The sequence below is a fragment of the Leptodactylus fuscus genome, chromosome 1 (assembly GCF_031893055.1).
Source record: "Leptodactylus fuscus isolate aLepFus1 chromosome 1, aLepFus1.hap2, whole genome shotgun sequence".
NCBI classification, from domain to species: domain Eukaryota; kingdom Metazoa; phylum Chordata; class Amphibia; order Anura; family Leptodactylidae; genus Leptodactylus; species Leptodactylus fuscus.
The window spans coordinates 311,408,429-311,552,607 of record NC_134265.1 but is presented as its reverse complement, the minus strand read 5'-3'; the positions used below and the strand labels follow the sequence as shown (position 1 = coordinate 311,552,607).

The 144,179-nt window shown below is 43.2% G+C and overlaps 5 protein-coding genes across 6 annotated transcripts in view; 3 read left to right on the top strand and 2 right to left on the bottom strand.

Moving 5' to 3' along the window:
- Positions 1-43,655, top strand: part of CRACD (capping protein inhibiting regulator of actin dynamics) — a 77,159-nt gene extending 33,504 nt beyond the window's left edge. The window contains exons 3-10 of the mRNA XM_075259395.1: positions 4,764-4,899; positions 5,031-5,180; positions 5,701-5,769; positions 6,891-7,064; positions 20,214-23,232; positions 28,514-28,704; positions 29,162-29,312; positions 42,651-43,655. Of these exons, the coding sequence (XP_075115496.1) occupies positions 4,780-4,899; positions 5,031-5,180; positions 5,701-5,769; positions 6,891-7,064; positions 20,214-23,232; positions 28,514-28,704; positions 29,162-29,312; positions 42,651-42,808 (4,032 nt within the window). The 5' untranslated portion in view covers positions 4,764-4,779 and the 3' untranslated portion in view covers positions 42,809-43,655. The remainder of the gene's footprint in view (positions 1-4,763; positions 4,900-5,030; positions 5,181-5,700; positions 5,770-6,890; positions 7,065-20,213; positions 23,233-28,513; positions 28,705-29,161; positions 29,313-42,650) is intronic.
- Positions 43,656-54,785: 11,130 nt separating this feature from the next.
- On the bottom strand, positions 54,786-76,883 carry AASDH (aminoadipate-semialdehyde dehydrogenase). The gene is made up of 15 exons (XM_075259383.1): positions 76,807-76,883; positions 73,945-74,171; positions 73,716-73,836; positions 70,064-70,359; positions 66,117-66,309; positions 64,672-64,913; positions 64,086-64,192; positions 63,469-63,641; positions 61,558-61,750; positions 60,308-60,423; positions 59,486-60,224; positions 58,100-58,263; positions 57,441-57,566; positions 56,297-56,428; positions 54,786-55,698 (listed from the first exon to the last, which is right to left on the bottom strand). The coding sequence occupies exons 2-15, from the start codon at positions 74,169-74,171 to the stop codon at positions 55,318-55,320; spliced, it is 3,210 nt and encodes a 1,069-aa protein (XP_075115484.1). The 5' UTR covers positions 76,807-76,883; the 3' UTR covers positions 54,786-55,317.
- Positions 76,884-77,289: 406 nt separating this feature from the next.
- LOC142195940 (uncharacterized) lies at positions 77,290-104,912 on the top strand. Its single transcript, XM_075266063.1, has 18 exons — positions 77,290-77,320; positions 78,888-78,959; positions 80,004-80,069; positions 80,539-80,688; positions 85,102-85,179; positions 86,538-86,713; positions 88,280-88,588; positions 89,221-89,358; positions 91,069-91,141; positions 92,680-92,810; positions 94,554-94,593; positions 96,348-96,539; positions 96,870-97,045; positions 101,972-102,154; positions 102,959-103,063; positions 103,325-103,502; positions 103,600-103,758; positions 104,676-104,912. The coding sequence occupies exons 2-18, from the start codon at positions 78,926-78,928 to the stop codon at positions 104,840-104,842; spliced, it is 2,355 nt and encodes a 784-aa protein (XP_075122164.1). The 5' UTR covers positions 77,290-77,320; positions 78,888-78,925; the 3' UTR covers positions 104,843-104,912.
- Positions 104,913-112,932: 8,020 nt separating this feature from the next.
- PAICS (phosphoribosylaminoimidazole carboxylase and phosphoribosylaminoimidazolesuccinocarboxamide synthase) lies at positions 112,933-117,990 on the top strand. 2 transcript variants are annotated; one of them, XM_075259364.1, is made up of 10 exons: positions 112,933-112,952; positions 113,168-113,204; positions 114,474-114,671; positions 115,142-115,320; positions 115,624-115,803; positions 115,883-115,996; positions 116,121-116,204; positions 116,571-116,751; positions 117,536-117,694; positions 117,776-117,990. In XM_075259364.1, exons 2-10 carry the CDS (start codon positions 113,189-113,191, stop codon positions 117,940-117,942), a joined length of 1,278 nt encoding a protein of 425 aa, XP_075115465.1. In that variant the 5' UTR covers positions 112,933-112,952; positions 113,168-113,188; the 3' UTR covers positions 117,943-117,990. The 2 variants fall into 2 exon arrangements, with proteins under 2 accessions (XP_075115465.1, XP_075115472.1); XM_075259371.1 differs by having other exon boundaries at positions 112,934-112,956.
- Positions 117,991-132,106: 14,116 nt separating this feature from the next.
- Positions 132,107-143,874, bottom strand: PPAT (phosphoribosyl pyrophosphate amidotransferase). Its single transcript, XM_075259414.1, has 11 exons — positions 143,573-143,874; positions 140,701-140,767; positions 140,067-140,273; positions 137,518-137,630; positions 136,692-136,831; positions 135,038-135,113; positions 134,107-134,261; positions 133,690-133,817; positions 133,389-133,610; positions 132,778-132,898; positions 132,107-132,677 (listed from the first exon to the last, which is right to left on the bottom strand). Exons 1-11 carry the CDS (start codon positions 143,698-143,700, stop codon positions 132,502-132,504), a joined length of 1,533 nt encoding a protein of 510 aa, XP_075115515.1. The 5' UTR covers positions 143,701-143,874; the 3' UTR covers positions 132,107-132,501.
- Between the last annotated feature and the right edge of the window lie 305 nt (positions 143,875-144,179).

The window sequence follows — 144,179 nt, the reverse complement described above, 5'->3', positions numbered from 1 at the left end:
AGCTTTGCATATGGGAAATTAACACACAATCCATTTGATTCAGATAGCTCCATATAGACTATAATGAACTGGGAAAAATCATGATTCCTACCAAAAAGGATTGATATTTAATCAAGTGTTTAGTGGAGGAGTGCAATAAGAGAGAGAGTAAGGGATTACAGTGGTCCCTTGACTTTCGCGGTTCCAACCTTCGCTGAAGGGCTATACCACAGGTATTAATATTAATGGAAGGATACTCCGTTGTGTTTTTGAACACCACGGGTTTTCCCGCGGCCGCTCATCAATATCATCAGAAAAGTTTTGTGTATCTTCTTCAATGGTGAGTACCCATGTCATTTTATATACTGTACTGTACTGTACGTAGGCTATTTTGGATATGAACATTATTGCAGGACATCCCCTAACATGAGATTAAACACCGCATCTCCACAGAAATTTGACTTTTGCGGGCGGCCTTGGAACGTATCCCCCGCGAAAGTCAAGGGACCACTGTATATTGGGTGAATGTATTATCTATGGATTCATGTATTCCTGTAGGATGATTGCAAATTGAAGAATTCTAATAAAATTATAAAAAACATACCAAATTGGCACAAAATTTTTTATTAACTAGAGTCTAAAAGGAGTTCATAATCCAAACAAACAGAAATTTCAATAAGATATCATGATTAAAAAATAAAAACATATTTTCAAGTCAAACTGGATAAGCAATAGATAGATAGAATGGATAAAATGGGTAGATTTTGTCTTATTGATAACCCAGGATCTGTAAAAAAAATCATTGTTGTGTGGCTAAAGCCTTATTCACATGGCCGTACTGTTTTTCACAAACCAACGTATGTGAAAAATGGCCGTGTCTGTCCATCCAAGTCAGGATTTATTCACATGGCCATGAATGACAGCAGTCTTTGAAACGGCTATTACATGGCCATTATAGAAAAAATATCACAGCCATCAAAAATGCGGCCACTTGGATAGACACATTAAATTCAATTTGTTCTCAAAACGGCTATGTAACACACTATGTCATTTGAATAAGCGCTAAGGTTTGATAGAATTTTTCCTAAAAGGGAAGAAAATAAATTCCAAATCCTAAATAGTGATCGGAGCGGATGGTGATCCACACAAGACTTTTCTGTATGTACATCAGCATTTATCCTAGATATCATCTTGAAGTCTTCCACTCTTACAGCTGATAGTAGTTCCTGAAGTAGATGATTCCACAGATTGACAACACTAGAGAAGCCTTGTCATCTCAGGACACGGAGCCTTTTTTCCTCCCTTGTCTTTGGATTTTCTATATTACAGCTTTCTACCATATTTTTATACAGCCATTTATTTATGGTGTTCAGATGTATATTATAGATGTATATTATAGATGTATATTATGTTCCCCCTTAGATGTCTCTTTTCAAGACTAAATATATTTCGTTCTTTCATTCTTTGTTTGTACCTGAGGTTTTTCATTCCGAGAAGCATTTGTTCCTTTATTGTATTCCATCTGAACTTCATGAAAGAAACACTATTTGTAAATGAGCAATGTGGATGCTTGGTAATAACACCTGACTTTAGAAAAATCGTCCACGTATAGAGAAAAGTCATATATAACCTGCAAAACTTTCCCAGCGTATCCAATAATAATTTGTCATCATATTTATTTGCTGGAAGACTTATTATTGAATATACAGGGAAAGATTTGTAAGTGGCCCCATATTGTTTTATGTCCCCACCAGCAGTGGCCCCACATAGGTCATTGTCTCCCACCAGTAGCCCACAGCCAGTACTGACCTCACTACCGGCTCCTAGGCGCGCTCTCTTTCCCTGCCTTTACAGTAGTGTGCTCGGAGCAGTGGAAGAAAGCAAGAGGTGTCAGGTAGCGGAGAGATAAGTATCTACATTGAAGCTGCAGCAGGTTTGCGGACTACATGCTCAGATATCTTTAGAACCAGGTTGTGAGTTCTTTTCTCCCCAGTTCTGAAGATCCAATCTGAAGAGAAGGTGGTGGGCCGCAGATTACAGCTTCCGGGGATGTATGCGTTTTGCAGGCCACATGTTTGATACCCCTGATCAGTAGTGTGTTGGGGTCTCAGATTATGGTGTGGGAAAGAACAGTTGGGTGTGTCACAATACTTTGGCTCTCCCTGGACATCTCCAGAGATGTTGTCACCCCCCTCTCCCTAGTGACAACACATACAGTCTTGGCTAACCCATATATGCATGTATATGAGGGGTCGGGAGGAATAGCCATTGCTCAGCCACCAGGTATGGAAGGTATATGGGCAACTTTACATTCACAGGCCTGCATCAATAATAACTAAGCCACTGGTCTCACTTCTTCTTCATGTCTAGCTGAGGTTTCTGGTCACGACTGTTACTATTTATAAGTCACTGATATGTGTCTTACATTTTTTACGTAGAAAAGAAGTAATTTAGCATTATGCAGCTTTGTAAGCCCATGCCATTATTCCAGGGATATCTCCCATTACCTGGTATTATGACAGATTCTTTGCTATTCTGTGCCTTTTCCAATTCTGTATATGCACTGAACAATATTGCTGAATACATTTGTAGGTAAAAGAAAGGCTGTATTCAGAAGATCTTATAAGAAGACATAATACATACCTGCCAAATCTTAATTGCTCCTTACTGCACAGGTGCTTTGCAGGAAATGGCGCATTGTATTGCCTGAGTATTTTTATACATTGTGTTCTCTTGGCTCAGAGATGTTGAAACACTATTGCTGTAGTCGCTGCCGATAATAGCCTGTAGATTTAGCCCATATAAGTCTCTATGTTAAAGAAATCAGAATTACCGGAAGTTTATAGGCTCCTAATAATAGATAATAGAACCCTGCAAGGAATAACAATATGTATTTGGCTGCAGAGTAATAAATAGGCAGACAGAAATAGGAAATCAATGGGGTGACAGATAAGCAGGAGAAAGACATTCTCTAGATATATCATTGTAGAAGAATCATACAATTAATGTGAAGTAGATTTAGGGCTTGTCCAAGGTTGTATATTGATTAATCCAAACCCAGCACCACCAACGATCAGCTGTATAGAGACGAAGCAGGCGGGTTCAAATACTGTATAATGGTTGTGCTGTGTTATAGCAGCTCAGCTTCCATTCACTTGAATTGCAATAACATGACACGGCCACTGCACAGTGCACAAAGCTGTCTGCTTCTGGTTCATGTACTCTGTGCTGACTGGTGGGGGTGCTGGCTGTCAGACCCTTACCAGTTAGAAAGCTCAGGCGATATTCAGATTTGAACAACCCCTTTAACTTCTATCAGAATTCTCCAATGTGTAACTTTCTAGCTATAGTTAATCTACAACTGATATCAGGCTGTAAGTTGTACTATCCAAATAGAGGTTGGTTTTTTTTTGCTTATACCAAGCTACGACAGTATTGTCTCTCTATATGTCAGTACATTGTATATAATGAAAATATATTTTCTAAGCTTACAATATGAAGTCTAGATATATGTAACTGTGCCTTAAAGGGCTACTCCCACTTTTGCCGTGACTTACCATTCAAAAATATTCCTTTCAAGGGCTCTCCCAGGTTGATATCCCATATGCAAAAACAACACTGGGTAAGCATTTCATATACATTATCTAGATAGCCAGTGTATGGCCACAGGTATATGTATATGTGCTTATTTACCTGCACCATAGACAGTTCCTAGCTATTAGGTTTAAGCATGGGCAGCTTTCTTCTAGAAACAGAACAATCTTGTTCATGGGTTGTGCTTGATATTGCACTTCAGTAAATGAGATGACCTAGCGGACCCTGGTCATGGACGGGCTGCTTTGTTTTTCTAATCTCATGCAACCCCCTAAAATCAGTGGACACAAAACCAGATGTATTGCTGAAGAAGACGGCTCCATGCAATATGTAATGTCTGTTCCTGATCACTGCATCTCGGGGACTATTGAAAGTAAATAATCCCTAAACTGCACCTTCACCACTACAAGGTCTAGTAGAGAGCAGTCTGCTTTTGGGTCTATATAATGTGCAGCCCCAGTCAGATCTTTATCTAGCAGTAAGAGATGGCATATTCTTGTAATTTACCATCATATACTTTAGTGGGAATACCCTGTTAAAGCCTTGATCACACAGTGCAGATTTGATACAGATTTTGCATGCATCCTAAAGGAATTGTCAATTCCCTTTTTATTAATGACTTATCACCGGGAGTCGGACCACTCCTGATAAGATATTTGAAGGGGCTGCGGTGCTCGTGTGAGCAATAATATGACCTCTTCACAGTCTACATCACACATCATTTGTTTCATAGCAATAATGCAATGTTATTACAGCCACTATGCATAGAAGTGAATAGGACAAAAATGTACTAACATTGCAAAGTCACTACAACACAGACAGCATGCAATGTAGACAGTGATATTCATACGAGCATAATGGCCTCTGCAAAATCTGTTCGGCAGAATTCTTGCAGGTTGGACCTCCATTGACCTCTTATAGATGACCTCTCCTGAGTTTTACCTATCCTCCGAATTTCATCCATGAGCTTCTGTTTAGGTTCCATACTTGAATTTGGCTTAACAATAAATCTGATTTGGGCTGATTCGTCCATGCCTTAGCCTACATTGATCCCCGCACCATTCTATAAAAGTGGGGAACAAAAGGCAAAGTGTCACCTTTTTTATACAAAAATACCAGTGTGCAACACAAATTGCTAATTTTTTCATTTTTATTGCACCATACAACAATATCTCACGTATGTCTTCCAGATTTCTTGCCAATAGCATGGGCACAAGAGCCTTTTCTCATGACAGTATTTTCATTCCCGATGGGCAAGCTGAGGATGAACAAGAAACTCAGGCTATATCACAAGACCTCAGTGTGGGAAAAGTAAAGTCAATCCAGGTAACAGCAGACATTGACATTTGTCAACCTGTTAACCTTTCAGAATATGTCATTTTGTTCTACATCTACAGCATCAATCTTAAAAATGTTTAGAATCTGAAAATATTTGGATTTTCTTGTTTGTTTTCTAGCAACAATTGGGAAAGAATATTCGGTTTGGACAACCTCCGCCAGCCAATGTTCCAGTAAAAAGGCTGCAAGATTTGGGAGCTACCACAGAAGAAGTGGAGGAAATACAAGACAGCAACATGGATAGCTTAGGGGAAGGATTTCTAAGCAAGGTATGACTAAATTGTGGAAACAAAAGGCAAGTAGTAAAAAGTAAATGATAGGAGTAAACTAAAATGAATGGGAGCAGCATTTATCACCCCAATCTGCCCATTGTATGTATAGCAAATTATGACAATAGAAAACCAGTAGTTGTGCATCTATCAGACAGTTCCCTCTAGTCTCATACCCATGATCAACTAAAGATGGGTGGTCTTGGGTCAGATTCTGTGTTCTGACACTGTCTACCCCTAGTTGGACAATATTGGAAATCTCTGGACCATGCCCCCTTGCCTCTTCCTCCCTGACATCACCAACTTTACATAGAAGCAGGTGGTTTACAGGTCTGCTTGTAGATTCATGGTCAACAGAATGATAGTGGGCCACCATGTATGTCACCATGACAAGCATAGAGTATTATCTAGATTTTCCTGGTCCTAATGCTGACCCTGACTACAGATACTGTATATGACTTTAATATTAATATTTGTTATATGTGAACTATTCATTTTCTGTTTCCTTGTTTTTGTACAGATTCTAGGATCACCAAGTTCTCATAGCACCAGAAATGTTCCTCAACCCGAACAGAAAACAGAGGAGAAGGTCATTCTCAACATTAATATTATAAAATAAAAATAAATATGATATAAAAATATATATTCATTGTACTGTGCAAATATTTTAAGCAGTTGTGGAAAAAATTCTGCAAAGTAAGAAAGCTATATTAAGTATTAATAGTTTTTTTTTGTCAACAAAATTAACAAGAAAGAAATCTAAATCACATCGATATTTGGTGTGTCCACCCTTTGGAGGAGGAGTCCGGGAAGTGATGATACGGCCCCCACAGAGTCCTGATCTCAGCATCATCCAGTCTGTCTGGGAATACCAGAAGAGACAGAAGGATTTGAAAAAGTCTAAATCTAAAGAAGATCTGTGTCTGCAAGTGTACCTAGAAGAACTGATGCTGTTTGTTAGGCCTGGTTCGGTATTCCGTTCGGGAAGTCCGCTTGGGGACCCTCCAAACGGAATACCGAACACAGTAAAAAGCGGTGAGCAATGAAAGCACACGGACCCCGTAGACTATAATGGGGTCCATGTGTTTTCTGCACGGTCTCCACACGAGTCCTCCAGAGAGAAAAGTACTGCAAAGTACTTCCATTTCTGAAAGTATTCTTATTTTGCAGCATTTTTTTTCACACCTGCCAAAAACTTTTGCACAGTACTTTATATAATGTAATTTCAGAGATGCTTGCGTTAGGGCCCCTTCACACGGCATAAGCGCTCGGCTCATTCCCAGCCATACACGCGTGCGCTTCTAAATACTTCCCATTCACTTCAATGGGAGCGCGTGTAAAGCCGGCTTTACACGCACTCCCATTGAAGTGAATGGGAAGTGTTTAGAAGCGCTCGCGTGTACGACTCAGAATGAGCCGAGCGCTTACGCCGTGTGAAGGGACCCTTAGGTTCCTTTCTCTCCTACAAGAGATGTGATGGGTAAAACAATTGCTATAGTATCTATATTAGCACCAACCAGCAATTCGGGCTCATACCTCGCCCATGATAAATGTAAGTTTAAAGAACAGTAAAATAAATTGAAATAAAACAAAAACTCATTGGACATCTATACATCTGGTAACATAAATGTCTGTGAGATTTTCGTAACAATAAGAATGATATCCAACCATGAAATCAGATTTTTTTCACATTTGTTCTCTATGTTACAGGTCACTCCAGTTAAAACGGCTCGAACAAAAAGGCCGTCTGGAACGATCGAATCTATAAACTTGGATGCTGTTCCTCGATCTGCTGCTTGCTTAGATAATAGTGCCGCTAAACACAAACTTTCTGTCAAGCCAAAAAATCAGAGAGTGTCAAAGAAACATAGGGGAATGTCCCAGGTAATATACTCTCATTTACTGTACTAATCCTGTAGTCCTATATTACATTTATTGTTACTGTCTCCTATTTGCTTCCTCTTTGTACTTCCCTACGGTCTGTCTATAGTGTTCAATATTCTGGACACTATTATCTAATGATATGGAATCTAATGCGAAAAATTATTGAGCAGAGATGACCAATAAAATACTCTAATTAATAACAAATCATATAATGTTAGAGTTATGTAATATTATATATTACAAACAATCAGTTCCATTAGGCTAGGCTTCCCTTATGCTAGGTTCACACCTGCGTTCTGGTCTCCGTTCTGTGCTTTCCGTCTTCTGCATGCCAGAAGACGGAAAGCACAGACCGGGTCCGGCCATGAGCGGTGGTGAGCGTTTTATGCTCTCCGCCGCGAAACCGGATTTTTTAATCTGGACACAGAGTACTGCATGTCCGACTCTGTGTCCGGATTAAAAAACCCGGTTTCACGGCGGAGAGCGCAAAACGCTCACCGCCGCACAGCTTTCTCACCCATTCAAATGAATGGGTGAGAAAGACTCCTGCAGGTTTCCGTATTCTGCTCTGTTTTATGCAGAAAACGGAAACCTGCAGAACGGACACCTGGGCGCAGATGTGAACGAGCCCTTACATATAATTTTTCTTACCTCTCCATGTCCATTTGTAAATGACCTGTCTGTATTCAGGTGAATGTAAAAATTATTATTTGGTTTCTAGCAAATATTTAAGTTGCATAATAATTAGAGATGAGCGAACACTAAAATGTTCGAGGTTCGAAATTCGATTCGAACAGCCGCTCAATGTTCGTGTGTTCGAACGGGTTTCGAACCCCATTATAGTCTATGGGGAACAGATACTCGTTAAGGGGGAAACCCAAATCCGTGTCTGGAGGGTCACCAAGTCCACTATGACACCCCAGGAAATGATGCCAACACCTCTGGAATGACACTGGGACAGCAGGGGAAGCATGCCTGGGGGCATCTAACACACCAAAGACCCTCTATTACCCCAACATCACTGCCTAACAACTACACACTTTCCACATTCAAAAAAACCTCTATCAAAGTGGGAAAATACCTGGAAACCTTCTTTACTCCCCAAATGGATGGACACAAACCCCAATTTAAGCTCAACAAACAGTAACAACCACCCCTTTAAATCACGTTCCCCATGACAACCACAAATGGAATAGGCAATGGGAATTCCAAAAGCCCTCACCCTTAACTGTCATTTTGAGTGTGTGTGTGTGTGTGTGTGTGTGATGTGGTAAGACCTTCCAAAATTCACTTTTCTAGCCCTTAACATGAGCCCTTCCAAACAAAGTTACATGACCTTAAGCTGAGCTACCAGCAGAGATTGAGGCCCTTGGCATGAGTAGAGCCTTGCACCAGCAGTGTTTTTGGCACTTAGGGTGAGTTGAGCCTTGTACCAGCGTGTGTCCCTTAACATCAGGCGGGCCCTAAGTTCTGCGCTTTGCACAAAAGTTCCACATTAACTAGGCTGAATGGTACAAAGATTAGTAGGCCCGAGAACCAGGAACAGGTCTTGCAATGGCTGTCGGATAACGCTTAAAGCACATTGTCCACCAGCCAGTCAGCCTCTACCTCCTCTTACCCAACAGTCTTGTCCTCCTTCCACCCAAAATTCCCAATCTTCTCAGAACAATAACCCCAACTGTCCCTGCTCCCCAGAGCTGTTCTCCCTTCCTTTGACTGTACCGCAACCTGCCCCTCCATTTCGCGATTCCACGGACCTAACAGACGAGTATCTGTGTCCAGATGCTCAAACACTAGAGTCTCCTCCATTCCATCTCCGGTCGATTTGGTGGCGGATGACCAGCAACCCACCCTCATCGACGACGATGAGACGCAGTTGCTGTCAGGGCAGCCAGTTGACATGCGCATTGTGCAGGAGGAGGAGGCGAGACAGGAGTTGGAAGAGGAGGTGGTGGACGACGAGGACACCGACCCCACCTGGACAAGGCAGATGTCAAGCTGGGAAAGTAGTGTGGATGTTGAGGCAGGTGCAGCACCAAAAAGGGTAGCTAGAGGCAGAGACATGTCCAGAGGCAGAGGTCAGCTGCTTTGCCGAAGCCAGGCCAGACCCGGAATGTCCGAAGATGTTCCCTTTTGTACCCAGCCCAGAAAAACTCCCCCATCGAGGGCACGTTTCTTGAAGGTGTAGAGTTTTTTCAAGGAATGCGCCGAGGACAGATATAGTGTCGTCTACACAATTTGCCTCTCGAAATCGAGTAGGGGCCCTGAGAAGAGCAACCTGTCCACCACTTCAATGCACCGTCATTTGGAATCCAAGCAATGGAATCAGTGGCAGGCAGCAACGGCAGGACAAACGTCGCCCGCCGTTCATGCCACTGCCTCTGCTCACAGTGCTGGCGATGCACTCCAGAGGACGAGCCAGGACATCACTTCATCTGCCTCCGCCACTTTGTTGACTTCTCCCTCATCCTCCCCTGTTTCTGTCTTATCTCCTTCTCCTGCACCATCAAAGGCACCATCAGGCGCTTCTTTACAACAACCCACCATCTCTCAGACATTGGAGCGCCGGCAGAAATACACCGCTAACCACCCACCCACGCAAGCCTAGAACGCCAACATCGCTAAACTGCTGGCCCAGGAGAGGTTGGCGTTCCGGCTTGTTGAAACTCCCGCCTTCCCGGACCTGATGGCAACTGTGGCACCTCACTATGCCGTCCCTAGCCGTCTCAACTTCTCCCGGTGTGGCGTCCCCGCCTTGCACCAGCACGTGTCACTCAACATCAGGTGGGCCCTTAGTTCCGCGCTTTGCTGCAAGGTCCACTTGACCACCGACACTTGGACAAGCGCCTGTGGTCAGGGATGCTGCAGTGCTTATCTTTAATGACAGGCAGGGTGAATGTGGTGGAGTCTGTTCCCCGGGTGCAAACTGGGGTGGCCTATCTCCTCTCCCAGGCCAAAATTCATGGCAGGAGTAGACTGAAACCCTACGACGCTGCAACCTCCACCACAGCTACTAGCGGCAAACGCTAAAACACTGGTGTGGGGAGACGTCAGCAGGCGGTGCTGAAGCTCATCAGCTTGGGGGACAGACAGCACAGTGCCTCCGAGGTCAGGGATGCCATCCTGGCTGAGATGGCATTTTTTTTTCCCTGCTACACCTGGGGCCTGGCATTTTTACGCCTGTGATAATGGCTGGAACCTGGTAGCGGCTCTGGAGCTTGCCAGCCTCCAACACGTTCCATGTTTGGCCCACGTCTAACCTAGTGGTGCAAAGTTTTTTAAAAACATACCCAAATGTACCGAAGCTACTGTTGAAAATGCGGCGCTTGTGCGCCCACTTTTGCAAGTGCACAGGAGTCGCTGCTAGCCTAAAAACACTCTAGCAAGGCCTACATCTGTCCAAACACAGGCTGTTGTCCGTCATTCACACACGCTGAAACCCTACAATACCATATCTTGAGCAGGGTGTGTGAGCTGCACAGACCTTTGATGGAGTTCCATCTACAAAACCCAAGGGTTCCTCAAAGTCAGCAACCAAAGTTTCTGCACCATGAGTTTCCAGGGGTGGCAGAGTTATGGCTAGGGGAAGAGGCATGGATAGGGATGATGTCTAGGGGCAAAAGCAGTGTGGATGTGGAGGCAAGCTAAGCAGGAAAAACTGGGGGTACAAGCTAAGGCATGGACTGGGGTGATGTCTAGGGGCAAAAGCAGTGTGGATGTGGAGGCAAGCTAAGCAGGAAAAACTGGGGGTACAAGCTAAGGCATGGACTGGGGTGATGTCTAGGGGCAAAAGCAGTGTGGATGTGGAGGCAAGCTAAGCAGGAAAAACTGGGGGTACAAGCTAAGGCATGGACTGGGGTGATGTCTAGGGGCAAAAGCAGTGTGGATGTGGAGGCAAGCAAAGCAGGGAAAATGGTGGCTAGAGGCAAAGGGATGTCCATAGGCAGCAAGGGCAAAGATGCAAAACTCTCCCGTTTCAAGAATTTTCCTGACTTGTTTCCCCACAAAACATTCCTGGGAGGAGGGCTGAAACACCACCCTCCTCCTCCTCCGCTGTTAGATTTACCCCAGCTACGAGCTGAAAACGCTGCAACACTGGTGTGGGGAGACGTCAGCAGGCTGGGCTGAAGCTCATCAGCTTGGGAGACGGACAGCACACTGCCTCTGAGGTCAGGGATGCCATCCTGGATGAGATGGCAATTTGTTTATCCCCGCTGCCCCTGGGGCCAGGTTTTTTAGCTTGTTGGAGGGCTCTGGAGCTTGCCAGCCTCCAACACGTTCCATGCCTGGCCCACATGTTCAATGTAGTGGTGCAATGATTTTTAAAAACATACCCCAAATTAGCTGAGCTAAGGGTGAAAGTGCGGCACTTGGACACCCACTTTCCCAAGTCTACAGTACCTGGAGCTAGCCGCAATACACTCCAGCAAGGCCTACATCTGCCTGAAGCACCTACTGTTGTGCGAGGTCACCACACGCTCTAACCCTAGATACCGTATGTTCAGCAGGGTGTGTGAGCAGCAGAGACCTTTGATGGAGTACCAGCTACAAAACCCAAGGGTTCCTCAGAGTCAGCTCCCTCACTTTCTGCACCATGAGTTTCCATGGGTGGCAGACTTATGGCTAGAGGCACAGGCATGGATAGGGGTGATGTGTAGGGGCAAAAGCAGTGTGGATGTGGAGGCAAGTTAAGCAGCAAAAACTGGGGGTACAAGCAGCCGGTGACATCATCACTGACAAGCACAGCTGTCTGTCAGCTGACAGGCTGACTTTCACCAAAATGAACAGACAATGGATAGACTCATCATATACATGTCAGTTACATGACAAATTTAGTGCAATTTGCAAGTCCAAGATGGTTTGGAGATCTGCGGAGAGGAATCTCACCACCTCTTGCGGGTGCCATCATTTGGAAGGCAAGCCCTGGGCTCAGTGGGTGAGAGCAAGCGCAGGATAATCGTCGTTTGGCCTGGCGGCCACTGCCTCTTCCACTGTTGACAGGGCTGGCGCTGCAGTCCAGACCAGGAGCCAGGACACCTCCACATCTGCCTCTGACACTTTGGGGAGTTCACCCTTATCCTCACCTTTTCCTGCCATTTCTCCTTTTGCCCGCGCCATCATGCGCCTCTTCCCAGCAACTCCCCATCTCCCAAGCCTTTCATTTCATGCTAAAGTACAGCGCAACCCACCCACATGCCCAAGGCTTCAACGGCCTCATCTCAAGAAATCTGGCCCAGGAGATGTTGGAATCCCGGCTGGGGGACACTCTGCCCTTTTTGGGCAGAGTGTCTACTGCGCCACCGCACTGTGCCGTCCACACCAGCACTTTCCCCCAAACATGAGGCGGTCCCTAAATTCAGCGCTTAGCCCTAAAGTTCCATGTGACCAGTTACGAATGGACAAGTGCATGCGGACAGGGACGCTACCTTTCAATTTGGGCACAGTGGTTGAATGTAGTTGAGGCGTGGACCGGGTCGCAAAATGTGGTGGCCTGACTTGTCTCCCCACACAACATTCCTGGGAGGAGGGCTGAAACACCACCCTCCTCCGCTGTTAAATTGACCCCAGCTACGAGCTGGAAACGCTGCAACACTGGTGTGGGGAGACGTCAGCGGGCCGTGCTGAAGCTCATCAGCTTGGGGGCCAGACAGCACACTGCCTACAAAGTGAGTCATGCCATCCTCGATGAGACGGCAATGTGGTTTTTGCCACTGCACCTGGGCCCAGGCATGTTGTCATGTGTGATAATGGCCGTAACCTGGGATTGGCTCTGTAGCTTGGCAGCCTGCAACATATTCCATGCCTGGGCCACGTTTTTAACTCATTGCTGCTAATCTTTTGAAAAAGGTACCCCAATGTTCCTGAGCTACTGGTGAAAGTGTGGCGCTTGTGCGGATAGTTTTTAAAGTGTATAGTTGCCGCTGCTAGCCTCTATGCACTCCTACAACGCCTGTACCTGCTGGAACAACGGCTATTGTGCGACGTCTCCACACTGCTGGCACTAAACATATCATGTGTTGAGCAGAGTGTGTGAGCAGCACAGACCTTTGATGTAGTTCCAACTCCAAAACCCTCGGGTTCGTCAAAGTCAACTCCCTCAGTTGCTCAACCATGAGTGGCCATGGGTGGCAGACTTATGTGAAATCCCATCCCATCCATTGCACTGGACACGAAACATTAGCATGCGCTCAGCACAACTTCGGATATGGCAGATGCGTTAAGCAGGGTGCAGGGTACAACACAGACCAGGCCCGAGCACCAGGAACAGGTGTTAGAAATACTGCAGCATCTGCCATTTCCTTCCAATTTTGGGGTTTTGGACCCGCCACCGACTTGTCTGGACCTAAGTGGGGATCATGAGACACAGTTGCCATCAAGGCAAGCTGTGGTCATGTGCGGTTTGCAGTAAGGGGGCAGTGCGCAATTGGAAGAGGAGTTGGTGGATGACGAGGCCACCGACCCCACATGGACAGGGGTGATGTCTAGGGGCTAAAGCAGTGTAGATGTAGAGGGAAGCTAAATCAACAAAAAACCTGGGTAGAAGCAAAGGCATAAACTGGGGTGATGTTTAGGGGTGAAAGCAGAGTAGATGTGGAGGGAAGCTAAGCAGCAAAAACAGTGGGTAGAAGCAAAGGCATGCAAAACTCTACCCTGTTGGAAGACTTATTCCTAGGTCTGGAACACGTTAATGGCCCCCCTGGACAAATTACTGCCACTCAGGGGCCTAGTGTCACCAGGAGGGACAAGTATAGGCGCATGTTGTGGGAATACCTGGCCGACACCAGCTCTGTCCTCTCCGATCCCTCTGTGCTCTACAGCCTAAACTTATTTTCTCATCTTTTTTTCTGAACTGCACATCTCTTGCCTGCTTCCTTTGGGATCTTAGAAATGGTGGTCCACTTCCACAGATGGTAACTTCAATAGACAGTGTAACGGGAGTAGCTGAGGGATCGCTGTCTTAACCACTTTTTGGCACAAAATTAACTTCCAAAGCCAAATATGGTGCAAGTATATGATGCAAGGACACCTACACACCTATCTCTGACACATTGGGGAGTTCACCCTCATGCGCCCTTTTGGCCTGCACCATCATGCGCCTCTTCCCAGCCACTCCACATTTCCCAAGCTTTTCATTGCAGGCAGAAGTACAATACAACCCACCCCCATGCCCAAGCCTGTAACAGCCTCATCGATAAACTGCTGGCCCTGGAGATGTTGGTGTTTGTTTATGCTTCTGGAGACCCAGGCCTTCCGTCAGCAGATGGCAGCTGGGGCACCTCCCTATGCTGGGCCTAGCCGTTACTACTTCTCTTGGTGTGCTGTCTCTGCCTTGCGCCTGCATGTGTCCCATAACATCAGTCGGGCCCAGAGCTCTGCGCTTTGCTGCAAGGTCCACTTGACCACCGACACATGGACAAGCGCCTGTGGTCAGGGATGCTGCAGTGCTTATCTTTAATGACAGGCAGGGTGAATGTGGTGGAGTCTGTTCCCCGGGTGCAAACTGGGGTGGCCTATCTCCTCTCCCAGGCCAAAATTCATGGCAGGAGTAGACTGAAACCCTACGAAGCTGCAACCTCCACCCCAGCTACTAGCGGAAAACACTGTAACACTGGCATGGGGAGATGTCAGTAGGCCGTGCTGAAACTGATCAGCTTGGGGGACAGACAGCACAGTGCCTCCGAGGTCAGGGATGCCATCCTGGCTGAGATGGCATTTTTTTTTCCCTGCTACACCTGGGGCCTGGCATTTTTGCGCCTGTGATAATGGCTGGAACCTGGTAGCAGATCTGGAGCTTGCCAGACTCAAACACGGTCCACGCATGGCCCACGTTTTCCAACTTGTTGGTGCCATGTTTCTTTGAAACCTACACCATTGTGCCTGATATACAGGTCAAAGTGGGGCCATTTTCGTAAGTGAGAACTAGCCTCTGCTAGGCAGAAAACATTCAGAGCACACTCCTCTCATCTTCGCACCGTTGGCTGGCGGAGGAAGACGAGGGGGTTGGAGTGGCATCTGATGTCCCTATCCCACACGAGGCTAGAGGGTGCACTTCAGTGCATCCCATTGCTTCACCACAAATGGTGTGAAGGGGAGTGGAAAATGGAGGAAATGGAGAGTGACCCTTACAGTTGGGGCCAGCAAAGGCATGCCAAGTAACACACTGGCACACATGGCTGACTTCATCTTGGGTTGCTTTTCAACACATATTTCACATCATGAAGAACAAATAATACTGGATTTTTTCAAGCCTCGAACCCCGGTCTAGGTCTAATGTCTGTTCCTTTCTTATATTAGGGGAGAGGGAAAAAAAATTACTTCAGTGATACGTTTAGCGTACATAGACTGACTATTAATGTGTATCCCACTTAGTGTTGTTAGGGTTACACACCGTCACAACCTGGCTAAAGCTTCTATAGCTGTTAATAAAGTCAACATAACTTTACGGTATCCAAAAAGACAGCTGGTACCGACAGAGAGCAAGACAAATGTCACCCAAAGCTGTGAGCTCTGAACACCCACAGTGACTTTGGCGTCATCATCATTATAAGGGAGCGGGTGGTAATAAATAACTTGGCAGTGCCTAAAACCCAAAAAGCTTATACAACTATATTTACATTAAGATACACAAATGAAACTTTTCAGTAGCATGTCATGAGACAAGCTGATAAGCTCTTCCTTTGTGCAGTGCTATTTGAAAGTTAAACGCTGCCTTTATTTTAATTCTGGAGAAGGTGCAGACATTAGATTTAGAACATGTTGTCTTCATTGTCCAAATCCTCTATATAGGTAACGTGTTTTTCGGGCCGAGCTGTCTGGGAACGAGCTGGTGCAGCACTGACAACCTGGGTGAATATGGCAAGAGCCTGAGATGTAGGGTGAATGAATCCCCAAATTATTTGTGGAATTCCCAGTGAGACAATGGCACTGTATACCAGTATTAAAAATTGTGGGTGCACATAACCCCCATATATTCTTTGAATTCCCAGTCAGACAATGGCACTGTATACCAGTATTAAAAATTGTGGGTGCACATAACCCCCATATATTCTTTGAATTCCCAGTGAGACAAAGGAACTGTATAGCAGTATTAAAAATTGTGGGTGCACATAACCCCAATATATTCTTTGAATTCCCAGTCAGACAATGGCACTGTATACCAGTATTAAAAATTGTGGGTGCACATAACCCCCATATATTCTTTGAATTCCCAGTGAGACAAAGGAACTGTATAGCAGTATTAAAAATTGTGGGTGCACGTAACCCCCATATATTCTTTGAATTCCCAGTCAGACAATGGCACTGTATACCAGTAGTAAAAATTGTGGGTGCACATAACCCCAATATATTCTTTGAATTCCCAGTCAGACAATGGCACTGTATACCAGTATTAAAAATTGTGGGTGCACATAACCCCCATATATTCTTTGAATTCCCAGTGAGACAAAGGAACTGTATAGCAGTATTAAAAATTGTGGGTGCACGTAACCCCCATATATTCTTTGAATTCCCAGTCAGACAATGGCACTGTATACCAGTAGTAAAAATTGTGGGTGCACATAACCCCAATATATTCTTTGAATTCCCAGTCAGACAATGGCACTGTATACCAGTATTAAAAATTGTGGGTGCACGTAACCCCCATATATTCTTTGAATTCCCAGTCAGACAATGGCACTGTATACCAGTAGTAAAAATTGTGGGTGCACATAACCCCAATATATTCTTTGAATTCCCAGTCAGACAATGGCACTGTATACCAGTATTAAAAATTGTGGGTGCACATAACCCCCATATATTCTTTGAATTCCCAGTCAGACAATGGCACTATATACCAGTAGTAAAAATTGTGGGTGCACATAACCCCAATATATTCTTTGAATTCCCAGTCAGACAATGGCACTGTATACCAGTATTAAAAATTGTGGGTGCACATAACCCCCATATATTCTTTGAATTCCCAGTCAGACAATGGCACTATATACCAGTAGTAAAAATTGTGGGTGCACATAACCCCAATATATTCTTTGAATTCCCAGTCAGACAATGGCACTGTATACCAGTAGTAAAAATTGTGGGTGCACATAACCCCCATATATTCTTTGAATTCCCAGTCAGACAATGGCACTGTATACCAGTATTAAAAATTGTGGGTGCACATAACCCCCATATATTCTTTGAATTCCCAGTCAGACAATGGCACTGTATACCAGTATTAAAAATTGTGGGTGCACATAACCCCCATATATTCTTTGAATTCCCAGTCAGACAATGGCACTGTATACCAGTATTAAAAATTGTGGGTGCACATAACCCCCATATATTCTTTGAATTCCCAGTGAGACAAAGGAACTGTATAGCAGTATTAAAAATTGTGGGTGCACGTAACCCCCATATATTCTTTGAATTCCCAGTCAGACAATGGCACTGTATACCAGTATTAAAAATTGTGGGTGCACATAACCCCCATATATTCTTTGAATTCCCAGTGAGACAAAGGAACTGTATAGCAGTATTAAAAATTGTGGGTGCACGTAACCCCCATATATTCTTTGAATTCCCAGTCAGACAATGGCACTGTATACCAGTATTAAAAATTGTGGGTGCACATAACCCCCATATATTCTTTGAATTCCCAGTGAGACAATGGAACTGTATAGCAGTAGCAAAAATTGTGGGTGCACGTAACCCCCATATATTCTTTGAATTCCCAGTCAGACAATGGCACTATATACCAGTATTAAAAATTGTGGGTGCACATAACCCCCATATATTCTTTGAATTCCCAGTGAGACAATGGAACTGTATAGCAGTATTAAAAATTGTGGGTGCACGTAACCCCCATATATTCTTTGAATTCCCAGTCAGACAATGGCACTGTATACCAGTATTAAAAATTGTGGGTGCACATAACCCCCATATATTCTTTGAATTCCCAGTGAGACAATGGAACTGTATAGCAGTATTAAAAATTGTGGGTGCACGTAACCCCCATATATTCTTTGAATTCCCAGTCAGACAATGGCACTGTATACCAGTAGTAAAAATTGTGGGTGCACGTAACCCCCATATATTCTTTGAATTCCCAGTCAGACAATGGCACTATATACCAGTATTAAAAATTGTGGGTGCACATAACCCCCATATATTCTTTGAATTCCCAGTGAGACAATGGCACTGTATACCAGTAGTAAAAATTGTGGGTGCACGTAACCCCCATATATTCTTTGAATTCCCAGTCAGACAATGGCACTATATACCAGTATTAAAAATTGTGGGTGCACATAACCCCCATATATTCTTTGAATTCCCAGTCAGACAATGGCACTGTATACCAGTAGTAAAAATTGTGGGTGCACATAACCCCCATATATTCTTTGAATTCCCAGTCAGACAATGGCACTGTATACCAGTATTAAAAATTGTGGGTGCACATAACCCCCATATATTCTTTGAATTCCCAGTGAGACAAAGGAACTGTATAGCAGTATTAAAAATTGTGGGTGCACGTAACCCCCATATATTCTTTGAATTCCCAGTCAGACAATGGCACTGTATAGCAGTATTAAAAATTGTGGGTGCACGTAACCCCCATATATTCTTTGAATTCCCAGTCAGACAATGGCACTGTATACCAGTATTAAAAATTGTGGGTGCACATAACCCCAATATATTCTTTGAATTCCCAGTGAGACAATGGCACTGTATAGCAGTAGCAAAAATTGTGGGTGCACGTCACCCCAATATATTCTTTGAATTCCCAGTCAGACAATGGCACTATATACCAGTAGCAAAAATTGTGGGTGTATATAGCCCCAATTCTATTGCTAGGGGACTTGCAGGGTATTTCTGAGGTGAAGGTGGGGGGGCACACCGTTGGAACGGGGATTTGGGGTGTATATATGGGGTATACGGGAATACACTGTCAGTGTGTTCCATTCAGGATCCTGGGAAAGCTGGGTTGCGGCGATTGAGCCCGTCAGTGCCACGTTACACTGACAAGCTTCTCCCTGGAATTGAAGTTATATGTAAGCCCAATATATTCTTTGAATTCCCAGTGAGACAATGGCACTATATGGCAGTAGCAAAAATAGTGGGTGTATATAGCCCCAATCCTATTGCTAGGGGACTTGCAGGGTATTTCTGGGGTGAAGGTGGGGGGGCACACCGTTGGAACGGGTATCGGGGGTATATATCGGGTATACGGGAATACACTGACAGTGTATTCCATTCAGGATCCTGGGAAAGCTGGGTTGCGGCGATTGAGCCCGTCAGTGCCACGTTACACTGACAAGCTTCTCCCTGGAATTTAGCTCTTATAAGAGCTGTTGGTTGTCTTCTCCTTCCTATCCTAGCCTGTCCCTGCCTACCCAGAATCTAACCCCTAGCTAACTGGACGGAAACCTCCGTCCTCGGTGAATTGCAAGATCAGAATGACGCGAAGCTGGGCGGCGCTGTTCTTTTAAATTAGAGGTCACATGTTTTCGGCAGCCAATGGGTTTTGCCTACTTTTTTCAACGTCACCGGTGTCGTAGTTCCTGTCCCACCTACCCTGCGCTGTTATTGGAGCAAAAAAGGCACCAGGGAAGGTGGGAGGGGAATCGAGTAATGGCGCACTTTACCACGCGGTGTTCGATTCGATTCGAACATGCCGAACAGCCTAATATCCGATCGAACATGAGTTCGATAGAACACTGTTCGCTCATCTCTAATAATAATATTAGCTCCATATATGCTACTGTTTTGGCTTGATCAAGGATTTGCTCAAAGGGGGAAATTGGCCCTATTAGATGTTTTTTTTTTTATCATGGGCAACACCAGTGGTGTCTCCCTCATCCATTGACACTCATATGCCCAGAGTTGCTCAAGTATTATATTAGGACTTCTGACAGTCATCCAAAAAAATTGTATGTCTTAGGCTAAGACCCTATGTTGCGAAAACGCAGCTTTTCTTTTGCAAATGTTGCTGTTTTTTGAGCTAAAGACTGCAGTGGAGTGAGTAGACGGTAGAAGTATAAGAAAATCTGCAACAAAAAAGCTACATTTCCGCACCTCAGCCATATACATATTTTTCTTTCCATAGTTATATAGATAGTACGGTTGAAAACAACATATGTTCATCACGTTCAAAACTTTTTATCTTCTTAACAGGATTGTTACAGCATAGAAGACAACGAACATGAAACTGGATTGAATGTCCATCGATCTCTCAACAAAACCATGTACCACTCAATGGATGTGTCCAACCATGATATAATTATGTCTAATTATTTTGAACGAAAAGCCCTTGGATTACAAGTTCCTGAATTTACTCAAGTGATCAGAGGACAATCTGAAGGGAAAAAAGAATGGGAAGAAAAACATGAGGAGTCAATCACTTTTAGATCTGAAGAAAGCCGACAAATGGACAAAGAAAAGAAGTTAGAAGTAGATAAGCGTAAAACAGAAGAGGAACAAAGAAGACAAGAAATCATTAGGAACATTGAGTTAGAAAGGCAAAAGATAAGAGAACAGAAAGAAAATGAAATGAAGGAACAGCGTAGAAGTGAGGAAGAGAGGAAACTGCGAGCTGAACAGATTTTGAAAGAGTTAGAAGAACACAGAAGGCAAGATGAGCAAAGACAACGTGAACTAGAGGAGCAGAGACATCTCAAATTAGCAGAAGAACAAAAAGCTCGCGAGCTGGAGCAACAGAAAGCTCTGCAACAAGCTGAAGAGCAAAAGAAGATGGAGTTAGAGCAGCAAATGGAGCAACAGAAAGCATTGCAGGAAGCTGAGGAGCAAAAAAGACAAGAAATGGAGAAACAAAAGGCTCTTCAGGTAGCAGAGGAACAAAAAAAGCGTGAAATGGAGGAAAAGAAAGCTCTGCAAGAAGCTGAGGAGCAGAACAAACGCAAACTTGAGGAGAAGAGAATCCTTAAGATGGCAGAAGAGCAGAAAAAGCGAGAACTGGAGCAGCAAAAAACACTTCAAATTGCAGAAGAAGAGAGAAAACATGAGGTGGAGCAGCAGAAAGCAATTGAACTAGCAGAAGAGCAGAGGAAGCGTGAAGTGGAGAAACAGAAAACACTTAAGATTGCAGAGGAGCAGAGAAAGCTTGAGCAAGAACACCAGAAGGCACTTCAGATTGCACTGGAGCAAAGGAAGTATGAAATGGAGCAACAAACAGCTCTTCAGATAGAAGAAGAACAGAAAAGACGTGAAACGGAGCTACAGAGGACTTCCAAGAAAGAAGAAGAACAGAAGAAACATGAAGCAGAGCTACAGAGATCACTTCTTGTAGAACAAGAGAAGAGGCGTGACTTGGAGGAACAAAGGACTCATAAAACAGCTGAGGAACAGAAAAAGCTTGAAGTGGAAGACCATAAAGCTCTTCAAGCAATGGAGGAAAAGAAATTGATACATGACGAACTGTTACAGAAAGGAGATCCAGTTATTGAGGATGATAAGATGAATGTAGTTGAAGGAAGGTATTCCTCTGAAGATCATGAAAACAGTATTATAGAGAAACATTTGCCCGAACAGCCAAAAACAGAGGAAGGGAATAAAGAAGATGATGAGGATTTAAAACAGAGACAAAGTATTGAAGAATTACGATGGAAGGAACTTGACCAAAGGCAAAGACCATTTACATTTAAGGTCACATCAGGTGAAAAGCAGATTATATTTGAGAAAGTTCACCTATCTCCAGTTACAGTGGCGAAAGAGCAACCAGCGTGCCCCGATACGCCAGAGCCTAAAGAAACGAAAACTAATATAACGTCACATGCGCTTCCTTCCTCCCAGTGCATTCCCCACACTGCAATTTTGGTTACAGGGGCACAACTGTGCGGTACCGCTGTAAACCTCAATCAGATTAAGGACACGGCATGTAAGACATTGCTTGGGTTGACGGAAGAGAGGAAGTTAGATATTGCTGAAACCAAAAATGAAAGAGATAATGGCAATACTAAACATATCAGCAGTAAAACAAAATACACATCAGAGACATTGGAAAATCAGTCCTTCATGGCAGAATGGGCTTCCATTAGGTCAAAAATATTCAACAAATCTGAAAATACTGCCATGACTGAAAAGAATAAAAGTGATTCTCGAGTGTCTAGTGATGACTGGGCAGGAAAGGGTAAAGGTGAATCCCATAATGTCTTACGAAAGACAATGTCAGCTAATGCAAAATTTTCTATTACACCAGCATGGCAGAAATTTCCCGAAACTGTGAAAACGGTTGAATTTAGTAATGAGACCTCAGTAATACAATCAAGTAAGGAACATCCAGGGACAATGTTACCTGACAACGCAGCTCAGGGAAGGCCTGCAGAACGGGCATTGAATGTCCAAGAAGTGGTGGCACATAAAATGAAAAAGCAAGTTACGATTGAAGGTGGAGCAGAGGGTTGTATATTTTCTAAAGATCTTCCATCCTTCTTAGTCCCTAATCCTCCTCAGTCTCCTCGCCGTGGTCATTTAGAAGGACAGACTTCTCTCAATGCGCAAATGGCCAATGGCATGAGAAAAACAGATAAATTGTTACAAAGTACAGAGGAGAAAATGTCTCCATTTGGAATCAAACTAAGAAGGACACATTATTCCTTGAGATTTCATTCAGATCCTCAGAATGATCAGAAACGGAAGAAACGATATAGTGCAGGTGACAGCTTTGAAGGTATTCCTACTCCTTTAACTGCAGGAGATGAAACAGAAATAAGGACTTTACCCAACAAAGAACTGTCAGTGTCCCCCACTAAATTAAAGAAAGATAGTACTGTTAAAGTCTTGATAGATACCTCAGACAATCCACCTGAAAACACTCATGGTACACTAGTTTCTCCTGTGATCCCCGCCACAAGTCCCCATCTGTCATCACCTAACAAAGACAGAATGTCTCCCAAGTCACCCATAGTCCAGAAGCCATCACTTGCTCCTAAACCATCCAACCCAACTCCACCTTCATCCCCACTTTCAAGACTGAGCAAAACAGATGCGAGTGACCCTCATGGGGAAAGGTTGGACAAGGAACAAGGAAGTGGAACAGATGAAGTTAAAGTGGGGGCTGCTTTGCCTTCTTCAAAACATAGTGAAAGTCTTGAGCTTGATAGAACAGATAAAGCAAATTTGCCATCTATCCCATGGAGAGACAAAGCAGAAAAAAGACCAGAGAAAAGTGGAAGAGGTAACGTAATGATTTCTCAAGGTCATGTCTTTTATTTGTATATTAAAATTAATCAGGCTAAGGATCTAATGCTGCCCATAGAAGCGTAAACCTAGAACCTAGATGGCTCTAAATTAAAAGGGATTGGGATGACATTCATGGCATATACTTTTGGAGAATGGAGTCCTGTAGTCCCCATTGTATAATAGAAGCCAGGAAATGGTGGACACATAGGGGAGCATAGGTAGGGGAGAGTCACTTATGCATATGTGAGACTCTCTTCAATGTTCAGTAGACTATGGGAGATATGTGGGAAACACGTCAGTGAAATGCAGTAAAGAGGACCTTTCATGTCCTCTGGCACATGCAGTTTTATATACTGCTAGAAAGTTGACAGTGCGTTGAATTCCAGTTATTTGCCCCAGAGCTAGAGATATCCATGCCATTATAACGGCACCGATGTCTGCCCGCTGTCAGAAGGGCGTTCCTGATAATCTAGCTGGGCTTTGAGGAATGGCCCTCCTGACAGTACACATCCATAGATCTGTACCGAGGGGGCATTCCTTATTGCCCAGTGATGATGCTAAGCTGTAAGAAACACCCCCCTTCACCCCCGTTTTTACTCGTCCGTAGATTAGTACTGGGGGGTGTTCCTCACAGCTTAGCGTCATTGCCCAGAATCCATCCACCTTTTTAATCCTATTATATATTTTTTGCCAAATTTTTGAGGCACCATGGCCAGAGAAAGCCTTTGTGGAGAAGGGTGGAGCAGGGTGTTGGTCCCAGACATTGAACCAGACATATGTGGTAAGGTGTAAATGTCTCTGTCAAGGGGGAGCAACACAATGGCTCAGTGGATAGCACTGATGCCCTGCCCTGCCATGCTGGAGTTCTGGGTTCGAAGCCCGCCAGGAACATCGTCTGCAAGGAGTTTGTATGTTCTCCCCGTGTTTGCATGAATTTCCTCCCATTCTCCAAAAGACACACTGATAGGGGAAAAAAATGTACGTTGTGATCCCTATATGGGGCTCACAATCTACGTTAAAGAAAAAAAATGTCTCTGTCGAAAAGGGCTAAACGCTGTATTCTATTCTAGAGCAAGACACGTATTATCTGGATAGGCAACACATTTTATCCTACAAGCTTGAAAACGTCTGAAATAACTTTTATTAGACAATTCACCGCATTATTTTCTTCTGAATCTGCACTTTTGTGACAGTCTACTGAGTAGTCCCAATGGCAGGTTCTTCATGGATCTGTTGTACCACAATTCTTATATGGGCACTAAAATGCAAATGTTTTACAACCTTTTAAGCCCAAACATACCCTGTTACCATCAACTGTGTAACCCTGAGCCTGAGAATGGAATTGTGCCACAAATGTACAATAAAAGGCCTTATCAGCAACTTTTTATTGCCTTTATAATCTTAGTTATGGGTACAATGAAGCTGGCCATTATAGGCTTCTTTTATACGACATAGCTGATTATTTCACAGACACATTTCCTGTAAGGTGAACCTTTAACCTGTCTAGTCAATCTGCCGCTTACTTCACTCTTCATTACGCGGACTTGTTGGCATTGATTGCCATAGAGAAGGGTTACTTCTATCTTCTAGTGCTAATTCTGTTGCTTTTCTTGGTTTTGACCTCCATAACCTAACAATGTAATGAGCCTGTCATATACAATGGCATTACATAAAATAAATCTGTGATACAGTAGAGTCTCTATTACACACTATAGCAATTATTCTTCCTCCATGTAGTTTGGATGGAGCTGTGTAAGAAGTTCATTCATCTGAACAGGGATTGAAGTGTTATATTGCTGATAGCCACACATCTATCTAGAGGACAGAGATTACTTACTTCGTGTCGAGCTATCTTAAGTAAACAGTGGTGTAACTAAAGGTTCATGGGCACTGTTGCAAAATCTCAGCTTGGGTCCCCTGCACAACATCTCCTTATGACCGTCACCTGCATCCCATATGCACAGTTTAGTGGAATTTTCTCCTATTTCCATCCACTGTCAGTGCCCGCATCAGCAATGGTGAACCCTTTTGGTGCCAAAGCTCCCCTCCATAGAATCCCTCTTTGGTTACATGCTGACAACTACTACTGTTGTCCTGATGCTAGGTTCACACTTAAATTAGAGTTTCCATACGAGACTCCATCCTATATTCCGCTTAATGTCGGCAGAGAAAAATGTTCTGCAAGACCCATTATAGTCTATGGGGTCCACGGGTTTCTGTGTTTAACCATTTTTTAAGCAATAGTGTGAACCTAGTGTGAACCTAGAATAAAATGGTTAGTTTTCCCTTTTTCTGACAGTGAAATACTATGTATCATAAATCTCCCCCCCCCCCCCCCCAGTGTACCAGAGGCCAAAGGTAATACATACACATACAATACACAGACTGTCAACCTTCGGTAGAAAATCAGAAATGATTGTGTTGAGGGTGACCTATGGCTTATAGGCCTGATCACAGCTGTGACCCCGTATACTTATGCCAAGTAAATCACTTTATCCTTTGAGAAAAATCTCTTTACCTCTACTCAAAAACATGTCCGTAAAAGTTCTATCATGTCTTCCTTTTAGAGAGACCAAAATCGCCAATAGTCGTGGTAATAAATCTCGTTAGAAGGAATCGCCATATAATCTGTAATAGTCGGTATGGCGTTTAATAATTGTACTTAGCCATCAGGTTTGATCATCATATAATAGTGATGTTTAGGAAAAATCAGATAGACAGCAAGCAGTGGGAAACATGATGACGCCCTTTGGCTGGGGACACATCCAGCAGACTTAACAATGAAAACCCAGAGTGTTTTCCTGAAAGCCACTGTTAGAAACATCAGAAATCAGGCGGTTTGGACAACAGAATATTTGCAGGAATTGTTTCGGGTCTCCCACTACATTGCAAAGGATCAAAGTGGTTGATAAGGCTACATCCACATGACAGAGGTGCAAAATGGCCATGAACAATGTCCATTGTTCATGGCTGTCTTGCACCTGATGCCATTTTCACAGATCCCCATACATTAAATAATAATAATAATACATTTTATTTATATAGCGCCAACATATTCCGCAGCGCTGTACAATTTGTAGGGTTCAGATACAGACAGATACAAAACAAAGAACGTCACTTCACACAATGGGACTGAGGGCCCTGCTCACAAGAGCTTACAATCTATGAGGTAGAGGGGGTGGCACAAGAGGTAGGAGGGGCGGCATTGCTTATACAGTGTTCAGACAATTTTGTAATAGAGGTTGCAGCCATTACACAAACAAAGCTTTATGGGCCGTCACTAGTAGTGTCCTTTAACATGTGGATAGAGCATGGACAAATATGTTAGGCTGAAAAGGCATCAAGAAGGGTTTGCATTAGGAATTGTGATAGGCTTGTCTGAACAGATGCGTCTTTAGTTTGCGTTTGAAACTGTAGAAATTGGGAGTTAATCTGATTGTCCGGGGTAGAGCATTCCAGAGAAGTGGTGCAGCTCGGGAGAAGTCTTGTATACGAGCGTGGGAGGTTCTGATAATAGAGGATGTAAGTGTTAGGTCATTGAGTGAGCGGAGAGCACGGGTTGGGCGGTAGACAGAGATGAGGGAGGAAATGTAGGGAGGTGTGGCATTATGGAGAGCCTTGTGGATGAGGGTGATAACTTTATATTTTATTCTATAATGAATGGGCAGCCAATGTAGCGACTGGCACAGACCGGAGGCATCGCTGTAGCGTCTAGCCTGGTAGATGAGCCTGGCCGCTGCATTCAGAATAGATTGTAGAGGGGAGAGTTTAGTGAGGGGAAGACCGATTAGTAAGGAGTTACAGTAGTCAAGGCGAGAATGAATCAGAGAGACAATAAGTGTCTTTAGTGTATCTCTGGTAAGGAAAGGACGTATTCTGGAGATATTTTTGAGGTGGAGGTGACATGAACGTGCGAGTGATTCAATATGAGGGGTGAAAGAAAGGTCTGTGTCAAACATGACCCCGAGGCAGCGGGCCTGCTGCCTAGGAGTTATAGTAAGGCCTGAGACTGCAATGGATATATCAGGGACAGATCTGTTAGATGGTGGAAACAGTAGTAGTTCAGTTTCATTAAAGTGAAAATGGACACAAATAGAACATGCCCTATATCTTAAAAGTCCGTTACTCTGTATTCTGACGTTTCGGTTATATCTCCAATATATTATGACTAAGCTGGCAGCTGGATGTTACTAGTTGGGGATATCCCAATAGACTCTCCCACTGCCCAAGCAGTGCTGCCAGTACAGGCCATTTAGGGATATGGTAACTCCGAATTGTCCATTTATTCATAAATATTAAGATGAATAAAGCTCGGGCAACATGGTGATTTTGGCAGTGATTCCCATTCCGCAACCAAAGTTTTCCATGTTGCCCCTTGACTTTTTTACTAATGTTAGTGAATAGAGTCCCATTGGGATTCTGAGGGCGCCACAAACGTAACTTCTAATTGAAAAAAGACTAACCAGTGCCCAATCTTTTTGCAACTAGAAGTCATAGTCACGGCCCATGAGAGTGCTGCCAAAATTGCCATGTAACTCCAGCCTAACAGAGAAACGACAAACACAATTATAAGAAAAGACGCTCCTAAATAGGTTTTTTTCATGTGGAACATAAGTATTGTGTAAAGCAGATGTGTCAGGAGAGGCGTTAGGTACTTTTTAGGAGCAATGAGATACTTTAATATTGATTCAATATTTGGAAGTGATCTCTTGTCTTTTTCTTACAAGCAATGCAACATCTGCATCCCATTGAAATGAAAGAGACTAAACGGGAGTATGACCATGTGACAAAATTCCTGAGAAGAAAAAAGCAGCCATATTTTCAAAGTCCTGAACAACCCCTTTAAACTAATGACCAAACTAAGCAGAAATTTTTGAGAAAAGTGTGGCACTTTTACCTAGAGTGATAGCAAGACATATTAGAATAGGATAGATCAGTGGGGATCAGATTACTGGTACCCCGCTGAATAGCTGCTTGATGTGGCCACCACACTCTGCGGGATCTTCTTCATGTCTGTGACATCACACCACATGGTCTTTTTTTCCAGTCCCATTTGCATTGATACCCATTTTGATGTAATCATTGCCTATTATTGGGTCTCAATTGAAGGAACCAATGGATGGCCCAAAGGTATGGTGAGAGACATTAGTATTATACAAGTGTTGACCCTAACAGATGACATGAGCCCCAGTTTATGACTAGGAGAATGTGCTAGGTAAGTTCATCGATGTTTCTATCGTGATATGGCTTGAATGCAGTATCATATATTCTTACAGATAGGCCAGTGCTTCAAAGTCGGCATTCATTAGATGGCACAAGACTGATGGAGAAGGTCGAATCCGCTCAGCCCCTCTGGATCACACTTGCCCTACAGAAACAAAAAGGATTCCGTGAGCAGCAAGCATCCCGGGAGGAGAGGCGCCAAGCCAGAGAGGCCAAGCAAGCGGACAAGCTAGCAAAAGAAATTGTAATTTAATTTTATTATATTATGGCACACACTACGTATTAAAGCGCACGATACTTCGATCAAAATCTTAAGGGGTCTGCTTTTTCTTCCAGAAACAGTGCCATGCTTATTAATGGATGCTGTCTCAGAAAATGTATTAAGTTATGCACTCCTCAGTATCTTGTTCATTCAGGTGACAGTAGAATATTAATATTCCAAAAATATAGAAGGATCCATTGCACTCGTGATCTTTGTGCGAAAATATCATAATTCTTTATTACCCTTTTAAGTTCTTTGATGTTTTCATATTTTATGACGTCAAGCGCATAGCTATGTACCTGAATACTGACAGTAATATGATCAAAACTCTATTTTTTCGTAACATCAAGTCAGAAAACAGTATAAGATGCTTCTGTACTTTTAGAATAAACTCTCCATTAATAAATATTGCTTATGTTCCCAAATATTGTTTTTGTAGACAACTGGGGTCCAAGCAGAATACAGAAGTCGGTCCGGCTCGCTGCAGAAGCCGGTTCCCCAGGAAGAGAAGAAATGTGAGACTGTGGTGACTAGACTCCAGCGCAGAGAGCAGCTACAGAAATCCAACACTCTTCCAACATCAGTCACAGGTATATGGAGAGAGTTTTAGGCTTGGTCATCTCAGTAGATACAGACATAGCCTTTACCATAAGATATTATTTATTATGATTAGAGATGAGCGAACAGTGTTCTATCGAACTTATGTTCGATCGGATATTAGGCTGTTCGGCATGTTCGAATCGAATCGAACACCGCGTGGTAAAGTGCGCCATTACTCGATTCCCCTCCCACCTTCCCTGGCGCCTTTTTTGCTCCAATAACAGCGCAGGGTAGGTGGGACAGGAACTACGACACCGGTGACGTTGAAAAAAGTAGGCAAAACCCATTGGCTGCCGAAAACATGTGACCTCTAATTTAAAAGAACAGCGCCGCCCAGCTTCGCGTCATTCTGAGCTTGCAATTCACCGGGGATGGAGGTTTCCGTCCAGCTAGCTAGGGGTTAGATTCTGGGTAGGCAGGGACAGGCTAGGATAGGAAGGAGAAGACAACCAACAGCTCTTATAAGAGCTAAATTCCAGGGAGAAGCTTGTCAGTGTAACGTGGCACTGGCGGGCTCAATCGCCGCAACCCAGCTTTCCCAGCATCCTGAATGGAATACACTGACAGTGTATTCCCGTATACCTGATATATACCCCCGATACCCGTTCCAACGGTGTGCCCCCCCACCTTCACCCCAGAAATACCCTGCAAGTCCCCTAGCAATAGAATTGGGGCTATATACACCCACTATTTTTGCTACTGCCATATAGTGCCATTGTCTGACTGGGAATTCAAAGAATATATTGGGCTTACATATAACTTCAATTCCAGGGAGAAGCTTGTCAGTGTAACGTGGCACTGACGGGCTCAATCGCCGCAACCCAGCTTTCCCAGGATCCTGAATGGAACACACTGACAGAGTTTTCCTGTATACCCCATATATACACCTCAAATCCCCGTTCCAACGGTGTGCCCCCCCACCTTCACCTCAGAAATACCCTGCAAGTCCCCTAGCAATAGAATTGGGGCTATATACACCCACAATTTTTGCTACTGGTATATAGTGCCATTGTCTGACTGGGAATTCAAAGAATATATTGGGGTTACGTGCACCCACAATTTTTGCTACTGGTATATAGTGCCATTGTCTGACTGGGAATTCAAAGAATATATTGGGGTTACGTGCACCCACAATTTTTGCTACTGGTAGATAGTGCCATTGTCTCACTGGGAATTCAAAGAATATATTGGGGTTATGTGCACCCACAATTTTTGCTACTGGTATATAGTGCCATTGTCTGACTGGGAATTCAAAGAATATATTGGGGGTTACATATAACTTCAATTCCAGGGAGAAGCTTGTCAGTGTAACGTGGCACTGACGGGCTCAATCGCCGCAACCCAGCTTTCCCAGGATCCTGAATGGAACACACTGACAGTGTATTCCCGTATACCCGATATATACCCCCGATACCCGTTCCAACGGTGTGCCCCCCCACCTTCACCCCAGAAATACACTGCAAGTCCCCTAGCAATAGAATTGGGGCTATATACACCCACTATTTTTGCTACTGCCATATAGTGCCATTGTCTGACTGGGAATTCAAAGAATATATTGGGGTTACGTGCACCCACAATTTTTGCTACTGGTATATAGTGCCATTGTCTGACTGGGAATTCAAAGAATATATTGGGGTTACAAATACCCTCATTTCTTGCTACTGCCATATAGTGCCAGTTTCTGACTGGTAATTCAAAGAATATATTGGGGTTATAAATACCCTCATTTCTTGCTACTGCCATATAGTGCCATTGTCTGACTGGGAATTCAAAGAATATATTGGGGTTACAAATACCCTCATTTCTTGCTACTGGTATATAGTGCCATTGTCTGACTGGGAATTCAAAGAATATATTGGGGTTATAAATACCCTAATTTCTTGCTACTGCCATATAGTGCCAGTTTCTGACTGGTAATTCAAAGAATATATTGGGGTTATAAATACCCTCATTTCTTGCTACTGCCATATAGTGCCAGTTTCTGACTGGGAATTCAAAGAATATATTGGGGTTATAAATACCCTCATTTCTGGCTACTGGTATATAGTGCCATTGTCTGACTGGGAATTCAAAGAATATATTGGGGTTACAAATACCCTAATTTCTTGCTACTGCCATATAGTGCCAGTTTCTGACTGGTAATTCAAAGAATATATTGGGGTTATAAATACCCTCATTTCTTGCTAATGCCATATAGTGCCAGTTTCTGACTGGGAATTCAAAGTATATATTGGGGTTATAAATACCCTCATTTCTTGCTACTGGTATATAGTGCCATTGTCTGACTGGGAATTCAAAGAATATATTGGGGTTACAAATACCCTCATTTCTTGCTACTGGTATATAGTGCCATTGTCTGACTGGGAATTCAAAGAATATATTGGGGTTACAAATACCCTCATTTCTTGCTACTGCCATATAGTGCCAGTTTCTGACTGGGAATTCAAAGAATATATTGGGGTTACGTGCACCCACAATTTTTGCTACTGGTATATAGTGCCATTGTCTGACTGGGAATTCAAAGAATATATTGGGGTTACAAATACCCTCATTTCTTGCTACTGGTATATAGTGCCATTGTCTGACTGGGAATTCAAAGAATATATTGGGGTTACAAATACCCTCATTTCTTGCTACTGGTATATAGTGCCATTGTCTGACTGGGAATTCAAAGAATATATTGGGGTTACAAATACCCTCATTTCTTGCTACTGCCATATAGTGCCAGTTTCTGACTGGTAATTCAAAGAATATATTGGGGTTACGTGCACCCACAATTTTTGCTACTGGTATATAGTGCCATTGTCTGACTGGGAATTCAAAGAATATATTGGGGTTACAAATACCCTCATTTCTTGCTACTGGTATATAGTGCCATTGTCTGACTGGGAATTCAAAGAATATATTGGGGTTATAAATACCCTCATTTCTTGCTACTGCCATATAGTGCCATTGTCTGACTGGGAATTCAAAGAATATATTGGGGTTATAAATACCCTCATTTCTTGCTACTGCCATATAGTGCCAGTTTCTGACTGGGAATTCAAAGTATATATTGGGGTTATAAATACCCTCATTTCTTGCTACTGGTATATAGTGCCATTGTCTGACTGGGAATTCAAAGAATATATTGGGGTTACAAATACCCTCATTTCTTGCTACTGGTATATAGTGCCATTGTCTGACTGGGAATTCAAAGAATATATTGGGGTTACAAATACCCTCATTTCTTGCTACTGCCATATAGTGCCAGTTTCTGACTGGTAATTCAAAGAATATATTGGGGTTACGTGCACCCACAATTTTTGCTACTGGTATATAGTGCCATTGTCTGACTGGGAATTCAAAGAATATATTGGGGTTACAAATACCCTCATTTCTTGCTACTGCCATATAGTGCCAGTTTCTGACTGGGAATTCAAAGAATATATTGGGGTTACGTGCACCCACAATTTTTGCTACTGGTATATAGTGCCATTGTCTGACTGGGAATTCAAAGAATATATTGGGGTTACAAATACCCTCATTTCTTGCTACTGGTATATAGTGCCATTGTCTGACTGGGAATTCAAAGAATATATTGGGGTTACAAATACCCTCATTTCTTGCTACTGGTATATAGTGCCATTGTCTGACTGGGAATTCAAAGAATATATTGGGGTTACAAATACCCTCATTTCTTGCTACTGCCATATAGTGCCAGTTTCTGACTGGTAATTCAAAGAATATATTGGGGTTACGTGCACCCACAATTTTTGCTACTGGTATATAGTGCCATTGTCTGACTGGGAATTCAAAGAATATATTGGGGTTACAAATACCCTCATTTCTTGCTACTGGTATATAGTGCCATTGTCTGACTGGGAATTCAAAGAATATATTGGGGTTACAAATACCCTCATTTCTTGCTACTGGTATATAGTGCCATTGTCTGACTGGGAATTCAAAGAATATATTGGGGTTACAAATACCCTCATTTCTTGCTACTGCCATATAGTGCCAGTTTCTGACTGGGAATTCAATGAATATATTGGGGTTATAAATACCCTCATTTCTTGCTACTGCCATATAGTGCCAGTTTCTGACTGGGAATTCAAAGAATATATTGGGGTTATAAATACCCTCATTTCTTGCTACTGGTATATAGTGCCATTGTCTGACTGGGAATTCAAAGAATATATTGGGGTTATAAATACCCTCATTTCTTGCTACTGGTATATAGTGCCATTGTCTGACTGGGAATTCAAAGAATATATTGGGGTTACAAATACCCTCATTTCTTGCTACTGGTATATAGTGCCATTGTCTGACTGGGAATTCAAAGAATATATTGGGGTTATAAATACCCTCATTTCTTGCTACTGCCATATAGTGCCAGTTTCTGACTGGTAATTCAAAGAATATATTGGGGTTATAAATACCCTCATTTCTTGCTACTGCCATATAGTGCCATTGTCTGACTGGGAATTCAAAGAATATATTGGGGTTACAAATACCCTCATTTCTTGCTACTGGTATATAGTGCCATTGTCTGACTGGGAATTCAAAGAATATATTGGGGTTATAAATACCCTCATTTCTTGCTACTGCCATATAGTGCCAGTTTCTGACTGGTAATTCAAAGAATATATTGGGGTTATAAATACCCTCATTTCTTGCTACTGCCATATAGTGCCAGTTTCTGACTGGGAATTCAAAGAATATATTGGGGTTATAAATACCCTCATTTCTTGCTACTGGTATATAGTGCCATTGTCTGACTGGGAATTCAAAGAATATATTGGGGTTATAAATACCCTCATTTCTTGCTACTGGTATATAGTGCCATTGTCTGACTGGGAATTCAAAGAATATATTGGGGTTACAAATACCCTCATTTCTTGCTACTGGTATATAGTGCCATTGTCTGACTGGGAATTCAAAGAATATATTGGGGTTACAAATACCCTCATTTCTTGCTACTGCCATATAGTGCCAGTTTCTGACTGGTAATTCAAAGAATATATTGGGGTTATAAATACCCTCATTTCTTGCTACTGCCATATAGTGCCATTGTCTGACTGGGAATTCAAAGAATATATTGGGGTTATAAATACCCTCATTTCTTGCTACTGGTATATAGTGCCATTGTCTGACTAGGAATTCAAAGAATCTATTGGGGTTATAAATACCCTCATTTCTTGCTACTGCCATATAGTGCCATTGTCTGACTGGGAATTCAAAGAATATATTGGGGTTACAAATACCCTCATTTCTTGCTACTGGTATATAGTGCCAGTTTCTGACTGGTAATTCAAAGAATATATTGGGGTTACGTGCACCCACAATTTTTGCTACTGGTATATAGTGTCATTGTCTGACTGGGAATTCAAAGAATATGTTGGGGTTACAAATACACTCATTTCTTGCTACTGCCATATAGTGCCATTGTCTGACTGGGAATTCAAAGAATATATTGGGGTTACAAATACCCTCATTTCTTGCTACTGCCATATAGTGCCAGTTTCTGACTGGGAATTCAAAGAATATATTGGGGTTACAAATACCCTCATTTCTTGCTACTGCCATATAGTGCCAGTTTCTGACTGGTAATTCAAAGAATATATTGGGGTTACGTGCACCCACAATTTTTGCTACTGGTATATAGTGCCAATTTCTAACTGGGAATTCAAAATGCGCAAGGCTCCCGGAAAGGGACGTGGACGAGGCCGTGGGCGAGGTCGGGGGAATGGTTCTGGGGAGCAAGGTAGCAGTGAAGCCACAGGGCGTCCCGTGCCTACTCCTGTGGGGCAGCAAGCATTGCGCCACTCCACAGTGCCAGGGTTGCTTGCCACATTAACTAAACTGCAGGGTACAAACCTTAGTAGGCCCGAGAACCAGGAACAGGTCTTGCAATGGCTGTCAGAGAACGCTTACAGCACATTGTCCAGCAGCCAGTCAGACTCTGCCTCCTCTCCTCCTATTACCCAACAGTCTTGTCCTCCTTCCTCCCAAAATTCCCAAGCTTCACAGAACAATAACCCCAACTGTCCCTGCTCCCCAGAGCTGTTCTCCGCTCCTTTCATTGTCCCTCAACCTGCCCCTCCACGTCACGATTCCACGAACCTAACAGAGGAGCATCTGTGTCCAGATGCTCAAACACTAGAGTCTCCTCCATCTCCATTCGATTTGGTGCTGGATGACCAGCAACCCACCCTCATCGACGATGATGTGACGCAGTTGCCGTCAGGGCATCCAGTTGACCGGCGCATTGTGCGGGAGGAGGAGATGAGACAGGAGTTGGAAGAAGAAGTGGTGGATGATGAGGACACTGACCCGACCTGGACAGGGGGGATGTCAAGCGGGGAAAGTAGTGTGGATGTTGAGGCAGGTGCAGCACCAAAAAGGGTAGCTAGAGGCAGAGGCAGAGGTCAGCAGCTTAGGCGAAGCCAGGCCACACCCGGAATCTCCCAAGATGTTCCAGTTCGTACCCAGCCCCGAAAAACTCCCACCTCGAGGGCACGTTTCTCGAAGGTGTGGAGTTTTTTCAAGGAATGCGCCGAGGACAGATATAGTGTTGTCTGCACAATTTGCCTCTCGAAATTGATTAGGGGCTCTGAGAAGAGCAACCTGTCCACCACTTCAATGCGCCGTCATTTGGAATCCAAGCACTGGAATCAGTGGCAGGCAGCAACGGCAGGACAAAGGCCGCCTGCCGTTCACGCCACTGCCACTGCCACTGCCTCTGCCTCTGCCACTGCCACTGCTGACTGTGCTGGCGATGCACTCCAGAGGACGAGCCGGGACACCACTTCATCTGCCTCCGCCACTTTGTTGACTTCTTCCTCATCCTCCCCTGTTCCTGTCTTATCTCCTTCTCCTGCACCATCAAAGGCACCATCAGGCGCTTCTTTACAACAACCCACCATCTCTCAGACATTGGAGCGGCGGCAGAAATACACTGCTAACCACCCACACGCGCAAGCCTTGAACGCCAACATCGCTAAACTGCTGGCCCAGGAGATGTTGGCGTTCCGGCTTGTTGAAACTCCCGCCTTCCTGGACCTGATGGCAACTGCGGCACCTCGCTATGCCGTCCCTAGCCGTCACTACTTCTCCCGGTGTGCCGTCCCCGCCTTGCACCAGCACGTGTCACTCAACATCAGGCGGGCCCTTAGTTCCGCGCTTTGCACAAAGGTCCACTTGACCACCGACGCGTGGACAAGTGCATGCGGACAGGGACACTACATTTCACTGACGGCACACTGGGTGAATGTAGTTGAGGCTGGGACTGCTTCCCAAACTGGCCCGGTGTACCTCGTCTCCCCGCCTAACATTCTTGGCAGGGACACGAGAAGAACACCCCCCTCCTCCTCCTCCTCCACCGCCTCCTCCTCCGCCACCGCCTCCTCCTCCGCTGTTAGATTGACCCCAGCTACGAGTTGGAAACGTTGCTGCACTGGCATTGGTAGACGTCAGCAGGCTGTGCTGAAGCTGATCAGCTTGGGGGACAGACAGCACACTGCCTCCGAGGTGAGGGATCCCCTCCTCGATGAGACGGCAATATGGTTTGAGCCGCTGCACCTGGGCCCAGGCATGGTCGTTTGTGATAACGGCCGGAACCTGGTAGCAGCTCTGGAGCTTGCCGGACTCCAACATGTTCCATGCCTGGCCCACATCTTCAACCTAGTGGTGCAACGTTTCCTAAAGAGCTACCCCAATGTTCCAGAGCTACTGGTGAAAGTGCGGCGCATGTGCGCCCACTTTCGCAAGTCGACAGTAGCCGCTGCTAGCTTAAAATCTCTCCAGCAACGCCTGCATGTGCCACAACACCGGCTTTTGTGCGACGTCCCCACACGCTGGAACTCAACGTTTCAGATGTTGAATAGAGTGGTTGAGCAGCAGAGACCTTTGATGGAATACCAGCTACAAAACCCTAGGGTGCCACAAAGTCAGCTGCCTCAGTTTCACATCCATGAGTGGCCATGGATGAGAGACCTTTGTGACATCCTACGGGTCTTTGAGGAGTCCACAAGGAGGGTGAGCTCTGAGGATGCGATGGTGAGCCTTACAATCCCGCTCTTGTGTGTTCTGAGAGAATCCCTGATTGACATCAGGGATAACTCAGATCACACAGAGGAGTTAGGGATAGCATCCGATCCATCACAGCTGGAGAGTAGGTCCACACATCTGTCTGCTTCACTGCGTTTAATGGAGGAGGAGGAGGAGGAGGAGGAGGAAGAAGAGTTGTCCGATGATGTGATGGTGATACAGGAGGCTTCCGGGCAACTTCAAATCGTCCCATTGTTGCAGCGCAGATGGGTAGACATGGAGGATGAGGAGGAAATGGAGATTGAACTTTCCGGTGGGGCCAGAGGAGTCATGCCAACTAACACTGTGGCAGACATGGCTGAGTTCATGTTGGGGTGCTTTACAACCGACAAGCGTATTGTCAAAATCATGGAGGACAACCAGTACTGGATCTTTGCTATCCTTGACCCCCGGTATAAAAACAACATCTCGTCTTTTATTCCGGTAGAGGGGAGGGCCAATCGCATCAATGCTTGCCACAGGCAATTGGTGCAGAATATGATGGAGATGTTTCCAGCATGTGACGTTGGCGGCAGGGAGGGCAGTTCCTCCAGTAGGCAACCAAGTTCTCACCGGTCCACACAAACGAGGGGCACACTGTCTAAGGTCTGGGACACCTTGATGGCACCCCCTCGCCAAAGTGCCGCCACGGAGGGTCCTAGTGTCACCAGGCGTGAGAAGTATAGGCGCATGTTGCGGGAATACCTTTCCGACCACAGCCCTGTCCTCTCCAACCCCTCTGCGCCCTACACGTATTGGGTGTCGAAGTTGGACCTGTGGCTTGAACTTGCCCTATATGCCTTGGAGGTGCTGTCCTGTCCTGCCGCCAGCGTCCTATCTGAGAGGGTGTTCAGTGCAGCCGGTGGCATCATCACTGACAAGCGCACCCGTCTGTCAGCTGAGAGTGCCGACCGGCTCACTTTGATAAAAATGAACCACCACTGGATAGAGCCTTCATTTTTGTGCCCACCTGTGTAAAGCACCCCAACATGCAACTCCATGTCTGTACTCAACCTCTCCAATTCCTCCGCATCCTCATACTCATCCACCATAAGCGTTGCACAATTCTGCTAATACTAGGCTCCCTCCACCCTGATTTCCCCCAACTCTGCTGGTTAGAGGCTCCCTCCACCCTGATTTCCACCAACTCTGCTGGTTAGAGGCTCCCTCCACCCTGCTTTCCCACAACTCTGCTGGTTAGAGGCTCCCTCCACCCTGATTTCCACCAACTCTGCTGGTTAGAGGCTCCCTCCACCCTGCTTTCCCACAACTCTGCTGGTTAGAGGCTCCCTCCACCCTGATTTCCACCAACTCTGCTGGTTAGAGGCTCCCTCCACCATGAATTGGTCCAAACTGGGCTGTTTAGAGGCTCCCTCCACCATGAATTGGTCCAAACTGGGGTTTTTAGAGGCTCCCTCCACCATGAATTGGTCCAAACTGGGCTGTTTAGAGGCTCCCTCCACCATGAATTGGTCCAAACTGGGGTTTTTAGAGGCTCCCTCCACCATGAATTGGTCCAAACTGGGGTTTTTAGAGGCTCCCTCCACCATGAATTTGCCCAAACTGGGCTGTTTAGAGGCTCCCTCCATCATGAATTGGTCCAAACTGGGCTGGTTAGAGGCTCCCTCCACCATGAATTTGCCCAAACTGGGCTGGTTAGAGGCTCCCTCCACCATGAATTTGCCCAAACTGGGCTGTTTAGAGGCTCCCTCCACCATGAATTTGCCCAAACTGGGCTGTTTAGAGGCTCCCTCCACCATGAATTGGTCCAAACTGGGGTTTTTAGAGGCTCCCTCCACCATGAATTGGTCCAAACTGGGGTTTTTTAGAGGCTCCCTCCACCATGAATTGGTCCAAACTGGGCTGGTTAGAGGCTCCCTCCACCATTAATTTGCCCAAACTGGGCTGGTTAGAGGCTCCCTCCACCATGAATTTGCCCAAACTGGGGTTTTAGAGGCTCCCTCCACCATGAATTGGTCCAAAATGGTTTTTTTAGAGACTCCCTCCACCATGAATTTGCCCAAACTGGGCTGGTTAGAGGCTCCCTCCACCATTAATTGGTCCAAACTGGGCTGGTTAGAGGCTCCCTCCACCATGAATTTGCCCAAACTGGGCTGTTTAGAGGCTCCCTCCATCATGAATTGGTCCAAACTGGGCTGGTTAGAGGCTCCCTCCACCATGAATTGGTCCAAACTGGGTTTTTTAGAGGCTCCCTCCACCATGAATTGGTCCAAACTGGGCTGGTTAGAGGCTCCCTCCACCATGAATTGGTCCAAACTGGGTTTTTTAGAGGCTCCCTCCACCATGAATTGGTCCAAACTGGGCTGGTTAGAGGCTCCCTCCACCATGAATTGGTCCAAACTGGGCTGGTTAGAGGCTCCCTCCACCATGAATTGGTCCAAACTGGGGTTTTTAGAGGCTCCCTCCACCATGAATTGGTCCAAACTGGGGTTTTTAGAGGCTCCCTCCACCATGAATTTGCCCAAACTCTGCTGGTTAGAGGCTCAATCCACCCTGATTTTTAAAACAAATGTTGGTGCCAACCTCAACTTACTACAAGGGCCAAATTCACTGCTGGTGACAAGCTCTCCTCACTGCAAGTGCCAAATACACATGTTTCAAGGTGTTTTCCTACTGTCAGAGAGGTGGTATTGAGTGTGTAAAGTGTGTAGTTGTTAGGCTGTGATGTTGGGGTAATAGAGGGTCTTTGGTGTGTTAGATGCCCCCAGACATGCTTCCCCTGCTGTCCCAGTGTCATTCCAGAGGTGTTGGCATCATTTCCTGGGGTGTCATAGTGGACTTGGTGACCCTCCAGACACGGATTTGGGTTTCCCCCTTAACGAGTATCTGTTCCCCATAGACTATAATGGGGTTCGAAACCCGTTCGAACACACGAACATTGAGCGGCTGTTCGAATCGAATTTCGAACCTCGAACATTTTAGTGTTCGCTCATCTCTAATTATGATTACTAGAAATCTAATATAAATAATACGCACCGTAAATGTATATTACATTACACTGGTTTGGAAAGAAAACAAACTACAGGCTGCCAGGAATGACAAAAGAAATGCTGTAAACTCAATGTTTTGATGGGTTTACATAGAAGGATACAGATTGACAGTATGAGGCTGTCCAAGTCTTTATCAGCAAAGTCCAATTAGCAGAGATAACAGCTCTGACAAAGCACTATCCAGAGAACTCAGAAGCCCTCCCCTCCAGAGAGCAATGATTCATGTCACTCATCCTATAATGCTAGATAAGGAGAAAAACAGGCTGAGGACCAAGGAAACAATGTGTAAACAATGGGAGGAACAATTTTATATAACAGGAAAATGAAGCAGCATTTCTAAAGCAACGTATTTAGGAAAACTCTTGATTTTATACACGCTAGCGGTATAGATAGGATCCTTGAGATGGGAATACCCCTTTAAAGGATACTAATCATACTGAAAGGACATCTAGGTGTCTCAGTATGAATTCTAGCAAAAGCACATTTTTTTTCCTGCATATATCTATGCACAGAACTATATAAGATGGTTTAATACAAATTCCATGGTACTTCAAAAAATGTATCTCAATATATATACAGTCCTATGAAAAAGTTTGGGCACCCCTATTAATCTTAATCATTTTTAGTTCTAAATATTTTGGTGTTTGCAGCAGCCATTTCAGTTTGATATATCTAATAACTGATGGACACAGTAATATTTCAGGATTGAAATGAGGTTTATTGTACTAACAGAAAATGTGCATTATGCATTAAACCAAAATTTGACCGGTGCAAAAATATGGGCACCTCAACAGAAAAGTGACATTAATATTTAGTACATCCTCCTTTTGCAAAGATAACAGCCTCTAGTCGCTTCCTGTAGCTTTTAATCAGTTCCTGGATCCTGGATGAAGGTATTTTGGACCATTTCTTTCTACAAAACAATTCAAGTTCAGTTAAGTTAGATGGTCGCCGAACATGGACAGCCCGCTCTCAAATGATCTGAAAACAAAGATTGTTCAACATAGTTGTTCAGGGGAAGGATACAAAACGTTGTCTCAGAGATTTAACCTGTCAGTTTCCACTGTGAGGAACATAGTAAGGAAATGGAAGACCACAGGGACAGTTCTTGTTAAGCCCAGAAGTGGCAGGCCAAGAAAAATATCAGAAAGGCAGAGAAGAAGAATGGTGAGAACAGTCAAGGACAATCCACAAACCACCTCCAAAGAGCTGCAGCATCATCTTGCTGCAGATGGTGTCACTGTGCATCGGTCAACTATACAGCGCACTTTGCACAAGGAGAAGCTGTATGGGAGAGTGATGAGAAAGAAGCCGTTTCTGCACGTACGCCACAAATAGAGTTGCCTGAGGTATGCAAAAGCACATTTGGAGAAGCCAACTTCATTTTGGAAACAAAGATTGAGTTGTTTGGTTATAAAAAAAGGCGTTATGCATGGCGTCCAAAAAGAAACAGCATTCCAAGAAAAACACAGGCTACCCACTGTAAAATTTGGTGGAGGTTCCATCATGCTTTGGGGCTGTGTGGCCAATGCCGGCACCGGGAATCTTGTTAAAGTTGAGGGTCGCATGGATTCCACTCAGTATCAGCAGATTCTTGAGAATAATGTTCAAGAATCAGTGACGAAGTTGAAGTTACGCCGGGGATGGATATTTCAGCAAGACAATGATCCAAAACACTGCTCCAAATCAACTCAGGCATTCATGCAAAGGAACAATTACAATGTTCTGGAATGGCCATCCCAGTCCCCAGACCTGAATATCATTGAACATCTGTGGAATGATTTGAAGCGGGCTGTCCATGCTCGGCGACCATCTAACTTAACTGAACTTGAATTGTTTGTCCAAAATACCTTTATCCAGGATCCAGGAACTGATTAAAAGCTACAGGAAGCGACTAGAGGCTGTTATCTTTGCAAAAGGAGGATCTACTAAATATTAATGTCACTTTTCTGTTGAGGTGCCCATACTTTTGCTCCGGTCAAATTTTGGTTTAATGCATATTGCACATTTTCTGTTAGTACAATAAACCTCATTTCAATCCTGAAATATTACTGTGTCCATCAGTTATTAGATATATCAAACTGAAATGGCTGCTGCAAACACCAAAATATTTAGAACTAAAAATGATTAAGATTAATAGGGGTGCCCAAACTTTTTCATAGGACTGTATCTCAAATATGCATTCTATATTTCCATGTAAATACAAGGCTTCTTGTGAATAACATTAGCTATGTTTTCTTTCTTCAGTGGAAATTACAGAGACTGTTCCTGTAACACATGCAAAGGATCTTCCAAAGAGGTTCTCCACTCCCGATGCCACTCCTGTCTCATCAGAACCGGCATGGCTGGCATTAGCCAAGAGGAAATCTAAAGCTTGGAGCGACTGTCCACAAATTATTAAGTAGATTCCATGTCCTCGGTAGTTAGATCCTCCTTAGATGTCCTTAACTCCTTTCTGTGTACTACTATATGGTTGTTGCGATAGACTTCTCCGGTGATCACCTTTACTTGTCTGGAGGCTTTATCCAGAAACATTAATATAATCCTATTGTTATTTTGGTCAGATGTGAAGACGCAAATGACCTGTATTAATATATTTTGAGAGACTGGAAGTTCTGTGACAAGTCATAGGGAAAAGTGACTGTAACAGGGCTAGGAGTTTAGCAACCAACTACAGATCTCGCCATTCCTATGGCATCACAGATAGAAATAAATACTGTATTCAGGTAGTCAATGGCTTGTGTATATGGCTGTAATGATGTTTCATAAGAATATAATATGAGCATAAATTTTTATCGTAGCTGAATGATAGCTGTCACAACCTGCACAAATTGATGTCTTCTCTGGACCAATATGGCCAATACAGGTTTGCACTTTTTCTTTTTGATGCATTCATGTTTTGCACACTATGGTATTATGTGCCTCTACTACAGTGCTATTAACTCGGATTAAACATATGGACTCTAGCGATGTTGGAGCCCAACCGGATTTTGTAAAATTGGTCAGGAGGACCTTCTATGTGCAAAATAAGGGTCAGCCTTATTATCTGCCTACAAGCTATTGCCAGCTTTGAGGTTTGTCACTCTCACTTTGTCTTTGCGGGTGGCAGTCATAGTGGCCATTGCTCTTTGGGGTATGTATTTCAATTTTCTAGTTAACTAATACATATATCGTGATGGAAGAATCCAGGGACTGGGGATACTGTTACATCAGATTTACAGGGCTGACTGGTGAATATAGCTGATGTTCTGTATATATATTGAGGACATTGGAAATAAGGCACCATACGTTTTGCACCCACTGGGTCTAGATAAAACTCCAAAAATCTAGAGGTTCTTTCTCAAATATAGTAAACTCAAGGTCCATAACTGGAAAAGATATATGAGAGCTGATCGTATTTTTCCTATGCACAAAGTAGTGGGTTTCAAATGTGAACACATGGTCTTTTTGGATTTTAGTGCATGTCATGTGTGACTACCATGATAGAAAGAACAAAGAGTTGTCAGTATACATAAGAAAATGACTATTTTGTATGTGTAAAATAGCAAATGGTAATAGGTGTGCCTTTAGTGTGGAAATAAAATACTGTGTTGGGCGGTGATATGGCAGGGCTACAATCGAACTCTCAGGATCTGGCCCTTTAAGGAGTGACGGGGCAGTTCCAAATGAAAATCACAAGTCCTACTCCTTTCTGTGTTAGTATTTCTTAGTGGAAAAAGTTATTTATTTTTTTGTAGAGTGAACAATAATGAAGAGAAATGTCGTAGGATATTGTCAGGTTGCTTTATAGTATACTCTGGGCTTCTGTGTTATACCTAGTACAGGGCCTGATGGGGCAGTGCATGGCACAGGGATAGGGATTCAGAGCACTCAGCCTTCTCCATTGAGATTGAATGGAGTGTACATGCATGACCTTCACTCCGCTCAAATGGGATTCCTGTTTTTGTGTTCAGTGGGGGTCCCAGGGAAGAGACCCCCAGTGATCAAACCAATATAAGGTATTCTATATGTAGGTGATAAGGTGGTATTGTGGGACATCCACTATAAAATCATTAAAACAGATCTCCATAAAGAATAATGTTATACTCTAATCTATCCAAGATTTCTTAGAATACTGCTAAGTAGCAGCGATCGGAGCTGTCCCAATATTCTCCTTTTGTCCTGCTTTAAACCATGTTTTGGGAGTCAAACTCTTGTCTTATGTATCTAGTACATATTGTTTCTCTACCATATACCAAAGAATTTGGAGATTACCCCACTTGATACAGAAAGAGACCTTTTCTCCATACCATAGTACCCCTTAGTATCTTCAGCTTATATCGCCACCTATTGGCACATTATCACACTTGGGTCTTCTGAATATCATATGGTGCGCAACAAAATCTTGTAGGTGAATTTTGACAGTTCTTCATTCATTCATTTCATTTGATACACCAGGGTTTGCCTTTAGAACTACTGATCTTCATGGCGAGGAAACATTCCATGGAAAACTGAGAAGTCCTCAAAGTATAATAGTGCTTTGTGGGTGACAAACCCCAAAAGTATTAGGTTCAGGCCAAGCCCAAAACTTTTAGAAAATTCAGGTCGAATCCAATGCTAACACATCACTGTGTAGGGGCCAAAAAGAAGGAGGCAATATTATGTGTGGGGGCCTAAAAAGGAACAGTATACTGTGGGGTCAGTAAAGAGAGTAATATACTGTGGGGGTCAGTAAAGTGGGCATTGCACAGTGTGTGGGTTAAGTAAAGGAATTTTTGGTCTGCAAATGGTGGTGTGACCTACAATTTTGTTTAAGGGTGTCCCATCGCGGAACCAAAGATTGCCAGTTTGGGTATTTGGAAGGGGGTGCCTTTCTATAGATCACCTCAGGCAGCAGAGAATCTAGGTTCACCCCTAATTGTAGAGACCTCTTTGCACCCCCTATAGCTACCCCCCTGCTTGGCAAGGGGCCATGACATTCATGTGTGCGCTGTGGCCTACTAGAGAATGATGTTCCCAAGTCACATGATCCATCTGCAGCTCGGTCCCAGGAAGTAGGGTCAGGTTGCTATACCAGGCTCCACAACTGCACTATATATGGAATATTGATTAGCTGATTGATGGGGTTGCTAAATGTTAGGTTCCTAAAAATCTGAAATTTATAACTAATCCTAGAGACAGACCATCAATATAAAAATCCTGGAACATCCCCTTTAATGTGGCAAGAGAACAATTCTCTACCGCCAGCCTTTACTACTGACACTAGGCAAGATGGATCCATGTGTTTTACCCCAGAGGGACACTTCAGGTTCAACAGTGCAGCAAAAATCAAGGTTTAGCAGAACCTACCTATTTCTCCATGTATAGAAGCCTTTAATGTAGTCAGCTTTTATGGCCACCTATAGGAAGATTAATCCACAATAAGTAGAGATATTTTTAAGGTGTTATCCTGTCCCTAGTTTCCTCCTTTTATCTGATAGGAGAGGACCCTGGTTTGGTATTGCAACCTGTCTGGAGGATGACTGTTCCTCCGCACACCACTATTGTACATGCTTTTCCAAGATTCTGTCAGGTTGACCCATTGAGATCACTTCAATTGTTGCAAGGCATTTGTGCCAGGAGGATATAGCATTAAGATAAGAGATAAGATAAGATTTATCAGCACACCAAACACTGCATGAGAACCCTAAGATCAGCAAAGAGATAGCTAGCAGGGTTCACACTAGCGTCGGTGTCCGATGCTAATGTCCGCGGAAGATTTTAGCATCGGACACTAGCTGTGACCGTTTGCAATTTGCATTGTTTTAAATGGGACACCATGTAGTGTCCTTTAGTGTCCGTGGGTGTCCTTAATTGTCCGTTTACAAAGGTGTCCGATTTTTCAAGCGGACAGCAAAATCCTACAATCTCCACGATCTAGCACCAGCACCCATCAAAGTCACTTATTGCACATTTCAACCTGAACTAAAAAGGTCACTGGACAGATTGGGATAAATGGGAGTCTCACATCCCTCCCAAGTGTATTCATCCATCACCACTATGTTACTGGGCACATTACATTGATAATAATCACACCATTGCTATATTTGTCACTTTTGTAGATTTGGAGAAAATATCTTAGTATGTTATGCAAATGAGGCAGTTGGTGCTTTGGGGGCGGGCCTTCAGGTCCCTGGTGCATTGCTTGTGGAACTTAGACCCCTGCCTGTACCAACCTGTGCAGTGAGAGTCAATCTTTCCAATCCTATGACATCACTCATCATACTTGGGTAACAACAGCAATGCTCTCAGGGTTGAAGGCCCGCCCCCAATGCACCAACTGCCTCATTTGCATAAAACTTCAAAATATCTTTTTTTTGCCAAATCTACAAAAGTGACCTATATAACACAGGTATGAAGGTATGTTTTTTATCAGTTTAATGTGCTCAAGTGAATATGAGGTGGCAGGCTCCCTTTAACATACTAGTCTTCTTGTATGTAGTGAAAATTGTGTTGTGTTTTATGTCATCGGTGGGAAAGGTTATACAAAACTTGGATAATAAAACACTAAATTATTACAGTTTCGATCCAATCGACCTTCACTGGTCCTTTACATTCTCTATGTAGCCAAATATTTATTTATGGATTAAACAGCAGTCTGCTACATAAGTAATGACAAAGATAACTGCAAGATGCATCAGAGCTTCTGTATCACACACACAATCACTAAAGGCATGCAGGATTATTGCTGAGGCTGAAATAAACCACAAACACTCATGTTCCCCTTCTCTTGTCTGATCATTTTGTATACATTATTACAGCCCCGGATTCATTTTACCTCCATCTTTAGTTCAAGTTCATGTGGACTAGTAAATTTGGGAAGAGGGTACATCTTAGGCTGTTCTGTCCGGCTAGGGCAGCATGCGGTAGTACTATTCACTCCAGGTAGGGGCGATGATGTAATTTAGAAAAAAAAATGTTAAAGAAAAAAAAGGCCCATCTGTTCTAACAAAACAGGTCTGGTCCCCATTGATGTGACCTCTCAGGGTTGGTTCACACTAGCGCTTGTATTCCGTCCGCAAGGAGTCCGCATGGAGACCCCCCCCCCGGACGGAATGCAATCGAAATTGCAAGCGATGTGCTAGCAAAGCACATGGAGCCCATAGACTATAATGGGCTCCGTGTGCTTGCCGCGCACTGCCCCCACGAATGAATTGTGCAGGCAGAGCGTGGCAAGCACATGGAGCCCATTATAGTCTATGGGCTCCGTGTGCTTAACTGCACAGCGCTTGCATTAACGTTGGTATTCCGTCCGGGGGGTCTCCATGCAGACTCCTTGCGGACGGAATACAAGCGTTAGTGTGAACCAACCCTCAGCTGTCCACTGTCCCAAGTGGTCATGTACCATTCAAACAAATGTTATGACATCATCACTTCCAGTCTGATACAAAGGGCCATTTAGCAGATGATTTATGCTTTTATTTGCTCCCCTGAATTTATTTTTAAAGGGCAGATTTGACATGAAGGAGCTTAACAATGAATCTGTCAAGAAAAAAATTTCTGCTTTGAGAATTTGAAGGGTTTTTTTACGCTTCACAAAAAGAGAAATGGATTTTGATGCTGAATTTGATGTGGAATTTGGAGAACAATGTCACTGTACCAAATTCCATGCACAGTTCTTCACAAATTCCACATCCAATTCCGCACAGACGGAAAAGATGTATTTTCACTTCAATGGGAGTTTCGAGGCAGGATCTGCCTGAAGAATGAGCAGGACACTTATTTTTTTCAGACGGAATTTTTTTGTTGCAGATTTTGCTGCGTTTCTTTTTAGCTAAAGTCAGTGGATTGAGCAGAAGGTAGAGGTATAAGAACTTTTTATATATTTCCCATTCCTTTGGTGGCCATTCTTGGCTTTGGCTCGAAAAATTGCAGCAAAATCTTCAACAAAAAAAAGCTGCGTTTCTGCAATGTAGGGCCTCAGCCTTAGGCTACAGCACATGTTGCGGAAATGCAGCTTTTTTTGTTGCAGATTTTGTTGCGTTTTTTTTTTTTTTTTTTAGCCAAAGCAAAGAATGACTACAAAAGGAATGGGAAATATATAGGAAGTTCTTATATTCCTTCTTTGCCTCAAGAAACTCCTGGCTTTGGCTCAAAAAACCACAGCAAAATCTGCAGCAAAAAAACCCCTGCATATCCGCAGTTTGTTACAAGGTTGTTGGGAGTACATCTACAAATACTGTTACAATACTTCATGTAGAAATGTCATATAGGACACGGTGTTAAAGGTGTTGTCTCATGTTACAAAAAGTATCTGCCTGCCTGAAGTGTTACTGATGCCCATAGGCTATACCCAGTGCCGCACCTCCCATGAGGCGACCTGAAGCGACCGCTTCAGGCGGCGCTATGCCAGGGCCCCAGGGAGGGCGGCGGCATTTTTGCTTACCTAAGCCAGTCCAGGACAAGCTGTCCTGGACTGGCTTAGCACTGAGCGGTGGATTGGGGAGAGGCCCCTGGAGCAGCGCTGTTCCAGCGGCCTCCCCTCACGCTCAGGCAGAGAGCAGGTCCTCTCCGTGCCTGCGAACGCCACTAAGCCCAGCCCCCTTCACGTCGCCCCGCCCGCTCCACCACGCCCGCTCCGCCTCCTCCTCCCAGGGGTGGGGGGGCTTTCTGTCGTTCACCTCGGGCGGCGAAAGGGGCAGGTTCACCCCTGGCTATACCTGTCAACATTCACTTGAGTGGAGCCAAGCCGCAATACCAAGCACAGCCCATGGACAAGAGTGGCACCATTTCAGGAAAATAAAAGCATTTAGGTCATCCCTTATTGTTCTTTTTATTGCTATACGAATATAGTTCAGATACAACTTTACATTTTCTTTAAAGGCCGATATATAAAGCCACAGTGATGGAAGAAATGGTGACAGAGTGTGTGCTATTGAATTCAATGACGAATTTATAACCCTTACGCCGGAATTATGCCTCTATAGTGGTTAAACATGTCTACCGTGAAAAACTACTTACTGTATCCAGCTAGAAGGCAATGAGCTTAGGAACGTAATAGTACATGAAAAGCCCAGCACATGATAGCTCTATAGTCACACTAGTAATAGGTTGTATGAAGTGATGCCTATCTAATTCATGTCTAGAAATATATGTATAAGTTATTGTGTTGGATAGAGAAGCATTCCAGTAGTTAGACCATAGACGTGACAATACCACAGACCATAATAATATTAGACATAGGCATAGAGGAGTAAGGGGTTTATGTATTGTGCTAAATATTTTTAGATTTATAGGTGAGGCTGGATTGACCAAAATTCTAGATTCAGCTGGTCATACACATTTCAGAAATGCTAAATCCATTAATTTTTGCAAGATTTAACCAACATTGCAATTCTTATAAGGTCCTCCCAACATTTGCCTTATGGTCAGGACTGGGCTATTGGATTTCAAGATTCCCCATCCTTTTACTGCCTCAGTTGTACTGGTAGATGTTTATTCTCCTTTCTTCATTCGGAATAGGTCAAGCCTAGGTTGCATGTGTATGGGGAGGTCGGAATGATTAGCTGTTGGAAGATTGAGCACTTGTCCGATAGCTATCTAATGTGTTTGACCAGCCTTACACTATAGGGACATGTTATATTAAAGTGGTTTGTAAATGTAAAGTGGCAAAAAGCCCTACAGAAAACATGACCTAGTAATCCATAGGAACCACATACCATGGTGCACTTTCCACGACATACTCCTGACCGTATACATCTAGGACATCCAGTCACATTTTTATGTATGAGGGTCTAAACTCCCACCAGTCCTGAGAATGAAGAGGTCGCAGCGTTCATTTAGCATAACATCCCCTTCATGGTTTTTCGCTGTATTGTGCCTGGTGGAAAGCGAGTGAAGAGGCTGCTGTAGACCGATGTACTGCTGGGTGACCACAAGAGAGAGATATTCCTTTAATAGGCCCACAATGGGGAAATTTTATGGATGGTACAGTAGTATATAACAAGAGAGAAAAACACATACAAGCTCATGGCAGATAGAGAAATCCTAGGAATCATAGCAACTAAAATAGAAAGAAACACAGACACACTGCAGGATCATTTAGTTCTCTGTGTGATGTTAATAATACAGCCTTACCGTGGTTGGAGGACACGAGGAGGGGGGTCACAGAATGTAGATATAACAGGCAGAAAAACATTTTTGCAGAGGTGGGGGACATATGCAGCTATCATGATAACGTGGTAGTTCTTTGGTAGGTAATAAGATCTCATGCTCACAGGCTCACAAGCATCACTGGGCAGGGAAAAACAGAGAAGGGATCTCTGTAACCAATAATAATGTGATGTCATATTCTAATAACATGGGAAAAAAGTAATCTACAAGTACAAGTTAATGCTGTACAGAGAACATACATTCACTATAGTATATATGACTCAGAATTGTCTGTCTACTCCTGCAAGATAAATATACCCAGCCTAGGAAAGTCAAATAGTCTGACACCTCAGGACAGATTACCCATAACTTGTACCAGTACAGGGCAGGGGTCAGCAACCTCTGGCACTCCAGCTCCTGCAAAACTACAACTCCCAGCATTTACAAGAAAAATGGAGCAATTATACAGGCTGGCAGATGTAGTTTCACATCAGCTGGAGGTTGTTGAGCCTGGTACAGAGGCTCCGGGTAAGTCAGTATAATTGTGTGTGTGTGTGTATATATATATATATATATATACACACACACACACACACGTAGTATACAGAGCATATGCCAGAATACTACTGTGAATGCAAAACATCTCAAACTCGTGGACAGATGGATATTTTACTCACTTGGATCCCAGGCACCATGAGCAACATTCATTAGCAATGTCAATTGCAGAGGTTGTGTTACTACTAGACAGTGGGGAATAGAAATACCTTTTGGAATAGAAATACTAATTTGGCAATAAACTCCGCATCATGATAGTAGGCTTATTAACTGAGTCTTGCATGATGTTAAGGGGGCTGCCATCTAGAGGGCAGCATACAGAGGCACTGTTCTCCTAATTACATCCTGGAGAATAGATTTGCATATTTTTTACTGGACTGTAGTGAAGCATCTCATACAGTATTGTGTTTGGGGTGAAATATCTAAAAAAGGGGTTTCTGGGATTTAAAACCATTTTGCAAATCTAATTTAAAAAAAAAACCCAATAACCTCACTCACTGTCACTTTGTTACTCCAGTGCCACTACGTCTGTGCCCCCTGCCGGTCCTTGTTCACTTGCCATGCAGTGCAGTACAAATGTCCTTGTCGGCCTTGTGTGTTCAATTTTCAGCTCCAGACGTAAAACAGTATGGTATGAATTTGCGCATATCCAGATCATTGGTTGGAATAAATTGGACATACCCGGCATAAAGCAATTCCCATGCACCATATTCTTCATCCAATTTGTATCTTACATTGACGGTACACATCAGAAGTATACCTCCAATTGAAGGCTGCAGTGTATCCTGCTGTACAGGTATATAGCCAGAATCTTATAATGGCTGCATGGAATACAGAGACTAACATTAGGACAGGTATATTCAGTCAGGATGTAAATCTATATGGCAAATGTTTGGTTTTACTAAGAATGCTCAGCGGCAAATGTAACTCCATACCGGTTGTCAACACATTATTATTCTTGATATTCAGTATTAGAGCATTATAAGAATCTACAATGAACACAGAATATGCTGACTTGAAGCCATCTGTCTATTATGCACCAGATCCCTCAGGCAATACAACATAAAACAAGATCTGGTGTTTATACTGTATACTGCATGTCATAAAAGGAATCCTTGCACTGGTTTCCATATATTATGGCCATGTGGTATTTACAATTATTGGTGCCCTAACTGAAACCAGAGTAGCCATACTTCTTATACCTTATAAATATGCAAAAACTGAAAAATTATTTTGCTGACTGTAATACCACTCCTAAACTGAAGGAGCGCTGTAGGAAAAAAGTCACTATTTTGTTATTTTGAATGAACTTAATTATCTAAAGATTGGAGCACTTCTGCATTATAGGAAATGTTCACTACCAGTAAATGTAAGGTCTTGAGTTGTCCCTTTGGCGTTAAAGGGATTGGCCCGCGAATAGCATTTATTACCTACAGAATCCACAGGATACAATATACTGTAAATATATAATCCCTGGAGGTCTAACTGCTGGGACCACCACTCATTATTATAACAGAGATCCCAGATTCCCCCACATGTGAACTGAGTGGTCCACTCGCTTCTATGGATGTAATGAAGAAGGCAAGTACAGTGCTCAGTAAGTCCCATAGAAGTAAATGGAGCAGTGGCTGGGGAGTGAGAACCACCGCTCCATTCACACAGGAGGCTCGGAGATCCCTGTTCTCAGGATTGGTGAGTGTCCTAGTGGTCACACATCTAGTGATCCTGTGGGTAAGTGATGAAGACTGTCAGAAGGCCAACCCCTTTTATTGTAATATTAAATCTAGTGGTTTTAGTGGCTACCTCTGTTTACTATTGTTTCTTTCACAGTACTTGCCACCCAGCTTTTTTAGAATCCAGAATGGCTATAGTAAATGTACAGCAATATGCTTACTCTACTGTCACTCACGTAATTGTATTTATTGGTAATTTGTCTGTATTATTTCAGGGGATTTTTTTTTTTTACTTTGCACCTCTACATAATGGAGCCAGAGTCTCTGAGAGCTGAAGCAATAGATATCATCACTAGAAATACACAAACCCCTCAGCTTTCAAAGCGTCCGACTCCTCTGTAAATATGGAGAAAGTATTTGCGAACTACGTCCAAATCCTGTATCTGACCATCACGCTTGCATACAAATAGCACACGCCATAGAAAACAAGGAACAATAGGGATGACAGACTCCACCTGTATTATACAGTAACATTGCTCTCCTTTGCTGTGGACAATGCCGTTGTGTAGGACATACAGTTTTTGGTTTAATACTACAGTTGTGTATAAATCTATTAACACGTAACGTTGTGCAGTTTTTGTTTATTGTAATTTTTTTATTTTTCAGGTACAATGGTTTCTTATTATAAAATATTAGTTTGGACTAAATTATTATTAGCAAGCAAACATTATAAAATACATATTCAGTGTCATCTCCATAGGAATACTTTTGGAATTCAGGATTAAAGTTTGTGCAAAAAGGTGTTTGGGAAAAAGTACAAGCAGAAGATATAAATTCTTATATGTGTAATTTCTATTTCAGTTTTGTCTGACTGTTATAAAGAGGTCCATGAAAAAATAAACCACAAAAACTTCAATAAAAAGTATGAACTTTTCAGAGGTTTCATTGTTTCTTTTAATACAGTAATCCACAGTGATAAATACACCCATGATATTAAGACTATACAGTAAAACTGACCATACACATTGCACTATGTTCACACTAGCACAGCAGATCTCATCATTCGGGTCCGCCGGAAGACATGAATGACACAGAGTCAGACCGCTAAAATAGTGGTTATACACGATATAATGGGGTCTGCTGGGTCATACCTGAATGCGGCAGGAAGAAAAGGCCTTGATGCAAGACTTTTTGCTCGAACGATTTTCGGCGGTTTCTGCAACAGTCTGGTTTGGCCTAAGGCAGTCTTTACATCTGTATCCGAGGCTTCTTCATAGATTCCATTACAATCAAAGAGGTCCATTCTATGTTATGTGACATATTAGGCAGGCCATTGTAGGTTCCATCATTAGACAAAAGTGGACCAGTCTCACATCTGATGCAATAAGTTGTTATGGTTTTAACTGAACAGTCTTATTCTACTTCTTTATACCAATGGATAAAAATATAGCACTTTGATCTCTCAATAACTATACATATAAAAACTGTGGGGAGGTAGCTTGATAGCAGCAATGGTGCGGACCCTACCCGTCAAAGATAGGGACACATTGTCTGGTGTAATCGGATTTATTTGTAAAAATAGCAAAAATAAATAAACCTTACGTCAGGTACAAAAATGTTAAGCAAAAACCTGCTCGTCTGAGCACTAACTAAACAGAACAAAACTAACTATACCAGCCACACCAACAGATAGATAACACGGTTTAATCTCACCAGTCTCTCAGTATAGCAGGACAGACCCAGGCACCTCCTCTCACTCTATGGATCTGCCCTGAAGTGCAGGTTCTGCAGCCTTACATGGCCCAATAACGAGCCCATGTCCCACACTCGGGGCTGAGGCCTGCCTTGACCACACATGTCAGATACCTGGCAGAAATATACCAGAATTCCAGCACTCTGCCTGTCACCTTCTCACAAAACATACAGATAGATAGATAGATAGTATTAAAAAAAAAAAAAAAAAATGAAAAAAATTTAAATTGTATAAAAATATTAAATTCCTACAAGTACCTACATAAAACACCCAAATAAGAAACACTGAGAAACATGAAAATGTTGAAAACCGATACGGACTGATTTCTCTTTCTCTTGGGGAAGATATTCTGTTTTGACTTTAATCCCAGGTCATGACATTAGGCTTCTTGAAAGCCAGTTATTGATCTATAGGGATCAACCTTTCCAAATGGTGGCCCTATAGGAACGATTTTCCATTTTCCATCAAGGAAAACTTCGTTGCATATCCTTTCTCAGAGTGTAAGGGGTATACTTTGTTCATTGGTCACTTGCTTCTATAGGATCAAATATATAGGTTTTCGGCTTTGCATAGCTGCTATTCTGACAGGCATAGAGAAGTGCTGACCAAGGTGTCCATATCACAGTAGACTAGAATAGTTCTATACATAGTATAGATTCACCAAACAGCTCCTCGGTTCTCAGACTCCTAGATAGGTGGAAATTAGGAGTTACCTGTGGTCAGACAGAAATTTGGTTAGGCTTTAGAGGAGAAGCAGAATGACAATACTGGTATGGTTTGTAAGGAAAAAATAACCTGACCATGTTAAATACAGCAAAATCATTCAAGTCCTGACCAAATCAAAACAGTATACAAAATTGTTCCTGCAACCAACAACCAAACGGCTGTCATATACCACAGGGGAAGAGAATATCTCTCCTTCTAGGGCGCGCTGACAGATCAGACGTCCTGACTGAGCATCTAGTATCCACAAATGTCCATCAGTAGAAGTGGCAGCCAGCAACTCAGTGTTTTCAGTGTGCGGGTTAAGAAACGTAAAAGGAGTTGCATACACTCGGGAACTGGTCTTGCATTTCCACAATAATTCAGCCTTGGTACTACAGCAGTAGATGAAGCCATCATGTGAGCCAAATGTGATGTGCTCGGAGAGAATGGACATACACGGAGAGGAGAATATAGGCTCGTCAGTGCTATACTGCCATAGCTGCCAACAAAAGAAGAACACTTTAGAACATTAGCTTTACTGACATATTACTTTTATGGGAATTGTCACTATTTCTTCCTCTAGGAAATACAGATAGAAGAGAGTCTATGGATTTGTATATTCCGCTGCACTGGGAACATTGGGATCACAAAATCTATTCAGCCTCTCATCATGTCCTGGATCTACTAGATATACAAAGCTTTCTAGCCCACATCATAAGTAGTGAGCGGTCAGATCATTAGATTAATTACTGAATGTAGCAGGTAGACTACAATTCTGTCCAGCCGTCTCCAGATCTCCCCATTGAAAATCGTCTCCTTGCCAGGGGGTATCCAAAATTGCATCTTACATTTACAAGGGGTTATCTATATAGTATCTACTTAGTGAGCCAATTCTTTACCATACCCTGCAGCATATGGACAGCTCTTCATAAAGTGCCAGCAAATAAAGGACAACCAAGAGATATGTTCTAGATTTAGCACCTTATTAATGTATTCTATCTCCAGCATACTGAGTATAATCATTCATATTACAGATGTTATTTGTATACTTGGATATGCACATTCTTCTCTGTATTACTTATTGCTGTATTTCTCACCTTTTCACCCATATGATTGAAGCAGTAGAGATTTGTATCCACACAGCCAACAAAAACGTGATTCAGGCTGCATAAAGGTGAAGAAAACATGGGCTTGCCTATGTCAATCTTCCATAGCATTTTTCCTGTGACCTATAACAATATACATAGCATCAATATACATAGCAAATATAATATATATATATATATATATATATATATATATAGCATCATTCAATATTCTTATTGCTCCAAAGATCTTATTTGTAAATTGACAAAGCAACGATATATTGGTATTAATAGGTAACCGTAACCTATCTATCTGCGGGGCTGGAATAATATGCCGGGTTCTAGTGATGGATTCACTTTAAGGATACATGTATCTTTGTGTCAGTGTAAATGTATAGGCTCCAGCTGCACTATGCTGTTGTCTGGTTCCTGTATGGCTTTTATTCATAAGCTCTGACATGTTTGCTTATGAAGTTTCAAATTCAGAGCTCAATGTGGGTTTCCTATAAACCATGCACTCTCTTTTCCATTCCAGGTCAGCTCCCATTGATGTCAGTGCAGCGGTGGCACCCAAACACTATATAGCGGACACAGCTTTCTGCTTCCAGTCCTGTATTGTGCAAAGGAGGGGAGTCAGAAGCAGCTGATCAGTCTAGGACCTGTCAGCCCCCCACCAATCAGGTATTTATGGCTTATCCTAAGGATAGGCCATAAAAACCTTAATTCTGGACAACCCCTTTAAGACTATTTCCAAAGTCTCTTTTAGATGCATTGATGCAAAAACGCCAATGTGTTTAGAAGAAATTTGGAGGTCAACAACGCAATACCCAATCTCTCAGTTGATAAATGCCACCAGAGCCCAACAAACCCCATTCACTCCTTAGCGGGTCTGTCTTGGTTTCTGTTGTCTTTGACTTATTTTCTCATCAAATCTGATGGAATATGTGACAGAAGCCACAAGTAAATAAGTAAACTCAGTCTAACCAATAAATTGGGCACATCTATATCTGGACTTTCATGTAGCTTATTATGCAGGTAGTATGGTTAGCTCTAGAACAAAGATTACAGGAAAAAAAAATATTACATCTTTGGAAAATTGAACATTCCCACTCACAAGAAAGCAACAAACTTATCTTCACTACAACAAGGCACTTACTGGGTTAAACGCCAACACTCGTCCTCCTAGGGTAGCGACATATAGACGATGTGGTTCTGTACTAACACAAGGAGAAGAAAACACGGCTCCTCCTTCACAATGAGCTTTCCAGACACATTGCTTCCCCTGCAACAAGACGTAGACATAGTCACAACAATGCTTTTTTTTTTGGATAGGTGACCATGTGTTATAGGGGCATGCAGAGATTTCCAGTGCGGGGGGTTGCTCTATACCTAAAGAGTTACCATGTAGGGAAAAGATTCTTACATAGACATCTACTGTAAAACAGCCCAGCTATGCACACAGAAATCTTTCCATTTGCTTGTAAGATGTGTATTTAGGGTGTATTTAGGGATTCATCGATTGGGACAAAAACGTGTAGACAGGGGTAACAATTATAAAAGATATTCATATTAAAATCAATGGGATCTTTTGAATGATGTAAGGCATGAGGAAACCAGACTCAATCCTATTCAGCAAAACTCAGTTTTTTATTGTATAGAATTAGTGTTGTCAGTTTCTTGAAGTCTCATGGAAAGAGGTGAGTGAGACTCAGCTCTGCTACATCAATATTTGCATGTGCAGTGTATACGACAGTGAAACCTCTCCAGAAGACCAGGCCCTTATGGAGACCAGACAATGATTAGAATAATACTTACTTCAATATCCAAAGCATACAAGTACTGATCATGTGAGCCTATAAATGCCAGCCCGGACACAGGATCTATGGCTGCAGAGCTCTTCACAGCATTGTCAGTGGTGAAAATCCAATGTGTTTCGCCGCTGCTCCTCTTCAATGTATAGATACCGCCATCATAGCACCCTGCAAATAAACCACAGCTACTTACTACTTGCTTTCTAAAAATGTCTATCATCAGCCGGAGTGAAAGACTGTCAGAAAGAAATAGAAAGCAGTAGACTCCAGTCTCATACATTATCCAGGTTATCACAAAGAATCTTATAAGAAAGTGCTAATAAGGAGAAGCAGTTCCTACATGTGCTAGCCTAAAGGGACACATAACCACTATACAAGTCTAGGTTTACCTCTGCATTGGAGCGTCCGGCACAAAATCCGTCAAAGAATCCTAATTAATTTTTTTGGTCCTACAGTGTAATAATCCTTCCCTGTATATCCCTCCAAATAATCTAAGAGTAGCTTATTATAACTGTGTGACCGGAACTGTCTGCTCATCAGTAGTTAGTGACCGGTGTATTAACTCCTGTACATGTTATCGGGTCAGAGTTAATGTCACATTACCCAGCAGATGATTCAGATAGAAAGGAATCACTAAATAAAGTAATATTGATATATACTGTATAATACATAATGAATAGAGATGAGCGAACACTAAAATGTTCGAGGTTCGAAATCCGATTCGAACAGCCGCACACTGTTCGAACGGGTTTCGAACCCCATTATAGTCTATGGGGGGAAATGCTTGCTTCAGGGGTACGAAACATTCTACTTACCAAGTCCATGAGTGAGGGTCGGGCTGGATTCTTCTCCCTGCGCAGCGTCCCCGCGTCCTCTTCCAGTCTTGAATTCACTCTGCTAGGCATCGGGCCTAGGCAGAGCCGACTGCGCATGCGCGGGCATGCGCAGTTGGCTCTACCCAGGCCCGATGCCTAAGCACAGTGAATTCAGAGCCGGAAGAGGACGCGGGGACGCTGTGCAGGGAAAAGACTTATAAAGGTAAGAGAAGAACCAGCGTTGATTGGTAATGTATAGCATTCTGCCAATCAACGCTGGTTCTGCATCGAACCTTAAACTTCGAACAGCTAGTAGTGTTCGATCGAGTACGAGTATTTTGAATACCGTAGTATTCGATCGAATACCTACTCGCTCATCTCTAATAATGAATGAAAATATAAACTTTCCACAAGCTTTTTGGATTTTTCTTCTTCCCATTCCAGAACTCATTTTTTGCATCAACACATTAGGGTTTACGCTTACTCATTTCCTTTTGGAGAGACAAGCAAAAAAAACAAACAAAAAAAACCCTCCACATGATATTACATTTTACTTCAGTAAATTTGTAGATTACCTAGGAGGATGAAATTTCCACATTTAGACACAGCAGCAGAAGATTCAATACGATCTCCAAGGACCCTCTCCCATATAACTTCCCCGGTGTCAAGGTCAAGAGCTTGCAGTCTATGTGAATGGGAGCCAATGTACACAGTCCTTGCGCAGTCTTTATTGGGTGATAAGACAATGAGAGGCGAAGCATCTACACATTTGCCTGTGTCTGATCTCCATCTTTCCTGAAGAGTCAGTACCTGCTCTGAAGATGGTGTTGGCTTTGTCCTCTTGGAGCCTGTATTGTGGCTTTTTAATAACCATACCAGATCCTGACTGAACCCATGTGTTACTTCACAGTGCTGGCCAACTTGTTCAGAACACATATTTAAGAACAGTCTGTTGCCTCGACTTAAAGATACAAAGTAAGAAGTGTCCATTTGTAATCTCAGAGCTTCAGCTTTCCGTTTGGTCGGGTGGTCCTCACTCACCTCTGCAAAGTGATGTCCATGCTTTTCTGTTGCATGTACATGGACTTCATCTTGAAGTTTCTCCTTGTCTTGAGAAATATATTTAAGTATGCATTTGTGAATGTCCAGAAAAGTATCACTGAGGATGATCTCTAAAAGTCCTGGCACAGATCTACCCACCAAGTTCTCCACTTCTTCATGAAACCGGATGGCCTTTAAAGAGTCTCCACCATTGAGCAAAAATACAGAATCCTCAGGAACCTCAGGACATCCTTCAGGAAAGCCCAGCACAGACTAAATAGGAAAAGAGACAATATTTATTGCAAAATGGAGATGAACCAAGAGAAGACCTACTATATATAAAATCCAAGCCATACCTTCCAAAGGTTCTGCAAACTGGACCACAAATCTGTTATGTGCAGCGGTGGTGTGTTCATCTTTTGCTGTAAGTTTTCACCATAGACCAGTTTTAATCTAAAAAGGTCTATTTTACCTTGAAAACAACATAAATGTATATATGCTTTATTAAGTTATCCTGGATACATATCATCAGTGTCAATTTGGGTAAGTTCACACAAGGTTTTTTGGATCGGAACAGTCACAACAGTCTGCCTCTCCTGGCGATGTAATGGCTGTGGACCCACAACCAACATGTCCCGTCCTCAGTGCTAATGACGAGACACCCCAAGGGCCAAAAAATAAACTCTGCTGATGCAAGGTTCAACTGACTTCAAAGGCCTAATACTCTGCTGGTACAAGGCTCAACTCACCCCCCAAGGGCCTGAAGCTAAATTTGGGAGGGCTCGCCCCAAGGGCCTGAAAAGTAAATTTTTATATGGCTCAGCTTAAGGGCCCATAAATTAATTTGGAAGGGCTCACGTGAAGGGCCAGAAAAGTAATTTTTGGAGGTCTCACCACATCACACATACAAAAAGACAGTTAAGGGTGGGGGCTGTTGGATTTCCCATTGCCTATGCCATCTGAGGTTGTCATGGGCAATGTGATTTAAAGGGGTGCATCTTAATGCTTCTTTAGCTTAAAATTTGTGTTTCTGTCCATACTAATGTAGAGGAAAGAAGGTTTCCAAGTATTTTTCCACTTTCCATAGAGGTTCTATTGAGTGTGGAAAGTGTCTTGGGTGTGTTAGATGCCCCCAGACATGCTTCCCCTGCTGTCCCAGTTGCATTGCAGAGGTGTTGGCATCATTTCCTGGGGTGTCATAGTGGACTTGGTGACTCTCCTTAATCAAATAGTGGTTTCCCCTGAAGCAAGCCTTTTTTCCCCATAGACTATAATGGGATTCGATCGAATAGTCGAATATTGAGTGTCTACTCGAAATGAATATCGAATATTTCACTACTTGCTCATCTCTAGTATTATCTTCTATTGTAATCACGTTTCTATCCCCATTTGCCAGTGGGTGATAATCTTCATTTCTTCTGGGAAGTTTTGTAACTTATGGGATGAATTGGGACTGCTTTTGCAGTAACAGGGACAGCTATTTTCATGACTACTAGGACCCCTACCAATCAGTAAGTTACCTCCCCCCCCCCATCCAAAAAGTAACTTTGCATTATATTGTATTACACAGATTATAAATTAAGGAGTGAGCAGTACTATATCTTACCATGCTTTGTATGTGGAAGGGAGTCTACCAAAACCAAGTCGTCCGGTAATGCGTAACTCAGGAGATGAGTGTGTAAATATTCCCATAAGGTTTTCTTTTCTAAGGGTCTTTTCAATACAACAAATAAGACTAAATGTTGGGCCTCAAACCACATCACGGCACATGACTCCACAGGTTCCAATTGTTCTACAACCTGACATATGAGATTTTAAAAAAATAAATACATACACACATAAATAAATAATCAGCACTCCATTTCCATACGGCGCTGCGCCACCAAAGCAAATTGCGACTTATCCACTGCTGCAGGGTGGGCTTACACACTGGAAATTGAGAGAGAGATTCATTTTCTGGCCCTTAGAAATCCACCACAGCTTTACCGAGCTCATTTAGCACCAAAGTATGACAGCAGGACGTCTCATGCCGTGAGCTTTGGATTCCACGCCAAAAGCGAGGAAGATACATATTTTTTTCACAGTCCAGTCATATTAATGTGACCACCAACTACTTTTGACGTCAACGTTAAATAACCAATCACAGAAGTCACGTGTCATCAGCCATCTGGGTGCTCTCATCATTGTGGAAGGCACAATGGATCAACACAAGTATGCATCTATCCTTGTGGACCATGTTCACCCCTACATGGCAATTTTTTTTCCCTCAAGATGATGGCATCTACCAACAGGACAATGCGACGTGTCAAAGCTCACAGTGTACGTACGTGGTTCGAAGAACACCAGGATGAGTTTACCATACTTCCTTGGCCAGCAAATTCCCCAGACTTGAACCCGATTTGTGGGATCACCTCGCACCATGGATGCTCAACCGCGTAACCTAGTGCAGCTGGACACGGCACTGGAGTTGGCATGGTTCAACATCTCAGCGAACATTATTACAACATCCCATGTCTCTTCCTGCACGTCTCGCAGTGGTCCGCTCTGCTAAAGGCGGTTATTCTGGATTTTGACAGGTGGTCACATTAATGAGACTGGACTGTGTATGTGCCCCATTGAAAATAATAAGTTAAGAACAAGGAGTTGGAAACTACAATTCAGAAAGGATGCCTGCGCTTCTTTTGTAGAACAATCAACTTTATTCAAAGCTCATGGACAACAAAGGTGTTTCGAAGACACTAGGTCTCCTTCTGTCTCATTTTAACACTTGAAGAAGGAGACCTAGTGTCTCCGAAACACGTTTGTTGTGCATGAGTTTCAATAAAGTTGATTGTTCTACAAAAGAAGCGCAGGCATCCTTTCTGAATTGTAGTTTTCAACTCCTTGTTCTTAACTTATTATTTTCAATGGGGCACATACACAGTCCAGTCTCATTAATGTGACCACCTGTCAAAATCCAGAATAACCGCCTTTAGCAGAGCGGACCACTGCGAGACGTGCAGGAAGAGACATTGTTCTTAACATTTGCATCGCCCGGATTCCAGAAGACGCTGGGAGGACCTGCAGCTACACCTATTGGTGTGATACGTCTTCATAGTGATGGTGACTTTTCATAACCCCACCAGGTGAGGGGGCAACCCTAACATCTTCTGCTGTCCATCTATTTGTGCAGACAGAGGAAAAAAAAGGATTCCCACATTACATGAATGTCACACAAACAAAATGCTGGGGTGAAGTCGAGCATGTTGCACTACAACATGCCTGATCCTTTGTCCTTCACTAGCGATAAGCTGCTGTCCCCATTGAGAACATAGGCCCGATTATCCAACCTCAATGCGCATGTGTTACACGAACAGCGGCTATATATAGGGCCTACTTAAAACGAATTACCAAGCAATCTCTGGTAGTCCCGGCGAAAATGAATGGAGCAGCAGTGCACAGAGACAACTTGCCACTCCATTCTCACAGAGGAGATGATATTCAATGAAGGTCCCAGAGGTCTGCACAGTTCACATACCTGCTGTATATATTCGGTATTTAATCTCTTGCCATGACGTTTAATCTGGTTATCTTTGCGTCCCAAATAAAACATGTCCCCATCTTGTAATTTCACCCAGTCCCCAGTTCCTCTCATTGTTCCACAAGGTAGGGTCATCTCATCATCCAAAAAGCATACTCGATGTCTACCTCCTGAAAGTAGATGGTAACAACATGCAGCATTAGCACACACCGCAGGCTATCCAAACACTTGTTATCGAAATAAAGGCACTAAACCTAGAAAAAAATAAAATAAAATTACCTGTTTATCTGCAAGACCTTGCAAACTCCTAAAACAAACAGAGTTGCAGAAATCTTGCAATATCTACTTTCTCCACCTTCTGCTACAGGTGAAGGAAAGAAAATAAAAGGGACCCAGTAAAACCAGAGCTACACACAGACAGGACTCCACTTATTTGCAGAGTTTTACCACTGTATTTTGTCGTCACAAAAATGTTGTCTATGTCTGTAAGCTCACAACTATTGAGGTCTTCCGGATAATCCTTTGTATCACTCTCCTACAACCTTTCAGACAAAAAGCAATTGGATGGAAATAAAAATAAGGTCAAAACAAAAAAAAAAAAGCTCTTACACTACCCAGATAAACCTGTCCTTCTCCATCTTCAACCCTGACATCATCATCATTTCGGACTTCTATCATGGTTCCATCGAGGGGATTGCCAAGTGGCACTGAATCATTGAACCTTAAGCAAGGAATAAATAAAGATATTTTAACACAGCGTGTCTGCTAAAAATTCCATAGATATACCATGAGTCTGGCAGAGTGACAATACAGTAATAAGATCTGGTAACAACTATCTGTGGTGTCCTCGCAGGTCATCCATAAATCAGCATATAGAGGCCCTCAGTGACATTACAGCAAAGTTGGCTGATCCTGCAGATTTTTGGGCCAACAATCTTAAATGTGCAGGGGCCTTCCAATTCTCCTCCAAGAGATAATATGGGGAAAATAAGTATTGGGCAAGTTTACTTTGAGTGCCTGGCACTTTTATTCCTAATGGACATAAGTTGATGTCGGACATACTCCCCTCTCTCCCTTTCAAACCACACGTATGCTTGGATAGACAGGTATGCACTTGCATGTGAACGGTTCGCCAAACAGCTATCGAAGGCATATGGGCACCTTAAGAATGCATTGAATTTATTATGAATGTTACAGTACCCTGAAGGAGAGTTCAGCATAGTCTCTGGGACTTCGTAATAAGTTGCCCAACTTGAAACTTCAGTGATACCATAAAGATTGAAGATACAAGTCTTGTTGCCAGGTTGTCTCCAACCTTTTAAAACACTTAGAGATGGGAATTGTTCTCCTCCAAGAGCCAAAATTCTAAGGGATGTTTCTTTGGATAGTACAGAAGAAAGAATTGAGCTAGAGCCAAATCTTCTTAAAAAAGTAGGAGTCACCTAAAAGAAAAGACACAGAAGAATGTAAGATGACAAGAATTGTTTTTCTTTTTCTTCCTATCAGTAAGTCTTTGTAGAATGGGAGGAAATCCATGCAAACAAGGGGAGAACATACAAACTCCTTGCAGATGTTGTTCCTGGCCGGATTCGAACCCAGGACTCCAGTGCTGCAAGGTAGAAGTGCTAACCACTGAGCCACCGTGTTGCCCCTGGTGACAAGAACTTTAACAAGATGAAAACAAAAGGAAAAAATTCTCACCTAATGTTATCAATTGTTTTAATAAATGGTCAGTCCCAACAAAACTTCACTAAATTGTTCATGTATCCCTTAAAGAGGACCTTTCACCATTAAGGGCACATGTGGTTTAATACACCGCTAGAAAGCAGACAGTGTGCTGAATTCAGCGGACTATCAGCTTTCATGTTCTGTGCCCCCGGTGAAGAGCTATCAGTGCCGCTACCGTAGCTCTTCACTGTCAGAAGGGCGTTTCTGATAGTCAGTCAGGATCGCTATTCATCACAGTAGTGTCTATAGCACTGTACTGTGAGAACGCCTCCTCCCCTCCTGATAATACTCACGTCATGACTGGGCAGTAAGCAATGCCCCCTCTCACAGTACAGCGCTATAGACGTTGCTGTGAGGAAGGGTGTTCCTGACTGATTGTCACAAATGCACTTCTGACAGTGAAGAGCTACGGTATCGGCACTGATAGCACCTCACCGGGGGCACAGGAAGGGAAAGCAGATAGCGAGCTGAATTCAGCGCCCTGTCAGCTTTCTAGCAGTGTATTAAACTGCATGTGCCCCAGATGGTGAAAGGTCCTCTTTAAATTCTGGGCTGAAGAACAGGGGCACTGCAGTGGTGTTCCTTTGAAATGTATGGAATATCGCTGTACTACATAAACACACGCTACACATTGTACAGCAAGTGAGAAGCACGGCTCTCAGCATGCAAACAATACTGGGACAGCTGATCTGCAGGGGTCCCGTCAGCCGAGACCCCCACTCAACTAAAACCGATGGCCTGTTCTAAGGCCTTTATTATTACAAAGGGAGATCACCCCTTTAAGGAAACATTACACACAAGCTTCAATTCTGCATTTCAGCCTATAGGAATCAGTGAGTAACATGAATGTGGGACACCAGGTAAACGGCCTTTTATAAATGGATTTACATAGGACATTGCACTAAAAAACAACCTACCTGCAGTACAGTCACTTTATGCTGCTGAAACAATAGTTTGCACAGTCTCTGAGGCATCATTTTAAGGGGGTCTGGCAGAACTAGAAGACAAGCTCCGCCAGACAAGGCAACAAACACCTCAATAATCGATGGATCAAAGGTTAGAGGCGATGACAGTAGCACAATATCATCTGGTGAGATATTGAAGATGGATCTGCAAAGTAAATCAATATTTCTAAGAGGAAAAGTCATGCCATGTCTCTAGATTTCTTCAAATACATGTACAATGTGGATACAAGGAAGAGGTAATATAAAGCAATGTTACAATATACTGCATATATTTTCTGTTACACTGTTACAATCCTGCCAAGAAGTGCCAATCTGGTTGCTAAGAAACTCGCCCCCATATATTTGGCTTCAGATGTACTAAATATTATCCGAGCACATCACGACTGGGAGATTAAATGTTCCTTTCCAATGAGCCTGTCATACAATGCAGACAATTCATCTATCACCATTTGTTCAGATGGGAGGAAATGACAGCACTTGTCACGATGTCTAAAGGTTGTACATTTACCCAGTATGAGCTCCGAAAATAGATAAAAACTATTTGCCTGACCCCACTTGTGCCCTGTCCAAAGAAGTGAGAAAAGTAATATGCAACTTAAAGAGGTTTACTGGGTTCCAGATATTGATGACCTACTGTATCCACGGAATAGGTCACTCATTTTGGATCAGTGGGGTCCGGCACCCCCACAGTTAGCGGTTCTCAGCAGTCAATGCCAGAACTAACAGAAAATGGAGACCCAAGCTGTTAAATATAGCCTCACACCTCTTGACTAATGAGACAAGAGGTCACTTCGATGACACCAAGAAGCAGCTGGAGTCCAATCCAATTCGTAGTTGAAACCGCGAACAAATACATAGGTTATAGTCCAAAAGTTAAACAAGGTTAAAAGAACATATCCCTCCATGTACTCCAGAGTGTTCCTTGTTTGACCATAGCCCTAAGTTTGGCTACAATGATGTGCTGTGCTGATAACGAGACATTCCACTAGCCCCTACATCTGTCAAGGATGACATGCTGCACACAAATGCTACTCCATGACCTTCTCCATTCATACACTCTTTACGTTCGGCAGACTATGAGATGTAACACAAGCTCATCTCCCTTCTGTGTGCAGTGGCCATAGCAGGTTATTGCAGTCCAGTTCCCATTCAAGTGGACAGGAGCTGAGCTGCAGTAAGGCCTCATTCACATCAGTGTTGGTATTCTGTCCAGGGGAGTCCGCATGGGGACCCCCCAAATGGAATACTGAACGCAACTGCAAGCGGTGTGCAGTGAAAGCACACGGACCCCATAAACTGTAATGGGTCCGTGTTCTTGCCGCACGCTACCCACACGAATCATTCAGACATGAAAGTAGATTGTGAACTACTTTCCTGTCCGCATGACGCCTGTGGAGATCTGGTGGCCAGAACACAGACCCCATTATAGTCTATGGGGTCTGAGTGCTTTCACTGCACAGGGCTTGCAGTTGCGTTCGGTATTCCGTTTGGGGGGGGGGGGGTCCTCATGCGTACTCCCCTGGACAGAATACCAATGCGGATGTGAATGAAGCCTAACTCAGCACAACCATTACATGTCATTTCAATACCGGCTGAGAACAGCTGAACCCCATTGATAACCTACCTGTCAATATCTGTATTCTGGAATGCTCCATCAACCAAGGCTATCTGGTCCTGGCACGTAAATAATGAGCACTATCAATAGTACATGTTACCACACCAGAAGATCCAGTAGGTGCAATTCTGGTGGACAGACCTATTGCTAAACAGCAGCTTCAGCTCATTCAGGATCTGCCTGGTAGGTTGGTAACTCATTGGTTTCTCACTACTTGGACTGTGTTCACGCTATGGGTGTCTATAAGTGACGGGAACGCTCCTCACATATGCAGGATGCTGAATGTATCCAAAGACTACCATTTACCCAATGGATTCCATTTGGAAAGATTCACAGATGAACATTAGGATAAAAGGTCCAGTTATACCAACTCTGAAGGACGGACAGTACACCATTGCAGCCATTTCTAATCGCTCTATTGTATCCAAAATAAAAATAATAAAACATGAAAATAGTTTGTATTAAAAAAGCTCTTACAGTCCTGTGTGTACAGCTCCTACGCAGATCTATGTAGTCACAAGGTTACAAAACAAACCTTGTGAAGTCTGATCGAGTAGTCATACTCTGTTCTCCATCTGTTCATCTACTTTTCAGTAAAATATATTTCACACCTTTTTTTTATCCTTTGAGATGTATTGGAGAAATGCAACATCATGGATTGTAAAGGTAGATGTGTAGTTTAACCCTTTCCCAGCACAGCCACTTCTCATATTTATTTCTTAGCCCCGCCCTTCCAAAAATCTGAAAAATTGTGATGCTTTATTGGTTTACTTCATAATGGAGCTACTGGATTGTGATTATCTGTATTCTGGATGCTTTATTTGTTTACTACATAATGGAGTACATTCTATACAATGTACTGGAAAGGTGCAAAATAAATCAGTACAGGTATATTGGAATTGGAAAAATTGTGCCATTTCCATACAGGCTTCATTATTACAACGTTCTGTAAAAAACCCCAAAATAAACAACATGTCCCTTATGATAGGTCATCAATATCAGATTGATATGAATGTACTTCCCCGCACCCTCACTGATCAGCTGTTTGAATTGACTGCAGCATTAGGATAAACGCTGCAACCTCTTCACTGCTTACCGAGCACATGCCTTGCCTTGTACAGTGGCTGTGTTTGGTACTGCAGCTGAGTCTCATTCACTTGAACGTAATTGAGCTGCAAACAGGTCGTATGACAGATGACTGAGACACCAGTGACCTGTAAGCAAAAAAGGCACTCACACAAGTGCAGTGACTACTTTAAACAGCAGGTCAGTGGGGGGTTCACATGTTGAACCTACCAATCTTATACACACTCACCTATACACAATGTCCCAGGTCACTGTTCAGTCCTCATGGCGCCCAGGGGCTTTTCTGGCAAAAGTCCCTGACACATGTGACCGCTGAAGAGATGTCCCGGCTCCTTTCATTAGGCCACTGATTGGCCTCAGCGGTCACGTGTCTGAACCCCCCACTGACCAGCTGTAGTCACTGCACTTGTGGGAGTGCATTTCTTTGCTTGCAGGCCACTGGTGTCTCAGTCATCTGTCATACGACCTGTTTGCAGCTCAATTACATTCAAGTGAATGAGACTAAGCTGCAGTACCAAAGCCCAGGGGCACCACAGGGACCAGACAGTGACCTGGGACACTGGAGCATTGAAGACAGGAGAGTATGTTTTTTTATTTTTCACCTTCCCTGGCCTCCTGCCGTAATAATAATAAAATATCTTGGACAATCACTTTAAGGATAAGTCATCAATACCTAAGCTTCACAGTCCTAAGGATAGATCATCAATACCCAAGCTCCCAAAAAACCTTTTAATATGCCAGGACACATCTCTATAGTGCTGAATATGTAATAACACTTGAGACTCCCACCTGATAATATAAAGTAGCACCGGTAGCATGTCCTTAATATTTGACATATTTTGAGCCATGGAAAATAAGGAAAGGCAAGCTACAGTGGACTTGACCCCTATCCTGACATGTCTATTAGTAGCTACCTGTATTCCCACTGAAAATTCTGTATCATTGTATTATTCCTCCTGGAAATGTAGTAATGGGAAGCATATATGAAACTGTGTAATAAGGACTGACGTGAAGAGGCGTACTCTGCAACTGGCAAAAGGAACGGTAACACCCAGGTGTCTATTCTTACATTCCCAAGTATAATATAAGAATGCATAGACAAGCCAAGAGTGATAGCAGGTCCTCTCTAAGAAATGAGGAAAGAAGAACTGTATAAGATATTTTATCTTCTACAAATTTTCAATTGAACTTGGCTTACCGGAGATGAAGAATATTTGGTACAATGCAGCAATGTGGAACACTGACTATTTTGGGCGTGCCAGTTGTTCCAGAGGTGTGGAGAACATAAGCTAAGCACTGGCTGTCTCGGATATCTATGTAGTCTTTCTTCTGCGAGAGCTCGGTGTAGTCTCTCTCACCAGGAATGCAGTGAAATTCATTTTTGGCCCGTGTTTCAACACTTTTTTCATTCCCAACAGTCTCAAAAAGTGTGACATGAAGATGCTGAACCGCGGAGGAATCCTTTTCAAACCAGCCAGGTAGAAGCTTGAACGCCTAGAATAGGAAAGATAGCAAGAAGAGCCAAACTTAATGTACTTAAAGTCCAGACACCATGAGCCAGATGCCAATCGGTCACAATTTTTAGCAAATCAAGTATAAAGTGTTAGAGAAAATTTCTAAAATGCCAAAATTTTTAAATTAAATTATTTATATTTGTAAAAATGTTTAGCCTTTAATAGTCAACAAATTTCAATATGATTATGTTCATGGAAAAATCCCTTTAGGCTAAAGCCCCACGTTGCGGAAACGCAGCTTTTTTTGTTTGCAGATTTTGCTGCAATTTTTGAGCCAAAACCAAGAACGGCTACAAAAGGAAAGGGAAATATATAGGAAGTTCTTATAATTCTACCATCCACTCCTGACTCTGACTCAAAAAACACAGCAAAATCTGCAACAAAAAAAGCTTAATTACTGCAACATGGGTCCTTAGTCTTAATTGTTAATTCTAGTTGATGTGAATAGTGGTCCAGAATTTGGGTACAATGCACCACATCTGCTTACTGCTGGGTGGTGTACAGGCGGGTCTCTACAATGGAGATTCACCAGGAGGTGATGTTAGATGTCTGAGTTCTGTTAGACTAGAATCACACATGCCGTTTTTGTGGCTGTATTTGATGCAATGATTTGAGCCAAACACAAGAATAGATCGATATAACAGAAAGACTGATATTTCTCCTTTCTTTTATTTTAATCTACTTTTGGCTCAAAAACTGCCTATGTGATTCAAGCCTTATAATGCATTGCCCGCCTATCAAATTCAGTTGGCAAGTAGATGCCTTTTATACACCTTGTAGATACCTACGGGTATAATAAATAGAAATATGCAATGACTGTCCATATATATATATATTCTTTAAAGCTTGTGCTCCATTTACTTTGATTAACACAGACTGCAATGTGTAACAGCGCTATGTGACTGCTGCCAAACTGCATCTCCCCTAGTCTGCTGGCAGAACGGTGCCAATCTAGCTCCAGGCTGAAAAGCTGAGTCATGTAACACAGCCTGGCATCTGCTGATAAACCGTCAGAAAACCAAGATGTTTTATTGATTTGCTTGTGCAGCAGTATGGCTCTAACAAGCAGTCAGTCTGAGGTTACTCAGGCCTTTTCAGATGTTGGCACGAAATAGGCAAGGACTCAGATTTTCATTTTGCTTGCTACAGTACTAAGCAGTCTTAATATTAAGAAGATAACAGGAAAAAAGGCGAAAAAAGGAAAAATACTGAGCTAATTGTAGTCAGAATTTAGAATTCCAATTGCAGCTTCCACTCAATGTCCTTGTTCAGACTTGGACTCGGAAATAACGCTCCCTCGGTTCAAAGCGTGGCGGTAAATCCACAAATAAAAGATAAATCCAGCCAAATCTTGTGGAAAATGGAATGTTCTTCTTTATTGTTTAAAAATCTTCAGAATAACAGTAACATTCACACGTAACAAGGATACGGCGTCAGAATGACGCGTTTCGGATGCCCTCCTTTCTCAAAGTCTGACGCCGTATCCTTGTTACGTGTGAATGTTACTGTTATTCTGAAGATTTTTAAACAATAAAGAAGAAGATTCCATTTTAATATTAAGACTATGGACACCTTTGCGCATAAAAAAAATAATACACATTCATGTTACAAAGTTCATGCAGTATAAAAAAAAGTTGCACTGTTTGGCACATTAGATGTTCCATCTTTTACATTCAGCTACACTCATGGCTAGTTTGCATCCTCTTCAATAGTCAAGCTTCTGGCTTTGGTGATGTCCCCTTACATTGGTCTCAGTATATTCTCAGGCTGTTTTGATTTCCCACAGCTTCAGCTTAGCTAGTCCCTCCCTTATTTTAGTGACTGCTTTATCAATGACAGCCATATCTAATAGTTGGGTAGTAATGGATCTCTTCCTTTCCCATAAGTTGCTGTGAGTTATCTTCCCCCTGCAGTATGCTAGGAACTTCTGTAGACCATCTTCCACCTACACTGTGCTGTGATGTGGCTAAGCTGCTATAGATGATCATTCCCTTATACTGTCCTATGAGCTGCTACAGGTAATATTTCCCATACACTTCCCTGTGAGCTGCTATAGATGATCTTTCCCATACACTTCCCTGTGAGCTGCTATAGATGATCTTTCCCATACACTTCCCTGTGAGCTGCTATAGATGATCTTTCCCATAGACTTCCCTGTGAGCTGCTATAGATGATCTTTCCCATACACTTCCCTGTGAGCTGCTATAGATGATCTATCCCATAGACTTCCCTGTGAGCTGCTATAGATGATCTATCCCAGGGGTAGGGAACCTTTGGCTCTCCAGCTGCTGTGAAACTACAACTCCCAGCATGCTCCATTCACTTCCATGGGAGTTCCAAGAACAGCAGAGCAAGTATGCATGCTGGGAGTTGTAGTTTTGCAACAGCTGGAGAGCCGTATGTTCCCTACCCCTGATCTTTCCCATACACTTCCCTGTGAGCCGCTATAGATGATCTTTCCCATACACTTCCCTGTGAGCCGCTATAGATGATCTTTCCCATAGACTTCCCTGTGAGCTGCTATAGATGATCTTTCCCATAGACTTCCCTGTGAGCTGCTATAGGTGATCTTCCCTTCATATGCTCTAAACGGCTGCAGTCGATCTTCCTCATAAACCATGCTATGGGTTAGCTGCTATAAATGATCTTTGACTCTTTAACAGAAGAAAATTGTAAGTGTTTATTGTATTTAATAAAATACATTAACAGATAAAAATGGTAATTTTTGCAAAAGTACTGATTGATTTAATGTGGTTTTCTAAGGCTTTTATACTAATGACTTATATACTAATATAATAACAGGTTGAGAAAAAAGGTTTGATTTTTATCCCCTTACAAATGGCACCCACTTGTAGCCCAGAGTGACACTGACACTGACTCTGGAGGGAAAAAAAAAAAAAAAAGAAAAAAAAACAAAACACCTCTCTCTAATACATGTCTTTTTTTTTTACCAATAAAATTTTTCATAGCAAGTAAACATCCACTGACTTTGCAATACGTTCAGCTGAAAGAAACATTTACAATATTAGCAATAGGACCGTGGCTTTTTGATATTAAACTGGAGTCTTCAGGATGTACAAATCTCAGAACCAGCCTAAATATTGGCACACAACTAATAGTATTCACGCCAGATGGGGAATCAATATTGTGGTATTTTGTGAACACCTTGCAGTAACGCATTCTAAGACTTTGGAAGAAAGATATTACAGTGTATTGAGGTTTAGTTTACATCAAACGTTTTTTTTTTTAATTTTTATGATTATTCTTATAGATGGCGCATCATCCCTATCTATAAGACAATACAACAAAAGACAGGCAAGCACCTATCTGGCTCACCTCCACTTTGTCTTTCTCCACAAGCACATACTGTATCTTACATCGATGAATTAATGAAGATGTGAAGGATGATGGAGCCCCAGGATCTATTGGAGAATATGCAGCTGGCACTTGGAGAATCCTATGCAGAATAAGACATGGAAACCATTTATTATCTCATGTTCCCTGCAGAGAATAAAATTACATTTGGATTGAAAACACATTCGTATCATATGTCATTATTAGTTACCCCAGGATCCAGGATGGTAAATTGATTCCAGGATGGCAGCACAGACCAATAGTTCTATGTTCCAGGTTATGGGATTTCAGAAAGAGAGTCAGCTCTTCAGCCCTCTGCAGCATGTCCTGGTACGTGTAATAAACTGGAGCCTTGTCGTAAGGTTGAAAACATACTGCTTTCCTGTCTCTATATAAAGCAGCGTTTTGCACTACTGTGTCATGCAGCGTACACGCCATCTGAAATACATAAAAGAGCAAACAAATAATTGATCTGCTATAGAATACTATAGATTCATGTGTGGCTGTTAGCAAGTACAGCTTCATAATGAAATCATTAACGGGATTATCCACCTTCCAAAAATTACCTGCAAATACATCCACAGCAGTGCTAAATAATCACTTTTCTGCTTGGCTTTATTTTACTTACTGCTCCTTGTATCACTGTTATTTACATACAGTGCATCAGTGGACAAACTACATTTCCCATAATGCATCTACCTGCTGCTATTCTCTGTGTTCCCCTCCCTTTTCCACGCTCCCCTTCAATGAAATCAGAGATAATGAATCATTCCCACAGGTCATGTGCTGCTGTGATGTTTCGTTTGCTGGCTGAATTGCTCACAGGGGAGTAATGTTATTGCAAATGAAACATCAGTCTGAGGTCATTGACCTGATAATAAATCAGATAAATGGTGCTGAATTTAAACAGGATATGTATTAGGAAGGATTTCTATTAATGCATCCTGTTAGAGGATTTTTACTGCTTCTGTCTGATCATGGCTGAATCGGAGTCAGGCTGTGGAAATATAGAGGAGCCATTATTTACTGTGTGTCAACTAGGACAAGCAAGAAGAAAAAATGGATGGTTGGGCATCATCAGAACAGAAGAGTACAGGGAGCAAGTACGTCTATTCATTTTTTAATCCATACTGATTTGTCTATAAAAATACTCCCCACTTAATTTCCATGTTTTTTTTTCACTTTTTCTTCATTTCCCCCATTTTCCTTTGTATTTTGTCTATTGGTGTCTAGTGTTACCCTGAGGATTGCTTCTTTCTTTATGCTATTCTATGATAGTATTTGACATATCATTGACTAGGTGTAACTGGTTGTTGGAATTCAATAAATACTGTACCTATGAAACGAAAAAAAAAAAAAAAAAAATACTCCTTACTCAAAACACAAGTATATAAAATATATAGAAAAATTAACATTTTTGCAACATCCTCCAGACTGCGGGCGTAAATTTTACACGTTCTAATCTCCATTTTGCAGTACTCACAGAATGCACAGCTTTATAGGAGATTATATGTCATCATACACTGAAGGATAAGTACTAAGACTGACTCATTGTCTCAGCGGTGTGCCAGTCTGCAAAAGCCCTGCAATGTGTAGCACATTCCTCAGCACGGCATCCAACTGTTAAGCAATATAGTGCAGATTTTGGCTGGAATCACACATGCAAGTTTTGTTTTTTTTTTTAATTTATCTAAAATTAGAAGTCGATCCTTAAAAAAGTATATAGGAAAGTCTAATACTTGTCTCTTCTGTATCCACTCCTCCTCGATCTGTCCCACAGAAACTACACATCTGATTCCAAAAATCACACAAATGACCAAAAAAAACATAACACTGCTAGAATCACACAATGTGTGCTGCACAGTGTGAACCTAATCTTAAACTGTCCACAAACATTTATTAAGACTTGTCCAAACCCAGTGATCCTTGCTGTCAGGGAAAAGAAGGATCAAGCATGCTAGATGTTGGTTTCCTTGCATGGCCAAGTGTTCATGTGTCTTATCAGCTACTGCATGCATATGGCTGGCCTTAGGCCATCTGTACGTGTAGCATATAAATTGTGGATTTACCAATTCTTAAATTCATGGCATTTCAAGTTCTCCTTCAGATTTTACTTTTTGCTTTGCAGAAGGGTACAATCTGTGATGAATCCCACACTTTATAAATGCTAATGTTGCGACTGACTTATTCTTGGTGAAGTTAGCTGGCAGATTTGCAGTGCAGGTACCCATAGACTTCTCACAGAGGAGCATCTGCTACAATAACCTGTCATGCATATACCGAAGTGCAAAACCTCTGCTGTTCCTGGTAGTTTACTACAATGTATTTGTGAAGGCAAAATGAAGGTGAGGTGTATTTTTTTTTTTTTAGTTGGATTCTGCCATGTGAACTTACCCCAAGGGTACATGCCACAATCAGGGTTTACATGCAAACAATGTGCACCATTATCTGCATGTATAGGAAAGTAAATTTGAATTGAAAATCCCTACCAGCCAGCATGCATTTTGATGCGGATTTCATACACATAAGCATGCTGAGTTTGTTTTTTTATCTATCTATCTGGAAAAACACTTGACATGCTGTGGATTTTGTAGTCCATACTACTGATCATTTCCCATTCATTTTCCAAAAATCCCCATCATGTGCATGAGAAATAGAATTTTTGTCGCTGACTTTACCGCTAGTTTGGTCAGTGATACCCACCATGCAAAATCCGCAGCGGAAATATTCCTGCCATTGGCCGACGTTCAGACAGAATCCACCCGAAGATAGGGCAGGATCATTCATTTTCAGTAATTGATTTTAATTTCAGCTATTGTAACATTGGTCTGCACCAAACGCTGAGGATTGCACCACAAAAACTCTACTGTGTGAACATACCTTTATGATACAGATATTCTGTATTGGAATCTGCATAAAAAAAAAATCCACAGGTAATCCTGACTGTGCGGCTGTTCACACTAGTACAACTCTGCTCCATTCATTCTGCATATATTACTACAATACTGTCTACTTCATATCAGACCTGTAATACATGAGTATGCTGCTGGATATACAGATAAGATAACGTTACCTTCACCAGAGCTAGGCTGGGGGTCACCCCCTAACCCTATAGATTTATGGTCCTGCTCTTATAGAACCAGCTCATCTCTAGCATGAGAACTGCAGCTCCAATGTAAACACATGCAGACCACCAGCGCATGCGCACTAACTACTCTCACACTGTGGCACGCACATAATCCGGAAGTAATCAACAAATGAACGGGGGCATTTTGGGTAAAGGCGAAATACTCGGTAAGGACCTTCTGACGTCAAAGGTCACATGACAGGCTCTAGTCACGTGACTGGGTAGGCGTGCCTTTGCTTGTAAGAAGATCGTATCCGTAGTGACCGATTATGCTATGATAAGTGAGAGAACACCATGAAGGACAATGGCAGCTGCTCCTCCAAGGGGTCTAGCGGCTGCTGACAGGGGCTGCTGACAGGGGCTGCTGACAGGGGCTGCTGACAGGGGCTGCTGACAGGGGCTGCTGACAGGGGCTGCTGACAGGGGCTGCTGACAGGGGCTGCCGTCACTGCTGCGAGAGGTCAGTTATGGAACACAAAGCTGCCTTATGCTATGGACCTGGAGCTGTCCATAGTGACAGAAATCACGTGACATATGTACACACACACACACACACACACACTATATAAAATATACATATGTCTTATATATGTACATGCACACACTAGATATACAGTATATGTATATATATTATGGAATGATTGTTCCCACTAACAATACCTGTCCTTTATCCACAGAAGATGGAGACTAAGAGATGAGTGAGGATTAGACCAGTCCTGCATGTGAGTGAAGTGGAGATGTATGTACAAGATCATTACTCCATTCACTTCTATAGGACTGAAGCCTCTTTCAATGCTCTGTCAATCCCACAGAAGTGAATGGAGGAGTGGTTCCATGTGTGCATTTACAGCTCCATTTACTCAGGGGACATGGAGACTCTTCTCACAGTTTTGAGGGTACCAGTGAGAAGACTCCAGAGTCTATTCTATGGGGCTGCTCACCCACTACAGATTTTTGAATGCTGTGAGGCAGGGACAGTAGTAAACCATCCCAGCCTTCCCTATTGGAGCTCCGGCTGTAGTAATTATCGGAGCTCCCCCCGCACAATTTTGTGCAGCTGCTTTACAATGCAAGGACGTACAAGTACATCTTTGCAAGGTTAGGAGTGGATCATCTCGATGTATATAGTCAACAGGCAGTCCAGAAATGGTTAAAGAATTTGTCTCTGACCCTAGGATAAATATCTGGTCAGTGGGGTGGGATACAAACAGCCCCTGCATGGATCAGTTGTTCAGAGGTTAAAGAAGACCTTTCATGTCCTTGGGCACATGTGGTTATATATACCGCTAGAAAGCCGACAGTGTGTTGTGAGGAACGCCCCTCCTGACTGTACTCATCCATTTCCTAGTACTGGGGGGAGGGGCGTTCTTCACAGCTTAGCATCATCGCTGGGCGGTAAGGAACGTCTGACAGTACAGAGCTATGGATGAGTACTGTTAGGAGGGGCGTTCCTCACATCCCAGCCAGACTGTCAGGAATGGCCTTCTGAAAGTGGGCTAAGATCGTTGCCATTGTAACAGCATGGATATCTCCAGCCCCAGGGCCTATAACAGGAAAGCCGACAGTGCGCTGAATTCGACTTTCTAGTCTAGTGATATATAAATCCTCATGTGCCCGAGGACATGAAAGGTCCTCTATAAGTATACAGAGCACAGATCGGAGGGGAAAAATAATGAGATATATCAGTATTGTTTATCTGAGCTTAATATTGTGGGAGTCCCAGGTCACAGACCCTCACCAAACAGTACAGAAGTTTTTAAAACCTGAGGTTCACTTTTGCTGTTTTTGTATATTAGTTTATAGTTTCTATTATTTTGTATATTAGTTCTGCCATGTAACCATTTACAAATAAACTTCTTCCAGCTGTTTAGACTACAACTCCCAACATATCCTGACAGCCTTCAGCATTCTAGTTGTTTTAGTTTCATAGGTTCACTTTTTTTTTACCTGGAAGGTATGTATCACTTCTTCTGTGTATATCTATGATTTGTACAATCTCAGCACGTCATCTGCATTTCTTATTTTAGATTACACTACCTTTGAAGACCATGAAATATTTCTAACCATGCAGAACATAAAGGAGGAGCCTTTGGAGGCCGGTGAGTATGTTCCTGTTGAAATAAGTCATAATTTTTATTTTTATATAGCGCTGACATTCTGCAAAACTGTATAACTGGGGAAGGGAGTGTTCACACTACCATCGGTGTCCGACAGCTAGTGTCCGCTGCTAATGTCCGTTCAAAATCTTGTGCGGACATCAGCATTGGACACTAGCTGTGTCCGTGACATTTTGCATTGATTTAAATGGAGATCGGGTGCGTTCTTTTACAGTCCGTGCCTGTCATTAAGTGTCCGTTCCCAAAGATGTCCGACTTTTCAAGCGGACAGCAAAACCTATATGTCGGGTTTTGGTGTATTGTGAACGCCCCCGTAGCAAGAAAAGAATACATATAGTACAATAACAAGTAGGCAATGAAAATGAACCAATCATAATGTAAAATAATAGCCGTTGCTTTCAAGATTATATGTAAAACAGATGTTACAGAATAGGATATAGCATATTCTTTTCTCTCACAATTACAACGTAACTGGATGGTTAGACTTCAATTTCTGTTTCTTTACATTTCTTTCTGACAAGGTGCCTCTTGCTGTACATATACATTCCCAAATCATGGAGATCTAATGATGGAAAGCTCATGGTGGAACCTAAAAAGCCCCATTATAAGTCAGTGAGGTTTGTTGGGTGATTGTAGTATACAGATATAGCACTATTTAATATGACTATATGCTAACATGATCTGCCTCCGAGGGAACACACCAACAAATTTGCCGGGCAGCGCTTTCCTCCTTCCTTTCCATGACCCCTCCCTTCCCCCTTAAAATAAAATTTGCGTCAGTTGGAGAGGCAAAAAAATCATAGCAGCTTGATGTCCCAGTACAGAGATAATAATAAAAACATTGGCGACAGCAGTTGAAAAATAGAAAAAAAATGATATTGAGACTTCCAGCAGTGACCGCGCTATGTATTAACCCTTTGGCTATTTGAATAGCACCAAAGCTCTTCGTCATCTAATCTTTGGATGTAGAGGTTAGAACAGCAGGAAATGTAGTTGTCATGTTTGACATTTGTTTTTCTATTTCAGGTGCAATTCAAGGAACATCCCAAGAACAGTATTATACACATCTAAAGGACACAGACTTCAAGCAGGGTATGTCATGTGGCAAGTCTTACCTTTAGATCCATGGAAAGTGCTTTACGGAAGATCTGTAAAAAAAAAAAAAAAAAAGACACCTCGGTCTTCGCTCCAAGACTGAATATAGAATGTGGGGCGACTTTTTAGCATTTAGTGAAATATTGTGAGGTTGAGATCATATTGAATAACAATATGTAGCTCAAAAATCTGATGATCTATCACTCTCCTATGCCATCGCTTTATATTTGGTTGGGACCTGCTCTGATGATTTTTCACTCTCAGGATCCATGGTGGTGCCAAAATTCATATCCCCATCAATTATAAAGTAATGGCACAGAAAACAAGTCTTTAATTTAGGGCCTTGTGTATCTGCATTGAGATGGTGCAGTCTGCTGAATGATGTCAGTCCTTTGATTGAAACCATTTCTGTACTGACAAAAACATTAATGCTGATTGACACGTTTACTTTGCTTTATTCCGATAGAGAATGACCCACAGCTGGAGACTGGGGTGGAGGAGGAGTTCAGAATAGTGTCAGTAGACAGTGCAGCAGAAGTCAATAACTGGGATGACCATGGCGGTAGACCATTGCTCCATATGTGGTCAGATGACAACATTTCACATCAGCTGAAAGGTATGACTGTGAACTAGTGTAAGCAGATATTTATGTCAAGTGGTGCTTAATCCTAGTTTGTGGGTTTGGATGTTTGTTCCTCAATCATCCAAAAACGGCTGAACAGATTTGCATGAAATTTGCCACATACATAGATATGAACCCCAATTAAAACACAGGCTACCTTTTATTCCGGTAAATAACATCACTACACGACCGCAGTGAAGGAATTTAGGTTCACACAACACTAAGGGACCTGTGATGACATCATTACAGGTCTTTGAGCCATTCTAGGATAGGATCATGCTAGGCAGTGGGCGGAGCTACACTCTATTTTGTGGGCGGAGCTATATAGGATGAAGCTGCACAGTGTGAAAGCTGAAGAAAATGGAGTCTCATGGAAGCTCAGGAGACTACAGGACATGCAGGCTGTGTGAGGGCAAGAGAAGTATATCGAGTGTAGAGTTTCAGTGAGTATGACAGGGAATGTGTTGTTCTGCCTCGGAGGGGGAACTTTGGCACATTTCATCAACATCCGTTCAGCCCTTTGTAACACAGAAGCTGCTCACAAAGTCACATAACAAAACCCCTGTAATCACAATTGCCCAATGTAGCAGAGTTTAGGCAGTGCTGTAGCACACCTCTATAGGCTCTCCATATGTAAACATGTACATACAGCTGGGTATCCTACACATATGCAGCGATGTAGCAGAGCCGAGACGCGGGAGCAGGCTGATCAAACTGTGGCAAATTTCTACAACATCCATTCAGCCGTTTCCAACACAGAAGCTGCTCACACACTAACATGAGAACACCCCTATAATCCAAATGGCCAGATGTAGCAGAACATAAGCAATGCTGTTGCACAGCTAAGTACGCTCTCCATATGCAGAGATGTACATACAACTGAGTATGCTGTGCATATGCTGCGATGTAGCAGAGCCGAGACACGGGAGCAGGTGGATCATCCACAACAGCAATTGGCTAAATATAAGCGGCTCAGCGCCAACACCAACCCGCAGACGAAGTCACGGGCAGATGCTAGTTGTACATAAGACCTTTCATATGACCATATCAAGGTATTAGATTTCTTAATTTAAAAAAAAAGAAGAAAACAACTCCACTTAAGGGATTTTATCACCACAGACATTGATGGAATGTCAATAGCATTAGAATCGATTGAATTTTTATTGGCATTGTGAACTTTATGATTTATACGTGGCTGGCTGAGTGTTTCATTTTTAGTAACCTATGACTAATGGCCCACAGTCTGGACAACCCCTTTAGGCTAGGTTCACTCTACCAAACCCCATCCTTTGTTCTGATCCATCATAGCTAGAGATGAGCGAGTAATATTCGATCGAGTAGATATTCGATAGAATACTACGGTATTCGAAATACTCGTACTCGATCGAATACTACTCCTATTCGCAGTAAAGATTCGATTCAGAACCAGCATTGATTGGCCGAATGCTATACAGTGTATAGCATTCGTCCAATCAACGCTGGTTCTGCAGCAGGCTCGTCTTTGCTAATCGGGAGAGCTGGCAGCTTGCGTTATGCGGGAGCTGACTTTTTCTCATAGGAATGTATTGAGCAGCGTTGATTGGCTGAATGCTATCCAATCAACGCTGGTTCTGCCGGAGGCTCATCTGTGACGAGGCGGAGTCTAAGATTGGACAACAGCAGTCTCCATTGTGGTCCGATCTTAGACTCCACCTTGTCACAGATGAGCCTCCGGCAGAACCAGCGTTGATTGGCCGAATGCTGTACACTGTATAGCATTGGGCCAATCAACGCTGGTTAATGCATTCCTATGAGAAAAAGTCAGCTCCCGCATAACGTAAGCTGCCAGCTCTCCCGACTAGCAAAGACAAGCCTGCTGCAGAAACAGCGTTGATTGGCCGAATGTTATACAGTGTATAGCATTCGGCCAATCAATGATGGTTCTGCAGGACGAGTAAGGGCCGGTTCACATTAGCGCTTGCGTCTCGTCCAGAAGGAGTCTGCAGGAGGACCCCCGAACTGAATGTCAGCGCAACTGAAAGCGCTGGACAGTTAAGCACACGGACCCCATAGCATAAAATGGGGTACGTGTGCTTGCCGCGCACTGCCCGCACGAATCATTTGTGCGGGCAGTGCACTGCAAGCACACGGACCCTGTTATAGTCTATGGGGTCTGTGCGCTTTAACTGCACAGTGCTCCTCCTAAACACTCTCCTCCTGCTACTCGTGGACTTAGTGACCCTCCTTTAGTTTAATAGTGGTTTCCCCTGAAATGAGCAGTTTTTCCCATAGACTATAATGGGATTCAATATTCGATAGAGTAGTCGAATATTGAGGCTCTACTCAAAACAAATATCGAATCTCGAACATTGGATTTTTAAAGTTTGTCAGATTAATGAATACAAACTGAGGGCTTTACATTTTTATATATACATCCTCTCAATGTTAAAAATGAAATGGAAAGTTTCTTTGGACAACTTATTTTTTATGGTAAAAGATAATACGCCATTCTGCATTATTGTTGATGCTGGATAAAGAAAATGGAAGGCTGACAAAAAAAAAAACCTGCCGTTTCTTTTTTTATCCTTGAAGGCATTCAGGATGGATACAAATGAATACAAATCAATAAAATGAGGGGGCTGAAGTTCTTAGCTGAGCACTGTACCCTTATAGTATTGAATGATGCAAGTGTTGTACAGATTATGGATGCACTGCCTGTGGAGAACTGAGCAGAACCCACCCGAAATAAAGGGACACAATGTTCTGAGCTGTCAGAGAAACAGAACAACAAGCAGTAAAACTAAGGCCTGTTGCAGACGATCGCGGCAAATGATCAGTGTGCTTTCTGTGTTTTTCCCGAATAGCACACTGACCCATCCATTTCTATGGGCCTGTACACATGATCGTGAATTACACAGTCACATGTGTGGGCGAACAGTTCGGGCCGCAAAATGTAGAACAGGTCCTATTACTGTTCAGTTTTGTAGCCCTGCTTCTGTGGCTCCTGTTCATTTAATGAAAGGGGCTGCGGAAACATGGGTGGCACATGGGAGACATCCGCATGACTCCCTGTGCGCTTCACACACCTTTAATTCACAGCCGGCCGGAAGCACATGGTTGTGTGTAACTGGCCTAAGAGAGATAGTCAAGGAAGGGAATTCAAGTGTAGGGACCTTGACTACTTTTGTTATTGTCTGTGTACAACACGGCTCAACACAAAAAACAACAAACAAGGGGGGACACAACACATGAGAATAAATAAGGGCCAAGGAGAAAAGTACAGGTGTACAATCGCAGTGCAACACCAGGGGTATAGGGATGAGAACATACTCACATCAATGTTAATAAGTAGATGTACGTCAAAAAAGTACTACAAAAGTATACAGACAATTAGATCAAGAATCTATATGTGTGTAAGTAATGTTTCCCATAATAACAATGGTAGCATGTAAGCCAGAAAGAGTGACCCAGTCTCACATCCTAAGAGAAGCTGCACATCCAGGAAGAGAGAGAGGTAAGCATATAGCGTTACATAGCCATGGTGCGTCCAGACACTGTACCTACAACCAGCAGAAGGCCCACCCTTGTTTGTTGTTTTTTATTATGTTTCAATAAAGTACGGTATTTTATTCAATTCTCATTCTTCTGCGCTTCGCTTTTCTTTTGTATTTCTGATCTGATCCGCACCCTGAAAAGCAAGATCTTTTGATAATAAAGGAACATATGTAGGCCTCACCAGAAATGGACCTATATATTTACATACAACTGACATATTAAATGATAGATGCAGACACCCTCCATCGAGTGTCCGTCTGCATTCACTCCAATGTAAAAAACAAGATGGAATCTTTCTTCTATCATGTTTTTTACTTCTCTGACAGAGAAAAAAGTCTTTCATGCAGGACTTTTTCTTCCAGTACATAATTGGACAAACATGACTGAAGAAAGTGTGCCTCATGTTGGCATTAGGGTGCCTTCACATGATGTAACGTGCAGCGTGACCTGGCACGTATTCGGCGTGTGAGAGTTTGCGCGCCGTAAAAGCTCCCATTGATTTCAATGGGAGTTAGGATCGTATACGCCACGTTATTTTGCGGCCGTGATTTTGCCGCAAAATAATGGGAGCTTTTACAGCGCGCAAACTCTCACACGCCGAATACGTGCCAGATCACGCTGCGCGTTACATCATGTGAAGGCACCCTTAGAGTAAATTGGAACGAACGCAGATGGAGGGGGGTCTGTCTGTGTTTGTTACTCTGCTAAAGTTAATGTTCATTGCTGTCATTTTATGACAGGTGACAGCAACGGACATTAACAACGATAGTGTATTACAGGTAATATGTAACCTGTAAAATATTTGCGTTGCCCTTTGTCTACAACCTGTGAACAACTTCATAGGAAACATCTTTTCTGATTACCTTTCTACAGAATCTGATGAGAACATTGTAGATGGAGGTGAAGCTCAGGTATTCATGTTACAGAACAAGAGGAAGGGCTCTCCAAATGGTATGTTTATGCTGCTCTGCTGATAAATTATAGTAATATAATATAATATATATCTATCAATGTGACCTCTTGACTTATATGTGACCTGAGACTAATGCTCATTTGTTTTCTTGTTATGTTTTATGACTGTTTTGGTTATTCTAATTTCTAGGTTTACTGATCATTTAAGGCTCAGAGTAGCCCCTAGGAGTTCGGATTAATCCCCTGGTGGGCCCCTAACCCGGTGCTCTAGTGAGGCCCTAACCCTCTAACCCCTGCAAGAGTTGTGCATTGCACAGTACACTCACTGGACTGCGTGCTACATCTCAGCTGGCCTATGCATTATTACAGTAAACTAGGTAGATTATTTATAAACCACCCATTTTATTATATACAGATGCAATAGATTGCTGAGATGTGATCTAGGCACAAAGACATGTAAACAACTATCCTCCCTCCTAGGCCTATCTCCTTACTGTCACTGATGGCCCCCATCACCTATCATCTTTATATAGAGATAAGAGGAGCCTAATCTAAGGCGAGGGATAGGTGGTAGGCTAATAAATAAAAAAGAGAGGCAGGTAATATTTTCGTTTATCTATGTAGTGGGCCTCCAGAATGAATGTCACTGGTGATTGTAGACCATGTATGATATGTTACCCAATACTGTGTCAATAGAAATTTTTGGCCAGGAGGTTATTCATTTACCAAATGTTTGTGTATGACTTACTGTTGCTTTCACGGTTGTGGTTCTCTTCCCCTTGTTCTTCACCATTTTTAGAATTGTGTAGCTCAAGAGATATCAAATTCTTTGAATGGTTATTTAACACTGGTCTTTAGACATGATGTGCCCTTTCTCTGATCATTGATGACATGTGGACACCAATGAGGTCACCTCTGGGTCCGGTAGTCACATGTCATGTCCACATGAGATTGCTGGAGCCAGAACAACAGACCAGCATTGAACCGAGAAGCATCAGCAAAGAAGTGGCAGGGAAGTAGTAAGGTAAGTATTATTTGTGGGATCTGCCATGCAGAATCCACAACTCAATTTCCCTGCTGTTGGAAGTAAGATTTCCTGTTCCCATTCATGTTAGTGGAAGGCTTAGGTGAAATCGGATGTTTTTTTTTTTAGTGGAAAAACAATTATCTCCCCCCCCCCATTGACATTCACTGGAGGTGGATACCCAAATCAGTGATGCCAATGTCACATTCCTTTGATAATGTGATTACATGTTCATGATGATGGTGTTTAGGAGGTGGATTCTCGAGAGGGAGGAAGTTGCTTTTTTACACTTTACATTATACTAGCATTGAGGTAAACTATATTAAATACAAAAATGAATAATAGATAAGTATTATCTTATTGTATTTTATAGATCATCAAGTTCCGTCAAAACAACTGATTTCTGATCACCCAAGAACTTCTGTTCCTGTTAAACCCTCTTCAGGGATCAATGCCAGTAAGGAGGCAGGCGGCATTCAAGCAACACAGGATTATATTGATCAGCATGGTGTCTATATGAAGACAGAACTACGTAGATATAAACCTCAGGTATATTTTATATTAAGTGACCTTCCAGTCGCAAAACTATTTGCAGAATAATATGTAATGTAACTCATTTTTCTATCTCCATTTATAAGGCTGCTTTCCTACCTCTCCTTTTACTGAGTCTCATTCTCCATCCCTTTACCTGGAATCACAGAGCAAATTATTTTTAACATAGACGTCTATGGAAAGGGGAGGAGCAGTTGTATCCCCTCCTCTCTCCCTACAGCAGCTGCCTCCTCCACCCTTCCCCTCACTATAGGCTTTATGAAGCTGACAGTCTATCTGTTCTCGGGATACAGATTTTATTAGTCATAGCAGAGTGAGTGAATGCACATGAAGGAAAGAAGTCTGAAATGGAGAAAGATGCATTTTTCTTTAATAAGATATATTCATTTGTAAAATTAACTTATTAAAAGTTGTGTTATACTTTGAAGTAAAATTTATATAGTACTGAAAGTTTTTAACTACTCTTCTGATAGTATTTGTGCAATGAATACATTTTCAATATACATCATTAACAAATTGTGGCTCCTTTCTGTGAAATCCTGTGTTGAAATCCAATTTTATCCTTTCATTTTTCTTCTCTGCTTTAATCTGAATACTGCTTCTTATTGAATGGTTCTTGTATGATGCAGGGAAGCTGAGGCTGCGCAAGGCATTTCAGATAGTAATATCTCAAACATTATAAAACCTAGAACAGTCCTTCTGGTGTCATATGAACGATCACAGTTGTGCCTCTATTATCTCAAGATGACACCAGCTGGGATGGGATTGACATATATATATATATATATATATATATATATATATATATATATATATATATATATATATATCTGCTCTCAATCCTGACTGTGTTTTCAGCTGCTAATATAATAATAATAAAATAATCCAGTTTACCCTGGATTCTTCATGCACGGAAAAAGAAGTTGGAGTACTCCCCCGCTGGTAAATTCCAATCACAGATGGTGATATCACTGGAAATAATACAAATAGAACTACAATCTTGGAGTCATATCAAATATAGGAATCTCAACTGAAGCACTGTTCTATGTTTTGTGATACTCAAGATATAACTGTTTGAGGAGACCTCATTCAGGGCCTGCTCCTCTGTACACCTACTGAAAGCAGTATCCAGATTCAGCTCATAGTATAAAACAGGGAAAAGAATAAAAAATTGTAGAAAGCAGACAGATATCCTTTATAAAGTACGAATTATGCTCAGTGAGCACGGGGGGCGTTCCCTCTGTGCTCTGAGCACACCTGCGTATTCACCTCAGCGTCGGATGCCAATGCAAGGTAGAAGATCAGGAGACAATGCAGAAGTGCATGAAGAGAAAGAACTACGGGATGGCAAGAGGTGATGATGTGGGTGTACTCTGAGCACAGGAACGCCACTTGTGCTCCTTGAGCATAATTTGCATGTCACAGATTTTTACAGTAACAGCAGGGAGTAGAAGAGAATGGAAGGTAGGAGTAGAATATTCTTTTTACTTCAAAAGGTGATTTTCTAATGATGGACTCCCTTTAAGCATATTTGTATAATAACATGCATGTTTTATCGTACAGGTGTTGCAAACAAGATTTACTGGAGAAAGCATTTTTAATCGCTCTAGCAAACATGGCCGCCATACCTCTGAAAGATTTCGGAAGGTCTGTAAAGATATCATATGTCTGCCTGCTGACTACCCAGAGGATAAGTTCACATACAGAGTTCCACGGGGGAAAGAGAGAGAACAGCTTGCCATGCTGGGGCTGGTGGGGAAAATCCTCATACAGTCTTCATGGAACTTTGAGAATTTCAAGAAAGAAGCGATGATCCTTTTCCGAAAGTATTTTTCATGTACAGAAGAGGAGTTTTCATTTGATTTCCTACAGGTAGGGATTCAGTGCATTTTAATACATTATACAGTCAGGATTAGGCTGGTCTTACACGGCCGTAATGTAAGTCCGCAATTGAGGGTTTTCAATTGTGGACCATTTGCGGACACATTATATTCAGTGCGGCCTCTTACACCACCGGATATTTTGTCCGTGGTGTGCTGGGCCTCCACACTGAATAGAACAGGTCCGCAAAGGCCGTGAATTCACGGCACTGCACGGACTCGCCCATAGAACTCTATGGGCGAATGCGGCAGGACACGGGTGTCTGCAGTGTCTATGTTGTTGATCAGCAACTTGCGGACCGTAAAATCATTATGGTCGTGTAAGACCAGCCTTATTATGATATTTCATTCTTATTTCACAATTTTTGGAAGAGAAGCTTAACCTTTAGAACCAGTGTGACATATTTTAGAAAAATGCTTTATGAACAGCTCCCTGCTCTTTTGTATTATATTACTCAATTCTGCTTATAAAGGTAAGAATTTGGGTAGCAGAAGTAGGAATAGATTTGTAAGGATATAAGTCGATAGCATGTTCTGTTCTGGATGTACAATGTATAGCAGCCATATTTGGGTAGATTCTGTTATATGTAGACTTGCAGGTTGATGGTGTTCATATCTTTACAGTGTTTACCAGGAAACCGGAAACTGATTAAACCAAATGTGTCTGCAACCTTCAAATGGACTGGTATAGAAATAATAGGCCTGGCCGCACAAGGCTCATTGTACATCAAAACACTGCACACACTTGCGGCACCTCCAAAGGTACGTCATATGGTTTTTATTTGTTATAATAGATGGTTGAACTTGATGGATGCAGGTCCTTTTTCAACCATACTAGCTAACTAAAACAAAAAAAAAAAAAGTGCTTTCCTTAAGAAAAGCTGGAGGTACCCACAGCCACTTCAGTTACTGCTGATGAGGCAAGGTTCACATCTGAGCAATGCTCTTCATTGTATACTGAAACCGACACAGAGACAAGTCCTCCATACCGTTAAAATTTAATGTACAATATGGTATCTGATCACAAGCAGACTGAAGGCTTCACTGCAGGGAAAGAAGACCATCATTTAGCAGTGCAGGGATGGAAATTGGTGCTTCTATTGGTGGTCTTCTTTATACCCTATGCACACCAGGACATACATGTACGTTCTGGTGCATGTGACTAACTTTGGTATCCATTCTGAAACAAAGCGGATGCACTAGCTGCCGGGTCTGTGCTGTTTTTGGAATTTTTGTAAAATATTAAAACATGAAAAAAAGTTTTACTGTATAAATGTGGTTTCACCATGATCGCACCGACCTGTAGAATAAAGCTACCGTATATACTCGAGTATAAGCCGACCCGAATATAAGCCGAGGCCCCTAATTTTACCTCAAAATACTGGGAAAACTTATTGACTCGAGTATAAACCGAGGGGGAGGGGGGAATGCAGCAGCTACTGGAAAATTTCAAAAATGTTAAAAATTAAAATAAGCGGAGTTTTGGGGTGCAGTTTTTGGGTGCAGTAATTGCAGATATATTGCCTATATTCAGTAGACTGGGCACTTTCAGACACAGGGATACCTAATGTGTTTGTGTTTCACAGTAATTTTCTACTCTTATATGTATTCTAGGGAAAGGAGGGATTTACAACTTTTATTTATTTTATCTTTTATTATATATTTTTAAATGCTTCTTTTTTCACTATTTTATGGGGGATTCTATAAATTACTATTGCGGCTGGTCATAGACAACCCCCCCCCCCCGCCAAATTTATTTATTTTTTTGCTTGACTCGAGTATAAGCCGAGGGGGGCGCTTTCAGCACAAAAACTGTGCAGAAAAACTCGGCTTATACTTGAGTATATATGGATGTATGGTAAAAAGTCATTGGAAGCTGTAAAAACAAAACCCATAAGAAAAGGGTGCTACTGCATTTTTTCAAGGGTTAATGAATATAACCGCTTCTTATGTTCTCAAATATTAGTGACATAATGTATGGGGTTATGTCTTACTTAGGGCTCGTTCACATCAGCGTTGTGAACTCCGTTCTCCAGGTTTCCGTTTCCTGCCTAAAACAGAGGCAGGAGACGGAAACCTGCAGGAGTCTCTCTCACCCATTCATTTGAGTCGGACATGCAGTACTCTGTGTCCGGATAAAAAAATCCGGTTTCGCGGCGGAGAGCATAAAACGCTCACCGCCGGACCCGGTCTGTGCTTTCCGTCTTCTGGCATGCAGAAGACGGAAAGCGCAGAACGGAAAGAAGAACGCAGGTGTGAACCTAGCGTTAATACTGTTTTAGCAAATCTGTCAGTTAAAGCTTTGATTACTCCTCCATTAAATATATAAGGATAGATAGATAGATAGATAGATAGATAGATAGATAGATAGATAGATAGATAGATAGATAGATAGATAGACCTCTGTCCCAATCGTCTGTCACCACCTCTGAAAAGTAGTGTTTTTTTTTTTCTTTTCTGCTGCCTTTTCAGAACTTGTTCTTCATTACTAAGCAGCCTCTTCCTAATGCTGAGAGTGAAAACATCAATGAGAAATTCCCCTCAGGTAATGATCTGTTTCTCACCTTCCCTTTGGATGGGCTCGTGCCTCTGTGTTTTTGGTTTGGAGTATGATTGATATGCAGGTACGATGCAATGTGCAGAATGTTTTTTGCAAATAACATATTGATATTCTTAAGCTTTAGTTATTTCACTTCTATTTTTGTTATGACTTGTGATGTTGCCATGATGATTGTGGAGCAATAGTTGGGACCTCCACTCATTTTACCCAAGTAATAGCAAGTCAAGTTTCTGTTATTCAGATGGTAATATTAAGGAATTGACCTAGTGCACTGAACTATTATTCCATCAAACAGATTTACAAAATGGGGAACACAAAGAAGATCCCAATGGAAAGTTGTTCTCCCTACAGCACTGAGCATTGTACTTCACAACATGTCAACATATGTTATCAGATTTATAAATTAGGAGATTATGTCAGATTTCCTGACATGTATGTAATAGGAACCAATGAAATAGCAATTCTAAAATATCTTTTCTTATAACTCAGAATTGTATTGTTTGGAGGTGTCCCTGTAAAGTCTACTTACTGAGCATTGCTGACATTATTAGACTGTGTAGGGTCATATGCATCAGTCACTTACAATGAGTGACAGATACATTACAATGCAGAGTTATAAGAAGAAATGATCTAGAATTGTTACTTACTACAAGCTTTTACTAAAACAGACATGTCAGGTGACAAGTACCCGAAAACTTGTATCTCATAATATGGATTTAAAGTGGTCGTCCAGCCTTGTGATATTGATGACTTCTAAGGATAGGTCATCTATGTCATAGCAGAAGAGATCTGACAACTGACAACCACCAATCATTTGTTTGCAGTAAGTGTCAGCCCCAGAACTATACATTGCACAGAGCCATCATTCATATTAAATGTGTGCTGAATAACACCAATAGCCTCCAGTTCAGTGCTGAAAATAGCATCTCGCTGTATACTGCAGCACTTTGCATGTGCTGAGCAGTAGACAGCATACCATAAGAGACGGCTGTGATGCCATTCCAGGCCATTGCACAGTGGACAGAGTGTGAGGAAGGGAGCTGTAATACCATTCCTGGCAGTTGCACATTGCACTGAGCTGTACTATTTCTAGAACCACTGTGGATGCTTCAGGTAGCTGATCAGCGGGGTGCCATGAGTTGGACCCTCACTGATCTGATATTGATTACATATCCTAAGAATGGATTATTAATACAAAAGACCTGGAAAACCCCTTTAATCAGAAAAAAGTAGTTCAGAATGGGGTATACATTGTACATACAGTCTTCAACCTCTGTATGGTATTACTATTAAGCCACAAAGGCGGTGCACTAAACCGGGACATCCATAAGGTGCTATATACTATACACTATATAACTTTATTATACAACAGCTGGATATCGAGACAGTATTAGAAGAGTCCTGTCTGCCAGCATCTTGTTTGGCAGCTCTACATATCGCAGTAACTAAAGCAGTATTTGTTGCAATGCCTATGTGATATTACCTGGATAATATGAACATATTTTCTATTACTTTCTTGACAGACAGAGAGATTGTGGAAATCAAGCAGTCAGTGGATTCTCACCACATAAACAGTGTGTGCCAGGTGGACGAGGAGGACTCGCAGCACTGCAGTATGAAAGAGCTTGGGGTTCCCTCCAAAAAGCAGGAATCGGTGGGTAAAAGCATTGATCTTACCTGTTAGACTATTAATTCTAGTCTAATAATCATTTTAAGGTTTTAAGTATAGTTGCATTTGTTTTGAAAAGCCATAGTCATTTTAGGCTTTATACTGCGCCTCACATCCAGCTGGAAAGTACATGAGGTAGTTGCATTGCCAGGAGAGCCATGTCAGTCAGCTACAGTAAGATATTCACCATTAAGGGGGCTCTACAAAACTGCATATTGATGGCCTACCCTTGGGAAAAGTCATCAATGTGAAATTGGTGGGGATCCGACACCTGGCACCCCAGCTGATCAGCTGATATTTGCACAGTGTACGGAGTCAGAAGCAGGTGTCTGCATCTAGTAGTCATGACTATGCTCCACCATGGCATTCCATATCTTAGTGACTTGAACTTGACTTGAAAATTTATCTGCACAATATATGAAGGGTTCTTGCTCATTCTCACGTTTGTGACCTAGCCTAAGGATAGACCATTAATATGAAGTCTTGGGCAACCCGTTTATTGTTTCATAAATAATGCCATTTGACTGACTGATGGTCACTGCTCCTTATATAGTGGTATACCAGACACAATATGCCACCTCTCACCATAGGGGACTCTTGAATGAATACTACACGCCCCCCTCCCCTCCTGATAGTACTCATCCATAGACGTGTACTGGGGGAGGCGTTCCTCCCTGCTCTCACAGTACAGCGCTATAGGCGCTGCTGTAAGGAACGCCCTTCTAACGGTGAAGAGCTACGGTACCGGGACCGATAGCTCTTCACCGGGGGTACAGATTGTGAAAGCCGACAGTGCGCTGAATTCAGCGCACTGTCGGCTTTCTAGCGGTATATAAAACCGCATGTTCCCCAAGTGGTGAAAGGTCCTCTTTAAAGTAGCTCTCCAACAAAAATATTTATTCTCTTTCTTTTTAGAAAGGAACATAATGTATATTGTAGTGAAGGAGATCTTCTTACCAGGGGTATTTGTGACTTATCCCTTCCTTTCTGATCCTCACTTGTGTCATGTGACCAACAATAAACTCTGACATCGCTTCTCATGTTCAGACAGGAAGCCTGCTTATCTGTTCATTCATGGAGGGTTAGAGTACCGGTTGTATGGCATTACTGAGGACCAGAAGGGAATGGATAAAACACAATATAACTACTGGCAAGTAGATTGTTTGCAGTATAGTGTGTATCATCTCTTATTACTGTATATAAAAAATGAGTTTCTGTGCTGATTGATTCCTTCTCATGTAGTGATGCAAGCCTGCTAAGAGTGGGTTCACACCTGCGCCCGGTCTCCGCTTTCGGGTCTCCGTCTTCTGACGAGAGAAACTGGACAGGAGACGTAAACCCGATGGTCAGTTTTCAAACCCATTCACTTGAATGGGTTTGCAAAGTTACTGCACGTGAGTGTCTTCTGCCTCTCCGCGGTGAAACCGTTGTTTTTTTTTTAACCGGACACAAAGTCCTGCATGTCCAAGTTTGTGTCCGGTTAAAAAAAAATGGTTTCACCGCAAAGATGAAGAAGATGCTCACGGGGGCTCACTTTGCAAACCCATTCAAGTGAATGGGTTTGAAAACTGACCATCGGGTTTACGTCTCCTGTCCAGTTTGTGTCATCAGAAGACGGAAACCTGAAAGAGGAGACTGGGTGCAGGTGTGAACCTGCCCTAAGTTGTACAGTGTTATTACATATGTCATATATGGCTGAACGGTCTGTTTAATTTTAAATCACTTTAGGGTCAAGATCACACTAGTGAAGAAGCTCCGTCACATACAGGTTTGTAGCATTTCTATATTCATTTCAATGTATCTATACACCTTAATATTAATGTGATTGAAAATTACCCATGAATAAAGAATACTGTGACTACCCATGTCCCCCTTATAAATGCTGTGGAGACTGCACACAGGGGCCCCAAAACACAAGTCCAAATTCAGAGCCAAAATAAAAAAAAGCGGTGTAAAGTTGGATAGTGGTGGTAGAAATAATGTATTTTCTCTTGATGTTTTTGCGAAATGCGAAGAAAAAAGACGTATAAGAAAAATCCTCAACAACAATGGTGTGCATACCTCTGCTTACAGAGTCCACTAGTCCAGCTGACAAGCATTAACCCTTTTCAGTTACATATTTCTCCACAGCCTCCCTGGTTTGACTATATTTTTATCTACTGGCACTTTTTCATTAAAGGGGTTGTCCAGGATAAACTGAGAATTAACCCCTAAACTAAACTCCCTCCCCCTCCAACTTCTAATTTACTCCAATTTTAAAAAAAATCTATAATTACCCATATCCCTGGAGCGGTCATGTGACCTCCCCAGGAACACTTTCTGATAATCCGGTGATGTTCCGTTTCACCGCTTCTGAAACGGAACGTCACTATTACTCTTCCCCCACCCCTATCCCCATCAATACTTACCAAACCTTACTGTATCCGGGGGAATGGCTCCTCCCCCTCTTCCTGTCTTCTAGCAGTGGGCAGAATAAGTTAGCTAGGGAGACCGGGGGGGGGGGGATGTGGGAGGGGCTAGTGATAGACAGGATCGATAGGCTTAGTGAGACAGGGAGGGGGAGAAGGACAAAGATATGAGGCTGTCTACAGCATTAATTGAGTCTTTCCTATCAAGAGAAAGTTGGATAGTAATTCCTGATGGCCCAGCTGTCTTTTTATATTACAGATGTTTCTTTCTTTGTAGAGCTCCTCCTCCTCCTCGCTCCATAGAGCTCTATTTTGAGAAATAGGCAATTAACTGAAGAAACAGACACTTTTCTTTTATAAAGTATATTACAAAGCTTGTTATCTTCAATGGTTAGACAGTTATCATATATCCTGTGGATAAATATTATTTATACTACAATTCCTTTAAAGGGGACTTGTCAGTTCGATTTGGGACTCCAAACCACCCACAGGTTCTTATAGACTGGGGGGTTTTGTGTCCCAAATCACCCTGTTATAAATCCATCTGTAACTGCAATAAAAATAAAAAATAAACCTTTTTCTTACCTAGAAATGAGACTTATAAATCTCGTCAGACTCATCTCTAGTCCTACCAGCTTCTGCGCAGTTCTTCAAAGAAGCCGAGGACTTACACGGCTTCACTGTGCAAGTGCCAGAGCTATAGGGCATACGCTCTGAAGCTGAGGTGTACTCCTCTGGCTGCAGTGAAGAATTGCGCCAGCGTGGAGTGACTATTACAAGGGTGACTTAACTTTTTTGTTTTATTGCAGGCACTGATGGCTTTATAACAGGGTGATTTGGGACACTAAACCCCCAATCCATAAGTACCTGTGTATGGTTTAGTGTCCCAAATCTCCCTGACAGATTTCATTTAAAGGCACTGTATGCTTTCCTCGTTCCCGCTTTAAATCCCATTTTAATGACGCATCTCCCTAATATTACTTGTCTGCCAAAAAAATAATTTTGTTCCTTACATCAGTTCATGATCCGGTAGCACCTCACTGGTATTCAGCATTGAACCCTACAGGTAATAACTTTATGACATTTGTATCTTTACTGTTGTTTTTAATGTTAGACCACAGACTTGCTGAGAAACCATACCAAGGAAGATCTAAGGAGGCATGCAAAGTTCCTCAGCTTTCTGGAAGTTTACATATGGAGCCTACAGGCGAAATATCGACGGGGTATACTACCGAAAAGTACCACACCAAGGGCCAGTATTTCAAGATGACCAAAAACTGTGTCTTTAAGCTGCTGAGAGATGCAGGTAGGATATTTGATCCTAAAATCACAGCTGCATGTAGAAACAAATTTGTACATTTCTGGCAGATTTTTGAGCTTTTATCTTTACTGAAGATTGTGCCTGAGCTCCTATGTTGTTATCAAACATTGGATGGGCCTTCATTACCATCTGTTTTATATAAACTTTAATGTAAAATAAAAGGTACCCGTCACTATAGTTTTGTTCTCGCCAGACTTGCCATCCATTTTTAGCGTATCTATTAGACGAGATCTGCAATGTGAACCTATCCATATCTATACAGTACAATCTGAATGAGCGATTCATATAAAATAATTAGTTTTAAACATTTCTCAGGTATCAAGACAGCACATATGAGGAAAGTCAGTGAGAACAGATTTGTCACCTGCGGTTGTGAAATAATTCCCATTGCATGGGGGTGCTGGAGGATAGCCACGGGCATGTACCTCAAAAGACATCCTGATACTGAAGGACGCAGGCTTTACCCTCCCAGGGTAGAGATGTTTTATAAGGTAACCCTTAGATATAGTTTAGGATATATGTACTGTGCCAGAGTAGCATAGCAGTGTAGCTATTCGGATGACCCCTTACCCTTACTTAGCAGGGTATTCACTGTGATCATTAGAGATGAGCAAGTACTATTCAAAACTGCTGTTTCAAATAGCACGCTCCCATAGGAATGAATGGACGCAGCCGGTGCGCAGGGGGTTAAGCGGCAGGACACCGGCACAGGCTGCGTCCATTCATTCCTATGGGAGCGTGCTATTCGAAACAGCAGTTTTGAATAGTACTCGCTCATCTCTAGTGATCATGTGGATTGTCAGATGTCAAATTTTCCATGGGTAGAATAGATGATTGCACTTAAAAGGTCTGTGCTGGGTTAGAAAACATGGCTGATTTTGTCTTCTCAGAAAGTGACCTCATCTCTGTTGGTCACATGGCAACGCAACAGTTCCATGACATTGAAATGAATGGGAATGGGCTGCAGTATGGCCATGTGACCAACGGACGTGATGTCACTTCTTGAGAAGCCATTTTTTCTCATCCTGTACAAACCCCTTTAATAAAATATATTGTAAACAGCTCTTAAAGGAACCCTAAATCTAGAAATTTGTGATAAAAGTACACAAGTACACACGTCTACTACATTTTATCACTGAAACAGTCTTTGCAAATTCTTCAGAAAACAATGGGGTTAATTTTCTGCTGACCTGCTCAATCCTCAGATTGTGCCTGGCTAGAGAGGGTGGGGCTTCACAAAGGAGGTGGAGCTAAATTGGCAACACACTACATTTAGCACTGCAGCTTTGCTTTGCTTTACAGCGTTGGGATCCTGGGTTAAAATCTGACAAAGGGCAACATCTGCATGGAGGTTGTATGTTCTCCCTGTGGGTTTTCCTGGGTTTCCTCTTGGTACGCACACATGCCAAAAATATACTGATAGGTAAATTGCCTTCCTGTAAAACAAAAACTGACCCGCATTGGTGTTGGGGATGAGCGCATGTACAGTTCTCTATAAACTTTGAGTCCCTTGTATGAGAAATTACATTACGCATTACAAATAGGACAGAATTGGAATATATTGAGGTGCAGTCTGCCTCCAAGGACAGGCTGAAGAAAGATACTATCACCAGCAACATTGCTTTTATCTTGTGCTATGTGAAAAGGGCGCTGCTCCAGCCAGTTGTCTTACAGCCACACACAGGACATGGATATTGAGGAGGAATGTGGCCCATCTCCCGAGAGACAGAGATTTATTTATGTGTTTCTCAGTTTTACGTTTAAACAGAGTTTATTAACTTTTTCAAATATAACAGAAAAGGACAAAAACAAAGTGAACAACCTGATAGCATAATGGCACACAAGGCTCACCTGTAAGCAAGAAGACTGGGTAAGACCCCATCCAGTGTTATAGAACATAATATGACAATAAAGGGACGGAAGGCCCAGAAGTACGGGGCCATGAAAGCAACGTTAATAAGAAAATTGGGGGGCGAACAAACAGACAAGGGGAACACACAATGGGAACTCCAGTCTGGAAAACACATACAGGAAAAGAAGGGGGGGGGGCACAACAGAGGGAGAGAAGAACAACCAGCAACCTCCTCCATTGCAGGGAGAAAAAAGTATAGAGAGGCAGTACTGTATCAGGAGAAAAAAGATGAGAATTCAGTCGAATTCTGGAACACTACCCAAGGCCGCCAGAAAGCATCAAATTTGGAGGGTCAAGGGAATCCTCTGCCACCAGGGCCTCCATTTCTCCTATTAGGAGAAGCTCCTGTAAAAATTCCACCAGAGAGGGCACAACAGTGCTTCGCCAGTATCCGGGAATTACTCTTCTGGCAGAGGTGAGAAGGTCGCAGGAGGTCCTTTTTTTTTTTTTTTTTTTTTTTTTTTTGGTAGGTCCTTCTTCACCACAGAAATCCCAGGAGTAGCTTTCCGGAGAAATGCTGTAGAGAACCGAACATGTGCGTAGGGAAGAGTCAGTGTGGGAGAGGATGAATTCCAGATTAGTCATAGTAAAGGAAAGAAGACGGGGCAGAGAAAATTTCTAAAGGATGGCTGTGAGTTGGCCATACTCCAGCCAGAATAAGTGAAGGTTCAGATGAGAAGCATGCAGCTGGGCCAACGGAGGAAGGGCGGATGCCCAGCGACCTAAGTCTAACATCGTCGCTACTTTGCCAACAGAGGAATCTACCCGCGGAGCATTCCAGGGGAAACATGGGGTTTGCGAAAGAGAGGACTAAGGGGGCCAGGACTTCTAGCCACTCTCCCACTGGAGCACACCTTATCCCAGGTGTTGAGGAAGTGTGAAGAGAGGAGCAAATGCCCGGAGGAACCTGGGCGGAAATGAGTCGGGATCCACAGCAATGAGGGGAGGGGAACTGAAATCAGGTCAGCCTTGATAGAAACCCATTGCTTGTCCATGGTAGTGCCATTCAAAAAGATGGAACAAGACCATGGTAATAAAGTCTAGACTCCAACAAACCCGAATACCCCCCCCCCCTCCCCATCCTTGCTGCTGGTCAACATCTGGTATTTTATCCTACTCCAAGCCAAACCGCATACAAACCTCCCAAACAGGGACTGAAATCTGGTGAAGAAGGCACGTGGAAGGTGAATGGGGAGCGCCTGGAATAGAAACAAGAGCTGAGGGACCACGTCCATCTTAAGGGCGCCAATACAGCCAAACCATGTAAGGGCATATGAACCGTATTTCCGAAGGTCCACCGCAAGAGTGGGAGATAGTTGAGGCAATACAGGTGGGTCAGAGGGACATGAATCCATAGGAATTTGAGGGAGGTGGACTGCCACGTAAAGGGAAAGATGCCTGCAAGATGAGCAACCTCAGCATGGGGCAACATGATGTTAAGGGCCTAGCTTTTGGAAAGGATTACTTTAAAATTACTTAAGTGACCAAATTGGTTGAACTCCCGTAAGACAGATGGAAAGGAGGTCATCAGCATACAGCGCCGCCTTAACCTAGCGACTGACCATCTGAAGGCCATGAATGTCCAGACACCACCACATTGTCAGCGAAAGAATCAGAGAGAATCCTGTTGGCTCGAATCGTCACGTGGGCCCACGCCCACCTGCTAAAGTGTTGCATGCAAAAAGCCTCAGTGCACCCAGTAGAGCGCTTTATCAGCATCTACGGAGAAAAGGGAGATAGGAGAGTTGTTAGAATGAGCCAATGATATTGCCATCAGGGTCTTACAAACATCCTGGACCTCGCGATTGCGGATATTAGGGGGGAAAGGCGATCGGCCAGTAATTAGGAAAACAGCTTGACTTCAATATTAATGAGGGAAATTGGGTGATAACTGGCACAGCTAGTCGGATCTTTGCTTGGCTTAGGAAGATCCGTGATTGAAGCTAAAAAGGAATGCGCTGCAAAGGGAAAAGATATCAACACTATTGAACACCCGAGCCATTATGGGGGAGAGGAGATCCCTAAAGCATTTGTAAAAGAGGGTAGTGAACCCGTCCGGACCAGGAGACTTGCCTGATGGGGTGGACTGAATGACAAGGGAAACTTCCTCCTCAGAAAAAGGAGCATCAAGGAGAACCTTATCGGGGTCCGTGAGGGTGAGAAGAGGCGTGTCAGTCACGTACTACTGAATTTTATCATGGACAGAGTCATGCCGAGATCTGTGTACTGCTCATGGATATTATATAAGTCATGGAAGAAAGAGCAGAACGCTGCAGCTATATCAGTGTGGTTATACACCGTGTTACCTGACCCAACGCGCAGACGAGGAATATAAGCGAGATTGCCACGTGGGTGGAGGAGACGAGCGAGGGAACGGCCGCACTCATCTCAAATTCGTAGTAATGTTTCCTAAGGCGGTTTCTAGAATGCAGATACATTTGATCAAGATAAGAGCGCAGATCTTCCCTAGCACTAACTATTTCAGTCAATGCTTCCTGGGAATGGGTCCGTTTATGAATCGACTCGAGAGAGTGGATGTGTGTAAGACGCGTAACGAACCCAAGCGGGTGTTTCTCAGTTTTAATTGTAATAGGAGACAAAATATCAAGGGAACAAAGGAGATGAAGGCAGGAAGTTTTAGGATATTTTATTTTTGTTATATGTGCATTTTCTTTGTTTAGTGTTCCTTTAAGAGATTTTCAGTAAACCAATAGTTTATAAATCTCTAATTCTGCATTCTTTTTTCTTTAAATGGCTATAGTGATTTTTAATGAAACATATATTTGCATAGCCTTTAGGCTATTCCAGACATACCTTTCATTCATCGATCCTCCCAGCCGTTTTTGAATTAGCACATTACAGAGCAGCGGAAGTCTTTGTGATGTTCCCTGAGCACTGCTTGGGTCATCAGCCTTCCCTGCTCTCACCTCCCCGTGTTTACACACATCACACAAGCAGTGCTCAGAGAGCATCCAGGGACTTCCAGTGCTCTGTAATGGATAATTAGCATAGCAATAAAAGCCAGCTAATTCAAAAACAGACGGGAGTATCAATGAATAAAAGGTATGTCTGGAATAGCCTTTCTAAAGGATATGCAAATATAGGCTTAGTTAAAAATCACTATAGCCAATGATAGATTCCATTTAATCTACTTCTCAACCATTATTGTATTTCCCTATTTAAAAGAAAAAAAAACATGGATACCATATAGTTGGTGACTTTTTTTTATGTCTTTGTGACCACACACTGTATTTTAGGATCTATTTCAAACTCTGCTTGCTTTCACCCCATGTATGATACCTTTTCACAGAAGACAACAAAAACCAATGAAGAATGTTTCCAATGACTTTTCATTGGATTTGTTGTCCTCTGCGATAAGTTATCACGCAGCAGCAGTTTAACCAATTGCACAACGCAGAAGTTTGGGTTTACTGTACTGCATCTGTATATGTATAGGGACCCCTGTTCTTCCTGCTGTGTCTATACTGTTTGGGTTTTTTTTCAGCGGGACGATGTTTGTGAAGATGTTGATTGTTCAAGGGAGAAATTACTGGCCTCGGAGGTGACCTGTGCGGGACTTGCAATTGGGCATTCTGAAATAGACATCATGAATCACAGTTTGGTAGCCATGTTTGAAATTTTGGAAAAGGCTTGTGTGGCTGCAGACTACATTCTTGTAAATATGAAGGTGCGTACCACTGCCAATACTTTCTTTGTGCCCATTAAAATAATTCCAGTGCCAAGTATTGGTCAGAAACAGATGTGTAATTGTACCTTTGTGGATACAGATAAGGGGTCTAATTGTAGAGAAAATTCAGTTTTATCAGCAGATAAGCTCATGAAGTGCCCAGCTCTCCTCCCAACACCCTGCCATGTACCACCCCTTGTGCAATGGCTGTCCAGAGTCACCCTTTCCAATACTAATGTGGTGCTATATTATTTCCAGAGATCACTAGATGAAGACACGTAGTTTACTATCCGACTCCATGCACTGTATAAATATGCTTACTGTATAGAAGAGGGTCCTATGCCACTCCAAGTATTAGCTTTGTAGATCTCAACAGGTGGGTTCCAGACGTCTCATTCCTCAGCTTGTCATTCTGGCACTCCAACTCCGTTATGTGCATGACTCTGCTTTACTCTATGGACCTATAGTTGGAGTTTAGTGAAGACACTGACAACATGGCAGCAGCTGGGGAGACTGAGTGTGGAGACTTCCGGTCCTTAGCTGCGCTTTGCAGAGGTAATAATCGTGTGGCACCAGGGCACCATCATCTATACCGTAAGAAGGTTTATATTGTGCATGAAATACACTGTCAAATTTTGTATCTCCACACAGCCCCTTTAACTTTATTGTGCAGGTGAAATTGTGGGCCAAAATCCATCTATACAGGTGGAAGTACTGCATCTATATTTTACATAAACTATACTCTTCAGACCTTAGAAAGCTGTTATAGTCCGTACATTTATTTTACTATATTTCCATACTCAGGTTCAGTTTGGTGTGGACCTTGACAGTAAAGAAATTGTCCTTGCAGATGTCATTGAGTATAACTTCTGGCACCAGAGTCGACTAGAAGACAAGGGGGACAAGCAGGTAAGACTGCACTTATCATTATCAGAGGGTACTGATGTTATAAATCAACTTTTGCAGACTCTAATCCTGTCAAATGGTGGTAAAGTCCAAGATGAAAAATATTTCATTTGCCCTATGTTCAGTTTACAGAGATAGCATACAGATGAGGTTATAGAATAACCGTAGTCAACGTTGATCTGTAATGAAGACTGTGATTAATGTGTATGTTCTATTAATAAATATATATATATAATATACACGCACATGTTCTTCACTCTCTAGAATATAAGTCCCAGAGGCCAAGGAAGAGTAGTTGTCCTGATGGAATCTGTGTCATATCTTGTGCAATGTGAAAAAATTAAGACATCATGTGCAAAATATGGTATTCCCTGCGAGCTGAGGGTGGCGTCTGCATACACTGGGCCTGGGGAGACCCTGGAAATAAAATCACAGTATGAAGGTATGTAACTGCTGCATGTCCAGAGCTCCAGGAGTTTGCATGTTCCATGTCTACAGAGCGTGTGATCTGCAGCTAATACTAGTATTGTTTTCTCCAGGAGATGGCACTCCCACAGTTTTTATTACTGTAGCCAGAAGAAGTAATGGTTTAGCATCTGTACTTTCTGCAAACACTGCCTACCCTGTCATTAACTACCCAGCTGTCACAGCAGATTGGAGCGCTCAGGACGTCCGGTCTGCCCTCACCGTGCCAGAGAGTATGTGTCTTATCTGATTTATTCTATGAAATACTATAGCGGAATAAAATACTGGAGTAGGATTTATACAAGTACTACGTTATCATGGAAAGTTGTCTATTCTAAAATGTCTATGGTTTAATTGTACCTGCACACTCAATGGTTAATTCACATTGCCCCTTTACTCAACATTTCAGTAGTGTCCCTTAGAAGATGGCTCAGTGTGCGCACTCTGGACTATAACAATAAGCTGATCAGGTGATATATGATTTACCCCCAGTACTTAGCTGTAACTTGGGGTAAAGTTGCAGAACATATTCAATAAACCTGTAGAGGAATGCAAGAAACAAAGCGATACGTGATATTGCAGTCAATAGACTATCCATGTACTGCATGGTTATTCTGGGTCCTCCAGAACATTGGTACATCTTAGTCAGAAACTAAGACACTGTGTAGTAGTGATAGGCTGCGGCAATTCCCCTGGAGTAATAGGGAGCTGTCTGCTTCTGGCTCTGTACACTGTATAGTTCTGGCACTGCAGCTGTTGGTATCAGCTTATCAGTGGGTGCACAGGTTTTTGACCCCCTCCAATCTGATATTGATGGCCTATCCTAAAAATAAATCATCAGCATATTTTGCCCAGGAAACCTCTTTCAGGAATATGTAAAATATAAAGTTCCCATATTTCATAACTAGAAAAGGCAGAGTTTCCCAGAACATGAACTCCTTCAGGAGACCGTCAGTCAGCTGATCATAGATTGTTATGTATGCTGTCCTCACAATGAGAATATACTGTATATACCAGCAGTTTATTCCCCTCTCATACACATACATGCTCAGCAAAAGGAAAAGGTCCCCAAAATGTATTGTGATTGCAAAAAATTATTGTGATATTTTTCTTTGTCTTTATTTAAGACTCATTTTTTTGTGCCCTCCAGATTTAGGATTTTGCACTGTGATGTCTCCTGAAGCTGCAGCTCAGTCTTCTGCTCATATCTTAGGACTATGTAATCACCAGTTATGGTCCAAGCTGCGCTCTGGGACTCTTAACAAGTGGATCTCTGTGAAGCAAGCGGATGAGAGGCTAAAGGACTACGGCATGTGATCTCCATCTGCCCCAACACTGTGAAAAGCATTATCTGCAGGCTGTTCTGTATTCTCTGCAGTCTGTACTGTACTATTATCTGCAGGCTGTTCTGTATTATCTGCAGTCTGTACTGTACTGTCTGTATTATCTGCAGTCTGTACTGTACTATTATCTGCAGGCTGTTCTGTATTATCTGCAGTCTGTACTGTACTGTCTGTACCATCTGCAGTCTATACTGTACTATTATCTGCAGGCTGTTTTGTATTATCTGCAGTCTACTGTCTGTACGATCTGCAGTCTGTACTGTACTATCTGCAGTCTGTACTGTACTATCTGCAGTCTGTAGTGTACTGTCTATACCAGGGGTCCTCAAACTGCGACCCGCGGCCCACCAAGCACTTCTGTCTGGCCCCGCCGACAACGCCGGCAGGCGTGCATTTATAATGAAGCTCCTGGGGAGCTCGGGCCAGGCCATGGAGCGCACGTCACTTTACCTATTGGAGGGCACCGCTCCTGATGTCTGTGCGACCTGCTCTGCCTCCAGCCCACTGTTTAAAAAGTTTGAGGACCCCTGGTCTATACTATCTGCAGTCTGTAGTGTACTGTCTATACTATCTGCAGTTTGTTTTGTACTATCTGCAGTCTGTAGTGTACTGTCTGTACTGTACCATCTGCAGTCTGTACTGTACTGCCTGTAGTGTACTATTATCTGCAGTCTGTAGTGCTGTATGTGATACCATTTCTATACTAGATGATGGTTGTCAGCCTGATTTCTTCTTTTTCTTTTTTTTTGTTTTATAGACAATGAATGATCACTTACTACAATTTTTATGGACACATTTGCTAATGATATACACTCACCGGCCACTTTATTAGGTACACCTGTCCAACTGCTCGTTAACACTTAATTTCTAATCAGCCAATCACATGGCGGCAACTCAGTGCATTTAGGCATGTAGACATGGTCAAGACAATCTCCTGCAGTTCAAACCGAGCATCAGTATGGGGAAGAAAGGTAATTTGAGTGCCTTTGAACGTGGCATGGTTGTTGGTGCCAGAAGGGCTGGTCTGAGTATTTCAGAAACTGCTGATCTACTGGGATTTTCACGCACAACCATCTCTAGGGTTTACAGAGAATGGTCCGAAAAAGAAAAAACATCCAGTGAGCGGCAGTTCTGTGCGCGGAAATGCGTTGTTGATGCCAGAGGTCAGAGGAGAATGGCCAGACTGGTTCGAGCTGATAGAAAGGCAACAGTGACTCAAATAGCCACCCGTTACAATCAAGGTAGCCAGAAGAGCATCTCTGAGCGCACAGTACGTCGAACTTTGAGGCAGATGGGCTACAGCAGCAGAAGACCACACCGGGTGCCACTCCTTTCAGCTAAGAACAGGAAACTGAGGCTACAATTTGCACAAGCTCATCGAAATTGGACAATTGAAGATTGGAAAAACGTTGCCTGGTCTGATGAGTCTCGATTTCTGCTGCGACATTCGGATGGTAGGGTCAGAATTTGGCGTCAACAACATGAAAGCATGGATCCATCCTGCCTTGTATCAACGGTTCAGGCTGGTGGTGGTGGTGTCATGGTGTGGGGAATATTTTCTTGGCACTCTTTGGGCCCCTTGGTACCAATTGAGCATCGTTGCAACGCCAAAGCCTACCTGAGTATTGTTGCTGACCATGTCCATCCCTTTATGACCACAATGTACCCAACATCTGATGGCTACTTTCAGCAGGATAATGCGCCATGTCATAAAGCTGGAATCATCTCAGACTGGTTTCTTGAACATGACAATGAGTTCACTGTACTCCAATGGCCTCCACAGTCACCAGATCTCAATCCAATAGAGCATCTTTGGGATGTGGTGGAACGGGAGATTCGCATCATGGATGTGCAGCCGACAAATCTGCGGCAACTGTGTGATGCCATCATGTCAATATGGACCAAAATCTCTGAGGAATGCTTCCAGCACCTTGTTGAATCTATGCCACGAAGAATTGAGGCAGTTCTGAAGGCAAAAGGGGGTCCAACCCGTTACTAGCATGGTGTACCTAATAAAGTGGCCGGTGAGTGTATATTATAAGTAAAACATGTCTACATCCCTGAATACTGATATGAAGACACTGGTAACATTTACAAAAAAAAAAAAAAAAAATTAGAGTCAGATTTTCCACAGACACTGGAAATTGTGCCTTATTTTTACAGACTGTCCAGGAACTTATATACAGACATTAGGAAACCCAGACTGTAACTGAGACTTGGAGATACTGTAAACTTGTCTTAAAGGGGTTGTGCCATTATGGTCACTTATCCATAACTCCCAGCGATGAGAAGCAAAAGACCCCATCCCCCAAGACCTCCTTGTAAATGGAGCGCTAGTGCAATTGTGTGAATGGTGCTCCATTCCCTTCTATAGAGCTGCCAGAGATTATAGTCTTGGCAGCCACGTAGCAATCACATAAGCGCACTGGTGTTTCAATCAGGGGGATTTTCGCTTTGTTGTCCTTATCATTGGGGGACTTGGTGGTCGAGCCCCCAGCAATTGGATACTTATGCCCTATCCAGTGCATAGATAATAAGTGTCCTTAACAACAAGACCCCTAAGTGATTATTGGGAATGGACGTTTGTACAAGCACTTGAACCTTATCAACCTGTAATAATGCCGCCGATCACCTGAGGAACAAACATTTGCTTGTTTTTTTTATGTAGATTGTGAGCCCCATATAGGGATCACAATGTACTTTTTTTTTCCTATCAGTATCTCTTTTTTGTAAAATGGGAGGAAATCCACACAAACATGGGGAGAACATGCAAACTCCTTGCAGATGTTGTTCCTGGCGGGATTTGAACCCAGGACTACAGCACTACAAGGTTGCAGGACTAACCACTGAGCCACCATGTTGTTCATTTGCTTGTGTTTTGTGTGATTGCTTGCTTTAAGCAAGACAAAAAGATATGTGTCCACCAGCACCATGTGGCCCTGTATAATAAGAGCTTTACTGCCAGCAAAACAATGAAATAACATACTAAAGCAATGGTTCCTCTTACATGTGCTCTGCATAGGACTGTGTTATAAAGTGATGAAGAACAATTGCTGAATTGCACTCATTGAAAAAAATTATTTAAAGCCACTTTCACAGAATCTGCCTCAAAATCAGTTCGATTCCACCCAAAATTCTGCCTGCCATGAGAGGCAGTGAGGGACACATCTGAAAATAGATATGTCTGGATTCAGCCACAGAATCTGCAGACCAAGACTACTGCTGCTTAGTCCTATTGTTTCTCAGGCTGATCAGCAAGCAAACCCGTGGCGGAAAGCTGAAGCTCTGCCGCAGGATGTACAAGGCTAAAATCTGGAGAGCAATCTGAGGTGAAAGACCACCTCAAATTCCTCTTCACTTTCCGTAATGTGAACGACCCCTAACCCTTAGGCTGGTCTTACACGACAGTAAGTTTAGTCTGCAATTGTGGGTTCTCAATTGTGGACACATTGTATTCAGTGCGGCCTCTTACACCACCGGATATTTTATCTGTGGTGTGCCATGACCGAGGTCCGCACTGAATATAGCAGGTCCACAAAAGCCGTGAATACACGGCACGGCACGGACTGTCCCATAGAACTCTATGGGCGCGTGCAGCTGGACACGGACGTCTGCGGAATGACTTTTTGGAGTGTAGTAAAGTGTTGCTGATCAGCAAATTCCAGACCGCAAACACCACTACGGTCGTGTAAGACCAGCCTTAGTTTCCAGACAGTTGTTAGATGATTGAGGAGTCTTATACCAACTTTCTACCCATTTGTGAGTTCAAGTTTTATCTGGACATCACAACACATTTTTGTATATTTATTATATTGTAAATTTTGGCATTATTTAGCATTGTGCAATAAACCATAAACCATTTTTTTTTTTACTGACCAATGTGTCCGCTCTTATATTTTCTCAAATTTGTTTAAAGAGAATCTTTCATCTTGATTTTTCATCATGACAAAGTGGATCAAGATGAAACGAAATCTGTAGATTCGTAGACATCTGTACACCACCATTTAAAGGGTGTATTTTCAGCCAGTGCAGCTACCTGTCGGAGGGATCCCGGAGGCTGGGAATAGTAGATACTGGAAAAAGGAGTTGTCACGGTGGCTAGATGACTATGGGTTAGTTCACATCTGTGTTTGGTAATCCGTTTGGGGAGTCCGCATGGGGAACCCCCCCCGAATGAACTCATTTGCAAGCGGCGTGCAGTGAAAGCACACGGACCCCATAGACTATAATGGGGTCCATGTGCTCTCCATGCGGTGTCCATACCTATAGAAAAGTACTTTGTGATCTACTTTCATGTCCGCATGATTTGTACGGACAGTGTGCGGAGAGCACACGGACCCCATTATAGTCTATGGGGATCTGTGTGCTTTCACTGCACGCCGCTTGCCAATGTGTTCAGTAGTCTGTTCGGGTAGGGGGTCCCATGTGGACTTCCCAACCAGATTACCAAACGCAGATGTGAACCAGGAATAAGACAACCAACAGCTTCCAGGCAATAGAGATACAGTTCTTATAATATAGATCCACTGTTGGTATGGGGAGGACCTGGTGGTTGCACTTGAATCTCTCAATTCCAAAGTGCCCCGTCTGTTCTATGGCTCAGACAGGGTCCACATTCAGAGACCCTTGTTCCACTTAGACTATACGCCACTCTGTATTCCCTATCTAAGGGCTGTAGCACTTGTAGGCACCATCTCCACACACCTGCTTCCACAGAAGATTGGAGAAGACTCCTTCATCCACAAGAAGCTAAGAGAAGACAACCTGTTTCCTCCCACACTCCAGAAGTACCTAGCTAGACTCTACCGATAGTTCATTGTCCCCCATTAACAGTGGTACAGCTCTTCTTAGGCTACATGCACCCAGTCAAACAGAGAAATGGACTGCAAAATTGTTTTTAGGTTAATGCCCCATGTAGTGGACTGCAGCAAAAAAAGCACAGACCTGGTGGAAGAGATCCAGGCTAATAATTCAGAAATAGTTGCTGATATTAGTACTGTCCATAGAACTATACATATACATGCTCACTGCATACCACTGAGGGAGTGGCAGCACACAGCGGGAGATGGTGCAAGCCTAGGCAGTGCCCACATGCCACATACCATGTTCTTTTGGGCTGTTAATTTTTTTAAATATATTTATTAATCATCTGCTTGGCCGCCCCGGATTAGAAGGCTTTGTCTGCTGTGTCCCTGCACCACATGGGTTGTGTCTGGTGTTGCAGCTTCTCTTTTACCAGTGCTCCTGTGAATGCCTATTCATTTGGTGGAATTTTTTATAGGGAATCTGTCACCAGAACCCAGCATATCCTTCCACTGCTGAAGTGTCACCCTTTTTTTTTTTAGTGATATCTCAACAACGGGGCCACCGATTCACAAGAGAAAAGCACAGTATTATTCAAGTGACCCTGACTAGAGATGAGCGAACACTGTTCGATCGAATAGTATTCTATTGAATATCAGGCCGTTCGAGGTATTCATTTCCAATAGAATACCACGCGGCAAAATTTGTATCCCCTCCCACCTTCCTTGGCACGTTTTTTGCACCAATAACTGTGCAGGGGAGGTGGGACAGGAACTACGACAACGGAGGCATTGAAAAAAATTGATAAAACCCATTGGCCGCCGAAAAGATGTGACCTCCCATTTATAAGAATAGCTAGCGCCATCTTCGTGTCATTTGCAGTGAGAGATAGGGAGAGAGAGAGATCTGCTGAGGGCTAGATAGGTATTAGCTTCTAGTAGGCAGGGAAAAACGGAAGAAAAACAACATCCCTTTTCAGAGCTATATACTGCAGGGAGAGGAGTCCAGCTTTCCACGGATGGTGTGTCCCCCAAAACAGGAATGCAGAGGAATTAGTAGCAGCTATATACGTTCAACCCAGCTTTTCAGGCAGTGTGTAACCCCAAAACAGGGATACAGAGCAATTAGGTCAGGCTATGTACGCTCAATCCTGAATCCAGGGTGTGCACCCCCAAAACCTAGGTGGGAGACACAGATATTCAGTCAGGTTATGTACGCTCAATCCAGTTTTAACAGTGTGTAACCCCAAAACCTAGGTGGAAGAGACAGAAATTCAGTCAGGCTATATACACTGAATCCAATTTTTTAGGGTCTACCCCCCAAAGCTAAGTGGGAGACATCAATTCAATCAGGCTATATCAGCTCAATCCAATTTTTAAGGGTCTACCCCCCCAAAGCTAAGTGGAATACACAGCAATTCAATCAGTCCATATACGCAACATCCAGCTTTGCTCCACTGAACCCCCCAATGCTAAGTGGGAGACAGCCGTTCATTCAGTCCATGTATGGTCAAACCTGTTTTTAATGCTGTACCCCCCAAAGCTAAGTGTGATACACAGCCATGTGTGGACCGTGTCTGAGATGGCAAGCTCTGGATCTGCTACCAGGTTCCGGCCATTATCACATACGCAAACATGCCTGGGCCCAGGTGCAGCGGGGAAAACCATATTGCCATCTCATCCAGGATGGCATCCCTCACCTCGGAGGCAGTGTGCCGTCTGTCCCCCAAGCTGATGAGCTTCAGAACGGCCTGCTGACATCTCCCCACACCAGTGTTTCCAGCTCATAGCTGGGGTCGATTTAACTGAATATAACTGAAGTAGAAAGTCCGCAGAGGAAAACTCTGGAGTGTCTGTGAAAAGCAATGAGGTAAAGTGAGTTTCCACAGAGGGTTTTCCCGCAGGGCTTTTTGGCTGGGCTGTAGCCCGCGATGTGGGGCTTAAACCTAAAGCACAATATGAATCGCCCATGTACTGCCATGATTGCACCTCTTATACATTATAGATTCCTCCGTTCTTCATGAGCCTCCTGCCCCCCCCCCCCCAATGTATCTTCAGTACATGGAGCACACACCAGCACCCCAGCAGCTTATCATATCACAAAGGTATCAAGCTCACTATTCCCTACAGCTCAGACCCCCCCCCCCCAAAAAAAAAAAAAAAAAACTCCACCAAGTCTCTATCATAGTTTTCCATCCCCTAAAGTAATAGCTCTAAATACACAAACTACACCCTGCACCCCACATCTCTCCCCCCACCCACTACACCCTGCACCCCACATCTCTCCCCCCACCCACTACACCCTGCACCCCACATCTCTCCCCCCACCCACTACACCCTGCACCCCACATCTCTCCCCCCACCCACTACACCCTGCACCCCACATCTCTCCCCCACACTCCCCCCTGCACCCCACATCTCCCCCCCACACTCCACCCTGCACCCCACATCTCCCCCCCACACTCCACCCTGCACCCCACATCTCCCCCCCCACACTCCACCCCGCACCCCACATCTCCCCCCCCACACTCCACCCCGCACCCCACATCTCCCCCCCCACACTCCACCCCGCACCCCACATCTCCCCCCCCCACACTCCACCCCGCATCTCCCCCCCACACCCCACCCCGCACCCCACATCTCCCCCCCACACCCCACATCTCCCCCCCCACACTCCACCCCGCACCCCACATCTCCCCCCCACACTCCACCCCGCACCCCACATCTCCCCCCACCCTGCACCCCACACTCCCCATCCCCCCCCCCTGCACCCCACACTCCCCCCCCCACACCCTGCACCCCACCCTCCCCCCCCCCCCTGCACCCCACACTCCCCCCCCCCACCCTGCACCCCACACTCCACCCTGCACCCCACATCTCTGTAGGTTCCTCCACTGCACGTGATACAACTCTTCTTCATGTGGAAGGAGCATCTTACAAGCAATCACACGCCTACCCAGTCATGTGACCTTATGACTTCAGAAGGTCCTTCCCGAGTGTAGAGTTTAGCCTTTACCCAGTACACAGGGGGTGCAGAGACGGGAGGAGGGGGAGGGTAAGTTTCCCGCCATTAGTATTAGTGACAGGCTGTCAGCTATATCTGCAGTCACAGGAGAGGAATAACATGATAGTCAGGTCATGACAGCAGTGACAGAGTTAACAGAGGCCCCTCCCACTCGGCACATGATTGGTCGGTATAAGTGGGCGGGGCCTGAGCCTTCCTTATTGCCGCGCTCCCTCCGCATTGTCCTCAGTCTATTTCCCTGCGGCTTCTCCTCAGTGGTGAGTGGTAATCACACTTGTATCTCCATGTGCGGCTTTATCTTCCGTATACCTCTCCTGCGGTTTCCTTTCTCCTCTGCTCCATAGGCGGCCTTGTATTGTGTACGCGGGGCCTGTGTGTGAGCGTGCACTACAAGTCCCAGCATGCCGCGCTGTGTCACGTGACCATGGCCGCTTAGGACTCCCATTATAATCGTGTTTGTGTTTCTCTCTAGACAGACAGCCCGATCAGGAAGATGGAGTCCGGCGGAGGTGAGTGCTCTGTGCGGGGGGTGAGGTGTGCACAGGTGCCTGCTATGGGGATGGTTCGGATGCTGTATTACTGCTGTTACATCAGGTAGGGCAGGATATAGGGGGGCGGATAGAAAACCAGATCTGCCCCTAAAACTGAACGCTTTCCTACTGGAGGAATCTTCATTTTTGTTGGCTCCCCTCCCCCTTCCACACCCCACTCTCCTGCTCTGAGGCACATGAGGTCTTCATGTTTGCAGGGCAAATTGTTCTTCATGATCCCTTCATTAATTCTGTACAATGTCCTGGGAAGCTGGAAAAAAATTTAATGGGATGGATTTGTGACTTTTTTTATGGCGTTCACTGTGCAGCCAAAAATAACACTTCACCTGTAGTCTGTGTTTCAGTACGATTCTGGGGCTTACCACGGTTATACGGCTTTATTTACATTTAACCACTTCAGCACCGGGCCAATTTGTGGTTCCAGACACTTTTTTTTTTTTTTTTGTATATGCGTTTTTGAAGGCTGGATCATTTGGGTTGTTCAACTCATTTCTGTGTCTTATTTTTGCGTTATATATTTTTCTGCATGTGTTTTAAATTTTTTATATCCGGGAAAACAAAAAAAGAAAAATGGTGTCTGCTGTTTAATAACAGTGCTACTGAAAAACTTTAAAATGTTTTTACACTTAGTTATAGCAGCTTGTTTTGTATGGGGTTAGCATGGGTGGGCTAGAAACTTTTAAGGGTGTTTCATTAACTTTTTTTTTTTTCTTCTACATTGTGTCCCCATAAGGTCATAATAGACTTTTGACATCTGATCAGTATTTTTGTGATTGGGAGGGGGGGGGAGGCTGATTTCCCCTGGAGCTAGTAGGTTTAGCCCCAGATGCAGCCTCCTGCCCATTCTATAGAGCTGATCTAGGTAGGTGTGTGTGTGTTTATCTACACACTCAGTATTACATCTGTTTGTCAGGCTGTGCACTACATTTAGGACGGCAACTTTAGCTCAATAGTTAAAATAAGATGGTGCTAAAAAGTGAGAAAAGCGTTACTTAACTGACATCTACACCAGTCCCTGACCGGCAGCATTCTCACTTCTGACACGTCTCGCTGGTATTTTGTTTGCTGACTCCATATGATGAGTTAAATCAATGCACAGAGCTTAATAAAGTCCCCCTATGTGTCTACAGTTATATAATCTCCTTATTTCATCACTTATAGTCCTATTGTTGAAGTGCTTTGGATGAATAATCCTGTATCCCTTTTACATGTTTCTTCCTCCTTAAGAACTAAGACTTGGCAAGAAGCTGAATGAAGGGAAAACTAAAGAAGTGTATGAGCTCCCGGATCACCCTGGCTGTGTACTCATGCAGTCCAAGGACCAGATCACAGCTGGGAATGCAGCCAGGAAGGACCACATGGAGGGCAAAGCTTCCATCTCCAACAAGACAACCAGCTGTATCTTCAAACTGCTGCAGGAAGCTGGTAAGATGGGGTTAAAGTGCTCAAAACTGTGTGTGACCATATCCCATGTTGTGGATGTAGACGTATACGATATACTCGGGACCTTCTCCTCCAGAAGGTTGTAGGATGGAATTTATTCACTCAGTCATGGTAGTATTGGTTGGGGTTCTACTGGCAACACCTGCATGGAGACTGTTCTCCAAGGGCTCTGATGTACTTGAGCATGTGTTCTCCAGCCACTGCTGACCTGAAGGTGACAAGTAGATGAAATGATGTTTCACTTCTCAGTATGATCGAGTATTTCGCACACTATTAACCTCTGCTCCTCATATGGTGTAATGTCCCAGGTATATGACCTCTGTGGCCAGGTGGTGTTTAGCCAGCCAAAAGGGCTATGTTACGTATTACACACTTATTCTTGGCATTTAGTTCTACATGACAAACTTTGGTATGATGGAACCGTTCTTACAATTGCTTGTTTTCCCCCTTAGGGATCAAGACTGCTTTTGTGAAGAAGTGCAGTGCGACTGGATTCATTGCCACTCACTGTGAGATGATTCCCATAGAGTGGGTGTGCAGGAGAATAGCCACAGGCTCCTTCCTGAAGAGAAATCCTGGTGTCCCAGAAGGATACAGATTTTCTCCTCCCAAAGTGGAGTTGTTCTTCAAGGTCTGTCTTAAGGCTTTAATGCACAAGAACATTGTATAAAGGGGGTTTCCTTAATCTATAGAGATGCCATATCTTTGGGCCCCCCACTGACTTGTATAATGAGTGAACCACTGTGAAGGTTATTTCCGCACAGTCTCATTATTGGTGGATTATAACCAGATGCTATCCCTCTAAGATGGAGAAACTCTTTAAGCTCCATTTCTATGCAGATTAGCCACATCATCAGTAGTTGTGTATGGTATTGTTTAATGCACCATCTTTATCTCTTCTATAGCTTTGCTAAACTGAGATCTTTTATTGTAGGATGATGCCAATAATGACCCTCAGTGGTCTGAAGAGCAGCTGATCGCGGCCAAACTGAGCTTTGCAGGACTGGTGATCGGTCAGGCTGAGGTGGACATCATGAGCCATTCCACAGTTGCCATCTTTGAGATTCTGGAGAAAGCCTGGTCTACACAAGAGTGCACCTTAGTGGACATGAAGGTAAGATACATGTGGTGCTGGAGATGTCGCCACTTCACCTGGTCTCTTTGAATTCTCTAAAACTCTTCTTTTGCACTAGATTGAGTTTGGTGTGGACGTGACCAAGAAAGAAATCGTCCTTGCTGACGTGATTGACAATGACTCGTGGCGTCTGTGGCCTGCAGGAGATAAATCCCAGCAAAAGGATAAACAGGTGTGTAGCCCACTTCCAAAATACAAGTGAGGTCTTGTATTGTCCACTGTAGGTCAGGAGTGCTATAATGTATAAAATGTGTCTAACTCTGTATAAAACTTGTTTTGTGTGTCTTCTCTCCTAGACATACCGGGATCTAAAGGAGATTACTCCAGAAGCAATGCAGATGGTGAAAAGGAACTTTGAATGGGTTGCAGACAGAGTGGAGGTAACTATATTTTTGGCTATAGATGACGTTTCTGCTGTTAATGCGCCATATTAGTTCCATATTGCACAAATAACTTGTGTGGGTTTTGGCCACATGACACTTATAGGAGTCTGGCAGCACAACAGTTGCAATCCAGTGGTGGTAAATTAAGCTGCACAAGAATCCAGGAGGGGTTGCTTTATGACTGTTGGGCCACAACAGCATTAGCAGTATGATGTAGCACAAAACTGACTTCTTGTGTAGCCTTGGCTTTATTTCTATTGCATTGTGGGTTATCAAGTATGCATTGTAAAGGAAGTGATAGCCAGATAGAAGTATGTATAACGATGCTTGGCTGACATTGCTTCCATTATTTTATTTCTTCAGCTCCTTCTGACAACTAGAAGCCAAGGAAGGGTTGTTGTCTTGATGGGGTCAATTTCTGATCTAGGACACTGTGAAAAGATTAAGAATTCTTGTGCAAACTATGGCATCCCATGTGAGCTGAGGGTGACGTCTGCTCATAAAGGACCTGATGAAACCCTGAGAATAAAGGCAGAGTATGAAGGTAAGATGTGCACAGAATGTTTGTTTGGCAACACCTAAAGCTTGGAAATTAAGCTTCATACACTGCTCTGTTGGGTCAAATAACACCCTTCCCTTTGAGAAGATAAATGGTAACTCACATTAAACAACTTGTTCCTAATGCTATATGAGGCATGGCATGAAACGAGGTTAATAGAAAAGCTGATCTAGAATCCCTTTTTGAGAGTGCAGGGCTTTACTGAACCAGACACTTAAGGAGTGCTGAGATCACCCTTTGACCTTTTGTTGCTCGCTTCTAGGGTGAAGATAAGGCCTATAACATGCAAAAATTAAATATAATTGTGCCCAACTAGCAAATCTTAAAGGGGTTTACCTATCTGTCTTTTCACTTCCTGTATTCTTCCACAAGCTGGGGCATGGGCTCTGACTGTTGGGACACTATGAAGTACCTCGTTACTAGAAACATAAATGCAGCTCAAATATGCACAGTAAATGTATATTACACTATACCGGTTTGGAGATACAAAAAAAAACAACCTTTCATTAAAGTTAATGTTCTATTTGTTTAGAGAACACTGTGAGCCTTTATCAGAGAACACCCCCTAGAAAGGATTGTTCAGACTTGGGAACATGGCTACTGTATTCTGATACCCCCACAGCACACCTGTCCCATTCATGTGGTACAGAAGTATAGCTTTGGTCTGTAGAGCTGAGTTGCAGTACCATATACAAAACGTGGACAGGTGTGGCAGTGTTTTGGCGGACTGTTGCATTGTTAGTTACACCACCTCCTCTATTTCTCTTAGGTGATGGCATCCCTACGGTTTTTGTCGCTGTTGCTGGTAGAAGCAATGGCTTGGGTCCTGTCCTTTCTGGAAACACTGCATACCCAGTTGTTAACTGCCCCCCACTTACTGCTGACTGGGGCGCACAGGATGTCTGGTCTTCCCTGAGAATGCCCAGTGGTAAGTGAATTCTCTCTAGACTATGTCATTCTCAGTTATAGAAGACAAGTCAATTTACTCTGCTTTCCATTTCCTGTGCAGGTCTTGGATGTTCTACGGTTCTGTCCCCAGAAGCGGCGGCTCAGTTTGCAGCACAAATCTTTGGATTGAACAATCATCTGATCTGGTCCAAGCTGCGTTCGTGTACGCTGAATACATGGATTTCTCTCAAGCAAGCTGATGCAAAGCTCAGACAGTGTAGTGTGTAACAATGTTACTCCTTAAACCATCTCACATAATTATTAAAAAGTGCACTTTTCTAGATACCTGTGCCTTGACTTATATTTGTCACATTAATCTGTTTTCTCAGTAGTGAAGATAATATTGGTAAAGAAAGTGGACACTTCCATACTTGGTTTTGCTGAGTGGGGATTTAACCCTATGTTCACATCTAAATGATATACCTATAGATGGATATATAGATATAGATCTCTTCTATGGTGTTGGTAGTAACTGGAGGTAGACAAGAGTCCATTATAAACTTATCCAACTGGTATTTTGTGCTATGATGGTGGACCAGGGGTGAAGGACCTGTCGGTATAATCTATATAGCTGTGTGTGATATCAGCTCATCAATATTTTAGCTGATCCTCCATATTTTGTAAGGGTGTGCTGACAAATTCTTTACAAACTTGATTCTTCTATGCAAGTAATTCAGGAGAGAGGATATAATATAACCCTGGTTGAGGAAACTGTCTTCACCAGCACTATTGGAAAGTTAATATCTGGTAGTAGGTAGTATTCCTACCTACTACCAGTTGTAACTGTTATGCAATTACAACTGCAAGATGGTGTTTTCTAGAAGTGAAATATACTTCTCCCTTCTTTCTAAAATTCATGTGAAAAACCACAAAACTGACACTAGAAACCTTAAAGGGATTCTACCATTAAAACAACTTTTTTTTTTTTTTTTTTTCTTCTAATTACCACGTCGGAATAGCCTTAAAGGCTATTCGTCTCCTACCCTTTAGATGTTGTCTCCGTCGCGCCGTTCCTTACAAATACCGGTACTTACTAGTATGCTAATGAGGTCATGGGGGCGTCCTTCATCTGCCTCCGTACAGCCCTCCGACGCCTGGATGAGTTCACTCGCGCATCGGAGGACTGTACGGACCTTACTGAGCATGAGCAATCGGCTCTAACAGGGTCTCTGCTGTCAGAGCTGACTGCGCAGGCATCAGACATGACGAAGAAGACGACAGACAAAGGGGAGGAGGCAGATGAAGGACGCCCCATTGCTGCTGAGACCTCATTAGCATACCGGTATTTCTAAGGAATGGCGCAACGGAGACCACATCTAAAGGGTAGGAGACTAATAGCCTTTAAGGCTATTCCGACGTGGTAAGTAGAAAAAAAAAAAGTTTGTTTTTAATGGTAGAATCCCTTTAATGCATATGTGGCTAGAGCCAGGCGCACAATAGTTCACCTTACCCACTACAAGTAGCCAGCCAAGACTTTAAATTGCTGCTATAAGGTTGCCAAGAATAAAAGTATAAACTAACAAATATATGACAAGATATTGTCTTCTAAATGTATGTGCCATTCCTTGGACCACCACTTATCTTGGTGACCCCCCCCCCCCCCCCCATCTCTAATGTGGGTGAAGAGAGGTGGTTATATAGCTCTGGTTTACATAACTTCCAAGAATACCAGTATACATCTTATGTTGGTGTAACTAGTTATATTGGTTGCTCTTCAATAAAGATCACATGGGGCTACAATGGTTATGAAACACTATCCCAACCTGGGATCAAAGAGTCCTATTATGAAACCACATTGCTTAATGCTGGTTAACCTTTGCCCATAGTGTAGGAAAAGTACAAGTGTGATAACTACGACCACCATGTGACTTTTTTGTACCCTGAATCACCCAGATGCTGTGACCTCTTTTCTGACTAGTGACTATTCCTGGGTCTCAGCTGGGTGATACAGAAATCCACAAGTAATGCCACAGGTACAGCTCCTTCACCCATGGCAGCATAGCACTGCACTATTATGGCGCTGAGCATTAAATAAGGGTATATGCTCAGTGCAATGTAAAATGGTGCTGAAGGAGTTAAAGCTACATGCACATGACTGTGTGCATGCACCCAGGCTTTGCTTAAAAGGCACAGAGTAAATAAATGACATCTGTGTGCTTCCCATGTCTCTGTATCCCCATTAACTGTCAGTGAGTCAGGCTGCGAAACAGAACTGTATAGGACCTGGGATCTGACACTGGACAGCAACATCCAAAAGCTGTAACAGTGGATGGGGAGCGTAGGCTGGCTCTCCTATTCAAATAATGGAAGAATATGAATGATAATCTGTTTTCCCTTAGCCCAAACAGCAGCACAAGATGGGGTGTTCCTGCCCCTGTGTGCTGTTAGGACAGGTGGAATTTTTAATTAACAACTTCTTCCCCTATAAGAGGCAGAGAGACCTCCTCCCCCTTGTGTTAGTCAAAAAGTATAACTATATATAATACATTAGAGAACATTCAAAATAGACAATGGGTGGGAGTCTTGTGCTGCTGTTTGGGCTAAGGGAAAACAGATTATCATTTATAATCTACCATTCCCCCTACGCCCAACAGCAGCACAAGATGGGGATCTAGCAAGTATAACCCCAACTAGGGTGGGTGGTCTTGGCAAACCGATGCCAAGACGGAGTGTCCGAAGGCTACGGACTCCGATGTGCGCCAGTCCAGTCTATAGTGTCTGGCGAAGGGTGAGATGCGAACTCCAGGAAGCGGCGCCACATATCTGTTCCAAGGAGAGAGAACGGCTTTCCGCCCAAGAAGTTGATACGGCTCTGCACGCACAAATCCTGGTACAGGTAGGTCCTGGGCGTGGAGAGAGCAAGCAATGGCCTCCATCTTGACAAGGTGGCTTTGGATGCTTTAGCACCTCTGTTATGGCCATGGACATTAACCAGCAGGTTTTCTGATTTTCGGAAGGAGGTCGTACGCTCCAGGTAGATACATAGTGTTCCGACACAAGGGGGAGGAGGTCTCTTGGCCTCTTATAGGGGAAGAAGTCTGTTAGTTAATTAAAAATGGATAGCCTGAATTGCGAAGAGGAAGAAGAGGGCTGATACTCCTCTCCTTCCCCCTCTCTCCCCATGTGTGGTGTTGGATTTCAATAAAGCTTGAGGTCAGTGATTACTATCTCCCTTCCCCCTCTCTCCCATCCCATCACATGTCTGAATGTCTTTTATGTCTTTCCCCATGTGTTGTATTGCAATGAAGCTTCAGGCCTGTGACTACCCCCTCCCCCACATGTCTGTATGCTGTAATTGCTTTACACGTATATGTTGGGAAGTTTATGGTACACTAGCATGGTGCATGATGTTGTATAATGTTGAATGTTTTCTTTTCTCCTCGCTGTATATCATAGTGTGCTATGGAGTATGAATATGTAATGTATTATTGTATATTGTAACTCAGTATATAACATCTGTATATACTTTGTTGATGACTGTGAATAAAGTTATTTTGAAACAAAAATTTGCAGGTTTAAGCTTGTACCACACAATTTTTTTCATTTTCCGCCAATGTTCATGGAGATCTAATTGTGTTTCTGCCAGGACATGAGCATGCATAGTGATCTTGAGACGGAAATGTAGAAAACAGGGCAAGTTTTGTTCCTGATTTCACAGTCCTGTACACAACATGAACGACATCATTGACGGCCTTCCAAGTTGAGTTTATGTAAGGTGAACATAAATAGTCTGCATGTGCCTCTCATCAGGAGCAAAGGAGGTACAACCAATTCTTGTCTCGTTCTAAGGATGCTGTTATATATTTATTTAATGGTGTCAATGTTTCAACTTTTTGGAAACTACACATTTTGTGGTTTTTGGTCAGTCTTTTGCCTGAGGAAGGGATCTAAGAATAATACCGAAAGCTTGCAATCTGTCATCATTTATAGTTAGCCATTAAAAAAAGGTATCAACTACTGAAGACGCTCAATTTTTATATATGGTCAGTCTTAGTCATTTCCATTGGTGTAAAAAGAAAAAAAACATACAAAAAAACAGCATGTGTAATAGGTTCCTGAACATCAATGAGTAATATCCACATACATTATGATTGTGGAAAGTAAAGGATTTTTTCAAGACTAAAATATTTAAGGAATCGGTCAGGGTAATTTGGGACACTAAACCACCCACAGGCTCTTATAGACCTGGGTTTAGTGTCCCAAATTGCCCTACTGCTATGCTCTCCAAGCTGGTGCAAATCTTCACTAAAGCCAGAGGATTACGCCTCGGGTTCGATACGCATGCTCCGTACCTCTGGCACTTGCACGGTGAAACGGGGGTGTACAACCTCATCTTCACTGAATAGTTGTGCAGGGCCGGGAGCACCAGAGAAGAGTCTGAGAAAGAAAGATTATGAATGATAATCTGTTTTCCCTTAGCCCAAACAGCAGCACAACTGGGGTATTCCTGTCCCTAATGAGCTGTTAGGACAGGTGGAATTTTTAATTACCTAACAGCTTTTGACCCCTATAAGAGGCCGGAAGACATGCTCCTCCCTTGTGTTAGTAACAAGTATGATATACAGAGAGCAATTTATACCAAGAGCTACACACACATACACAAAATCTGTACAATAGCACCTCTTAGGGAGGGAGCCTTGTGCTGCTGTTTGGGCTAAGAGAAAACAGATTATCATTCATAATCTTTCTTTCCCCCTACGCCCAACAGCAGCACAACTGGGGATTTAGCAAGTATTATCTCCCCTAGGGCGGGACCTCCTGGCAGGCTGATGCCAAGACGGAGTGCCCAAATGCTGTAGCATCGGCCGTACGCCAGTCCAATCTGTAGTGTTTGGCAAAAGTCAGCTGTGAGCTCCAAGAGGCTGCAGCACATATCTGCTCTAGAGAGAGGAACTGTGTCTCTGCCCATGATGTCGCCCCTGATCGGGTGGCATGGGCTCGTAGGAAATCTGGAACAGGAAGATTCTGAGCCCGTAGGGAACAACTGATAGCTTCTCTGATCCATCTAGACAGGGTTACCTTTGATGCTTTAGCGCCTCTATTGTGGCCAAACACATTAACCAGAAGATTCTCTGATCTTCGGAACGGTGCTGTACGGTCCCGGTAGATACGTAGTGCTCTTACCAGATCCAGGGTGTGTAGCTTCTCCTCCTGCTCAGTGGCAGGGGAGGGAAAGAACCCCGGTAGGGTGATCACTTGATTGGTGTTCTGAAGTGTGGGTACCTTCGGCAAGAATCCTGGGACGAACCTTAGCTGTATTCTGTCAGGAAAGAAAGTTATAAAAGGTTCGTAGGCTGCTAGAGCCTGCAATTCGCCAACCCTCTTGGCGGAGGTTATTGCCAACAGAAAGGTCACTTTAAATGACAGGTACTTCCAGTCCACTTCAGATAATGGTTCGAAGGGGGGCGCACATAGCCCTTGTAGAACCGCGGCCAGGTCCCACCTGGGGACAGGGGGCCGTACCTGGGGGCGGAGCCTGGCAGCCCCCCTAAGGAACTGTTTGACAAGAGGATCTTGTGATAACCGTGTCTCCAGGAGAGCAGATAGAGCTGACACTTGAACCTTGAGGGTGGCAGGTGCTAGTCCTCTCTCCAGGCCGTTCTGTAAGAACTCTAGGACTGCATCTCTGTCTGGATCGTGGTGGCTGCCTGTACACCAATCTCGGAATATCCGGGTGATCCTTTGGTAGCTCTGATTGGTTGCCTCTGCTCTTGAATGGGCTAAGGTACTTAGCACTCCCTGGGACAATCCTCTGTCTGCGCGTATGGCGCGGTTAGCCTCCAGGCAGTGAGGTTGAATTTGTCTAGGCCCAGGCACGGCCGACTGTTCAGTGACACCAGGTTCCTGACTGGTGGAAGCCTCCAGTAGTTCCCCCGACTCATAAGGATAAGGTCGGTGAACCATGCCCTTTTTGGCCAGAACGGCATGATCACTATTGCCGAAGTCTGGTCCTGCCTGAGTTTCGCCAATACCTTCGGTATCATCGGGATGGGAGGGAACACGTATGCCAGTTCGAACCTCCATGGTATTGACAGGGCATCCACAGCCAAAGGGTTGTCTTCCCGGTACAGGGAGCAAAACCTTTCTACTTTGGCATTGTGTTGGGTGGCCATCAGATCCACCTCGGGGAGACCCCACCTCCTGGTCAGGTAGTGGAAGATGTCCTGATTCAGGGACCATTCGCTTGCGGTCGGCCAGCCTCTGCTGAGTTGATCCGCTAGGATGTTCAGGCGGCCCTGGATATGTACCGCGGCCAGCTGGGAGAGGTTTCGTTCTGCCCAGGAGAAGATCAGGTTGGTGACTTGCATGAGCGAGGGGGACCTGGTTCCTCCCTGCTTGTTGATATAGTGGACTGTCGTCAGACTGTCTGATCTTACTTTGACCGCTTTCCCTCGTAGAAGTGGTGCAAATGACAGAAGGGCTCGATGAACTGCGGTAAGCTCTCGCCAATTGGATGAGTGCGTCCTCTCCCGCTGATTCCATGTACCTTGAACCGGGGTCTCCCCCAGATGAGCTCCCCAGCCTGTGAGGGAGGCATCTGTAGTCAACAGGGTCCAGGTGGGCTGGACCGAGGACTTCCCATCTCGCAGATGGGTCCACCAGGGCAAGGTTTGCCGGGTGCTGATGGTTAACTGGATTGGCTTCTGTAAACCTGAAGGACTGTGATTCCAGACTCTCAAGATCTCGTTCTGTAGAGGGCGCATATGCCATAGGGCCCAAGGAACTGCATCTAGGGCAGCGGACATCAATCCAAGGACCTTCATAGCCGTCCTGATGGTGACCTTTCGTGGAAGACAAATGATGTGCTGCCCGAGCAATTTTCCTTTTGCGAGAAGAGGGTAGAGAGACCGTCATGTTGAGAGAGTCTAGAATAAGTCCCAGGAACTGAACTCGTGTTGATGGCACCATCACTGACTTCTGCCATTTTACCAGCCACCCCAGCTTGTCTAGTAGAGCTACGACGGTCTGCACCTGCGTGGTAAGAACCTCCTTTGAATGAGCGTTCAGAAGCCAGTCGTCCAGGTACGGGACTATGAATATGCCTTGAAGGCGCAGGGCGGCAGCGACCGGAGCTATAACCTTTGTGAAGGTGTGGGGGGCGGAGGATATGCCGAACGGGAGGGCTGCGAACTGGAAGTGCGCCTCTTTCCCTTGTATGTGTACGGCAATCCTTAGGAACTTTCGGTGTGCCAGAAAGATGGGTACGTGGAGGTAGGCGTCCTTCAGGTCCAGAGTGACGAAGTGATCTCCAGGGTGCATGAAAGGTAGTACTAACCTTATGGTTTCCATGCGAAACCGCATCCTGCGGATGAAGTGATTCAGATACCTGAGATCGATGATCATACGCCACTCGCCTGATGGCTTGGGGACCAGGAAGACTGGAGAGTAGACGCCTGTGCCTTGCTCTGCGCGAGGAACCACCTCTAGCGCGGCCTTGTCCACATACTCCTGAATCAATCTCTCCAGATGAAGTTGTTTGGGGCCCTGAAGAGGGCGGGTTCTTACCATCTTCTCTGGCGGCTGGGAAACAAAATTAATTTTATAGCCTTCCTGGATCGTCTGGATGACCCAGGGGTCCCGAATATTCTGCCGCCAGGCCTCCACATAGTGGAAAAGACGACCGCCCACCCTAGGGGAGGGTAGGGAGGGGGGGTGTACTGAGAGGGAATTAGAAGGGGGCATTCTTACGGCCACGAGATGAGCCCCGACCTCTTCCTCTCCCGGATAGCCGCTGGCCTCTGGTGCCTCTCCGGGTGCCTCTTCCTCGAAAGGAGGTACTCCGACCTTCAAGGGCTGTGGCAGGTTCTTGCCCTTGGAGTCGGCCCAGCCTTCCATGATGTGGTCGAGCTCCCTTCCGAACAGCCGTCCGGGCTCAAAGGGGAGACCACAGAGGCTATTTTTGGAAGTAAGGTCAGCCTTCCAGGGCTTCAGCCATAGGGGTCGGCGAGCCACAGTAGCCAGTGCCATGGATCTAGCCGCCAGACGGGTCTGAAAATGGGTAGCCTCTGTCAGGTGATCCACCAATAGCGTGATGTCGGACACTGCTGCGAGGAGATCATCACGATCCACGCCGGAATCGATGTCCTTGGCCAGGGATGACAGTTCTGCACGTAAGCCAGTTGCTACCTCATTCGCGACCATGCCCAAAGAGGCCTGGGCAGAGGCGGACGAATATACACGCCTCAAAGATCCTTCGACTCGGCGATCCATGGGGTCCCTGAGCCCGAGCCGTCCTCTGATGGAAGGATGGAGCGCCTTGATAACTTGGCCACGGCAACGTCCACCTTTGGTGGGGGACCCCACGCCTTTAGTTGACTTTCAGAGACGGGAAAAAGTGCCTTGAAGCGTGTGGATGGCGCAAAGGATCTCTCCGGGTGCCTCCATTCGCCCTCCATCAGGCGGAGCATCTCCGAAGAGGGCCTGAAGGTACGAGACCTACGGCTAGAGCCTTCCCCGCCTTCCCGGTCTCCGATTCTTAGGGTCTTGAATACTCTGGACATTTTGTCCAGGGGAAAAATCTCCTTCTTCTCCTCCGTACTAGAAGACGACTCCACATCCCTGAGGCGCAGCTTTTCCAGAGGCGGCAGGGACAATTCACAATCCAGCCGTGGCCTCTTGGCCAGGGAGACGGCTTCCATTCTTTTCATGGAGTCCTGGACGTACCCCTTCACCCAGGAAACCATCTCTCGCATGGGAGTTGTTTCAACAGAGGGGGCTCTGCACCCCTGACAGAACCGATATTGGGAGTCATCAGGCAGCGGCACTCTACAGGAAGCGCACGCCAGATGCTTCCTTTTGGAAGCAGACTTCCTTCTAGGAGGAACAGTGGAGGAAGAAGAAGACATTCTGAGGAGGAAGAAAAGGATACACTAACTACTTACTGCCCCCAGGGATGCAACTCCCCAACCTCCCCCCCGGCCATGTCCACCAAACCTTAGTCAATGAAGACAGCTCTCCAGCAATGAAATGACCAGGGAGCTTCACCAACTGATGTGCTTGCAACCGGAGCGACAAGCACTAACTGAAGCTCTAGGGGGACTTAAATAGGCCAGGGGGCGGGGTTTTGCCCGGAGCCCCGCCCAGAGGGCAGGGGCTACAACGGAGCCAGAATCTCCATGAGAAAAGGGGAGGGGGGAAGACAGGGGGGAGGGGGGGATTACTCAGGTATGGTCCCAAGGACCGGGGGACACCCCCCCCGAACTACCACGGCAATGCTTGTGTCTAGGGGTTATTCTCTTTCCGTCCGCTGCGAGACCCGCACACTGCGCCTGCGCGGCGGACCCTGCTAGACGGCGGACCCGAGGAACCTGAGAAAGGTTCCTAGGTCTAGCGTTCCTATACCCGGGGAAAACCCCGACCCGGCGCCCCAGCCAGACAGGAGCGCGCACGAGCCGGCAGGGTCCCCACCAGGAGAAGAGGACCCCTGCTGAAAAAAGAAGAGGATGTCCAAGAAAAAGATCTTCCGCTGTCAGGTACGGATGGGGGAGAGTAGTGGACCCCTATAGGAGGTCAGAACACCTGCTCCCCCCCTGACCACCTGTCCTGTCTCACAGGACAGAAAAAAACACAAGGGAGGAGCATGTCTTCCGGCCTCTTATAGGGGTCAAAAGCTGTTAGGTAATTAAAAATTCCACCTGTCCTAACAGCTCATTAGGGGCAGGAATACCCCAGTTGTGCTGCTGTTGGGCGTAGGGGGAAGACTCAACAGACTCATGTGGATTTAAAAACAGGGCAATTTAGGACACTAAATCCCCAGTCTATAAGGACCTGTGGATGGTTTCGTGTTCCAAATCAACCCAACAGGAGCTCTTTAAGATTGGCAGATGTTCCCTAGACATGAACTGCGCTCCCTTCAGAAAGTGATCTTCCAGTTTATCTGGAACGCCAAACGCCACCGTATTCCACGGTCTTTTATGTTGGCTGGCAACAACTTACTTCCGGCTATGGTGCACACTTGGAGGAGGTTTGGTCTATTTCATATTGCAGATTGGGTCCTTGTCCTTGGAGCTCAGGCCCTTTGATTATTTTACTTCAGTCTTGGGTATGCTGGCTACTTAGTGGTTGCATTTTCAACAGATATCCTACTTTGCTAGGGTGCAACTAGGGTCTACATGGATCTCACCCCCTAATGGCTTTTGAGAGGCTGAGTCGTTTAACTCTATTTGGTCACACTGGGACACCTACAGCACTACCCATGGTTTTTGACTTTATCTACACCGTCCGTTCCCGTTTTTCGGCTCTTCTCCTCCCTCCCCTTCTTTCCTTTATCTAGTCCTGTGTCTTTTCCTTGTCTTTCGTTCATAGATTTTGGATTATATTTTGCTGTCCATGCTTATCTTACCACATGTTGTGGTTATTGTTTAATTATAGAATTTTTTTCTGAAAATTAAAAATTACAGTTAAAAAAAAAATAAAGATTGTCAGATGTCTTACACCTGGGTCTTCATGGATTGGCTGTTCCACTTCACAGACCATGTGCCATCACATCCTGCTTATAGTTTATGAATGATAATCTGTTCCTTCAGGCGGGTCAGGCTGAGCTGCAATGGCACTTGGCTAGTCTAAATGTTGCAGCCTCTTCAATGAGCTGATCAGTGAGTGTGTCAGGTGTTGGACCACCATTGAGCTCATATTAACAAGATATCTTATTGCTGTGGTCACGATTTTTTTTTTTTTATATGTGGTTTAATCGTGCATGCAGTAAGGTTTCACCCCTCTACCTCAGGGGCTGCAGTGTCATGGGCTCTATGTTCCATAGTTGGTGGTTCTACCCACTGCTTTAACAGCCGTACATAGAATGACTTGACGTCTTTTTCAGCAGTCTGTTCAAGGTCAGCTCCCATTTTCCTTTTCTGTCATTGACTGACACTATTCTAAGTGTCAGTATGGTCATTCTCTACAAAAAAAAAAAAAAAAAAAATTAAAGCCTCTATCCCTGATACTCACCCACTTTTATATAAAACTAGCTGGTACCCGTGACTTCGTCTGCGGTGATTGTAGAAGTGGGTATATACAGGCGTGGGTAAGGTTTTCATACTGTGTATAAGGTATGGGATATGAAATGTAACTTTGTATCTTGTTTTTGCTGTAATGCAGAGAATACGTGAGACTTTTGTGTTGAAGTTAATTTGTATTTGAGCCGCTATATATACGGTGTTGTGAGAAACTTTACATAGTGACTTTGGGACAGAAGTATTTGAAGTTAACCCTTTCCTGTCGATGGCATTTTTTGATTTTGGTTTTTCATTTTTGACTCCCCTCCTTCTAAACCCCATAACTTTTTTATTTCTCCGCTCCCAGAGTCATATGAGGTCTTAATTTTTCTTGGGACAAATTTTTCTTCATGATGCCGCCATTATTTATTCTATATAATGTACTGGGAAGCAGGGAAAAGATTCTGAATGGGGTGGATTTGACAAAAAAATGCATTTCTGCGACTTTCTTAGGGGCTTTGGTTTTACGGCGTTCACTGTGCAACCAAAATGACCTGTCCCCTTTATTCTGTGTTTCGGGACGATGCTGGGGATACCAAATTTATATGGTTTTATTTACATTTTGACCCCTTAAAAAAATCCAAAACTGTGTTAAAACATTTTTTTTTTGAAAAGTCGTCATATTCTGACAGCCGTAACTTTTTTATACATCCGTGTACGGGGATGTATAGGGCGTTTTTTTTTTTGCGGGGTCGGGTGTACTTTTTAGTTCTACCATTTTCGGGAAATGTTATTGCTTTGATCACTTTTTATTCAAATTTTTATCAGAATCAAAAGAGTGAAAAAACGGCAGTTTGGCACTTTTGAGCATTTTTCCCGCTATGGCGTTTACCGAACAGGAAAAATATTTGTATAGCTTTGTAGAGCGGGCGATTTCGGACGCAGGGATACCTAACATGTATGTGTTTCACAGTTTTTAACTACTTTTATATGTGTTCTAGGGAAAGGGGGGTGATTTGAATTTTTAATCCTTTTTATTTGTTTTTATATTTTTTTTTTACTTTTTTTTAAACTTTTTTTTTTGCATTTATTAGACTTCCTAGGGGTATTGACATGGGTGGGTGGTGTCGCGGATTGTCAGAGCGGTGGGGGTCGGCAAACATGGCTGCTCCGGAGCGTTAAAGAGAACCTCCTGGAGTATCGTTAAGGTGAGGGACAAAGTGGTAAAGTATATGTATATGTGATTGTGTGGGGTTAGGGGCGAGGCTGTAGAGGGCAATAGGAATTTTGGGGCTTGCTATGGTCCAAAGTGTGTGAGATTGCAGAGATGGTGATGTGAGTTTGGGTTTTGTGGGGGTCCTGGCACAAACGTATGTGCGCTATTGTGACGAAAAGTAGCCTATTGCACAATCGGGTGTATTAACTATGTTTGTGGAAACTTTCAGCCAAATCGGTCGAGCGGGTTTTGCGTGATTGAGGAACAAACATCCAAACTCACAAACTTTCACATTTATAATATTAATAGGATTTGGACACCCTAGATTACCAGGTCTCGCATCCCAGGTCTGCCATATTATCTACAGCTCTGACTGCAGAACATTCTTCACCCCTCCCTCTTACTTAGGTAGGCTCTCTCTCACCAACCTCTTATCTGTTTATATAGTTCTCTGCAACCCCTCTGTCCATATTCCTTTGTAGTTGGTTCTAGATATTTTTTACTCTTTACCTCTATTATGTTTTTCCATTGTTTTATAATCTGTTTGCATTTCTGTTATTTCACACTTGTATTGCGGACTGTCTTTGATACAATATTTTAATATATACCTTGAAACTAAACACTTATGCAGTTTTTCAAAACTATATGAACCCAGTCTATAGAGAGCCTTTCACCACCACCAGTTCTGAGCACCAGTTAATAGTTGCTATTCCACTGATTCTAACAGTTGGTATTTTTCTCTAGCTCCCACCTTTCCTGAGTAATGAATGTAGTTAGTTTTGGTGCCTGATAGGCTCCTGTACTGGTGTCAGCCAGAAGCAGCAAATGGGGCATGAATCAGGACAATTTCAAAGCTCTGAGGTACACCTATTACCTGTTCCTGTCTGACAGTACAAGGCCAAAATAGTATAAGAGGCACCTAAACAAGTTGTTCAGAAACAGTGGGGTGGGGGTGGGGGGAGAAACAACTTTCAGAGGCAGTAGAATAGCAACCATTAGATGATGCAAAGTACACCATGTAGTCCGTGAAATGAGAGTAGAGTTTATGAAGGATGGCAGGACAATACCACAGAGGTAGAATCTTCAGGGGGGTCTCAGTCTATTGGAAGGAGTTCCAGAGCAGTAGGGATGGAAGAAAAAAAATTATATAGGGTGAACTTGCAGAGGAATGCGAGGAGCTGATTGCATTTGAACCAGGGTAAGGGCCAACCAGGGTTGAAGGCTTGCAGCGAAGGGAAGGGACCCTGTTGACCACCTGACCCAGCTAAACATCGAACATAAGAACAGTGGGGTTAGGCAATCTGGTAGGAACATCGGGTTATTAAGGAGTGGGCTCAAGGGAGTCTAGCCACCAGTCTGCTCCAGTTGATCAGGTTTTAATGTTTAGTGGCCCATGTTAAAACTCCCCACAATATTTTTGCATTTTAATTTTATGGTGTTCCTTTAATTTAAAAATTACACGGCAGCTTTGTCTAGCTGGTCATTACGATTACACCATATTTACAGTTTTATTATTTTTAAAATCGCTTCTATAAATAAAGTGGCACTTTTTGGAAAATAATTTTTCCTGGGGTCACCATATTTGACACTATAACTGTTACTGTTTTGTTGACTGAGATATCAGGATCTTTATTTGCAAGGAAGTTTTACTTTTTATTGGTACCAATGTTTGGTGAAAAATAATACATAATACAAAATAATGCACCATAATAGTGCGGCACAGATTGGAAAGGGGTTAAAAGGATAATTTCTTCCGCCCATTTAAAGGTTTCTCAGTTCAACAGTTCTAAAAAAAAAAATTACAAGAAAAAAAAGTTTGGAACTAATCCACCCATGATTTTTTTTTTAAACAGTAAAATAGTAATAAGGCTTATGTAAATGTATAAGATACTTATTTCCTTCACTTTCTTTCAGCAATGCTTTTCCCCATCCCTTTGTTGAACATAAACTTTCTTCAACTGTATTATCCATATAAAACTACCATTCAGGAATCATGGAGTGAATACACTTTACACAATATTGCCTTCATTGAGTAAATGTTTGCATAGTGTTCATTGCACCATTATTGTCTTCTAAGCACAGGTTCTCATGTAGCAGCCTTTACACTTTACTACTACAATGACTATTCCCCCTCCTTGCAAGCCCTGAAATTGGGATACGGTTTCCGCCAGACAAGCTTATGTTAGAATGAACCTGCACCAGCATATAAAAAAGAAAATGTGCTTTATTGCCAGTCCTCCAAATGCAGCATAATAAAAAGGGAAAGCATGACATTATACCGAATACAAAGAATTAGGTACATTTGGAAACAATGTACCAGAAATTAAAAAAACAAGATTCCACACAAGGTCATTCAAAGTTTTCCATGAAGATTTTGACCCCATTTCAGCACTGAAGAGACACCACTGAATTATTTTTTGGTAGCAGCAGTCATCCAGCTAAAATAAATAACAGTGGGGCCCAGAAAAACCACACCATAGTGTGGCTATCCACAGAAACCAATAAAGGTAAAAAAAAAAAAAAAATTAATCTGCATTAAGAAAGGAAGGTCTTTCACTGGTTTCCAAGGATAACCCTCCCAATTTACAGTTCCCATTGTCCAGCAGGGAATATCAAAAATCCGTGACGCGGAGACCTTCACCACTCCAGATCTACTGGGTACTCCCCAGTAAGGCATGCTGTACAATGGCCCATAGAAGACGAGCGCGCGTTTGTGCCATTTAATCCATTCTGCTGGTCTTTATATTGTTTAATGCCTTCACGTACTGCAGACGTGAGTCCATCCACTGACAGGTAAACCACACTGTTCGCACCTAAAATATAACAAATAAGCCAATAAGATATAGAATGGAAAGTTACTTTAGTCATGCAAGCAGAAAATACAAAACCCCACACACAAACGTGCAAGCTTACCAAGATATCTTGCCAGGTCGCTGAATTCTGGACGGTTTGCAATCAGTTCTTCTTTTGTAGGGATATTGATCCCCATATAGCAGGGATGTCTTATAGGCGGAGAGGCCACTCTTATGTGAACCTGTAGGCAGAGAACAATGCAGTGAGTCAAAGACACAAGAACTGGACACAATCTTGCTAGAGTCTTAACATGATCTTAGATTCAGGACATGTCTACACTACAGCTGTGGCATTTTAAATCTGTCTATTGTTTGCAGATCCTGTCTTTTCCATTAAAGGGAATGTCATCAGAACCCAGGTTAGAGTCACCTGACTATCTGCAGGGCTGACACACTGGGCTCTAATGACCGAATCCCTTTAAAAGCCAATAAAGTTGGTCATTCGCCATTTGCCCGGTAGCCATTACACCCAGCTCACTCCCTCAGTGGAGCCTAGTGTGCATCCATGTTGTCTCAATAGGGTGAATGGAAGACAACTCTGGCCATGGCTCTTCTCTGAGAACAAAGGAACAGATATGTTGCAAATCTTTCTCCCACCCCATCTGCTGTCAGGGAAGAGTCAGGATTTGCCCATATACTAAAACAGTCATTCATATAACAATGAGCACTAACCTCTTTAGCTCCAGAATCCTTCAGCAGCCTAATCATGGGAGCAATTGTGTTTCCACGTACAATGGAGTCATCAATCAATACTACTCTCTTGCCAACAAAGTTATCCGTCAAGACTCCAAATTTTTTTGCCACTCCAAGTTGCCGTAGTCTCATGTTCGGCTGAATAAATGTTCGACCGACGTAACGATTTTTACAGAGCACTTCTATATATTGAATGCCGCACTGTAAAGATGCAAGAAGTATATTAGCTACATGCACGCAGCCATTAACCATCATAGGTTGAAGATTAAATAAGATTTACCTTCTCTGCATAGCCCAAGGCTGCAGGAGTTGCAGATTCTGGAACCGTGCTGACCAAGTCAGCATCTACCGGGGCCTCAATAGCCAGCTGTTGACCACACCGTCTTCTGACTGAATACACCATTTGTCCTACAGAGGAAATTAACAAGAGACATTAATGTCTAGTAGGTCACAAACCAAAGAAGAACAAGCAACAACTGAACCGTTTTACATCAACAGCCAAAATGTCCACTGGTTGTTATATAATAAACTATCTCCAAATTCCTCCATGTGCTCATACATTACATTGTTCTGTAAAAAGCCAATTCAGAAAAGTAGTTGATATGAATTGTATCTACCACCATGAGTAGAGTGAACTGTTTTGCTGGGTATGCGTACCGGAGGGTAAACCAATTCTGTGAAGAACTAAAGCCAATACCTTCAAATATGGAGTCTGGACGGGCAAAGTATACATATTCAAAGATACAGAAGGCAGATGGGTCTCTCTCCCGATGTCTGGGAACGACAGCCAAACTCTCTACTCCATCACGAGAGATTTTCACTATTTCTCCAGGCAGGACTTCACGGTGATATCTACAAATATACAAAGAAGAGGAACATACATGTCAAGAGTCTGTGTTAGCTAGCATTATAAATTTAATCACAGTTAGTTTGAAATCCCTCCAACCTTTGTTACCCTATGGGGGTTATGGGCAAGTTGATGTCTTTGTTAGAATCTTATCTGCTCATGTTTTATGTTTCTTTTAGTTAGAGAGGTCCTCGGAGTATGCCCCATTGAAGTGTTTATTTATTGGCCCATTGAGGTGTTTATTCACCTTCATTGGTACAACTGAAGTGTTTATTCGCCTTTCTTGGCACCAGACACCTCCGGGTCTACTGTGTTTAGCTGAAGGGAGACGACTGGCTCAAACCAATTGGAGTGAGACCACTGTCTTTCCCCCATCTAACCATGGATATAAGAGCTGCCATGTGCTTATTTTTGGGAGCTTCAACACTGGAACGAACAGAACTATACATGCTGTGTCCATATTGCTGATTCTATATCTGGACAACATAATGGATGGTGCTCCTCAGACTCTGATTTGAACTATTTCCTTTACCAAAGTAAAATAAGCTCTTTTTTACTTTTAATTGTGTGAGTCTCTCATTAGACAGTAATCCCCTTATTAAAATAATGTTCGAATATACAAGGAGAGAAAGTAACCAATAGTAACTAGTAAGACTTGGCAATTTCTACCCCCCCCCCCAAAAAAAAAACAAAAAAAAAAAACCACACACTTTGATCAAAAATCCAAACACATCCTCTGTTGCACCCTGCATCTACAGGTTAGAAAGCACATGGTACTTACTCTGCACCAATAGAGAGAAAGCTACAGGACTCAGAAGACACCACCCATCCCTCCGTTTTTTCATTTCGCCTGTTTTCTGTAGAAGAGAGATAAAAAACAAAAGTTACAAAAAGAAAACTCTTAAAAACACAATGTAGCAAGTACCATCTGAGCTCCAATCAGAGGCAGCCAGTGCCAGTGCTCAGAATCACACCGCTTGTCTGCTCCTGCCTGACACCGCCCTCCTGACAGTATACAGCCTATATACTTTTGATACCTGATATACTAACAGCGTTGTTTGTTCAGGACTAGTGGGGGCTAATCAAAAAGTTCCAACTGTGCCAGAGGCAGCGTCTAATAGAAGTGATGGCATTTTGCTATTCACTGCAATGAAGCAGTATTGCAGTGAAGAGAATGAGCGATCAGACCCCCTAGGTTTCAAGGTCCCGAGAGGGTCTGATCATAAAAGTAAAAACTTTAAATTAAAAAATATATAAAATATAATACAAAAGTTCAAATCACCCCCCCTTTCCCTAGATCAGATATAAAAGTAAACTAAAACATTAGGTATCCCCGTGATTCAAAAAACCTGAACTATTCCTGTCAACGGTGTAGCGGCGCAAAAAATCAAACGACGGTATTTTCGCCAGTGTTCTTCCTATAAAAAAAATTGAATAAAAAGTGATGAAACATCAGATCTTTCCCAAATAGTATCAATAAAAACGTAATCTTATCCCGCATAAAAAGACGCCATACCCAGCTCCAGACATCTAAATATGAAAAAAGGTGTCAATATGGCAACACATTTTTTATTTTATATTATGCAAAGTTTTCGTTTCAAAGGTATCAAAACATTACAAATACTATATAAATTCGGTATCGCCGTCTTCCTACGGACACGAAGAATACAGGTAACATGTCATTTTTACCAAACCGTGAACGCTTTAAAAATTAAACCCATATGAAATTGTCACAAATGCGTTTTTTTGTCCGATTGCACATCATTCTGAATTTTTTCCCAGCATCCCTCTACATTGCACAGTATATTGAATGGCGCCATTACAAAGTACAATTTGTCCCGCAAACAATAAGCCATCATGTGGCTCAACTGAAAAGTGAAAAAGTTAAGGCTCTTGAAATGTGAGAGGGGATGAAAATGAGAAACCAAAAAAAAAATGTCCGGGTCCTTAAGGGGTTAAGAAGCTACTATGTAACCCCTGCCAAACAGGACAATATATTTTGATAGCATTATCATGTATGTAGACAAGGAGGGGAGGTCAGTGCAAGAAGATATTCCAGGGTCACATTGCTGCACAAACAATAGTTAGGCAATGGCCTGTGTTATTGGCAGAGGTGCTTTGTTTTAGGGATTTACAATCTAATCTTCTGCAGTTGACACAGACTTGTGAACACAATGTGAGAAAAGAGAAAACCTTGGACCTTGTCAGAAATATCAAAGAATACAACTGGGCAAAACAAAATGCACAAAAAGCAGAGAATTTCATAGTGAGCCAAACTGTAGCAGGCGTGTGTGTGTGCGTGTGTGTGTGTATGTATGTAAGACAGATGTCACTGCATAGACCCATGACCTCGAGGAGGCAGCAATATTGTCTAATAGTGAATGACAAGGTCCAATGGCTAATGCAAAAAGAATAAAATAAAAAAATCTACATACCATCTTCTTCAGGCACAGGAAGGAGCCGTCCAATGCAGAGAGGACGATTGCCATATGGATCACGGACTGCATAGATAACGCCATTGTGCATGATGACCACCGAGTATGAGGTTGGGGTCTCATTCATCAAATTTTTTATCCTACAGGAGAAACAAATACAGTTTAACACTACATAGGTACAAGGAGAGGTGAAAGGATGGCAACAATTAGTTACCGGTTAGGCTAAGCAATCTGTGCGCCAAAAAAAAATCCCTTTTTTCAAGTTTTTGGGCAATTCTCAACTTTTTGTTTAATTAAAGTTGAGTGAGCTGGCACAGTGAGAAGGCCTCCACCCAACAGAGAGAACAAAGCCTGCACGGAATATAAGTCAGTCTATGTGCTAAGGCTAAATGATTACACAATTATGGTGAAAAATAAAAAAATAAAAAATCAAAGCCCTAGTTGCCAGTATGCCAAAAATGTGACTTGGTGGAGGGGCAAAAGGTTCTGTTTAATGGAAGTTACCAAATGCTGCACCCCATTTATGCAATGAGTTACGGGCAACAAGCAGTTTTTCCGTTAGACAGTGTCAAGAGTCTGTCACGCCTGAGAAGATGGAGTTATTTCAAGACAGCAGATTTCTCAGCTACCAAAAAGAGAGGTACCTTGGGGCAGATTATGCCTGAAAGTCTCATTTTTATTTTCAAACACATTTCAAAATCTGTTTCTATATATTCTGCATTTGAATAGTTTCTGCCTCAAAACCCAATGTGAACTGGTCCTAATAGGGGCGGTTAATGACAAAAGTGGTGCCGTTTCATGAAGAAAAACAAAATCATCACTTTACCGTGCAACCCAGTCAGCAGAGTGATCTTCCTCCGTAGGTGGTGTGAAGGCCAGGAGCTGTGTGATCAGTTCACTGTCAGAGCTTGTGGACAGGCCAATACCATGACGAAGCAACTGTGGAGAAACAAAATGACAGGTCAGGCTTCACAAGGTCACTTAAGTCTTCTGCTACTCTAGTTTTAAATCTTACTAGGTGCCACGTGGCCACGTCCAGGCAGGAAATGCCCACTCACTTACTGGTTACAGTACTGACCCTCTCAAGACAGTATCTTCTGGTATATATTGTGCATTAGGAACCCGAACGGGAAGAAGAGCCCATATGGATTGGGCATAGACTGCCATAGTGTATGGACACCCATGGCAAGAAGAGGGCTAATATCGAAAACGGTAACAACTGTAAAATCAGACAATATATATGGGTCTAACTCTAGTCAGACATCTCTGCATACAAAACACTAGGAATTCTCATTACTAACTTTGCAGAACTGCAACTTTGAGGTGACTTGGGGAGATTGGTATTATACATTTCTTTCCCCATTTATACAAGAAACCACCAAAAACTTTGTGGCATTAAGTACCCCTCTCCCCCAGCTTTATGATATTGATGACTTGTCCTAAAGAGGTGATGAATATCAGATCAGTGGGTGTCTAGCACCCCAGAAACTGGAACTATATAGTGTATGGAGCCAGAAGCAGACGCTCCCTACACTACAGTGTCTCCTCCAGCTCAGCTCCCATTCAAGTGAGTGTGTCATGAACCCATACCGTTTGCACAAAAACCCTAAGTGGCTTGTAAATGTGAGGCATGGAGAAGAAATCAATTCTACATCTACTAAGATAAGTGACAACTCTGATAAGTGCAGATATACAGGAAGACGTTATGTAAAGATAAGATATAACAAGCATACATCCAGCCATTCCCAATTAGTTATGGCATATGCAAGTCACATTGTGTTCCATGGATCAAAGTTTAGGAAGTTGCCAATGTTCTAAAAACACGGCCAACAAGGGAATTATTTGTATATGGAAGGGCAGGAGGACTAGATAGGACATCAGTGTTATGTGAGAGTCCGACAAACAGGACAACTACATTTCAGTAAACTTGTGCGGGACTTGACAGCAGTATTAGACAATGTAGTCAATAAGGAGAAGTCACTGTACTGGTATTAAACAATGACAGTGATGGCAGACCATTTATCAGCAAGTGTACTGGATGAGAGTCTTAGAACGGCCTTGTGTGCAGAGTTTAAAGGGGTCCTCCAGTTATAAAGGTAAATTGTTCAAGATATTAAGACCCATTAATCTTTGAAGGATTTTTTTTCTCTCTTATTAACCTGCGCACCTGGACCCCTACAACTTCTCTTATATTTCCCCCCCCCCCAGCAGCCTCCTCTTCTCTACACCCATGATAGAAGTAACACGGTCGTCTGTGTATAAAGCCGACAATCCGTCTCCTCGCTAGGTACCGACTGAACGAGTGATGACAGTGTGAGGAAAGCAGCCTGGTAAGTGAGAAGAGATTTTTCAACCTATGAAATTAAATTTTTTTATATTTACTTGTACTATTCATTATTGGAAGTACACCAAGATCCAGAACACCCTATCAAGAGTGGCCTAAGAGGAGGTATGAGAATGGTGACCAGACAACTCATTGCATACGGCATTGCCCTCTGACAATGTACTGTATTCTGAGAAATTAATCACATTTGTACCGGATCTTATCAAAATGGGCAGATAAGTAACTGAGAGGGTGAAGACATCATCTTCAAGGTCTATAATGTCTAGCTCATTTTTGTTTGCAAGTCTTATAGATTTTTTTTTTAGTTCCTTCTTGTTTTACACTCTTAAGAAATGGGGCTGGTCCTACAGAGATCAAGCATCAATAAGAAGAATAAAACTAAGGTTTGTGGGCACTTTGCTCCCCTCGTTCTTGGAAGTATTCCCAGAATAGAGTCTATGGAAAACCATATAACTAAACTGATTGTAGTTACACATCATACAGATTTCTTGACTTTGTGGTGCTTTCGTTCTCCAGTTATCTCAGTTGAGAAACAAAGATGGAGACCAGAATGAGCCTCAAACATGAGGCGATTCAGCAAATTTATTGCAAGATATGGGGAGCGCTTGCCTATAGCCACCAGGTCCTGGCACTAAAGCAGATCAATCATCAATCTGCTCCTGTAGTTCACAGGACATTGATAAAATAGATAGAGGTTCCCATAATGAAAAGGCTCAATGGGTACAGATGCAACGTAGCAGGGATAAAAGAAAATACCTCAGTACCAGAACTCCTCCCATTTGGCCCAGGCCTTTTTAAATTAAGGTAGCCTTCTACTGTCCCGGCCCTTTGACTGACACCATAGGATAAGGTGGACTTTTTTTTAGATCTCTTCACCTGTGGTGCGGTGCCTAGGGGGTGATATGGCCCAGAACCTGGCAGCAGGGGTGTTGATGGGCTACTGTGTTGCACTGTATTGTGGTGGTGGCGGTGGTCGCAGAACTGTCATATGGAGTCAGAATGGTAATCCTTGACAAACCTTAAGGACTTACCTTTCTCTTGAGGCGGGCTGCATTTATAAGCTCTCCATTATGAGCTACTGCAATCTTTCCATGTAACGTTTCAACAACAAATGGCTGACAGTTTTCTATAGCCGAATTTCCAGATGTAGAATATCTTGTGTGGCCAATTCCTAAATTACATGCGTGTAGCTTCTTAATAGTCTCATCAGTGAATACATTGTTAACCATACCCATACCCTTAAAGAGAAAAAAGAAAAAACAAGAAACTAAGTCATGTTCAGCAGTGTTAACAGCAAAGCCAAAATTCATTTTAGAAACTCTTGATTTATGAGCAATTCTCTAACATATCACTATTCATGGACTATTATTTAATAAGTCAATAGTTTGTAGTGGTAAGTGCTGACTCCTATCAACCCACCAGCTCACTTGAGTGATAGACTGCTGGAGAATTCAGTTTACCCAAACAAGCGCCATGCATAGGTTAGTGGCTGCGACTGGTATTGCAGGTCAGTCCCATTCTCTTTAACATGGCAGAGTAGCAGTAAATTGAATGGAATAAATTGTTGGTATTGCCAGAGGTCCAGAATGCAACCAGCCCAAGGCCAAGTCCGAATATTTTGCCATCTACATATAATGTGGAGAATGTACTTTAATAGAATCTTACCTTGTGTACTTTATATGTAGGCGCATCACCGCCATCACTCGTCACAATGCCAGCACTTTCTTGTCCCCTATAAAAGAGAAAATGTATATTAGGCCTGGTCTACAAGATTTTCTGCAGTCATCCCCTCTCATAGCGCAGGGGCACTCACATTGTCTTAATGGGGTTCACAAGATACATTCCCTTAGTAGATATGGATATACAGTACGGCTAGCCAAGTCAGAGTCAGTAATGAGTGATTTTAGAACACTCCTTTGTGCACATCACTGAATTTTGGTTATTCACATATAACCCATCCAGTTAGATTGTGTACAGTAAGTGACATCTCCTTTAGTAGTGGCAGCAAAAGACAGGATGGTCTGAAAGCACTAGAACTAAACTCGGCAACTTCACAACGTCTCATTGAGCTATCGATTTTGATCATTTTTCATTAATCAATCTAACCATCATCATTCCAATGTTTGCACTTCCCACTCTTTTTACACCGCTGTCCTGAAAGGGTTGGAGGCAAGTGCAGAGCAGCAGGTCCCAACATACAAGGCTCTGCATTACTATAAAAGAAATGCAAATACATTTGCATTCTCCCCTGGAGGCAACAGATGACCAAGGGGGTCCCAGAAGGTCACCTATAGTAAATACACAGTCAAAACACACAGTGCAGAATCTCAATTTCCATAAAGGCAAGCTCTGGGCACCACAACAGTTTAAAACGTACGCATTTTTAGCTAATAAATACAAGCCTGTTACATCTGTAGCAGCTGGTGAAGGAAATGACATACAAGACCGATGAACTAGGGAAATGCACTAAGACATTAATGGCCTTTCCAGCTAGTAAGGTGTGAAGATATCCCGCTGACCGATAAGATAGTTTTCTGAAATGCTAAGACAACTATTCCACTTGTACATCTCCAAGTCAGTTTTTAAAACTTATACCCTGTTTCCCCGAAAATAAGGCATGTTCTTATAATTAATTAGCTAACGAAATATATGACCTTTCTTATTGTCGGGGGATATTTTATGCAGCGGCTGGAGCGGGGAACAATCGGCAAATGAAGCGGGGAACAATTAGCGAAGTGCCGGCATGACTGCCGGTTGTATGTGATCCAGAAGGTGAAGGGGGGGGGGGGGGTCTTATTTTCGGGGAAACAGGGTACAACCTCTTTTTGGACCTTCCAGACACATAATGGAGGACTACTTGTTGCCAATTCTATTAAAGGCTATGCACAACTGTACTGATGGCAGCCAGAGACTGTGTATAGCGCATAAGAGTTCACTATACTGTAGTGATAGCAGTATATACGTCATGGGATGTTAAAGGGATAACATACATTAGCCATAAGATGAGGCTACAGAACAGGGGAACTCCCCATTTCCCGTATTAAATCTTCAAATGTGGATTCCCAAACCAGACAGAATCAGCATGTGGGGCTCACAAACACCATCTTAGATGCAGGCATGATAGGACCAAATAAACAATAATAAATAATAATGGGAAACCATCTATGATTTTTGGATTGCCATAAAACTATTTAGATGTTCTTCTAGGTGGAATCTAAAGCCATTGTCCCAGTGCCCACCATTGTGCAACCATGCCACTAAGACTTATATACACAAAACCATTAACCTTAGACTTGGACAGCACAATCACTTACACAATGTGAAATTCATCTACTCAGACTTTTACTCTTTGCTCAATAGAACTATGACACCTTAGATGATACATAGCTTAAACCCAAAACGCTCCTGCCCTCTGACCTCATCTGCACCACCATCAATCTCAGGAATTTGCGGCCAAGGCCTCAACCCAAGTTTGTTTTAATTTTAGAAACAAAATGGGGCTGACATGCAAATCCTAATGGGGCTTCCTAAGGGGTGGTGGCATAAAAATACTAAAAGGAAGAACAGTGTAACCTGATGCCCTCCAAATAGGAAGCACCAAAATAAATACACCCAAGGCAGGTGCAAGATGGAGGAGAGAAGTTGTAAAGAAGCCACAGTGACCAGTTACTAATCTGATGCCATTGTCTATACAGTATCAAAATGAAATATAAAAACAAAAAAACTTTTCAAGTCCTCAGTAGGTGATACCTATCAAAATGAAGTCCATGCTGGGGTTCTACTACATTGTTTGGCCAATACTCTAGTAATAAAGTAATGGTAGACGCAACTAAAGGTCCAACAATTAACCTGTGGATCACTGGTCCATGAGAGTCAGAACTATTGGGCAACCTGCCGGTATCAAAGTTCTTTCACAGCTTTCTACCCAAACACAGGACAAATCGATTAACTGAATAGCACCCCCTTCCCAAAAATGGACTCCTATGTGCCCAAAAAGTAAGGAGCATCAATGCAGGGCTAGCCAAGTGCTGTACCCAGCTCCTCTTCAGCAGTGCCATAGAGAAGACTGGGGCAGCTGTTGTACCTGCGCAGTGGGGGCCCCAGTTATTGTACCTGCGCAGTGGGGGGCCCCAGCTGTTGTACCCTACCAATGAAACACTCACCCTATGGATTCTTTAAAGGGATCCTACCATTAAAACACAATTTTTTGTAACACGTAGGAATTTTGACTTTTCTCATGCATATTTGGAATCCAAATCCCAGGTGGGAATTATAAATAGAAAGTACAAAGGACAAGACACTGCTCTTTTTGCTATGGACATCTGGATGTGGCTTTAAAACTGCATTAGAAATCCTAATGAATCCCTGACCATGTGACTATAGCCTATGACGGAGGACTTACAGCAAGCCCCTAGATCAGACCAATAGCATATCGCAGAGTAGAAGGGATACATTATAGCATGAAGCAGATGTGCCGCAGCTGGAGCTCATACTCCTGTGTGAACTAGCACCTACCCCATCACCCCGGTACACATACCTGTGCTGCAAGCCCACCAGCCCCAGGGCGATAACATGGGGCACATCGAGTTGTGTGGGCCAAGGGCCAGATGCGATGCAGCCGAAGACCCCGCACTCCTCCCGGATTCCCAGCTCCTCAAACTCCATGGTGCACACACGTGGGTCCTTCTGCAAACACTTCCTGAACGAAAAGACAACAAGGTCGGGCCTGGGGGAAATATATAGCGGGACAGCAGGCTCCACCCTCAGGGGCAAGGGCTGAGATGGGGGGGGGGGGTAGAGGGCAACAGCAACGGGGGCAAAGTTATCACGAGAGAAGTATCTGAGATACAGAAGCCATGTGAGCGGAGGGGGCGTGGCTAGCAGAGAGAGGGAGGGCCTGCGCACAGGAGGCGGGGCTCAGCACAGGTCACAGCGAAGGCAGCTTGGAAACACGCTAGAATGGAGATCTAGTAAACTCATGAGCGCCGCCTAGTGACCGGAGGAGTGCGGAGCGATACTGCTGTACCCCGGTCATACAGGGACAAGAGTGGCCACAGTACAAGACCGCATGGCTAGTAGGGGCCCTTGTGTAATAAAGCAGTCACGTGATTGGTTGCTAAGGGTAACACCAGCACAGGGCACTA

Excerpts from the sequence above, each read along its gene's own strand:
- PAICS (XM_075259364.1), top strand. Across the intron at positions 116,205-116,570 it reads GGGTTGCAGACAGAGTGGAG|CTCCTTCTGACAACTAGAAG; the intron begins GTAACTATATTT and ends TTATTTCTTCAG. Across the intron at positions 117,695-117,775 it reads TTCCCTGAGAATGCCCAGTG|GTCTTGGATGTTCTACGGTT; the intron begins GTAAGTGAATTC and ends TTTCCTGTGCAG.
- PPAT (XM_075259414.1), bottom strand. The coding sequence starts at position 143,700 with ATGGAGTTTGAGGAGCTGGGAATCCGGGAGGAGTGCGGGGTCTTCGGC. Across the intron at positions 134,262-135,037 it reads TTTCTCTCTATTGGTGCAGA|ATATCACCGTGAAGTCCTGC; the intron begins GTAAGTACCATG and ends GTATATTTGTAG. Across the intron at positions 133,611-133,689 it reads CCTTGGGCTATGCAGAGAAG|TGCGGCATTCAATATATAGA; the intron begins GTAAATCTTATT and ends GCATCTTTACAG.
- AASDH (XM_075259383.1), bottom strand. The coding sequence starts at position 74,171 with ATGGCGTGTACGCTGCATGACACAGTAGTGCAAAACGCTGCTTTATAT. Across the intron at positions 73,837-73,944 it reads TTACCATCCTGGATCCTGGG|GATTCTCCAAGTGCCAGCTG; the intron begins GTAACTAATAAT and ends TATTCTGCATAG. Across the intron at positions 70,360-73,715 it reads TGGAGAAAGACAAAGTGGAG|GCGTTCAAGCTTCTACCTGG; the intron begins GTGAGCCAGATA and ends TTCCTATTCTAG.
- LOC142195940 (XM_075266063.1), top strand. The coding sequence starts at position 78,926 with ATGCAGAACATAAAGGAGGAGCCTTTGGAGGCCG. Across the intron at positions 91,142-92,679 it reads CAATGAGAAATTCCCCTCAG|ACAGAGAGATTGTGGAAATC; the intron begins GTAATGATCTGT and ends CTTTCTTGACAG. Across the intron at positions 103,503-103,599 it reads AATAAAATCACAGTATGAAG|GAGATGGCACTCCCACAGTT; the intron begins GTATGTAACTGC and ends TGTTTTCTCCAG.